Source organism: Nomascus leucogenys, chromosome 14 (genome assembly GCF_006542625.1).
Source record: "Nomascus leucogenys isolate Asia chromosome 14, Asia_NLE_v1, whole genome shotgun sequence".
In the NCBI taxonomy this organism is placed as follows: Eukaryota; Metazoa; Chordata; class Mammalia; order Primates; family Hylobatidae; genus Nomascus; species Nomascus leucogenys.
Genome location: NC_044394.1, coordinates 35221202 through 35365380, shown reverse-complemented (window position 1 = coordinate 35365380; position 144179 = coordinate 35221202). Strand labels below are relative to the sequence as shown.

Sequence of the window (144179 nt, the reverse complement as noted above, 5' to 3'; positions counted from 1 at the left end):
TAGATTGTTTTAAAAAATGAAGCCCTTGATTCTTGCTCACCTCACTGTCATCAGTGATGAGGCGTTGAGAATAATGTCAGCCCCACACTGAATTGCGAGAGGTGCTGGGTGTCTTAGGCAGAAACCTTGCATGCGGCAATTTGGAGGCCAATGAAAGCCTTCCCAAGTCCATGTCCAAGCCGTTTGGGGATGCAGTGGAGGCAGGGAGAATTTGGTAAGGATGTGACAATTTGGGTGGGTCCTGAACCTGAGATGTGTGCCATGGCCAATACTGGCTTTCCCCCACAGACCCTCAGGGTAGGAGGCTTGTATCCTGTTTGCTAAATATGTAAACTAAAGCAAAGAGCCACAGAAGGAATGACTATATCCTGAAGGGTTATATTCACATTAAATCTCTTACCAGGAACAGAAGCCTTAAACTGTGAAAACACAACTGTAGTCTACTACACTGGCCATATGTTTTTAACTAATCCAGCCATCTCCCCCCACCCCTTCGCTTTCATCTTAATGTCATCAAGCTAATCTCTTAATCAGCAACCCACTTTAGCCTACCCCCACGAACATTTTTTGGTTATGTCTTTTAATCTTCATCCCATAAATAAGATTGCAGCCATTATGTCTAACTAAACCAAGATGTTTAAGAGCTCTTATAACCCTATCTTGCTAAAAGATTGTACCAAAAACTACCAGTACCCAAGCTGGTTCTAAGAAAATGCTTCTGCCCCCATAGGTCTGAAATGACTATTTCTGTGGGTGGGATAGGGTGAGTGGTGAGAAAACCCTCTGAATAGTAGAAATAAAGCTCAGGTAAGGGTTTGAGATCCCTGAATTGAAACCCCTCTGGGGTTTACATCTGAACCTGCGGCTTCAGCAGCCTCAAACCCCCTTCCCTGCCCCCATCTCTCTCTTAATCTTGGCTGTTTGATGATATTTTCCAAAAGACTCAAAAATTAAGAAACACTAGCTCTAAAACTCTCAGAAAAATGTGCAACACCAAACCTGAAGCTGATTTCCAAACACAATGTAAGCCTTCACACCCAGCACCCTCGCCACTCCCTGCGCCCATCGCTCCTCACGCACATCCCTCAGACGTTGAAGCTTTTCCAAAACGATGAGAAAACCATGTCACACTCCTAAGTGTGTGTAAACCAAATTGGTTTATACCATCAGAATCTTACTTGAAGGCCTTATCCAGTTGGACCACCCTGGTAGGTGTCCCTAGCACATATACACGCACAGGCATGTACTCAACAGCACCTACTCACAAGTTCCATTCATGTCCACACATTTTTCCTGTTGTAGCTTCTTCATCATGCAGGTTTATAAGAAAGAAGCACAAAAAAGCGTTTGAGGAAGATGAGTAGGTCAGCTGGCAACTATGATCTGCAGAAGACACATTTGAGCGTGGTTCTGTATGCTGCAAGGGTCACCTGATGGGAAACGAATTAGAATTACCTGATGAGCAAAATATTTGGAAAAATGTGACTGGTGAGGAGAAAGGGTGGGGAAAGGAGACAGGAAGAAAGAGAGGAAAAGGGGCCTGTGCTAGATGAAAGCAGGTGGAGAAGCCCCTTCGGCGTCCCCGCAACACCTTATTACAATGCGTAGACTCGTCGCATTTCTACCATCTCTGCGTGACATCCACAGCCCACTTTAAAAAATCAAACTACTATGACACTCCAGGGTTTCCAAGGCATGTCTAAAGATACACATAAAGTTAGGAAGTTTTTAAGAAGGTGCAGCTCTGTTTTCTGATTTAGAGTTTTTAGATTCTCCTCTTCACTCTACATCCTGCAGTGCTGAATCAGCTGTGATCACAGGAAGAGAAAATTATCAGCTTTATGCTTCCTGGTGGACTACTGTGCTTGGGTGATGTTTGGAGCTGGAATTATCTTCAGACTTTAAACATTTGCTTGAAGTTTGGCAGAAAGAAATTTTTTATTGTAAGTTGGTGTGTGTGGGGGTATGTACACACACAAACATACATACATATAAGCACATATACGCTTACAAGTATATATATATATTTCCTTTTGCTGACACAGATACAGAGATAGATGGGGGAGAATAGTTTTCAAGCTGCATATGAGGATAAAGATAAACTTCATGCAGTTAAATGAAGTCGCTTTATTTGAGAAGCCACAGACTGGGAGATATTAGAGATTTCGTCGTGGGACTCACTGGGCTGGGGAGGCTCCCTAGATCCCATTGAAGTTGTATTAGGGCATCTATAAGCATCAGCTCCCAAACTGAAATGTGGTTTCATGAATTTAAAGTGCCATCCACTTTTTTTCTCTCTCCATCTTAGCACCAGGTAGACAACTTGTCGATTTAATGCAGAACTATTCTTAGAGATTCAAATACTCCATGCTTTCTGCTGTGATGATGAAAGGTGGATTTTTTTTGTTGTAGTTCAGTTGTCCTCTTCCATGCTATCAGCAAGCTTTCAACAACATCATAGAGAGCTTATACAAATGCTACATTATCTATTAATGAATTTCTGACGTTACGTAAATTGTGGCGTCAGGGTGCCGTCGGTCGGAATGGTTTTATTTTGACCATCACAAGGGCAACAGTGTCTATAACCCCAGCAAAACCCTAGAGCTGATGTGAAAGAGTACAACAGTATGTGTGCTCTGTGTGATGGGCCCTATTATTTTTACAGCTATCCCAGCTGAACAAAGACAGCTGCAACTCCAGAGGAACTTGTAGGGTTTAACCTAAACTAGAGTGACAGGAATTGGTCTGCTTAAAATAGCTTTTTAATTAAAAATTGTGCATATTTATGGTAGCACCCTAAAGTGCTACCACCAGAAATGAAATAAAATGTTCAAAGATAATATTCAGGATGTATTCAGAGACCATTTAGAAAAGAACGGAAAAAAAATGGAAATTCTTATGGAGTAAACAATTTCAATTCATGCATTACTAAAAATAGAACAAATAGACTACACATAACAAGAATTTTGGTTTAAAATGACAGAATTTAAAGAAGAAAAAAGAACACCCAATGAATATACTGAGAAAATGATCAATTTCACTAGTATACAAAGAAATGCAAATTAAAGTTGGCCACACAGAATGCTGGTAGGAGTGTAAGAAATAGTTACATTTGTAAGTTTCAGGTGGCAGCATGACCTCCATAGCTGCCAAATTGTCCTTTGGTTTGCTCTTAATTGCAAGTTACAGTTGTATCCAGAAAACCCTAGTATTGCCGTTGGTACCCAAACCAGGCTTTACAAGCCAGAGACAGCAAGGCTGAGACTGGGGACCACAGCAGCCATGCCCATTATCACCACCATAGACTGCTGGAGGGCCTGCAACCCTGACCTTGCCCCTCATGGTTTTTTCTTAAAAGGGAAAAATTTTCAGAAAGGCATAGAAACAATTTTAGAATAGGAGAGCAATATTAAAAACTTTTTGTTTCTTGATGAGCCAACGTCCTATAACAAAGGCCTATAGCATCTATGGGGGACCTCCCTGAATCCATTGATATGGCGGAGACTTTCCAGCTTCAGCTGCATCACAAACTCACTGACATCACATTAGTTAAAAACCAAATACTGATGCATTTCTGGATCACATGTCAATGTGCTACAGAGCAGTTCTTGAGGATGTTGAGGTTAACCCAATTGAAGTCCAAAGCATGGGTGGGGACCCCAATAGATGCAATCTGTTCTTTGCAGTTGTGTGATCCAAGCTAAATCATCTAATCCTAAAGATTTTAATTATGAAGTTGGTTATTTGTCCTTTCAGCATGGGTAGGACAAAATCCCAGCTCATGAAACAGACCCTCTTGCTTCATGAGGGTTCAAAATCCATACCTCCAGCCCAGACTGGTATATTCAGCTGCCTATTTGGCAAATTCGCTTAGATATCTACTCTTAAATTTAGCATGTCCAAAACTAACCTCTGCACCCCCCAAAAAGATTGTACCTTTCATTTTCTTCCCCATGGCAGTAAGTGGCATTTCCAACTGCCCAGTTGCTCAGGCCAGAAATCTCTTCCTCTCACACCACCATCAGTCAATCCTGCCATTCCTATCATTGCTATCCACCCAAAATTCTCACCAACTCCACCAGTATCACCCTGGTCCCAGTAACCATCTCCTTCTACCTAGATTATTGCTAGGGGATCCTCCCTGGCTTCCTTGCATCTGTTGTTACAATGATGCTGTCATTAAAATATCTTCACCAAGAAATCCATCATATATTTCTATTACATTTTATAAAAACCTATGAAGTTTTCCTTCTTTTGCAAAAACCATAGAAAATAGGATGATAGCAAACATTGCCATTACTTGATCCATTGCTTGAGAATGAGTTTTCATTCTTGGCCAGGCGCGGCGGCTCACACCTGTTATCCCAGCACTTTGGGAGGCCGAGGTGGGCAGATCACTGAGGTCAGGAGTTCAAGACCAGCCTGGCCAACATGGCGAAACCCCGTCCCTACTAAAAATACAAAAAATTAGCTGGGCATAGTGGTACGTGCTTGTGATCCCAGCTATTCAGGTGACTAAGGCAGAAGAATTGCTCAAATTTGGGAGGCAGAGGTTGCTGTGAGCAAGAATATGTCACTGCACTCCAGCCTGGGTGACAGACCGAGACTCTGTCTCAAAAATAAATAAATAAAATGTTTAAAGGCTACTGTCAGTGCGCTGCCCATGGGATAGTCCTTATCTACAGGGAGCGGTTAAAAAAAAAAAAAAAAGAATGAGTTTCTATTCTTGGTGAAAATGATCAAGACATTCAAACTCTGCCCTTTTGAATTCTTCTGGCAATGGTCACATGACCAAATTGAAGTAACTCCAGTTCTCTTTCTTTACCCTTCCAGTCACTGTGCCTTTATTGTTTATTGCAACTCTCTTTCAGTGTAGGACTGTGTGGTACCACAGAATTGGAGACACAAAGTGCCTCTGAGGCAGGATTAAATGACTCTAAATTGTGATAAACTTACTTTCCAAACAACTCGTGTAACTAAATCCATGTGTATCAGGGGCTGACTGTTTACCTGAGAGGTCTCAATTAATTCCATGTAGGACACAATGTTTATTAATGGATAAGCAATGAAAATCAACTAAGCGGAAACATGCACTATTTAAACTCAACAATAACTGCAACAATTGTATAGAAGTTATTTTTTAGGAGGAAGAATATTTTATTACTGGCCTTATTTAGAACTGTCCCTCTAAAGTGATTATAAAAGCAGGCAGACTTTTAGTCAATTTATCATTGTTTTTAAAATTCTCCACAGGATATACACTCTCTTACTGCCCACACTAACGGAGGACTGCCCCCACCACTCCATCCATCTAACATTTTTCCAGGTAGAAAATTTGATAATATGTTTAAAATGATCATTTTTCTCTGCTTTTCCAACCTGCACTGCTTAATTATTTAAAGATCTAATTGCATTTATTAGCACTTTCAGAAAAGTGATGAGAATGACGATACAATGTTCCTTGTCTTTTTCCTAGTTTGAATGGAATACCTCTAGTGTTTATCATTTAAAATAATATTGGCAGTCGGTTTTATTTAAATATATATTAAGAAAAAACAACCCTTGTTCCCAATTTACTAGAGGATTAATGAAAAGTAAATATTGACTTTTATCAAATTACTTTTGATATCTATTAATACCGTGTTTTTCTCTTTGACCTACAATGCGATAAATTAAGCATTTATGTCCATAATTATACCATTCTTACATTACTTCAACAAGGTCTACTTGGTCATGGAGTATTTCTTTCAAATTTCTGATGATTTCAATTTGCTAGTATTTTCTTTATGATTTTTTTAAAATTTATATTCATAGGTCAGATCAATAATTTAAAGTCATCTCTCTCTTTTCTTCATAGTCATTGTCCAGTTTGGTATCAGGTACCAGCTTTGAGAAACGCATTGAGAAATGTTCTGTCCTTTCTTGTTCTAAGACCATTTAAATAATGTGAATGTTTTCTGAATAGACTTCTCTACAATCTCTGTGAATGCAATAAATGTCATCACATACATTTAAAATAGTTTTTATTTCCTTTCAAGCTGGTGTTTATTACTTTTAGAGCTTTTATTTTTCATTGCTTGATCAACATATTTTTATCTATACAATTTGTTTAGGTATCTTGGGTTGCAATGGAGTATATCATAATGTTTCCAGTTAAAGTTAATGAATGAAAACATCTTTTTATTTAATGGCTTTTTACCTAGCAGCAGGGTTTCCAAGAGTGGATTAAAGTCCTTAAGCAAGTCGTAGGTGTATATTGCTTAGTTTTGCCTGATCTTTGTATTTTATATAAATGGAATCATATTATATATATTCTTATGGAACATGCTTCTTTAACTAAATATTATGTTTTTATATTTATCCATGTTTCTGTATCATCTGTAATTTGTTTTTGCTTATTTTTCTGTGGTTTATTATTGTTATGAATATGTCACAATTCATGTGACCTACTTTTTATTTTATTTTTTGTAGAGACAGAGTCTTGCTATGTTGCCCAGGTGGGTCTTGAACTTCTGGCCTCAAGCCATCCCTCCACCTTGGACTCCCAAAGTGCTGAGATTACAGGCATGAGCCACTGTGCTCAGCCCTCATCTGACATAGTTTTGATGAAAATTTGGGTGGTTTCCTATTGTTCACTACTATAAACCATGCTGCTATAAACATTCATTGCAAATAGGATATATAACTAGAAGTTGAATTCCTGGGTCAAAGAGTATCTACATGTTCAACTTTATTGGGTAATCTGAACAGTTTTCCAATGTATTTGTACCTCTCCAATCAGCCAACTATGAGAGTTCCCACTGCTTTATATTTACTGGAGCAAATAAATCCAAATATTTCAGTAGCTTAACACAATAGAATTGTCTAATGTGTAGTTTCTGGTTTGTAGTGGTGCTTAAGGAGAAGGCTGTGCTCCACACAGTCATTGAGGGACCTTGGCTGATGGAGCACATGGCATATTCAACTAATGCCTTCTAAGGTCACCAGCATCAACAGCTAGCTGGCAGAAAAGGGAGAAGAAGGTATAATGACTTTTTAACTACAGTGGTCTGGAAATAACATGTGTAACATTCATTAATGAGAATTAGTGCATGGCCTGTCCTAGATACAGGAAAAGCTGGGAAATGTAGTTCCTGTCTGGGAAGTTGCCTGCTGACAACTCTGTGCCATGGAAAGGGGAGCATAAGCTATGGTGGTCAGTTAGGCAGTTCTGCCACGGATGGGTTCCTGTTCACAAATTTTGAGTGAGATGCAAGGAATTCTTCTGCTATTACCTAGAGTTCAAATACTTTTCTTCTGCCATATCTTTGATTATTTCTGGTCTGCTTTGTTCTGGTTCTTCTTCAGTGGTGTCAGTTAGCTGAATGTTGGCCGCCAATCTATACCTATTATCTTATCTCTTGTTTTCATGACTTGCCCCTTTCATCTTTATTATGAGGTGTTTTTTCCTGTTTTTTTTCATTCTCATAACTAATTCCGTTTTCTTCAGCACTAATTCTGCTTTTTACTGAACTCAAAGTGGATTTTAATCTATTACATTTTAGTTTCCATTAAAAACTTCCTTATATCATTCTTGTCCCTTTCCCTAAAAAATAGGGTGGTGGTGTATGCCAGTTTTCTCAGGACAGTCTGGTTATACACTTAATATTCTGGCATATTTTTTTCTGTTTTTTCTTTCTACTTTTTAGCAGGGGTATAATATACATTTAGTAAAATATGTGGAATCACTAATCTTAAATGTATAGCTCAATGAATTTTTTCATATGTATTTTCTAGTGTAACTACCATCCAGATCAAGATACAGAATGAATTTTTTCATATTTATTTTCTAGTGTAACTACCATCCAGATCAAGATACAGAATGCTTCTAACATCCCAGAAAGCTCCCTTGTTCCTCCTACCCCTGCAAAGTAACCACTATTCTGACTTCTATTATGTTGATTTTGTCTGCTCTTGAACTTCATATGAGGTAGTCCCTGGATTATCCATGTGGTATATGTTACAAGACCCCTAGTAGATGCCTGAAACTGTAGATAATACCAAACTTCATCTATACTATGTTTTTCTCCCTGTATTTACATACCTATGATAAAGTGTAATTTACAAATTAGGCATAGCAAGAGGTTAACAATAATAGTAAAATAGAACAATAATACACTGCAATAAAAATTATGTAAATATGGTCTCTCTCTCTGTCCCTCTCTACCCCAATCTCTCCCAAAATATCTTATTGTACTCTACTCACCTATTTTTGGACCGAGGTTGACCACTGGCACCTAAACCACAGAAAGCAAAACCACGGATAAGGGGGGACTACTATGAATGGAAACATACAGTATGTATTCTTTCATGCCCGTTTATTTTGCTCAACTTACGGTCTGGGATCTTTATCCATGCTTTTGTGGTATCAGTAGTTTGTTCTTTTTATTGTTGCGTATTCTGTTGTGTAAATATACCATAATTTATTGCCCATTCTTCTGTTTATGAACATTTTCACTGTTTCCAGTTTGGGGATGTTATTAATTAAGGCGCCGTGAACATTGTTGTATATACCTTTTGGTGAACATATGAACTCTTTTCTAGTGGGTGTATACCTAGCAGTGAAATTTCTGGGTCATAAGGTAGAACTATATTTAGCTTTAATGGCTATTGCCAAACAATTTTCCAAATCAGTCACACTGTTTTATACTACCATCCGCAGTATATAAAGGTTCCAATTTCTCCACATCACTGCCAATGCTTACTCTTGTTAGTTTTGATTTTAGCCATTCTGATGAGTGTGTGGTGGTTTCTCATTGTGGTTTCAATTCCTATTTCCTGATGAATAATAATATTGAAAACTTGATGTATGCTTATTAGCTATTTAGACACTCTGTTTTATAAAGTGACTGTTTAAGGGTTTTGTGAACATTTTTATTGGGTTGTTGTCTTTTTCTTCTTACTTTTTGGCATTCTTTTACATACTATATACAAGTCCTTTTGTCAGATATGGTTTATGAAAACTTCTCCCATTTTGTCACTCACCCTCTCACTCTCTTCTGATAAGAAGTATCTTCTGATAAACTGAAGTTCTTAATTTTAATGAAATCCAATATATCATTTTTTTAAAGCTTGTGGTTAGCTCTTTTTGTATCCTGATTAAGAAACTTCTGTGTATTCCAAGGTCCCTGTTCTGGCTTCTCTTGCTACCTAACAACCAATTTCAAAACAGTGATTGAAAACAACAACAGTCATTTATTATCTCTCAGGGTTTCTGTGGGAAGGAATTTGGGAAGGGCTTAGCTCTATGCTTCTGGAGTCCCTCATGCAATTGCAGTTGGATGATGGCTGGAGCTGGAACAGCAAGGAACTAGAGCAGCTAGGGGCTGGCCAGGCATTCATATCATCTTCTTTTTATGTAGTCTTGGGACCTCTCCCTGTGATCCCTCCAGATAAGCTGACTTTGGGCTTCCTCATGTCATGGTGCCTCAGTTCAGCTGGACTGCTTAGGTGACAGTTGAAGTCTAAAACAATGGCTATTCCTGTAATCCAGGTTGAAGCTGAATTGCCATTTAACACCTGCTGAGGAAGCCATGAAGCATATAAACCTATCTAGATTCAAAGAGAGAAAAAGTAAACTTCTATTGATGGGGCAGTGGCAAAGCCATAGTGTAGAAGAATATTTGGGATTTGGATTGGGATTATAATAGAATTTAGTGAGGATTGACGTCTTAACAATACTGTATGCTTTGATCCACAAACATGGTATATTCCTCCATTTATTTTGGTTTTTTAAACATTTTCCCTTCAGTGTTTTATAGTTTTCAATGTAGCGATCTTAAACGTATTCTGTTGTATTTATTCTTTAATATTTGATGATTTTATGTTGTTGTATATAGTATTTTTACTTCATTTAAAATTATTTATTGCTAGTACATAGAAATTAATTGACCTTGTATTCTGCATCCTTGCTCAGGTCACTTATTAGTCCTAATTATTTGTACATTCTGTTGAATTTTATATCCCCTTTTCAGACCTGGAGTACAAGTTGACATGCATGAGTCCAGACCAATTTTCAGTTTCTAGCAGGCATGCACCAAATAACAGTTTCATTTTACTGAGGTAGCACATTCCCCATCTAGTTCTCTATTCTTGTGACCCACAGAGTCACCTGCAAAACTGCAGTTGATAGAGTGTCCTGCTATTAGGAATCTTCCTGTCTCCACCCTTGCCTGTAGTGTTTAGCTTGTAAAGTTAAAGTTACACCTCCCAAGATACAGTACAAATTGCTGGTTCTCCTTCTTCCTACCCCTCCCCCACATATACACACACTTCCTGGCCAGTTATTTCCTGGGAGGTGCTATCTCCAAATAGATGTAGTACTGGCATCCTCAAAAAGCAGCACCTGCATGGCACATGGGTGCCCGCTTAGTGTTCTGGTTGGTACAGACCGTGAATCTCTGTGTCTCTAAGAAAACAGAGGCAGCTGGCTTCCCATTGACTTCTATTACATGACGCATAATTTGGATGGGTTTGTATCAGTCCTGTGTTTCTTGCCTTATAATTAAGAACAATGCTTCCAAGAATCTGGATAAGTCTTTGATTGGGTCAAAGTTTCTGGTGCTTGTTGTTTTGAGTTCTTGTCTTTTTCTTTGTTTTCAAAGATATCATAGGAAAGTTGGGAGAGGCTGCCCGAGACATTTCTAGCCAAATGACATTTAAAGCCAGAAGTTATTTCTTTGTGGCCACCTATTTTTATATATGTGTTTAGATCTGTCATTAGGGGAAGAGGCAAAATGCCAGAAATCTGCCAAATAGTATTGTTTTTGGTTGAGCAGAATGACATAAAGAAATAGAATCCATACACTAGAGAATGCTATTATCTTGTCACTTGTGATGACATATTTATACAAGACCTGTTTTTCTCTATATATCAGATATATCAGACATCATTGCATTGATTTCAGCATGAAGGGATCCTCTTTCCTGCCTCTCCTCCAGTCCCCCTCTTGCCAGGTCATCTTTTCTGACCATAGGACACTGTGCTAGCATCTTCCTCATCAGCTGAGACCTCCTAGAGTGCAGATCTTCTCATAGTATGTTCTTTGCAAAGTGAACACTCCAGTCTCAGCTGCTCATTTCTCAACCTGCTTCCTGAGTTTATTCTTGTAAAACTATTTGATCAGGCAGTTAAATCTGGAAAAACGTAAGAGAAAAGGGTGATCTGGTAGGACCATGAGAGGCGGAAGGTGAGCACTTGATTAAGAAATCTAATCCATAGGGTGTGAGGCCAACTCGTTGTTGTCTTCTTACCTTCTTTTAAAAAAAAAAAAACAACCTGTTTTTCAAAAGTGATGCTGTCATATCCCGAGAGTGATGCTGTATGAAAAAAAAATTTAAAAATAAAAACAAACCTAAGCTTTCAGACTTGCGAGGCTAACATAGACGAGTTCCCAAAGACATGTGGGGTAGTGGTGGTTTTATGATTTTGCTTTGGTCAAAGGTTCCAACAAAAGGGTTTGGGATTATTGGAATATTTAAGGAGTTTCAAGGATTACTCATTCATTAAATGAATATTGATTGAGAATCAAGCACCTTCTAGACTTTGTGCTAGGTATATACACTTCTAACAGAGGAAGGTAGACATGAAAACTAACAATTTTGGAAGTCCTTATGTAATTATAATTGTGCTATGGGCATAATAGTTATAAATTTAGGTGAAAGAAAAGACCTTTTAAATCTGGCTTGAGAAATTAAATCTGGCTTGAGAAGCCCAGGCTGTCGATGTTCAGCCATTGATCCCTGCTATTCCTGGGTGACGTCATCCAGGAAAATGAGGTAGAGCCCTATTCCTCAGACTGGGTGGCTCCGACAGGGGCTGGCCTCTGTGGAGGAACCCCTCCTTCTATGCTTGACTATGGCAAGCCCCCATTGAGGGACCCAAGTTCACAGGCTTAGTGCCTGGACTTCACAGCACCTTAGCAGCTCTCCATCAGAGGCCTTATCACTGCTGGGAAGATGGCACCATGTGGTTGAGCTCATAGAATCAGCGACTTTCTTCTCTAAGCCCAATCCCCATGGTTCCAATGCCCAGCTTCGTTCCCACTTCCACCTAGGAGGCACACAGCCTCCACATCCTTCTGGGGATCCTTCCACTGAGCACCCTAAGATGCTTGCAAGGTCAAGAGAATCCAGTGAGAGGTATATTGGGGTGGAAGGGCATCCATACCTGCATTGTGGGATCAGACAAAACACGCTGAGATGGGGACAAAGGAAGTGCTATGAGTGCCACTGGGAGGTCTATAGGGCAGAATCAGAGTCCATGGGTGCCCTGACCATGTTTGAGGAATCAAGGGGGACCCTGAAAAGGTGAGGTTTTGGCTGAGCCCTTAAAGGCAACTAGGAGTTAACAGGAGTCATTTCAACTTGGAAGCATGGAAGGTTGTTTGTGTGTGTGTGCGCACACTTCTGAGAATATGAGAATGCAGTAAGTGTGGGAATGATTCTAATAGAATTAGAAGGATGGCATTTTGATTGGGAGCATAGCTGGTGAGTAGGGTTGCCTCAACCATGTCTCATGCCTAGATATCCCTTATCTTCCTGGGACTTCCAGAGACATTCCCAAGGGCACAGTACTGGTTCTGACTGCCCAGCTGAATTCTGCAAGAGCAAGGGAACTCAGAGATGTCTCCCAAATTTTACATTGTTTATTATGATCTCCAGGGGTAAATCATTAAACATGTTCCAGGTTCTTCCTTATACTAACTACAAATTCCTTCAAATCATTCACACCACCATGCATGTGAGAACATGTTTGATGTCAAGATTCCCGTACGTGAAAGCGGCGAGGGTAGAGCCCCGCCCACAGGACGCATACTCGGCATTCCTCATTCTCTTAGTCACTAGGTTCTCTACCCAGCTCCTATGTAGCTTCTTTCAGCTGTAATGTTTTCAAGCAGTTTTTAAAAACTTGTCCCTTTCTTCTCCTTTCCCCCAAGTTTTTAAAATAATACATGGGCAAAGCCAGCTTTCTTTTCAGGATCAAAATACAGAACAAATGAAAAAATTTATGGTATTTAACCTTCCCAAGTTTGAGCCTTTGCAAAGAACGTAGCCAAGTTTTATATTTGTAACAGCCCTTCTACGTACACTTTACCTTCTCTAACTTGGTTCCAAGCTTTATCTTCATTCCCAATTATGCCAATTCCATTTTTATTTAAAAAGAAAAAGCCTTCCCAGTTGTTACTAGAAACTACTATTTAGCTTCCCCTCTCTGCTACCTAGCAAACCACAGAGAGGAGTGTCCTAGGAGTAGCCAGTCCTATGTGACTCATTGGGCCACTTAGTCTTTATATGAACCTGGCCGCTAACATGTCTGTTTTATTGTGGTAATGACTCTCAACTGTTATCCTTTGTGAGAAATAGGTGATTCCCTTCTTTTTCATGCAGTGGTACATAAGGTAGCAGTCTCATCAGTTGAGCTGGCAGGGGACATCCAAGAGATCCATGAGAGCGCCGAGATCTGAATAATGAACATCACAACAGAACTGAGTCTTTAATTCCTCTTTGCCAGTGGTCCTGGTGGTGGGGATGTCCTTCCCTGAAGAGCTGGTCCTACAAGACAGAAGTGATGACTTTTCTTTAGCTCATGGCAGGTGTGATGGGAAGAAGAAACGTCTGCTGGGCCCACTCTGTGCCAGGCCCTGGATCTCAAGTTCAGAAGGCCAGGGTTCAAATTCTCACCCTGACGTTTCCTGGCTGTGTGACCCTAGACAAGTCACCTAGTTTCTGTGAGTCTCGGTTTTCACATCTTTAAATTGGGGATAACATTAGTAGCTTCACCTCCCAGGGTTGGTGTAAGGATCAAACAGATAATTATTCAGAAGCTCTTTGCAAGTGGCACCATGAGAAGGAAAATTTGGTCATCTCATTCGGTGTGATCCAACAGTAATATCAGGGGATCTATCTCACCCAGGAGTCTCATCCAGGGGAATCCCAAAGTCCTGCCCAACTGGAGAAGCAGGTTACTCACCTGACTTGTGTCTGGCATCAGGAAGAGACTGATGGCCAGATCTTTAGTGATATCTAAGTCAAGGACCAGGCGGGCACATTTTTCTCAGACCTGAGGTGCAGTTTCAGAGCATAGGTGAAGGCTGTGTCATGGGCAAGAACTGGATTATGCTGAGTTACTTACTACTATATTTGCAAACACACATTTTCAAGTTTATAAAAATGCTTCCAAGAAAACACACACACACACCAGAGGTCCAGTTATCTAACAGTAAGAAATAAAATGGCAGGATAAAACACCTTTCAGATCAGCACAGAAGTCAAAGGATTGTTGTTAATTTAAAAGACATGCACACAGAGTGGGAAAAAATTTTAAGTGAATTACATCTGAATAAGGCCAACTAAATTTAGGTTTTTAATTAAAACAAGAAAAAACGACAACATAAAGATCTCTTAAAATCAATGATGTTAACATTAAATAAAAAATCTTATAGATGCTTACTTTCTCCTATTGCTGGTAAACGGAGAGAGAAAGTGAGAAATAGGAAGAGAGAGAGGACAAGAGGGAAAGGAAAATGTGATAGGAGAGCAAGGCCCAGTGGGGCGGCAAGGAGAGAGACGACACAGCCCAGGGAAAGGAAGCAACAAAAGGTTCTTTTTTTCTTTTCCTTTTCTTTTTTTTTTTTTTTTGAGACGGAGTCTCCCTCTGTCACCAGGCTAGAGTGCAGTGGCGCGATCTCAGCTCACTGCAACCTCTGCCTCCTGGGTTCAAGGGATTCTCCTGCCTCAGCCTCCCGAGTAGCTGGGACTACAGGCGCCCGCCACCACACCCAGCTAATTTTTGTATTTTTAGTAGAGACGGGGTTTCACCATGTTGGCCAGGATGTTCTTGATCTTTCGACCTCATGATCCACCTGCCTTGGCCTCCCAAAGTGCTGGGATTACAGGTGTGAGCCACTGCGCCTGGCCAACAAAAGGTTCTAAAGTGAGCGTGGAGCCCAACAAATGGCTCCTGTCCCCTGAAGCATCAATCGCCAAATAAATTACTGACTTTACTGACTCTTGGTTTTCCGACAGTTTCTCAGAGCAATCACTTCTGCTCTGAACATCACTCATCTACCTGTGGGGGAATAAATGCTTGTTCTCATCGGAATTCAGAAAACATGATGTGTAAAGAAATGATGTATGTTTAGGGGATTTTCTTTGTGTGATCTTGGCTATACCTTAAAATCTGTTGGCTCACAGTGGGTCCTCAAATAATGTTTTGTTCACTGTCGTTTTGTTATAATGTTGATGAGAAAAAAAATCAATTCCTGGCTGGAGCCACTGTCTGAGTGGAGTCTGCATATTCTCCCTGTGTCCATGTAGGCTTTCTCCAGGCTCTCCAGTTCCTTCCCACATCCCAGAGATGTGCATGTCAGGTTCTTTGTTGTGTCTACAGGGACCCAGTGAGTGAGTGCGGGTGTGTGTGTGAGCGCCCTACGGTGGGCTGGTGCCCTGTCCAGGGCTGTTTCCCACCTGGTGCTCTGAGCTGCCAGGGTAGGTTCCAGCCACCCCTTCCCCTGAACTGGAATAAGTGGGTAAATAATAATCTTACTTGTTTTTATTCATCTTTCTTAAATGTAAGTATAGCTCACATTTATTTTGATGTTTAATACTAGAAGTGTTTTAGTCTTTATGCAGAAGTTTGGTGATTTATTTTGTAACCAGAAATATGCCGTAAGAACTTAACTCTTGTTTATGTCAATTAGCCTATGGTAAAACTGGTTTCGTTATATGTTGCAGTTTCCAAGAATCCATCAATGATCTTAAATGAGGGTTTACTACACTTTGTCTTTCTGCATTCCTGCTGGTGGCCAGTAGAAACTCGAGATAAAAAGAAGTGGGAAGGCCCTGCCATGGTGCTTGTGATTCCACTCCTTGTGTCAGACCTTTGGAGATTCAACTCTGCATAGCACCCCCAAAAGGGCTGACTGAGTATATGACTCAAAGTTCTCCAGAGAAACAAGAACAATAGGGGCTATGGAGATACAGAGAAAGAGATTTATTAGGAGGGCTTGGCTCACACCATTACTGAAGCTAAGAAGTCCCAAATCTGCCATCCCAGCTAAGCCAGTGATGTAGTTCCAGTCCAAGCCTTAAGGGCCGAGAACGAGGGGAGCCAAGGTTGTAAGTCCCAGTCTCAGTTCAAAGATTCAAGAAGTGAGGGCCAATGGTGTAAGGCCCCATTCATGTCTGAGGACCCAAGAACCAGGAATGCTAATGTCCAAGACCAGGAGAAGATGGATGTCTCAGCTCAATCAGAAGAAATTTGCCCTTCCTCCACCTTTTAATTCTATTCAGGCCCTGGTTGGGTAGGGTGATACCCACTGTTAATGATGAGGGCAGATTTTTACTCTGTTTACTGATTCAAAGGCTAATCTCTTCCGGAAACAACCTCACAGACACACACAGCTATTTGGGCATCCCTTAGCCCTGTCAAGTTGACATATAAGATTAACTGTCACACTGAGGAACCCTTATGACCTGGGATACAACAAGCAAATGTCACTTCAGATACTTGCTCCTGATGATGTTAGTAATGGTTAGAGTTGACAGGGCAGAAGATGATAAAATGGATCAAAATTAGCAGGCTCCCTTTCCCCTTTCTGTATCATTCATGTGCACATCACATCCCTGTCGGGGCATCTCTCTTCACAGGTGGGCACTCTCACTCTCACAGTACTGGAAGAGCAGGGCAGATATGGAGTACAAAAGCCCTTCCCAAGATTTCTATATCCACTTCCTTTGGTAATTACTGATATTATGGTAGTTACCCAACAACAAGCCAGTATCAGACAGAAAATCACTGTCCTGGTAAACTACTTTTCTAGTCCTATACACACGCCACTTTAGCCCCATCTTCCTGGACTGGGCGAATGCTGTAACCACCTATTCCACGTGAGGTGACAACAGTTGCAAGTCACAGCAGTGATGGCAGCCACAATGCATTGAGTGATTTGCATGTGCCAGGCTCTGACTTACACCCTTTCATACACATCGTCTCATTTGATCTTCATAATGACTTTATATGCTGGGTACTACCATATCCCCCATTTTACAGGTAAGGAAATTGACAATCAGAAACGTTCAGAAAGTTGTCCTTAGCCATTAGTGCTGGAGCTAAGATTTGAACCCAGACATCACAAAAGGCCACACAGTTTCCACCTTACCACCATGGTGTTCAAGGTCTTATTCCCTATAGTGCTAGGCACAGTCTTTCAATGTGGGATCACTTGGACTTTGATGATTTAAAGACTTCTATGTGTGATACAAACTCTATGTCTTAGCAGGTCTAATTGAGGGGGGTTTTGAATGAGCATCTGAAAGGAAAGGAGTATTTCGAAGTGTGTGGGAGGTTGGACAAAAGGAAGGAGTGTTTCCATAATTATGTGAGTACTTCCAGCCTAGAATGAGCTTATTGCCAAAGGTCAAAGGTCACTTGGCCCAACTGACCAAGGAATTGGGAATGCCCATTTCTTGGGAAATGAATGGGCAATTCAGAGGCCTAGTCAGTCACTGCTACTTCTTAAGCCTTAAGTCATAAATCTAAAAAACATAGTAAACAAGGGAAGCTCTTTAAGACTCCTTCAGCAATCTAGTCTGATTGATTTTATTCACGGAAGATGCCAAAAAAATCTCTGACTTAAACTACAATTTGTTTTTTTGTAAGAAACTGAAAAGAGGAAAAACTCAAATGTTGTTGCTGTCCTTCATTTGAACATTTCTAATCCAAAGTAAACAGGGGACCTCTGTCCTTTGTGTTGGACAGTGGAAGACACAGGGCCCTTGTTCCAGGAATGAGCAGTATCGGCCCATCACAGGCCCCGGTTCACACTGAGGTGCCTGTGTCCAGGCAGTGAGATTGGCCCAGACAGCCTCTGATTCCTGCCTGCCCTGGTGCACCAGTGCAAACAGTTGATGTTCAAACTTCACTCTCCACGACCCCCTAATCATCTCTACCCACAAAGGAAGAGAAACTCTCCCACCTCTCACTCCCTGTAGCTCTGTAACCAACCAAACCATTCTCACTGCTTTTCTTTCTGAAAGAAATTAATCTGTTTCTTATTAAAAAAGCGAAATATATTCATTGTGGAAAATTTAAATAAAGAAACAGAGAATAGACAAAGAATCACTCAATTTTACCACCCATAGTATTGAAACATTTTGGTATATCTGCAGCTTTCTGTTTCTTTATGCACGTATATAACATATTTATGGGGAGGGACAAAAATTGGATCATACTGTACATTTTTAGGAATATATTGTAAATAGTCATCAAAATACATTTCCATTGAATTAAAGAGCTAAAAATGTAAAATGTAAATGTGCAAGAATAAGTATAGATGAATATTTACTGCAGATGTTGTTAACCTGGGATCCATCATAAACTCCAGAGAGTCTATAAACACCTATAATAATATGTGCAATTTGGTATATAGAGACATGGATATAAATATAAATATATATGGGAGTAGTAGGCAAAACAGTTCATAGTTTTCACCAGATTCTCCAAGCTGTAGGTGACCCAAAAAATCAATAATTTATATTAACTTGGCTTGGGGAAAAAGGCCCAATGTTGGAAACAGCCTACCACACAGCTGGTAGGAATGTTAATTGGTAAAACTTTTCTGTAGGGAAGTTTCGGGGGGCGGGGGGTGTGTATGTGTGTATGTGTGATTTAAAATAGTCATAAGCACACATTATGAAGTTAAATTAATGCAGAACAGTGTGAAGTTGTGGGGGGGGGACAGAGATAGAGAAATAATTAATACAGAATATAAATCCTGGAGGTGGGGCATGGAACCAAGAATATTAAAGATTTTGCCATATGATAAAAGTATTATTTCAAAAAATACCTTGTTTGAAGTGGGGAAAGAATGGATAAATGTACTCAGTACCAAAAAACCTTAAGATTCTTCACCACAAATCAAACTGTATGGAAAATGTTATATAATTGTGGTTAAATTGGCATCCTTGTTTGGTCCCATTAATAAGAATACTTCAAATGTCTTAATACAAAGGATTTTATCAATGCTGATTTGACAGAGGTATTCTTTACATAAATGAAATACCCTATTTCTAGTTAACAAAGAAATTTTCCAGCCACTGTAGATAATTATAAGTTTTATCTTTGATTTTAAGATGTAATTATTTATATTGATGAAACATTGCCTGAATTACTAGAACAAACTCTACTTGGTCACAGTCTATTATTTTTAATAACATTTTAGTTTTGATTTGCTAGCATTTTATTTACCTTTTTTCATCTATACTCTTAGGTCAGATTGGTCTTTTGTTTTCTTTTTTGCTTTTTGTTTTTGCTAATTTAGTTAGTTTGGGGTATCAGGACTTCTTTAGTTTCAAAAGCTGAATTGGGACCTGTTTCATTCTTTTTTAATGTTCTGGAATATTTTAAACAGCAAGAACATTAAATTTCTGGAATGAAAAGAAATCCAAGGTATAACTCTATGGAACAGGCCTTTTTTATAGAGTAATTATTTAACAACATATCCCTTTCTTCTTTGATTATTAGTCTTTTCAAGTTTTCTAGTTCTTGAGTCAATTTAGCAATTATATTTTCCTGGAAAATTTATTAATTTTAATAAAATTTTAAAATTCATTAACAATTACATATTTTCTTACAATTAAAATACCTTTTCTATGCCACTTCTCATTCCCAACATTGTGCATTTTCGATTTTCTCACTACTGTTCACGATTAGTCTTGTTCATTATTTTCAAAATGCTCTTGCATTTCTTTCCAATCTTTAAATTCATTAAGGTATGCTTTAATTGTAAACCCATATTTTTGCCTTCCTTAGTTTTACTTTATTGCTTTTTCCTTCTCATTTTAGTTAAATTGTTACTTTAGTGAGTTTTGTTTCTTGATAATAAAAGAAAATTTGTGTCTACAAATTTTTCTTTACATATAACTTCAGCTGAATCCCAACTGTTTTGATTTTGCTCTCATAACCATTTTGTAGCATACATTTTCTCTTTGATCCAAGAGTAATACGGATTAAAAAAATTTATTTCCAAGTGATTAGATGTTTAAGTTGTCCTTTGGCCATTAAGTTCTAGTTTAATTGTATTAGAGTCAATGGCTATAACCTAAAAAGTGTTTTTTTTTGTTGTTGTTGTTGTTTTTGAGATGGAGGGTGGAGTGCAGTGGCACAATCCCGGTTTGCTGCAACCTCTGCCTCCTGGGTTCAGGTGATTCTCCTGCCTCAGACTCCCGAGTGGGTGAGATTACAGGCATGTGCCACCCACATCTGGCTAATTTTTGTATTTTTAGTAGAGACGGGGTTTCACTATGTTAGCCAGGCTGGTCTCGAACTCCTGACCTCAAGTGATCTGCCTGCCTCGGCCTCCCAAAATGCTGGGATTACAGACGTGAGCCACCGCGCCTGGCAAAAGTGTTTTCTTAGAATTACTTAAGATTCTGAGGGTTGGCATATGATCATTTCTTTAAAATCTTCTACAGATACTTGAAAGGAATGCATATTTACAGAGTAGAAAATTTTGATTTGTATGTATTAATTATATCAGACAAATTATTCAAATTAATCATAACTGTACTTAATTTCTTTCCTTTTGAGGAGCCACAGACAGAAAGAGATGCTCGGGTTTGACAAAGTGTGGTCATCACTTACTGCTGCATAACAAGCCCCACTAAAATTTAGTGACTTAAAACAATGGCATTTTATTATTTATCACAATTCTATGGGCTGACTGGGTTCACTCTTACAGCCAAATTCAACTGGTAGGTGGGGTGGGGGGCTGGATTCAGTAATGGGGGCTGTGCTCCATGCGGCCCCTCATTAGCCTCTAGTAGCCTAGATTGGCAGCTGTTCCTGACGCAGAAAAATTCCAAGAGCACAAGCCCTAATGCACAGGAGTTTATGAAGTCTCTGCATCATTCTCTTTACTCACATCCCATCAACCAAAGTAAGTCTCATGGCCAAACCCACAGTCCATGTGGGAGGGGACCACACGAGGACAGGGTAATGGGAAGTTTGCTTCATTGGGGGCCATTAAGGTTACAATCTACCAACACAAAGGAATCATAAATTTGTCCTTGTAGTTTTTCTTATATTTCTAACAGTTTTGACTAAAATGATCCTGTGTATATATTAATTTCTTTTTTGTTGTGAATTTTAGTTTTCTCCTCATTGTATCACCTCCCCAGGTTTTGTTTGGTTTGCATTTACTGAGCCATGGTTTTTGCTTAATAGTGATATAAATCACTATTGGGTGTGTTTCTTATAAGCCTCTAGTCAGATTTTGTATTTTAAAGGAGCAGTTAAACCTATTCATGATTTACGAGAACACTGATGTATTTGTGCTTACTTCTACCATCTGATCATATTATATATGCTTCCTGGTTTTTCTATCTTGGGATTTTCCTTGTTCTTTCTTCTTGCTACATTAATGTTACACACAACATCTCTTGCTCACTCGCTTTGTTCTTTTAGAAATTTGGATAAATTCTATTTTTATTCTATTACTAGTTACCTTTAACTTTTTAAATTAATTTTAAATTTCTCTATCAGAGGAAAGATTTCACTGTAGCTATTAATTCTCTCAACAAAAGATGAGCCTGGTACGGTGGCTCACACCTGTAATCCCAGCACTTTGGGAGACCGAGGCAGGCAGATCACCTGTGGTCAGGAGTTTGAGACCAGCCTGGCCAACATAGTGAAACCCCATCTCTACTAAAAATACAAAAATTAGCCAGGTGTGGTGGCACATGCCTGTAATCCCAGCTACTTGGGAGGCTGAGGTGGGAGAATCGCTTGAGTCCAGGAGGTGGAGGTGAACCGAGATCATACCGTTGCACTCCAGCCTGGGTGAGAGGGCGAGACTTGGAAGGAAGGAAGGAAGGAAGGAAGGAAGGAAGGAAGGAAGGGGAAGGGCGGGCACATTTTTACTTTCCCTTCTCCTATGCCACCCCATCCTCCCAGTTTCTAAGACAATAATATGGGCCTTTAGATTTACTTTATTATTATTTAGTCCCAACTCCTAATCCATGTATATTGCTTTAGAACTCTCTTCCATATCTCAGACATTATGAAGATGTAATTATCCCACATAGAAACATGGGTGAAAGAAACAGGTCCAGGGCTGGCTCAGCAGCTAGCTCTTCAATGTCAAGGTGGGCATGTCTCAGATTCTGTTGGCCTCCTCCTCAGAGTCACAAGATGGATGCCACAACTCCAGATATTTCATCTTTTGACAACCAACTTTGAGGCAGGAAGTCAAGCTACCTTGCTGCCTGACTTTATCAAGAAGCAAATTCCTTCCCAGAAAGCCTAACAGGAGACTCCCCCTGACATTTCATTGGCCAGATTTAGTCATGTGCCTGCCCCCAGGCCAATCATTAGCAAAGGCCAAGGGATTGTCTTGTCTCCTCCTGTGGGTGGAGGCAGACCGTCGACCAAACAAAACTGGGATTCTGTTAGCAGGAAGGAAAGTAAAATCTCCATCCTATTGACAACCAACAGTAAGCAGTACAACGTATTAAAAATCAGGAGTTAGGTTCAACATTAAATTTTATTGCTGTCATTCACTGACATTTCTTTTACTTTATTGAGCTTATTTGCTTGGCTGGAATATTTTCTGTGGATTCTTTTGTTTTCATTTGGAGTGGTACATAAATGGTTTACTTTTAAATAGATTATCTGAAAATATGTTGGTAAGAAACAGAATTTTTTGTCACAATCATTTCCCTTCAAAATTCCGTGGGTATTACTTTGTTTACTTTGGCAATTATGTCAAATGTCAATGTCGATTATGATTTTTTTTAACTTTGGAGGTAACCTCATTCTTTTGCCTGAGTAGCTCCACAAAGCAGAAAACACTTCACTTGTCCATTGTTGAATACCTAGTGCCTAACCCAGTGCCTGGAACACAACAGGCTTGCAATGGACACATGTGGAATAAAGAGATGAAAGAAAACTATCAAGAGCCAGTGGTGCTCTGTGGGGGCCCCCAAGAGAGCAGAGTTTCACCTTCATATTGAAGAGTTTCTTTTCCCCGCATGTTGTAAACACATAAAGCCAGCAAGGAGCTTGTGTGGCTGCCTTTGCCACTGCCCCCCAGCAATGTTTTCTCTGTACCAGACACCAAATTAGGATCCCCTCCTACCTGGGCACTTCCTAAATGTTTCAAGAGGATGGAGACTTGCCCCACATGAGTTTTCTGTGGTTTATTTATTTATTTATTTATTTGAGACAGAGTCATGCTCTGCCGCCCAGGCTGGAGTGCAATGGCGCAAGCTCGGCCTACTACAACTTCTGCCTCTCGGGTTCAAGAGATTCTCCTGCCTCAGCCTCCGGAGTAACTGGGATTACAGGTGCCCATCACCGCACCCAGCTGATTTTTTTGTATTTTTAGCAGAGACAGGGTTTCGCCATGTTGACCAGGCTGGTCTCGAACTCTGACCTCAGGTGATCCACGCACCTCGGCCTCCCAAAGTGCTGGGATTACAGGCGTGAGTCACCATGCCCAGCCTCTGTGGTTTATTTTTGCCTGCAGCTCTTGTCATGACCAATTTGGGAGCATTACTGAGTCTGGGGTTGGGGGCGGGGGTCCTTCCCTGGAGAGGCTTTTCTCAGAGGTGAATTGAAGGTTGTCAAATCCTTCTGTCAAACTGGTCTCATCTGCATTAAGTCTTACAGAAATTCCTTAAAACGTCTGGCATGTGGGTGGAATCCTTCTTTCAGTTTTGAACAATGACATAGATTTTCCCCTAACATTATTTTCATTTGGTTCTTCAATGGGAGTTTGGAAGCAGGGGGTGGGGGTGGGATGAGAAGTTCAAGGTGAGGGTTTGGATGTCTGTCACAGAATGTAAGTTTATCCTTGCACCTTTCATAGTCTCTTTAGACAAGATCCTCTCCACATTATAGACCTATGGGATGCATAACACCTTCTTCCCATCACTAGTCCCTCCTGTTGGGGGATATAAGAAGTTTCTCCTCCATCAGCTCTCTGCTTTCTTTCTGAGCGCTCCATTAGTATTTTGGATATTCTGGCTTTGGCTTTGTCTCATACCTTAGCTCTCTCAATTTATTTTCCCTTTTCCTCTGAGCTTGGGGAGAATCTCTTGAGTTTATCAGGCACACTGACCCATCACTGAAAAATAAATTATCAAGCCACCTTTTCAGCTCTCTATAGTTCTTTGATTTCTCCTTCCTTGATTCTTCTTATTTTCTTTTTCCTCTCTCTCTTTTGCTTCTATTAATCATCACTACCCTATTTCCATCAACATCATTAAGTGTACTTGCCTGAGGATTTCCGGGTGCTTGATTTAGGACCTTCCCAGGGGCACTCCTGCTGGGGCAATCTTTCCAGTCTCCGGAAGGGTATGGCTGTGTGGTTGAGACTGCTGAGGACAGTAGCAAAGATAGGAGGACAGAACTGAATGCAGAGTTATCCTGCCTCCAAGCATGCTTAATGGAACGGCTTCACGGTGGCTGTGCTCAATCCTGTGGGTACCGCTACTGCATCCTGTCATCTAGGAAGTTCACAGACTATATAATGTCTTTCACGTGGTAGCCACCTGGCGGCCCTGAGTCCCAGAGACTCTGACCTAGCACCTTGACTGGGACATGGAGCTTCGTGGACCACCAGTGGAACACCAACCTCCACACTTCAATACTGGGCTGTAGAGCCGTTCTGTGAAATCCCCTCTGGAAAGAAAAGATTTGAGCTTCAATTTCAACTTCAATGTGCATTCCAAAGGTAGGCCTGAGAGCTGGGGGATGGAAGATGTTAAGGAGAAGGTCAGACCAGTCTTCGGACAACACTGGCAATGAAAATCACCCAGGTAGCTGAGAACAAAGCAAATGCCTCTTATCTCTTCTTACCTCGCCCATTATGCTGGTGATGAAAACTGTAAAAATGAGCCCAGCATAAGGTTTCCTACTTTTTACTTTGGCAAGAGATAAGGAACACACTAATAGCTAAGGCCCCAGAGGGAGCTGATATTTAGACAATAGATTTCTTTTTCTAAATCCCTTAACACATTAAAATCTCCTCACTCTCCCTAAACACAGTTCTCCAGAGTCCTTAATAAAACTTCCCTCTTTCTCACACACAGATGACATCTCTCCTTTGCCCTCCTACTGCACAAGGTGCCCCATCCTGTTTTCCCTCTGAGCCTGGCTGTCTGCTGCTGTCACCCAGGAAGGTCCTGCAGCCACCTGAAGCCAGCCCAGTCACTGCTCCCTGGGGCTTGACTGTGGGAATTGTAATTCCTTCAATGCTGGGCCCATGGCTGTGCTTCCTCCCAAAGAATGTCTGGGCTATTCACTCCCCAGTATCTTGGGTAACTGCTGATCTAAAACAGAAAGCTCAGCTGGCCTGAATTATTCAGGGAAGGCTCTGGTGCTCATAGCTCCACAATCACTTCCACAAATGAATCAGGAAGGAAGGCGAGGCTGATCACAGTGAAGAAGAGGGCTCTTTAAACACACCCTCTATAATAAGCATGTAGGAGAAAGGAAAGGGAAAACTGACAGGGGGTTTTACTGGCTCTCAGTAGAGCATAACATAGTTCTCTTGTTTGCACAGGGAGGAGAGGCTGTGATTGGCTTCTCACAGAGGAGATTATACTGAGCTCAAGGCCAGCTGCAGCAAGTGTGTGCAAAGGCAGTCCAGGCAGATTCTTAGTGGGAAGGCCACATAATCATCAGGCTCCACATGCAGAGAAACAGGAGCTGCAGTGGCCACGTGAGACAGAGGCAGTGTCTGTAGGTGAAGGTGCATACCTGAGTCTCCGCACAGCTTCAAGGGGCTACAGTTGGAATTTCACTCAGCTCAGAGAGTGAGGTGTTCCAATACAAAATGTCACACCACCCTTTAGGAAAAATGATTGCTTTGCTCTAAATTGCACTCTGTCAATTTTTTTCTAATTTCTTTCACACCACAGCTGAGAAACAACTCCATACCTCCTGATTCACCTATGAAAATATTTCCCATAGGAAGAGGTGTGCACGTGCCATGTACATGCATATGCTCAAGCAAAGGAGCTGATATGAAAATGATAACACAAAGATAGTGGTAAGGAACTAAGAGAAGGGAAAGGTGTGTCCACTGAGGGAGTTTTCTTTTAAATAACAGGTAGCTTTGTTGATGTCAAATATTATGCTAAGTATGCAAATAAATTCTTGCATTTAGTACTCACATCAACCCAATGAGTTAAGCATTATCCTTATTTAAAATGTGGAAACTGAGGCAGTATAGCATAGAAGCCAGCACATGAGCCTTGGAACCAGCTTGTTCTGCTTTCAAAATCAAGCTCTGCCCCTTATTGGCTGTGTAATTCTGGGTAAGTTACTAAATTCACTCAGCCTTGATTGTTCTCTTACAAAAGGGGATGGGGTCTATCTCATAAGATTATTGTGAGGATTAAATGAGATATATAAAATGCAAAAGATACAGCATCAACAATTTAGGATATTAGGTTTCCTCTATGACTAAATGTTTAAAAATCATTTCAATTCAGTTTACCAAAAAAAGATCTTTAAGTTAAAAAAAAAAAAAAAAAAAAAAACACCCAGCCCCTGATGACCTGTTTGACATGAATGAATTGGAGGGTTATAAAACCGCAGATATGGACCAGCTGTTGAAAATCTTGGAGGGAGAATTAATGATTTTCAAGCATTAGAATGTACTTTGATTTGGATACTCTTTAGTTTGTAAGATGGCAAATTATCTTTTTTTTTTTTTTTTTGATACAGAGTCTTGTTCTGTCATCCAGGCTGGAGTGCAGTGGCACAATCTCGGCTCACTGCAACCTCTGCCTCCCAGGTTCAAGTGATTCTTGTGCTTCAGCCTCCCAAGTAACTGGGAATACAGACACACACCACCATGTCTGGCTAATTTTTTGTATTTTTAGTAGAAATGGGGGTTTTACCATGTTGCCCAGCCTGGTCTGGAACTCCTGAGCTCAAGCAATCCACCCACCTCAGCCTCCCAAAGTGGTGGTATTACAGGTGTGAGCCACCGTGCCTGGCCTGCAAGTTACCTCTTGATTTAAAATATTTTCCAATCACGAAGGAAATTGGCTTGATTCTGCTACTTCCCTCCACCTTTGACTTTGGGGTAGGGGACAGATAAGCAGAAACTGCTGAACGTGACTCTCAGCCGGCTGGGCAGCCATCCCTCAGCCACAGTGAGCTTGATTTGCATGTTCCAGGAGGAAGCAAGGAGTCAGGTCCTTCTCCAGTCCTGGGGAACAGAAGAAGGGTGAGGGAACCCCTGATTCCTCCCCTTCTGTAGCCAAAGCAGACTAGTTTAGGGAGGAGACAGGGAAACCACCAGAGCAGGTCAAGATCAACCTGAAGGAAGTGGGAGTCAGGGACAACCTACTAAAGGAAGTGCATGTGTGCCTTGTACACGCATGGGGTGGACCAAGGAAAAGATTTACCCTAAAAGAATAAAGTATGCTCCGACAAATCTATTGAAAGGAATGATTTACACTGGTGCTTCCTGCCCAAATGTTGAGACCAATGGCCTGGTGCTTCCTTCTTGAAATTAGGTTGCTCTGCTTACATGAAACAAACTGGGCAGAAGTCAACCGTGAGAGCCTGAGCCTCTCCAAGTAAACAGCAAAAGATTCCCCAGGCCCAACAGCCCCCATCCCCACCTCCAAGGAAGGCGGATCTACCCGGAGCACGTAGGCCAGAGGAGGCAGGAGAAGAGGGTCAGTCTGTGAGCTCCGGGTACCTGGAGAACATGAATCTCCCGGGTGTACTGTCCCCATGAGGGTCACCGAGGAACCTATGGATCTTCCACTCTTCGCCCAGAATGTCTTCCCTCTATCCCCTCCACCTCCCCAAATTCCAGCACCAGGGGCCACCCCACAGCCACAAATCCTGAAAGGACCACCCAGGTGACTCGGGCCCACACACCCCTCTTTCGGGGTACACTTGGTGGCAGACTAGCAGGCTTTTGGCCTCAGCTGGTGGTGCTATATAACCAGATTCGTCATAGAGACCCATCTTTTATCAGTCCCAGGCCAGAAGTACGAAGACTGATCTTAACGATGTGGCCTGCCTGGGGGGTAAGGCGGCAGGCGTTGCCAGAATTGATGGGAACTGGGGCACAGGTGGGAAACCTGGTTTAACAAATTCTTCATTGATTCAGGGGACCACTTTCCTTGAGCCAAGTCTTGGCAAGCGGCCGGCGAAACTCTCAGGTCCCTTTCCTGGCTGCGTCCCCAGCCTCCAGCCTTCCCCGCCCCAGAGATGCCCCAGAAGCGGCCCCTCGGTGTAGGTAACGGGCGCCCGGGCGGCTCCGCTCCGCCGCCTAGAGCCTGGAAGCCGCCACTGCGGCCCGGGACAATCCGGCTGCGCGGCGGGCGCCGACCCCGCAAGCTGGAGTCCGCTGCTGCACGGCGCTGGTAGTCGGGGGTGGTGTCTGAAGTCAGGCGCTTCCTGCCTTTTCCTCGGCCCGGGTGCCCGACTCGCGCCGCCAGGCTCTGGGATCCCAGGTCGCCCCGCCCAGCAGCCCGCGCCCTGCTCTGTGCGCTCAGCGTCCCCGCCCCTTACCCCAAACCCCCACCCTCTGTGCCCTCAGGGGGGCACCCCCATCGGGGCGGGAGGGGGGGGTCAGCCGTGCCCCGGTCGCCGAGTGGCGAGGAGGTGACGGTAGCCGCCTTCCTATTTCCGCCCGGCGGGCAGCGCTGCGGGGCGAGTGCCAGCAGAGAGGCGCTCGGTCCTCCCTCCGCCCGCCCGCGCCGGGGGCAGGCCCTTCCTCGTCGCCTTTTTCCCCCGCACCGCGGCGCCGCTCCGCCACTCGGGCACCGCAGGTAGGGCAGGAGGCTGGAGCGCCTGCTGCCCGCCCGCCCGTAAAATGGTCCCCTCGGCTGGACAGCTCGCCCTGTTCGCGCTGGGTACGTACGCTGCCTGCGGCGCCCCCTGCGCCCCGCGACACCCTGCTTCCCCCGGTCCCCGCCGAGTTGCCTTTCCGGGGGTTTCTGCGCCCGCCTGGGAGAGTGGAGAGAAGCGAATAGTCTCAATGTGTTGGCGCCTGGGAGGCAAAGGGAGTCATTAAGAATGACAAAGAGGGGACTGTCCGGTCTAGCGCCGAGGCTTCCCCGGGAAAGTGGCTGCCTGGGCCGTGCGCGAGAACGCCTGGGAAGGGGAAGCTGAGTGTGAACCGGCTTGAACTTTAATCCTCCGCGGCTGTGTGGCTGCTCAGACACATGCCTACACCTACCTGCTTACCTGGCCGCCTCCAAGCCCGGCTCAGCCGGCGTCGGTGGCGTGTAGACTGGGCCGCCTCGGAACGGGGGCCGGCGTCTGACCCTCTGGCCGTGTCTTGCCTGCGCCCCTTTGGCACCCCCTGCCCACCCCTAAGCCCCAGCGACGAGCAGAGATGTTCAGGATCGGCAAAGGCGCCTTCAATCGCCTCTCAGAGCTCTTGAGCTTTGGGGGTAGGTTTTGGATTTTTGTGCGGATTAATGGTTCCTTTAATTAACTTCCCTGGGAGAAGTGGTTTCGGTGTCAGCTGAGGGCAGGAGCGAAACCCTAGACCGAGTGTTGCCAGTTTCCTTTGAGTATATCCTTGGAAATGAAGGAGGGATGGGAAAGGTGAGGGGAAGTTAAACCCGTCTCCCAGGTCGGGTCTGCGGAGCGGTGAGGTTTTTGGCGGTGAAGTTCAAGGGTCTATCGGGACGCGGTGAGGGCGCAGCGCCGCGCGCCGCCTGGCCAGCTCTTGCCCCTTGTGCTGGTGGGTCTCTCTGGTGTTGAGATAGCTGATCAACAGCGCAGGTGTCCTGGTTATTGCTAGTCTTCCGTGAAGTGAATTGTTCGTTCGATATGCCCCGAGTTTAACCCTGTATAGCATGCGGCTCGCTACAGGGTGGCTAGAGTCTGTGGAAAGCCATGGAATCCCTCCCCAGAAATGCCCAGAGCCGCAGCCTCACCCAGCTCCGTGTACAACTCCAGGGGGTTCGCGGCCCCGCCTGCAAGCCTGCCCTAGAAACGCTGATTAAAAAACTACAGCAGAAGGGGAGGCATCCTCTAAGAGAAATACAAGGCAGTCTTGGAACCAGATGCTCCCAGCTACACCCTTACCTGAAACTCACCAGCAGGTGACATGGGTATGGGAGGCTTTTCCCCCACATTTTTGAAGAATTACTTTTTTTGTGTGCGTGTATTGACTGTTGCTCTGATTTAAATTTTAGAAAAAGCAATAAAACATTACCAATACAAGGGAAGCTTCCTGGATATAATTATCCCTTGTAATGTTTTTGCAAATAATAGTAGTAAGTAGTAGTAATAATAACAGCTGATGCTATTCGAGCATTTTACTGTATCAGACACAGTTCAAGTGCTTTACATTTATTCATAGTTTTCGCACCAACCTGATAAAGAAGATATTAATATTATTCGCATTATATAGCAGAGGAAAGTAAAGCACACAGGGTCCACAGTAAGTAGCTGGACCAGGATTGTCGAAGAAACGTGGAAGGAACGTGAGTGTGAAAAGTCACCTAACTTTAGTCATTATAGTCCCATCTCTCTTTTGGGACTTTGCCTTAAAGAGAGATTATGTGGAATACCCTGGAACTTGCTGTTAAATTGACTTTCCTATTGAATTCCTGGGATCTCAAGGTGGTTATTCCGTAAAAATTAGAGGCAGGAAATGATGAAGATAAGCACATTTGAGTAAGTGTTTGAAAGTTGTCCCTACACCCCACACTCCCATCCCAGAATACTCGCCCGCGAAGACTGCATTCATTCATCATGTAATTTTTCTCTTTTGCCTGAATGTTCTTTTCAGCTTGATCTTTGTTTCCTTCCTTAAGAAAATGATGTATAAACTTTAAAAGATTGATCAATATGTAAAAGCTGGCTCACACAGTTCCAGAATGTGAGCAGTTGAAAAAAGTGGAGAAAAAAAAAAGGCAGGAGTAATTTACACCAGTGAGGACTCCTTTTTATTTATATGTCTTTAAAAGAAAAATCAGAGCCGTGAGTTCTGTGCATTTACTAGAACTGCTGCCTCCCACATATAGCTTTACTTTGCACGTTTCCTTCAAAGCTGCTTTCCCCTCTGATTTTTCTTAAATAGTTGAAGGCAGTTCCAGGAGAATCAACCAGTGTTCCATCACTACCCAAGATCTAGGAAACCTTCGTGGGGCTAGTCTGAGAAGGAACTGGCTGTTAGGAGTCTCGGTTAATGTTTGATTACTTGGAACCTGAGCATTGATTAATATTTTCAGTAAGAGAATGTGAAGACTGTTGCCCAAATGGCAACACTGGAAACATAACCCAGGTTCCTGTGGTGGCTGCCCTCCCATGTCAGGTTTCCATCACTGGCAGGCAGACCGCACAGGGGCTTGGCATTTCCAGTTACATTTCCTCCTCTGTGTTCACGGAGCAAGATGTGTAATCTTGGGCAAGTTACTTAGCTTTTCTATGCCTTGTTTTTCTCACCTGCAAAATGGGGATATTAATAGTGTTGTTGAATATATTTAATGTATGCAGAAGGGTGCCTGGTATGTAGTAAGAGCTTAATCTTATCATCATCATCATCATCATCATCATCATCATCATCATCATTGTTGTTACTTTGAGCCCCATAGAATTCCAGACATCATTGCAGGTTATGTGAGTTGTATAACTGGGAGAGTTTGTAGGTTTTCATTTATCTCATCTCCATGCTCTTTACCATTCCTTAGAAAAATATCACCCAACCTAAAAACCTACCTAGGTAATTTCTGGTGAATATGATTTGGCCAATGACAAAATTCAAGCAAATCTGGAGGTGTTTTGTTTTGTTTTGTTTTGTTTTGTTTTGTTTTGTTTTTGAGACGGAGTCTCGCTGTGTCTCCCAGGCTGGAGTGCAGTGGCGCGATCTCGGCTCACTGCAAGCTCCGCCTCCCGGGTTCACGCCATTCTCCTGCCTCAGCCTCCTGAGTAGCTGGGACTACAGGCGCCCGCCACCACGCCCGGCTAATTTTTTTTTTTATATTTTTAGTAGAGACAGGGTTTCACCGTGTTAGCCAGGATGGTCTCCATCTCCTGACTTCGTGATCCGCCCACCTCGGCCTCCCAAAGTGCTGGGATTACAGGCGTGAGCCACCGTGCTCAGCCCTGGAGGTTCTTTTAGACATCATGAATTCTTTAATTCTTTTTAATTTTTAATTCTTTTTAATTTTAATTATTTTAATTCTTTATGCAAATTTTTTGTATCTCCTTTAGTATTCAATGATCAGTTGATTATGGAAGTTAACACTAAGTTCCAGTTTTCCCATCTGTAAAGTGGGAATAATAAAACTGTGCCCACCTCACAGGCTGTTGTAAGACTCAAATGAGATGGTAAATATAGAAGCTATTTATAAAAAAAATAAGGACTGCACACGAAATGCAACTGATCTTATGATACAAAAATGGATTTTATAATCCAGAGATAAGCTTTATTATTTTTATGGCAACTCCCATAAGTAAGGACCGAATGTGGACCTAAAGAATGATGTCATAGGAAACGAAGTAGCATTAAGGATGGGCAGAGGCGAAATAGATCACCTTCCCTGTTTAAGTCAGGACTGAGGGACCAGTACGGGAACCGAAAGAAGACGTTTCTTTTCTCTATTGCCTGTACGTGATGTCTTTCAGAGTAGACAGTGGAGGTTTTCCTAGGACACATGTTTTCCGTATTGGGCAGCCGTAATTAGAGAGTGTTCGCTTAGAACATGGGCTGTAAAGGTGTATATGGAAGCCTTAGAGGCTGAGTTTTCCATATTTGCTTTTCCAGATTTTGGATTCCTCAGGATAAAGTGATCTTTCTGTAAATACTCAATGTCCCCTGCAAAGGGGACTTTTCTTATAGGAATAAGTGATGCTTCTTGTTACTGTTACTGTGGCAACATATGAAAAATAGATGACTTTTCCATTAGGCCTATCTAAGGACCTTTTCAAAGTGTGTCTTGAACAAGGTCCTACTCTTTGCACTGCCCTCTAAAAGGGATGGGTAACGGGAAGAGGAGGTTTGGTTAATGGAAATGAAAATGGCTTGTACACACTGAATTAGGCATCTTGTGCTTGGTGTCACACTCAAAACCTCTGTAGTTATCTTCTACAGCAGGCCTTACATTGGAATGATCAGGAGGGCTGGTTAAAATGGATTGCCAGACCCCCTCCACTGCAGTTGTGATTCTGTGGGTGGGAGGTTTGCCTGGCTAACAAGTTCCCAGGTGTGGCTTATGTTGCTGATGGGGAAAGGGCAGAAGGGACCTTTGGAGAACCACTGCTTTTCAGTCAGTTGCTGTTAGGGAAACTTTTGACTTAACCAATCGCATGTTACCTAAAGTACGTTCAGACATTTGTAAATGCCACCATGAATTTACAAGCTATTATTAAAGGCACTTTAAGGCCTGTTGTGCTGACCAGGACAGAGTTAGCCCTCTTGCTGAGATCTCTTCATGTTAAGTGTTCTTGTTCTTTATCCATGGAAAATGTAACGATCCCATGTTATTAAACTTAAGCTTACCAGTGCTAATCATGTCACCTTTTCCTTTGGATTGCCAAAAGCTGACCATTGTTTTGCTGCCGTTTTAAATATTTTTAATCACCTAATTAAAAAATATGAACATAGCTCTCTGCTAAAGGGCTAATATGTTTAAGATTGCACCTAGATAGAGGAAGATTGGGAGACTTTTATGGTGGCTTTTGGTTTTGTTTAGCCTTTTCTTCCCCCTAGGAAATGTCAAGTATAAAAATCTTTCATAGACTCAAGAAAGCCAGAAATCTAGACGACCAAAACCATCTCTTAGGAGCTCTTCAAGTTCAAGGCACATTCCCTTTAGAATAACACTAAAAATCTAGGTAAAAACTGGGTAAAATGGTAAATTCTGTTAAAGATTACACGTTTGTTATACTGAGTATGACTTAAGAAATAAATAGTTGCTACCTGGGCTTAGAAAAAGTTGGAAGTTTATTGAGATGGAATTTAATGTATTTTGCTAGTGCTCTAAGTCAGAGGAAACAAATTGGTTTCACATGGAGCTGCTTCCCTAGTCAAGTGAGTTCTATGCCTAGCACTTTTGGCTTTAATTTTTGTTGTTGTTGTTGTTCCCTTACTGTGAAAGGCTTTCTGTTTTCTTCACCTTCGCTTGTGTACCCTTGAAGTATTTGCTGCTGCTTAGGGTGTCCTCAAGGTGGAACCCCTTTATGTAACAACCAGGCTGGCATTGCTTCACCTGTTTTCATCTTGGAATGTGTTAACGTTTCCAGCTGGGAACCCCGGTAGCGGAGCCCTGGCCCCACTGTGTTCTGGTTTGGATTGATGTTGATTGGTGCTTAACCTCTCTCCTCTATCAGTTTGAGGGCTTCTTCCTCCTCACCTCTGTGTTCGGCACCTCTGAGCACAGGCCGAGCCTCAGCAGGGACCAATAAGTATTTGATGACCTCTTGGGGACTCGGTGCAGGATACTCTGAGGTACTCAGTTGGCAAACTCTTGTTGGTGTTCATGTTAATCCTGAAAAATTCTTTATTATGGCAATCAAGGGTGGTTGCATATAAAGTCTTGCGTCACTAATGCTGGTAGTCTTCAGGATAGTGTTTTATTGTTTTAAAAAATAGATTATAATTTAATGTCTTCACAATTGCAAATCATATTTTTTCTCTGGAACACTTGGAAAATTAAGACAAGTGTAAGAGAGTGTTTTAATGACCTATAATTCCACCACTGAAAGATAACTGATTAACATTTTGTTTTAGAACCTGATGGATCTATTCTTTATAGTATACTATCTATAGTATACTATCTATTATATATATATAGATAGTATATATTGTATAGATAGTATACTATATACATATATAATATAGTATACTATCTGTATATATAATATAGTAGTATAAGTATAGATAATATACTATCTATGCTTATTCTATTCTTATACTATTATATAGATAGTGTATCTATTCTTTAAAAGCATATATGAATTCCAGTGGGTTCACACTGTTTAATATACTTGCTTTTGTAACTTAATCTTTCATAATAGTTTTTTTTGTTTTTTGTGTTTTATTTTTTTTTTCTTGAGATGGAGCCTCGCTCTGTTGCCCGGGCTGGAGTGCAGTGGCATGATCTAGGCTCACTGCAACCTCTGCTTCCCAGGTTTAGGTGATTTCCAGCTAATTTTTGTGTTTTTAGTAGAGACAGGGTTTCTCCATGTTGGCCAGGCTGGTCTTGAACTCCTGACCTCAGGCGATCTACCCGCCTAGGCCTCCCAAAGTGCTGGATTACAGGCGTGAGCCACCATGCCCAGCCAACAAACATTTTTTGAGTCATTAAACATTCATCTATAGCATTTCTAGTGGCTGGGAAATACTCCCTTGACTATATATATATATTATAACGACTTTTGAAGCACTTTGACCATATAGATTTTTCCTATTTGTCATTTTTATGAATAATCCACACATTGTTGTGGGAATATTAACTGATACAACATTTTTTTTTAAAAAGTCAGCATGGCAATAGCTACAAATTTTAAGTGGGCATAACTTCTGAGTCATCAATTTCACTTTTTGATATATCCTACATAAATACATGTTGAAATGTGCGAAGAAAAATGTAGAAGATGGTGACTGTTGAATTGTTTGTAAGAACAAATTGCTAGTACCACACTGCTATAATTATTTAAGATTTCTTAAATCCTTTATTTTTCTATGTCAGTGCAATGATTTACTGCATAGCTATTTAAAAGATTTAGCTATTAAAAGGTTTTCTGGCCAAGCAAGGTGGCTCACACCTGTAATCCCAGTCCTTTGGGAGGTTGAGCAGGCAGATCACTTGAGCCCAGGAGTTCAAGACCAGCCTGGGCAACATAGTGAGACTCCCGCCATGACTGGATCAAAGATGGCCAAATAGGAACAGCTTTGTCTGCAGCTCCCAGCGAGAGAATCCCCCCAATCTCTGCAAAAAAAAAAAAGAAAAAAGAAAAATTAGTGGGGTGTCGTAGTGCATGCCTGTAGTCCCAGCTATTCGGGAGGCTGAGGCTGGTGGATCACTGGAGCCTCAGAAGTCGAAGTTGCCGTGAGTCATGATTGAGCCATTGCACTCCAGCCTGGCCCTGTCTCAAAAAAAAAAAAAAAAAAAAAAAAGGTTTTCATTGGGGTGCAGAGAGGGAGTAAGTTTTGAAAAACTATCTATTGGGCACCATGCTTACTATCTGGGTAACAATGAATTGTACCCCATATCACAGAATTACACAATATACCCATGTAACAAACCTGCACATATGCCCCTGAATCTAAAAATAAAAGCTGACATTAAAAATAAAAAATTAATGAAGCGTTTTCACAATACACTAAATTTAAAAGGGCAGGTTCCAGTACTATATGTATAGTACAGTGTCTTGCTCTGAATTGGTTAGTTTTTTATAAGAAGCATATATTAAATCTATAGTGCCTAAAGTCAAAGAGTATAAGTAATACAACAGACATTCTTGTACAGAAATGTTTGGCACATCTTTTAATATTAGAATAAATTTCTAGAAATTGGCCTTTTCTCTCACTTTCTTTACTCTTCCATAACACTATAAGTTAGATTTAACATTTGCCAAGTTGATTGGAGAAAAACGATCTCAGCCCAGTTTTCATATTTAGTATTTGTTAGGGTCAGTAAATTTGTTGGACATTTGTCATTTTGCTACTTGCATCTTAACCTTTAAAAATTTTTTTCTTATTGATTGATCATCCTTTTCTTGGAGTTTTATAATAACACTTTATATGAAAAGAATAGTAATCCTTTTTCAGTCATATATTGCAAGTATTTTCCCCCATTTATTTTTTATCTTTTACTGTTTTGTTTATGGTATTTTGACATACCTAAGGTTTTTATTTTTATGTAGCAGAAACTATACATCTTTCCCCATTAGCATTCTACCTTTACTTATATATTTAGAAAAACCTTTTCTTATTCCAAGTTACGCCAATATTTTCTTACTTTTTTTCTTGTAATTCTTGAGTGATCTCATATATTATGTTGAAATATTTTAATTTTTCTAGGGTATGTTGTGAGATGTAACTCATTTTCATTTTTTGAAACAGTCAACCAGTTAGTAGTCTAAAATGCTATTTATGGCATAATCTACCCTTCCCCCTGTGGTTTGAAATTCCATTTTCATCATATGACAAATTCTGTTTTTTTTAAACAATTAAAACCGGTTCTTTGTAAAATGATAAGATCTGGGGCACACTGTAGCATAGGAACTAAGCGCACAAGACTTGGACTCTCACAGACTCTGGATTCAAATCTCAGTTCTGCCCTACTAGCAGTTTAAAATGAGACACAATATGCTTTCGTCGTCGTCATCGTCTTCTTCTTCTTCTTCTTCTTCTTCTTCTTCTTCTTCTTCTTCTTCTTTCTTCATCTTCGTCTTCTTTGTCTTCTTTGTCTCCTTGGTCTCCTTCCAACATTTTTACAACTTTTAATTCTTGTGGGCACATAGTAGGTATATATATTTATAGGGTACCTGAGATATTTTGATATATAGGCATGCAATGTGTAATAAACACATCAAGGTAAGTGGAGCATCTACCTCAAGCATTTATCCCTTGTGATACAAACAATCCAATTATACTCTTTTAGCTATTTTAAAATATAAAATTAAATTATTATTGACTATAGTCCTCTGTTCTGCTATCAAATACTAGATCTTATTCTTTCTAACTATTTTTTGTACCCTTTAACCACCTCCACTCCCACACCACTCACTACCCTTTCTAGCCTCTGGTAACCATCATTCTACTCTGTCTCCATGAGTTCAATTGTTTTCATTTTCAGCTGCCATGAATAAGTGAGAATATGTGAAGTTTATCTTTCTGTGCCTGGTTTATTTTCATATGCTAAATTCTTAAGTATTGGAATCTGTTTATGGAATATCAGTTTGGTTCCATTATTTGGTGTTTTTGCCCTTATTGTGAATTTGTTCCCTCGTTTATTCTACAAATAATTACTAAGCACCTGTTCTGTGCTGGGACCACTTCTAGATTCTAGGGATTCAGCCAAGAATGAGGCAGAGTTCCAGTTCTCATGGACCTGTGTCCTAATGTGGGAGACATTTCCCCCTGCTATCTATTCTAATTGGTTATTGCTGGTATATAGAAGCTTTTTTTTCATATTTATATCTTAACAAGTTTTGTTAATTCTAATAGTCCTTCAGTTGATCCTCTTAGGTTTTCTAGGTAGATGATCATTTAAGCTTGAATAATAATAACTTTGCCTCCTTCCTTTTAATATTTTAATCTCTTATTAAATATCTTATTTTAATCTTTTATTAAATTATTAATATTTGAATCTCTTCTTACTTATAGCACAGACCAGGACTTTAAAAGCATGGTTTCTTAAAAGGCAGTAGATATCCTTGTATTTTTCATGGCTTTACGGATAATGTTTGTGCATTTAACAGTTAAGTATGAGACTGACTTTTTGGTTATATATGTTTTATATACACATATATTCTTTATGATGTTAAAATGTTTCTCATCATAATTTACTAAAAGAGGTGGCATTTTTGTTTTGTTAGTTTTTTAAAGCAGGAGGCAATAATGTGTGGGTTTTTTTCCTCAAATGTTTTGAGGACATTGATTGACTCAATTATGTTAAAGCCACCTTTAAATTCTTGAAATAAACTCTTCTTGGCTATGTGGTATTATTCTCTGTATAAACTGCTAGATCTGATCCATTATGAAGTATTTGGGGCTTTGTTTTCTTTTTTAGATTTTGATATTAATATTATGTCAGCTTTATAAAATAAATTTTAAAGCATCTCATCTTTTTTGTGTTCTGCCAGTTGAAGTATCAGTAAAACCAAGTTTTGTGAAGGCTTGAAAGAAATTTCTATGAAGCTTCTGGCCTGGTCCCTTCTTAGTGGTCAGTTCAAATTTTCTACTTTTTGAGTCAGTTTTGGTAATTACGTATTTTCCTCACAATCTATTCAATTCAAATTTCTAAAATTTTAGCATAGATTTATAAATGAACTCCTTTTAATTAAAGAAACATTTTTTGTATCTGTGGCCCCAGTTAATATAACCTTTTTTTTTTCTTTCTTTTTTTTTTGAGACAGAGTCTCACTCTGTCACCCAGGCTAGAGTGAAGTGGCGTGATCTCAGCTCACTGCAACCTCTGCCTCCTGAGTTCAAGCAATTCTTGTGCCTCAGCCTCCCAAGTAGCTGGGATTACAGCTGTGTACCATGCCCAGCTAATTTTTGTATTCTTTAGTAGAGACGGGGTTTTGCCATGTTGGCCAGGCTGGTCTCAAACTCCTGGACTCAAGAGATCCACCTGCCTCAGCCTCCCAAAGTGCTGGGATTACAGGCATGAGCCACCATGCCAGGCCTAGTTAATATAACTTTAACAAATATGAAATAAAGTAAGTATCAAGGCCCCCAAGATAAGACATATTTTAAAGTTTGCTTTTCTTGATGATATTTAGGGGGAAAAAAAACCCCTTCTTTTATTTTTTGTTTTTATTTTTATTTTTTTTTTAGGTGGAGTTTCACTCTTGTTACCCAGGCTGGAGTGCAATGGTGCGATCTTGGCTCACTGCAACCTCCACCTCCCGGGTTCAAGCGATTCTCCTGCTTCAGCCTCCCGAGTACCTGGGAATACAGGCGCCCGCCACTACGCCTGGCTAATTTTTGTATTTTTAATAGAGATAGGGTTTCACCATGTTGGCCAGGCTGGTCTCGAACTCCTGACCTTAAATGATCTGCCCACCTTGGCCTACCAAAGTGCAAATACCCTTGTTTTAAATAATATTGAAGGAAAAGTTTCGTGAGTAACAGTGTTCCCATAAGCCCAGGTAAATAACCTTAGTTTGTTTGCATACGTGCATATACCACAGTTGTTGTACCAATGCCACTTCTGATTTGGAGAGTATATGACATTGTAATTTGTAGCTGAGGCTGCTAAGCAGCATCTTGATGCTTTGCTAAACTTTAAAAAGCTTAAAAACCTCCAAATGCACCTTAAAAACCTCCAGATTTGCCATTGTGTCCGTTAGGTGCACAACCAATGCTTATGTGAGAGAATTTATTATTGGTTGGTTGTTTTTTGTTTATTTTCTGTTGTGTTTTTAAGGTCAGTACATCTAGGTTAGAATATTAGATTCTTACAATGAGACCGTATCTTCAGCTTGCGTTCCTCAGGGGCTTTAGTCTGAGTTTGAATGAGGTCAGTAAACAATTCTCCTGGGCGCTGAGAGGATAGATGTACCTTTACCCGTTTTCATCATCTCTCGCCAGGTCTGAGGCATTCTCTTTGTAATTACTGTACTTCCAAGAGGCGTAGGAGATTAACTGGCTAATAGTTCAGGTAATGTGGTCACACAAAACTGGCTGAAGCTGATAAACAAGGGGTTTGCAATTACACACTTTCCTCCCTTCCCTCTCCCAGTTCTTAGCAACTAACAAGGAATACTCAAATTTATGATATATATATATTTTTTTGATTGACAGAGCTTAAGATCTGTAACTTCCACCATGGCAGCAGGCCTGAGGAATTGCCATATGAATTATGGTGGCCATAATCTCTCCCTCTTATTTGTCACTGAGCGTAGTTGGAAATTTTTGGCGGCAACCCTTCTCACCTCGGGATGATTTCTGGGTTTTAAGTTTTGCAATGGAGGATCGCATCATCAGGCCGGTCTGCATGCTGTACACACTCCCTGACAGCAAATTTCAACAATGACAGATGTTTTTTGCACATAGCAGACCTCAGGTGTTATAATTAGGGTTTCAGGGGATGAATCACAGGTCCCTGAACTGGAATGAAAGCAAGCCTGGGGCCTGAGCAGTTTTTAGGAATGTGAGGTAAACTCATAGATCACACAGATGGAGAATCCTTCTGGATCTGGACTCTCTCTGAATCTCATCAAGCACTCTCCTCCCCCAACAAAGAAAACCCTCAAAACAAGCACACCCCTGTGCTGGCCACAGCGCCAGCCTCTTCTCATTCATAGAACATGTGCATCCTCTGCTGCCATCTCCCTGTGTGAGCTCTTCACGACACACTCGTTTTCCACCAGCCTCAGTTCAATCCTGCACATTGTTTTCCCAAAATGAAGCAGAAATCAGAATCTGCAAACAGGGTGTAAAAACATCCCCAGATTGACTCACCAGAGACATCCTCTTACTAGATTTAACTACCAGGTGTCCTACCAGCCTTCTTTCTGGGCAAGGATACAGATATTTGTATAGTCATTTTTTTCCCTTCACAACATTGCTAGATTCTGTTTTAAAATCTGCTTTTCGCTTACAGTATATGGGGAAAATATTTCTGTGGCAAACAGATAAATACATCTATAAACTATTAATTTTTAATGGCTAGGATATATTCTGTTCACTTATTAATCCATCCCTTATTGATGGAGATATAAATTGCTTTAAACTTATAAATATTCAAGACTGAAATGAAAATTCTTGCCACTGAGTTATTATCAGCATTTTAAAATTATTTTCTATGGATGAATCATCAGAAATTGATCACTAGGTCAAAAGTTTCACACTTTTTTTGTCTCTTAATATATTTTGACAACAGAAAAGCTGTACATGTTTATACTTCTATTGTCTATGTGTGAATGCCTATTTATTGCCAAATTTGCTCATTGTGAATATTTTCATTCTCTAGACTTTGCTAATTCTGTTGGCAAAATGGTATCTCATTATTTTAATTTGTATTTCTTTGGTTTTCAGTAAGATTGAATGCTGCTTCATGGTTGAGTATTTAAATTTATTTTCTTGTGAGTTACCTGTTTGTATCCTTAGGCCATGTTTTGGGTAGGTTAGTGATTTTATTATTGATTTGTAAGCAGTTTTTAAAAATACACACTGAAAATATTTTGTCATCTTGCCTTTTAAATTCATATGAGCTGTATTTAGGTTTACTAAAAGTGTGATTTTTGTTTTCAACCTTTAGGGACTAAAATTCTGTTCATAATCCCTTTATGATTTCTACTTTTGTGTAATACTTGGTCTTGGGGTAGAAAGGATTTTCTGTGACCCTTTGATCTCTGATTTCCCCTCATACCTTTATGTAGTTACCTTCAAATCTAAATTTTAATTCTTTGGGTATGGATTTTGCTGTAAGATGTGGGATAAACATCTAACTTGCCTTTTTGTCAAATAATGATCCAGTTATTCTAACATCATTTATTGAATAGTTTATTCTCCACTCACTGATCTCAAATCTCACTTTGTCACTTGATACATTCTTAGGAGTACTTGGGTTTGTCTGTCGAGTTTCTGTTCTGTTCCATTGATCTAAGGATCATGGCTATAATGAACCACTCTTATGAGTTGGATGTGTTATTGCACTAGAAAATTAAGGCAGAAAATATTTAGAACCAAGAAGATAAAGTGTATTACAGTGGATACCCATCACTTCTAACCCTCATAATGAGACCTTGACTTCCCTCCTACCTAGGTGGTGTTGAAGGGAAGGATTACTTCCACGTTTCTCTCCCTATTCTTTGGCCATTCTCTCACTTGGCCAGAGACTGGTGGGCACTGGATCTTACTGTACTGCAAGGCATGGTGAACCTGCTTATCCTCTCTCCTATTGTTTCTGGAACTTTGTGTTTTATAAGAATCGGGCTGGGTCATGAGGCAGGCCTGCAATCCTCCACATTCTGGTGAACTGAGACTGTCTATTTTTATGTCCCCTTCTCAAATGGGAGTACTAGTATAGAGTATGCCATGGCATATGTGGAACCACAGACCACACCTGGCGTGGGAACAACTAGAGAATGAAAAAGGAACTTAACTGGCAAGTCATAACATTGTTTCCTATATTAAAACAAACTTAGAAATGTTAATGAATAGGATGCAAGATTGAAATATCAAAGTTGTCTGGGTGCGATGTCTCACACCTGTAATCCCAGCACTTTGGGAGGCCGAGGCGGGCAGATCACTTGAGGTCACGAGTTCAAGACCAGCCTGGCCAACATGGTGAAACCCCAACTCTACTAAAAATATAAAAATTAGCTGGGCATAGTGGCAGGTGCCTGTAATCCCAGCTACTCAGGAGGCTGAGACAGGAGAATCACTTGAACCTGGGAGGCGGAGGTTGCAGTGTGCTGAGATTGTGCCACTTCACTCCAGCCTGGGCGACAGAGTGAGACTCCACCTCAAACAAACAAACAAAAATATCAAAGTTAATTTTTAGGATGAAAGATAAGACTTTATGTAAATTGTGATTTTTTTTTCTTCCATTGGATTGCTTCAGGCTGTGTTCCCAGACTAGAGGGATAGGTATGTGTTCCCTCTCTCTGCCATTTTATGGGAGTTTTGATGGAAAAGCTTGAGAAGTATAGGCATACCTCAGAGATATAGCAGGCCCAGTTCCAGGCCACCATAATAAAGCAGATATCACAATAAAGTGAGTCACATGAACTTTTTGGTTTCCCAGTGCATATAAAAGTTATGTTTACACTATACTGTGTTCTATTAAGTGTGCAATAGCATTATGTCTAAACAAATTACATACCTTAATTAAAAATAGTGTATTGTTAAAAATGCTAACAATTATCTAAGCCTTCAGCAAATCATAATCTTTGTTGGTGAAGGATCTCCCCTTGATGTTGTTGGCTGCTGACTGATCAGGGTTGTGGTTGCTGAAGGTTAAGGTAACTGGAGCAATTTCTTAAAATAAGACAACGATGAAATTTGCCATGCTAATTGACTCTTCCTTTCATGAAAGATTTCTCTGTGGCATGTGATTCTGTTTGATAGCATTTTACTCACAGTAGAACTTCTTTCAAACTTGGAGTCAGTCCTCTCAAACCCTACCACTGCCTTACCAACTAAGTTTATGGAATACTCTTAAGTCCTGTGTTGTCATTTCCACAATGTTCACAGCATCTTCACCAGGAGTAGGTTCCATCTCGGGAAACCACCTTCTTTGTTCCTCCAGAAGAAATAACTCTACATCCGTTCAAATTTTACTGCAATTGAAGCAATTCAGTCTCATCTTCGGATTTTACTTCTAATTCCAGTTCTCTTGCTATTCCCACCACATCTGTAGTTGCTTCCTCCACTGAAGTCTCAAACCCCTCAAGGTCAGTCATCAGGGTTGGAATCAACTTCTTCCAAACTCCTATTAATGTTGATATTTTGACCTACTCCCATGAATTACAAATGTTCTTAATGTCATCTAGAATGGTGAATCATTTCCACAAGATTTTTAATTTACTTTACCCAGACCCATCAGTGGAATCACAAATCTGTGGCAGCAATAGCATTATAAAATGTAGGTCTTAAGACTTGAAATTTGAAATTGCTTTTTAATCCATGGGCTGCATAGTGGTTGCTGTGTTAGCAGTCATGGAAACAACTTTAAGCTCCTTGTACAGCTCCATCAAGAGCTCTTGGGTAACCCAGGTGCATTGTCAATGAATAGTAACATTTTGAAAGAAATTTTTTTTTTTTCTGAGCAGTAGATCTCAACAGTGGGCTTAAAATATTCCATAAACCATACTGTAAACAGATATGCTGTAATCAGGCTTTGCTGTTCCATTTGTAGAGGACAGGCAGAGTAGATTTAGCATAACGACTTTGGAATCTTGAATGGTAAATGAACATTGGCTTCAACCTAAAGTCACCAGCTGCATTAGCCCCAAACAAGAGAATCAGCCTGTCTTTTGAAGCTTTTAAGCCAGGCATTGACTTCTCCCTAGCTACAAACGTCCTAGATGGCATCATCTTCTAATTGAAGGCTGTTTCATCTGCACTGAAAATTTATTGTTCAGAGTAGCCACCTTCATCAATGGTCTTAGCTAGATCTTCTGGATAACTTGCTGCAGCTCCTATGTCAGCACTTGCTGCTTCACTGTGCACTGTCATGTTATGGAGAGGGCATCTTTCCTTAAACCTCTTGAACCAACCTCTGCTAGCTTCCAACTTTCTTCTGCAGCTTCTTCACCTCTCTCAGAATCAAAGAACTAGGGGCTTACTCTGGATTAGGCTTTGGTTTAAGGGCAAGTTTTAGCTGGTTTGATCTTCTTTCCAGACCACTAAAACTTTCTCCATATGAACTGTAAGGCTATTTTGCTCTCTTATCGTTTGTGTGTTCACTGGAGTAGCACTTTTAATTTTCCCCAAGAACTTTCCCTTCGCATTCACAACTTAGCTAATTGTTTGGAGCAAGAGGCCTAGCTTTTAGCCTATCTCTGCTTGCAACATGCAGACCTCACTAAGTGCAATCATTTCTAGCTTTTAAAGTGAGAGACATGCCGCTCTTCCTTTCACTTCAAAACTGAGAGGCCATTGTAGGGTTATTGATTGGCCTAGTTTTACTATTATTGTGTCTCAGGGAATAGGGAGGCCTGAGGAGAAGGAGAGAGATGGAGAAATGACTGATAAATGTGTGTTCTGACTGCTCCATTGATCAGCTAAGTTTGCTGTCTTCTATGGGTGTGGTTCATGGCACCCCAAAACAATTACAATAGTAACATCAAAGATCACTGAGCACAGGTCACCATAACAGATATTATAATAATAATGAATTGTGAGAATTACCAAAATGTGACACAGAGACACGAAGTGAGTGCTTGCTGTTGGATAGATGCCACAAACTTTAAATTTGTTAAAAAAAAAAAAAAGAAAAGAAAAGAAAAAGAAAGAAAACAAAAAACCACAGTATCTGTGAGGCACAATAAAGCGAAGTTCTATCAAATGAAATATGCCTATGCTATCCCATGTGGATGACTAATTTTCAGATACTCAGCACAGAGCAAAACAGTAACTAAAATGAATAACTTCATCTTTCTTCTGTTTACTTTGCACTTAATTGGCTCTTCTCTTTCTAGTTTCCTAAAGTGGAAGCTTAGAGTATTGATTTTAGATGTCTCTTCTTTGTAATATATTCAGTAAGTGCTATAAATCTTCCTGTAAGCACTGCTTTTGCTGCCTCCCACACATTTTGAGAAGTTGTGTTTTTATTTTCATTTAGTTCAAAATATTTTTAACTGCTCTTGAGTTTCCTTTTTGACCCACGTGTTGTTTAGAAGTGTGTTGTTTCTTCTCCAGTACTGGGGGATTTTTCAGCTGTCTTTCTGTTATTGATTTCTAGTTTATGTCCATTGTGGTCTGAGAGCATGCATTGTATGATTTCTATTCCTTTAAATATGTTAAGGTATACTTTATGGCCCAGAACATGGTCTCTCTTGGTGAATGTTCCACAGGAGCTTAAGAAGAATGTGTATTCTGCTGTTGCCGGAGCTCAACTATGTCCTTACTGATTTCTGCCTGTCAGATCTAACCACTTCTGCTAGAGGGATATTGAAGTCGCTACCCATAATAGTGGATTCCTCTATTTCTGCTTGCTCTTCTATTAGTTTTTGCCTCATGGATTTTGACACTGTCGTTAGGTGCACATACACGTTAAGGATTGCTTAGTAACTTCATCATTCTTTAATGATTCAGAAGCTATTTCTGCATCTCTCAATAAAGGTCTTCTCTAATAAACTCTATGCTCATGTGGTACCTGCAGTTGACATAGTCTCCCTCAGTACTTGTGAATGAGAAGTTCCAGTGAGTTCAGTTTTCTTCCTGACTTAGTTAAACAGAACTCTGCTCGATTTTAACTTTAATTATGCAGAGAGAAAGAAAAAAAAGCATTACTCCAATTTCCTGGACAACTGTTCTACTAGGGTCAAGATAATGGGGCTTTCTTTTATTGAGGTCATAATTTCAAATAAATTCCTTTTTGAATCTTCTATGGGTTGTAGAAGATTTTGGCTAACAGACTGGTATTGCACCAGTGAACCACTTCAAAGTTAGGGATTTACTCTTAGGAAAAAGACATCAACTCACTATGTAATACAACCTTATTTTCTTGTGAAGTGTCTCTTTCCCATACTGTGCAACAGAGGGAAAAATAAACAAAACAGTCCCTTCAACTAAATTGGTTGTTTTGGATTTCAGATAAAAAGCAGGGCATTTTTCTTTTAATAGTGAGAGCAGAGGCATGTGGAATATCTCTGTTATCATCCCATGTAGGATATATCTAAGTGATCAAACAGTAGTTGTGATTTTTGTGAACTAGGCCTAATGCAACATTTGGTGGTTAATTCACCGGAGGTAGCTACTTTCTTTACTTAATGCTTATAGAGGCAATGGAATGAATAACAAAACTAAGATCAGCACGAAGTGGGAGATGCTATGTATCTACATATTTATTTTGGTGATTTATTTTGTGGATTGTTCACTTTAGTAAACATTTAACTATATATTAGATACTCTGCTGGGTCTGGTGTTATTAATGCAAAGAGAACCATGACCTAGCCCTTGCCCTCAGCTCCTGAAGTTCTTATAGATCGTAGCAGGAGCAGACACACAGTTTTTTACAATATGACATGAGGTACACAGCGGACACCTTGGGCACCTTCTTGGTATGACAGGGCAAGGGTGCTTTCTTCTAAAAGATAACGGCCAACAGTTAGAAGGTTGCCTGGCTCATAGTTCTTCCAGTACCTTACATGTACAAACTCCTTTAACCCACCTAGCAATCTTATGAGATATGGTATCTCCATTTTATAGATTTAAAAAAAACTGAACTGAGGCACAAAATTGTTAGGTGACTTGCCCAAGTTCCCTCTGCCAGCAAGTAGCAGAATGAGGATTTGAGTCCAGGACCCTTGCCTACCATCCTAGCCACCCTGCTTCCATTCTGACTCTCCATATCAGCCATAGAAGGCTGTGGATGCTGAGGTGCTTGGAGTTGTGTGTGAGAGCACCATCGTGTAACAGACTTGGGCTAAATGCAGCCAGACTTTCAGACAGCCACGCTCCAACATATTTACCATGATGAGAGTAATTCCCACTTAGGTGGTTGTCATGCTGATTAAAAAGAAACACTGCCCTTCCCAGTGCTAGGAAATAAAAAAACAAGTATGGTAGAGTGGTTTTTTTCCCTCCTTCAGTCAACAGTTCAGGTGTTCAGATGATCACATGAGGCACGCTATTTGACATATTTTATTATGACCAAGGAACCTCTAATAATAAATTCATCAATGGGGGCTTGTTTGCTTTTCTACCATAAAGTGTTTTAAAAGGTGTTTGATTTGAAGAGTGATCTGTTGATGTAGGCAGTCTGTCCCTCAGTGAGTGACACGCCTGGAAGTCATGGGGCACATGAGCTGCAGCCCCTGGGGCACTGGCTTCACCTCCTCCTCATCCCCCCTCTACACCTCCCCATCAACATTTCCCCCAAACAATGGCAGAAGGCTGCAGAGTCTTTAACACTTTTACTTTAACGCTTTTAGTTCTTCACAGTCCAACTAAAGATAGAACCTGCGAGAGCACAGTTGCTAATAGCTGGCTTACTTTCAGACTTGTCCCCACCAACTTTAGCGATGACATGTACCTACAAAAAGCACAGGCATTTCCACTGACTTGAAGGAACAGCAGATGAGAACAAAAATAGCATTTGCTCTTTTACTTGTGTGTAAGAACTTCATTCAGCTGGCAGCATTTTTGGGTGGTCTTCGTACCTCCGAATAGTGGACACTTCAGTATCTGGTTCGGGTCTGGATCCACAGGTGTTAGAGCAGGGCCGCAGTGTGTGCATTCTACAAATGTTTGTTAAAGGTGTATTTTTTTTTCCTTTAGATAAAGAGAGTTGTGCGCATTAGCAAACAGCGTATTGCTAACACAAAAAACAACCAGTGAGACAGACTTCTTTGCAATGAATGAGCTTCTGGAAAAAAAAAATGTGGATTTTAAACATCTGTCTCTTATTTAAAGGACCTTATGGTCTTCCTTTAGGAGAGTTTCCCCTTAATTTGCTTGTAATTCCTAATCATTCACTTCTCTGAATTACTTGAAGCAGATTACATCTACTGCAGGGCCCACCCCTTCTCCTCGACAAAAGTTGACTGCTTGTTAACTGTGTAAGCCTATGCTGCTGGTCTATGGGGGAGGAAGAGTTGATGTTTTCAGAAGCCAAGAAACTAACCTATCTCCTGAGGTTTAAACACACAGACATCAGCTTCTTTTAAAAATTCTGCTGCTCAGACCAGAGGCCCTGTGGTATTTTCGGCAGTTTTTGTCCACATTGCACTATAGGCTTCCTTGATCTTCATCTGGGTTGGCTAATCTTTGTGACCCACAATCTAAAATTTTTCTTCCTCATCTGATTGATGTGCTTCAGTTGTAACATTCAGCAGGTGTCGGGGGGTGGGGGTAGGGGGAAAAGGTTTAACCTTTTATAACAGAGCAGTCCCTTTGGGTCAAAATTTCTTCATCTTTTCAGCTTGTACCTCAGAACACAAGGAGCCTAAACTGCACAGAGCTGGTGAGTGATAACAAGGAAAAGACGCTGTTTTCCAGCAGTAAAGAAAATAAAACCGCTGGGCGTGGTGGATCACGCCTGTAAACCCAGCACTTTGGGAGGCTGAAATGGGTGGATCACTTGAGACCAGAGTTTGAGACCAGGCAATATGGTGAAACCCTGTCTCTATGAAAAAAAAAAAAATACAAAAATTAGCTGGGCATGGTTGTGTGCATCTGTCACCCCAGCTACTTGGAAGGCTGAGGTGAGAGAGTCACTTGAGCCCAGGGAGGTCGAGGCTGCAGTGAGCAGTGATTGTGCCACTGCACTCCAGCCTGGGCAACAGAGTAAGGCCCTGTTAAAAAAAAAAAAAAAGAAAAAGAATATACATTTGCTTAATTATTCAGAGATGTGCTTCACCTACAATCAGGGAACAGCACTTTCTGGCTGTTTTTGGCTCCTCTGGGGGAGGAACTGCCTAAAGCAGGGAGAGGGTTCTGCTCTAGCGGTGACTGTTCACAGGCCACGGATGGGGATGGGCTAAGAGAGGATGGGCAGTTTATCTGAGTCCCCAGCCTTGAGAAATGAATCACAGGCGTAGGAGGGTAGGGTATGTTTTTTATCCCAGTAAATAAGATATGATATGCATCTTCCCTTGAGTATACTTTAAACAAGGCAGGCACCAGCCGCCCTTGTGAATGAGGAAGAGGATTGTGTTGGAAAGGGAATCTCTATCTTTGTGTGCATGCTCCTCTTCCCTGAGCCAAGGCCCCAGAGGCTGGAGGCACAGCCAAGCGTGCCTGCTCTCTGGGGGCTGTGATGTCATCTGACTCCACTGGGGGCAGAGCAAAAGTAGATGAATGGCCTCCCTGCTTGGCCTTGAAGATAAAGTCATTAACTTTGGGAAAACTCATGTTTAGGTTCCCAATGAGATAATTAGAAAGCAAGAATGAAATATGGATTGTTCTAAACTCCCTAGCTATGTGCTGGTTTGGGTTTTCTCTATTTTAGCTTCTCCCATAAATGGTTCCGTTGCTTTCAACTGGTCTGTTTATCACCTGATGAGCTATTTTCAGAGGCTTCACAGGCAGAAATTTTCTGAAAATCTGGAACTTTGTTTATATAAAAACCATTTGCTTTAAGGAGGTAGATAGATTGGTATGAATAGCTGTTGATATTCTTGTGTAGTGCCTCCCTTATACTGGGGGGGAAAGAATCCACTTTCATTTTGTAGTCAATACCAACGAGTATCTCTGGATGACCTCTTGCTCCGTTGGCAATAATTTTGTGTGAGTATGTGAGAGTGTGGGTGTGTTTCAAGTGGAGGTTTCATTTCCTACTTCATGGACTTTTTATTTCACCTTTCCTCTTGCCCTTGTATTCATTCTCTGCAGTGACATTCAAGAGTTGATCAGTGTTTTCATTGATGACATACTTTACCCTTAAGAGTCTCTCTTGACTTTCCTCTTTTTTTCCTTCCACCCACATCCTTGACATAGCAGCAGATATTGTTTGAAGTAAGTGTGAAATATTCCATCTTCTGTGCCAACTGTGATCATTTGGAAGTGGCTGTTTAGAAGGGCTTGGAAGCTGCATCTGAGTTCAACAGGAAGTAGTGCTGTGATCAATTAGTAATGTCTGCTGTGGGTTCTGTATGGAGGTGGTGATACAAGCGCAGTGTATTTGCATTCTTGCTTGAGATGGTGGACTCTTTTCCTTAAGAATGAGGAAAATATGTGTTTCTAAGAATTAGTTGAAGGTGTCCCCACTTATGTTGCTTATATCTCATGGCTTTTTATTTTTTTAAATGCAGTACTTGAGGCTTTAAAAGGTGTTCCATAAATCTAGTATCATAGCCATGGAGAATCACTACGGAGTCCTGTTAGACAGGATTGGCTTCCCAGCAAGGCAAAGAGCCCATGAGGGTGTGGACTGGTATGGTTGAAATCCTTCAGGACACACTGGGGTATTTGCCTCCCCTCAAAGTAAGAGGCAAAAAAACGCAGCTAATGGGACTGACTCTGTGTGGACGTTCAGGTCTGTCAACCTTGGGCCCTTGTTGAGTTATCACATGAGTGTTCTGTCTGGCTCCTAGTCAGAAGGAACACTGCCTTCTACCTTTTCTTAGAGGGAAGGACTCCTTTCCCTGGAGGATATAGGGCATGTCTCAGTGCTCCTGCCCGAGCAGCCAGCTCAGCATCATCACACCCACTTCATTGGGGGTGGCTATCTCTGTTAAACTCTCTCCCACAGGTGCAGTGTGGAGATATAAAGGAAAGTGGAGACCTGGGGCCTCAGGGAGTGCTGCAGAGGTGGTACATTGAGGGCATGGAAACCTAGAGGAGAGCACAGTCTTGGGCTGGGCATTTGCAGCTTGCACGTGCTCTGGTACCAGGTCAGCACCGAGCCTGTTTGCTTTGCTCTTTGTGGACCCTTCACCTCTGTGCTTGGGTTGCTGTCAGACCTGCCTGCGGGTGGTATTGCTGAGGTCTGTGCTGAGCTGGATGAGACACTGTGTGAGCTTCCAGAAAGCCTTGAGCAGAGCCGTTGTCATCTGGAGGCTAATTTCTCCTGGGTGTTTAATGCATGTCTCATAAGTAAACCTGGGGTTACCTTAGACCAAGTTTGTCCAACCTGTGGCCCAGGAGGGCTTTGAATGTGGCCCAACACAAATTCATAAACTTTCTTAAAACATTACGAGATTTTTTTGTGATTTTATTTTTAGCTTATCAGCTATTGTTAGTGTATTTTATGTGTGTTCTTCTTCTTCCAATGTGGCCCAGGGAAGCCAAAAGATTGGACACCACTGCCTTAGATGGAGATCCCTGGGATCTGCCTGTGAATGACCAAGGACAAAGCCTTCATTCCAGGTGGCAGCATCCTGAAGTATTAATATTTCAGGGATGGTGGGCAGACCCTGGAAGGGAACTTGAAAGTGCTTTAGAGAAGTTTTAAACTATCCAGACCAAGATAAGATTTACTCATGTAGATCTGACTCTCACAGGAGTTGAGCCTGCTAATGGATATCTCTAAGCCTGTGTTCCTACTTCTTCATGTTTGCTTTTTAAATTTTTTTGAGGGAGAAAGAATCTCCCATCTGTGGTGGTCAGGAAAGGTTCTTGCAGACATTGGTACTTGAACTGGCCTTGGAGGTTGAACATGGCCAAGTAGAAGGAGAAGGCAGGGAATAGTATAGATAGAGGCAGAGGGAAGAACGAGGCCAAAGTATACCCCCACATTCAGTCCCTCAGGAAGTTCTGCTGGCTCTGTTTCTGTTATGTTCTATGTCTGACAACTCTCATGTCCCAGTGGCCACCCCACTGTGACCTTTGCCTGAACTTCTGCAGTGATCTCATCCCATTCTTCCAGTTCCCACTTGTGCCTCCTTAAGGCCTCTTCTGTCCCCAGGACCCTGAGTGTCTCTTCTGACACATGCATCAGATGTTATTGCTCCTCTGTTCAAAGTCTTCCAGGGGCTGCCCAGCTTGGAATAAAGTCCAGGCCCCTAGTGCTCCCCACTGGAGGTGTCTGCCCCAGCATCTCTCCAGCCTCATTGCCCAGTGTGCCCTCCCTCAGGCCCAGCAGCCGCCTGCTCTTTTCTGGGACTGGAGGGGTTCACTCCTCAGGACCTTTGCACGTGCTCTTCCTCCAGATATTTCCAGGTCTGGCTCCCTCATTTTATTCAGGGCTGTGTCAGATGTCATCTGTTCAGAAAAGACATCCATGATGACTATTTATCTATTTACATGCATCCGTGATGAAAAATGCTCCAGTGTCTGTGTTATTTGTTGAAGAACTGTCATCACAGAAAGGTTTGAACAGTGTCTCCTTACTCCAGATGGAAATCACCTAGATTCCACAAGGCGCTTATGAAGTGCTGCTGCTCAAATAGGAGAGTCCAAGTGTTGTCTTCTGTAGTTCATGCCCCCTGGATGTCTCTGTGGAACTGCCCGGCAGGTTTGGCTTGAAAAGAAACAATTCATTCAGCAAGTATTTGTTGAGAGCTTGTCTATGTGTCAGGCACTGTTCTGGGCAATGAGAATACGGTGAACCAAAAACACTCCCCTCCACCCCACACACCTGACTTGGTCCCAAGGAGACAGAAAACAAACAGACATACATACCATAAAATGTCAGGTTGTAACAGTGCTGGGAACAGAGATAAAGCCAGGGATGGGACTGAGCTGCTTGCTACACATTTTCACCAGAGGTGGATGCTGGACAATTAAAAGCCCCCCTCATCCCACCCAGTGCTCTCTTGTTCCTTTCTCTCCTGAAGTGTAAGAAGGAACAGGAAGAAGAGGCTGGAAGAGTTCTGTGTAGCTGTAGCTTCATTTTATGGTAAAGGCCGTGTCTGATACCCACTTGGGAGCCCTCTCTTATATAGCTGGAGGGTCAAGAAGTTGAATTAAACCACCCTTGTATTAACTCTTAGGTTCTGCCCTCTTGGTCACAGAGCTCACTGACAATAGATTTTTAAAAATTGTATTGATAACTTATCCCTAGCTGAGAGCCAGAGCACCTAAGATACATCATCTTTTTTGTGGGAAACCACACAAGCAAGGCCACTTGCACTAAAACCAGGATACTGGCTTTTCTTGGTTGTTTCAAAGGCTGCTCAGATGGCTGACTGTGTGCCTGTCAACCTTTCTACTAGAGGACTTCTCTGGAAGACCCCCTCCCACGACGTTCTACCCTTCCCTCCCCACTCCCCCAACCCCTGCCTTTTCCATGCCTCTTTCCACAGGGATCATGGTTTTTCTCGGCCTCCTCTCGTCTGACAAGCTCCCAGTATGAGAGTGAGGCTTGGGGTACAGGGCAGCCCAGCCCGGCGAGAAGAGCTAATGACCGAAGCTGGTCATTGCTTCTCCCTGGGAGCCACTGTGAATACATGCTACTATGACCCTGTTATTAACATGTGATATTGGTGTAGTATGTTTGTTACAATTAATGAGCAATTGTTCAAAATGTATCAAAAATATCGATACATTATTAACTAAAGTTAAGACTAGTTGACTAAAATTAGATGTTACTGAACATAGCCCTTCAACACCTTTCACCATAGGTGAGAAATAAGCGTGCTCCTGCCCTCTCTGTTTTCAGCACGGTAGAATTCATAGTGATGGCAAAGGCTGGAAGTGAGCTTTGTCTGTCTTTGCAATCAGCCAAGCCCACAGGGCAGCAGATGAGGCTGAGAGCCACAGTGCTCCGTAGAAGGCTGCTCGTCCACGACTAAGCAGTGTCTCCTCCGCATTTCCAGAAATGTCTGACTCAAGCTGCCCCTGCCATGGCTTCCTTAGGAGAAGGACATTGTACTTGAACCTAGGGAAACAGTATGACTAGACAATCCAGAGTGCAGAGTAAAGTCATCCAGCCTCACAGTGCTGCAACTGTCATCAGCTGGTAATAGAATACTTTTTTAGAGTAGCTTTAGATTTACAGAAAAATTGAGCAGGAGGCACAGAGAGCTTTACCCCACTGCATAGTTTCGCCTATTATTAACATCCTGCATTGGTGTGATATGTTTGTTACAATTGATGAGTCAATTTTGGCACATTATTAACTAAAGTTAATATTAGTTAACTAAAGTTAGATATAAACTAAAGTCCCTCGTTTACATTAGGGCTCACTCTTGTAGTTGTACATTCTATGTATTTGGACAGATTTATAATGACACATACCCACCATTATAGTATTGTACGGAGTCATTTCACTGACCTAAAAATTGCCTGTGCTACACCTGTTCATCCCTTTCTCCCCCCTCGCAGTCCCCTGGCAACTACTGATCTTTTTACGATCTCTACAGTTTTGCCTTTTTCAGACTGTCATATAGTTAGAATCATACACTATACAGCCTTTTCAGACTGGCATCTTTCACGCAGTAATATGCATTTAAGCTTTCTCCATGTGACTTGATGGCTTATTTATTTTCATTGCTGTAAAATATCCCATTGTATGAATGTACCACAATTTGTTTATCCATTTACCTACTGAAGAACATTTTGGTTGCTTCCAAGTTTTCACAGTTATGATTAAAGCTACTATAAGCCTCTATATGCAGATTTTTCTTTGAAGATAAGTTTTCAACTAATTTGGGTAAATACCAAGGAGCACTATTGCTGGATTGTATAAGGGTATGTTTGATTTTGTAAGAAACTGAAAAACTGTCTTCTAAAGTGTCTGGACCACTTTATCAACTGGTTTTGACCCTGAACCACTTTCATTTAGATGAGTCTAATTTTTCCAGGAAAATACTTCAGAAATACACTAACTGTTAGCAACCTGAAACCCTTTTCTCACTGCACTCTTACATGGGACTTAAACGTGAAATGCCTCCACCTTCATTCTTCTTTCTGTAGTCTTCCTGCTGGTCTCTGTTCTTGCTAGAACTAAACCATCCTAGCAGAAAACTTCCTCTTTTCCCTCTCCCTCCTTTTTGCTTCTCATCACCGCCCTTTCCCCAACAAAAGTTAAAGGGGAAAATGGGCTAGGGCAGGGTTGGCAGGGGAGATCCCACTCCCATTTTCCGTAGAAAAGCTATTGCGTTTTCTCCGGGATTTTTGTTTTCCTTTAAAATGTTTTAAACTGACACTGCTAAAAGATACATGATGCTCTCTGCCCCACAGCTCTGGGGTTGGCATGCTTTGTTCCTTACTGGTTTGTCTCAAATCAGTAAATGGATTCTGCCCATACAACTAAGTGCATTTGGGGCATTAACTGAACAGCTTTGCTACACATGGCTGGTAAGAACATGTATTGACCTGAGGGAGATACATTAGGGGCCCTAAAATCTGGCACTGGACCAAAAGAAAGTCAAATGCATCACCCCCGTGTGTTTCTTCCCTCTTGGGGCTTCCGAGTCTCATTGGAACCCCACGACTATAAAACACCTGGAGTGGGTTTTGTGACTTGTCAGTCTTGTTACTTTGTAAATAGGCTTCATGTTGTGTAACCTGAATGCTTTGGGTTAATACAAAGAGACAGACAAGACAGGCACAGGTTGATGACCTGGAGAATAGAGGGAAGAGCTGACAGGAAAGAGAGCATTCCAGGTAAATGGGAGCAGGTTGGATCACCATGGTCCCTCTGTGACCATTTTCAAGGCTCTAATGAGTGGCCCTGTCTGCTCATGTGACTACCAGCTTGTTCCATTTCCCCTGAGTTTTGGGTACATCTGCCCATATACAGTTGGAAACTAAATGGCCTGCAGTTGAAAGGACTTTCTCTGTTGGGGCCTAGAATTTCTCAACAGAGTGCACTATCAATATCTTAAGCAAGACAAGGTTCTGTGCATTACAGAAATCAGAAACTTAGCATCCCTGGCCCCACCATTAAGTACCAGTAGTGCCCCCTAGTCCTTGTGACAGTCAGAAAGCACCTCCCACCACAGGTTCTCAGATGCTCCCTAAGGGGCATCTGCTACCAGTGGTAAGAACCCCTGGGCTAGCGGGTGGTCTGGTCGAGGTCTCCCAGTGAAAGGGAGTAAATCTGAGTACCACCCCGTCCACTCCTCCTCTTCAGCACCTGGAGCCTGCATTTGTTGCCCAGGCCTTTCTCCCCTACTAGCCTCTTCTCCCTCCTCCTGCCCCTTGCTTCTGGGGCCCAAGGAGGAGAACTTAGAGATTCTGCCAGTTTGCAGTGTGATGTGGGTTGAGAAATGTGGGGCTGCATGAAGTAAGTGTATTTACCCCTTAACTCTTGAAAACCTGTAGTTCTGGGGATTTGTTTCCTTCTTGATTGAACTTGCTTCTTAATCAGCCACCCTTATCAACTCAAGTGAGCACGCCTAAGGGGTATCCTGTGGCCAGCCCCCAAGGTGGACGGTGGGGATTAGCAATGGGACAGCATTGTCCCCTTCCCCCATCCCCTACTTCCAGGCTGATGCTGCATTGATCTGAGATTCTGCCAAGTCACACTGGTATTTGTGTTGGCCCAAACCCAAAGCCTCACAATGCCTTCTGCAGGGTGGTTCCGGGGTGTCCAGGGTGTCGTGCACCAGGGTGCAGGGATGAGTTTGTCATGACCAAGCTATTCACATGGAGGAAATGGGACAGAGTTCAAGGATTGCTTGTTTTTACCTCCTCCCTGCTCATACCCTACTTTCAAGCCACTTGTGTGAATGATGCCCCCACATGGCTTTGACTGAGCTGAGGGGATGGGCTTGGTTTGATTTCAGCCACCGAGAGTCTAACTTTGCTGGCCCAAGGTGCACACCAGCAGAACCACTGCTCACCTGGGCCCAGAGGATGGCAATCCTGAGACATCACAGGCCAGGGAAGTTGAGATGGGGCCAATGGGCCTCCACGGATAGGGAGGGACTTATAACATCCCCATGCATCCTTCCAGAGGTGATGTTTGGTTCCTGTACTTCTTGTCAGCCAGGTGCCCTCTGCTCATCTGGTTCACAATGCAAAGGGCCCGGGGCCCTGTGGATATAGCTATAGCATCTGCCACTTTATCCCCAGCTTTGTCCCTAGCCCACTGCTCCCATCCCCTTCTTCCTCCCTCCTGGACTCTGGGAAAATCAAGTGTCACCCTTTCCAGAGACACCTCGAAGCCTCACGTCACAGTGCCAGTCAGCTGGAACAGGTTTTCAGAGAGCCTCAGCTTGGCACGGCTTCTCTGCAACCTCAGAACTCGGCCCTGGTAGAGCCTGTTGGTGATTCAGCAGCTGGGGAACTCCAGCCAGCCCGAGAGGGCTCGGCGATACTCACCCTGTTGCCTTGCAATTCCAGGAATTTGGATGGGGGCCCTCAGCCAGCCAGTGCGTGAGCAGGCCTGGGGAAGAGGAAGGTTGACTCAGTACCCAGCCCCTGGTCTAAGTCTTTGATAAGGCTTTAACTCTTCAGAAGAGACAATTGCTTCCTCCTGGCACAAAAGGGTGTGGCATAGATCTGCACAGGTGGGAGCAAGCACAGGGCCTTCCTCACCTCTAGCCAGATGCGTGCTGCATCCTGGTTAACATTGGCTAAAGATGTTTTACCTATCTGCTATTTGCTTTGCTTTATGAGAGAGGGTTCTCTCGGACCACCAGATCAGTGGGCAGCCTTATTCTATAAGGCTTTGAAGTGGGTAACATGTTGGGGAGAATACAGGAAGATGTCTGTGTGGCAGTGTGAGTTGTTGCATCACAGTGGCCAGGCCTTAGAAACAAAAGTGTCTCAACAGGAAGCAACTGGCTCCTCCTCCAAGGGTCTCTGTGCCTTTTTTATTTAGTTGTTTATTTTTTGCATGCTTCTCCAGATGTCAGGAAAAGCATTTCACCTCCTTTTGCAGCTATGTTGCTTCTCTGTTAACATAGCTGCAATGGGCTATGTAACAACTATGTTACTTCTGCGGTGTCAGTTCTGGGCACTTGTTAATGGCATTAACTCTAAAGAGTTCAAAGCATTTTGCCAATACTCTCATTTATCTCTTGAAGTAGGCAAAGATAGTAACCAGCTCTCCTAAATCAGTAATGGTGGGAAACGAAGTCTGGGCTGAGAGAAGGAGGGACAGGACGTACTAGTCCATATGAGTGACCTGATCTTACACCCAGCCCAGTGCTGGTGGGTGTTAGGAGGTGCAGGCAGGGAGCTCTGCCTGCCAGAGTGGTCAGGGGGCATCGTGGAGGACTTGGGGATTGAGCTCGACCTGGAAGGCTGGTAGAAATGACGTCAGGCAGTAAGGAGGCTTTTCTAGGCAGAAGAGAAGGAGTTAGTGTTTGCAAGAGACCCGGACTAGGTAGAAACATTTGGGTGGAAGAAAGGGCTGTAATAGGGGGCATCAGAGATACAGGAACACCACTGAGTGTGTTTGCTTCTATCATCTATGGATTGTAAACTCCTTGTGGCAAGTCTTGCCTTTGCTTGAAGAGCCCTGGGATACAACGTTCACAACAAACGTTCACAATGAGCGTTCACTCCTCTGTCTTAGCCTCCTTGGGATATGGTCAGGCCTCTTTGGGGTCACTGGACAGAAGTCTTTGTGTTCTTCTAAAAGTTTCAGGAAAAGCCAACGAAATGAGTTAAGGGTAGGAAAATAAAATATTTCAGGGGTCATCTCATCGGGTGACCAAACAACACAGGATCAACTTGACAGGCCTCTTCAGCAGACTTAACTCCGGGCTTTGGATAAGGATGACAGTTCCTTCATTCCTCATGGATTTTTCAATATTGTGGTGGCACTATTTAATATTATTTAAATAGAAAAACACCGATTTAACTTACCACCCAACTGAACAATGGTTTAGCTATTTATACTGGAGTTCAATGGTTTTTGAGAATTGGAAGGATTCTTTCTCATAGGAAGGGACTTTGCATTCATCGCTCTCTGCCCAGCACCTAGAACAATGTCCGGCTAATGGTGCAGCAGGTGCTTAGTGAGCACTTGTTGAATGAACGAATGTCAGAATTCAAGTGCTCTGTGCGGCAAACCACCATGGCACACGTCTACCTAAGTTAACAAACCTGCACATCCTGCATGTGTACCCCTGAACTTAAAATAAAAGTTGGCTGTAATCCCAGCACTTTGGGAGGTCAAGGCAGGCGGATCACTTAAGGTTGGGAGTTCAAGACCAGCCTGGCCAACATGGTGAAACCTCGTCTCTACCAAAAATATAAAAAATTAGCTGGGTGTGATGGCACACACCTGTATCCCAGCTATTCAGGAGGCTGAGGCAGGAGAATTGCTTGAACCTGGGAGGTGGAGGTTGCAATGAGCTGAGATCATGCCACTGTACTCCAGCCTGGGCAACACAGTAAGACTCCATCACAAAAAAAATAAATAAAAAATAAAAGTTGGAAATAAAAATTCAAGTGCTCCCCAACTCCACTGAAATTAGAGTAAGAACCAAGGCCTAGAGCTGTAGCGGCAGGGATGTAGAATAGAAACAAAGGAATTCCGAGGATCTGCAGGTTTTCCCATTCCCCATCTGTACACCCCCAGTACTCACTACCCAGCATCTAGTCCAAGTCTTTGATAAGACTTTAACTCTGTTTTCAAGCTGGTGACCTCTTAGAGAAATTCAGTTCAACATAAATGTATTAAAATCCTATGTAGGTGCATTAGGCCAGGTGTAAGGATAGAGATGATTTAGCGACAGCTCCTGACCACACTAGAGAGGAGAGACAGGTAAGATGTAAAAACTTCTGAACTGCAAGGCAGAATAAAGTAAGGATTCCTCTGAGGAAGAAATGATTATTTCTGACATTTGAGCAAGGCTTTGAGAGGCCAATTTGATTCCCATGGGTAAAGGACGGGATATGCCGACTTGAGAGATCAGCATGATGTGAATGAAAACTGTCAGTAGGCTGGGTACGGTGGCTCACGCCTGTAGTCCCAGCACTTTGGGAGGCCAAGGCAGGTGAATCATGAGGTCAGGAGTTCAAGACCAGCCTGGCCAATATGGTGAAACCCCGTCTCTACTAAAACTACAAAAATTAGCCAGGCGTGGTGGCACGTGCCTGTAGTCCCAGCTACTCGGGAGGCGGAGGCAGAAGAATCACTTGAACCCGGGAGGCAGAGGTTGCAGTGAGCCAAGATCGTGCCACTGCACTCCAGCCTAGGAGACAGAGTGAGACTCAAAAAAAAAAAAACAAAAACAAAAACTATCAATAGTAGCAGCTACCATTTGTTGCATGTTTATTGTGTGTCACTCAATATACCACATTTTTCTCATGTGTCCCTCATTTAATCTCTAAACAACCCTGTGCAAGAGTTGGATATCTTTATCTGCTTTTACAGTGAAGGAAACTGAGGCTCAGGCAGCTAAACTAAAGTCAGCAGCCATAAGAAGTTGGGTGAGGATCCTAGTAGCATGAACCCAAGGCACCAAGCTGGGAGTGCCAATTTTTGTGCAGGGAAAAGGGGCAGTGCTGGGCAGCTGGGGTCAGAGGACCTGACAGGAGGGAATGGGTGGAGTTTAGGTGGAAACGGGGTCTAGGATCAGGTTATGCATGCTAAATCTCCACTCAGGACTTGGGGCTGGGTTCTGTTTCTGCGCTGGGTTCTGTGAGTGGAGAGCTTAGAGGAAAGGAGTGATTTCATTCATCAAGGTCAGTGGTAGGAGCAAAGATTTTTTTTTTAAGCTGTTGGCAAGAAAACCAGTCTAACAACTATTTTGATAGCACAGGGAGAGATGATAGGGCCTGAATTGGGGCAGTAACAGCAGGGATGCAGGGGGATGGATAGGTTGGACGGTGTGGAAGCTGGGTGTGTAGGAGGGCTGGGTGAAGGAGAGGGAGGGGCTGACAGTGACTGCCTAGTTATCAGTCCCGCCCAGAACCAAGGAAGAGGTGGAAGACATGAGTTTAATTTTGAACACATGATCTGGGGTACAGGCCTTGTGGAGAGTCGTGGAGGTTGGAGATAGTGTTTGGGCATGGAAGCAGGGGAAGCATCTATGGGAATATAGCGTCAGTCCAGTGCCTTGGTGGGCTATAGTGATAACTTCAACAGCCTACACTTGTCTGCCTTTGTTGAAGTATGGAGGATTCCATTTTTCTCGGGTAGTTGCTGTCCCATGTGACTTGAACATTTTAAGGGAAAGTCAAAGGTCTCAGATTTCTCTTTTTTGACTTAATTTGCTCACAGTAGGTAGGTGCTCAATAAATATTTGATTAGTTAACATAAGTAAATAACAATTATTTTTTTTTGGAGTGGGAGTCTCACTCTGTCACCCAGGCTGGAGTGCAGTGGCACAATCTTGGCTTACTGCAACCTCCGCCTCCCAGGTTCAAACAATTCTGCCTCTGCCTCCCAAGTAGCTGGTGTTACAGATGCCCACCACCACACCCGGCTGATTTTTGTATTTTTAGTATTTTAGTATTTTTAGTAGAGTCCAGGTTCCACCATGTTGACTATTTAAACCCTCAAAAGGTGTAAAAGGCATGCTATTTCAAGATCAGTCCATGGAACATCAGTAGCCTGCAGCTGAGCGACCCCGGGGCCTCAAGTAAAACCCTTTGTTGAAGTTCCCTTAGTGACTTCCAAAGGGAGGAGGGTCATGACCACCTCCTCGTCATCCTGAACTTCCTGGAAGTTATGATGAAACAGGATCAACATGAAGCACCATCAAGTGCTGTGTTCAGTGGGTGCTCATGGTGACTTATGGACCTCATGTACTCTATTTCATTTTGTTTCACTTAATCCTTGCAAGTCCCATGAAGAGCTGTTATCCTTGTTTTATGGATGAGCACACCAAGCCTCAGCAAGGGTACATAACAGAGCCAAGGTCTCACAGTGAAGGAGTGGCAGAGCCAGGATTTGCACCCAGGCTCCTTTCTGCTGTGCCGTGACAGGCTAGAAAGTGGTAGGGGGTTGTGGTGCAGGCACCCGTCTGCCCATCTCTCTTGCCTCCCTGATCCTGAAGGTTCATTCTGAATACTTTGTTTTTTGCTATTGTCAGATATGTTTAGATGGATATGGAAAATTCCTATGAGCTTTCAGGTAATGCTGGATCATTTCCTGTGATGTCATAATCATGAAGTATTTCCCGAGATTTATCAAGTTGGAACTTGCTGCTGTTCAATGGAGATGCCACATGGCTGCTTTTGGCCTTAATATCCTAATGAGTTTGTGGATAGTCCATGGTACGCTCATCCTACCAGCCTTGCTTGTAGTCCTTCTCTGCAGGGCCTTCCCTTTTTCCTTCTTAATCAGTTCTTACCCTGAAGCCAGCATCCTCACCTGGCTGTCAACCTCTTAGATTTAAAAATATTGATGAAATCATACAATTTAGTGATTTTTGCTACACAGTTAAAATCCTGCCATGCTTGCAAATAAAATTTAAATGCTGAGATATAATTCATAAGGGAAGATGCCATGAGCCTATACTGACTGGTCCTGGGTTCTCTGTGGCCCATTTCTTTATATATTTGTGCCCACATGGGAGCCTTTGCAGACCTCTCCCTGAGCAGCGGGATTCCCACCGTCTACGTACCACTAACTACTTCCTGTTCCTTAGGACCTGCCAGATCTAAGAACGGTAGGGGACGAAGGGGGAAACCTGCTGCCCTCTGAATACCCACACTCCCTTTTGCCCTGCCCTCTAGCACAATTCCTATCCTCCCACCCTGAGCGTGTTCTTCATCCAAAGGCCTTTCCTCACCACCTCTTCTGAATCCAGAGCATCCTTCATCCAAAAGGACCTGCTGCAGCCTCTTCATCCTCCTGCATCCCCACGAAAACAAAAACTCACCTTTCGCCCCTTCATGCAGGAAGTCTGGCTTAGAGGATCCCAAACAGGTGAAAGGTAGAACTCTTGATATTCTACAGGGAGCAACTGATCCATGCAGTGGAGTACATAGGGGCCTGAAAGCAAACACCAGCCCCAGCAGAGGCCAGAGCAGGACATGGTCCACTCTGCTGAGGTGGTCAGGGGCCAGAGGATGCTCCTCCCAGCTCCAGGCACTATAGCTGAGTGTCCACAGAAGAGGTGGTCTCCAGGTCAATGGGTGGTTGAGGATGAAGGGTGTCCGACGCTGAAGGCACAGCCTGGGTATCTGTGCAGAATTGCTAGTCCCGTGCCTGAGTGAGGGGTTGGAGTGGGGGTGTCCTGCTCTGGGGCCCAGGGAAGAGGGGTGTCCAGCCTCTCTCAAGAGCATTTCCTATTGACACATCAGCACATAGGTTTCGGGATGGCTCCACTTCTGGGGACTCATCAGCTAAATCGGTGAGCCTCCTTTTGACCTTGTTTCTGTTGGGAACATTTACCTGAGTGCCAAACAGCTGAACTATAAGCATGGCAACACTTGTCCTTCCTAACTGCAGACCAGGTTCCCACTCTATTTTGGGGGACACAGAATCAGCCTTTCATAAGGGTTTTCTTCCGTTGCATGTGGTTTTCCCCTTGATACCACCCCCTTCTTTTCTTTTTTCTTTTTGAAGTCCACAGTCTTGGGATTCCCCTCTTTGGAGCTATTTAAACAGAAATAGGATGCCAGCAGGAGTGGCCTAGAAGGGATTCCTAGAAGCCTTCCTGTCCCGAGGGCCTGCGGCAGGCAAGGGCCAGCTTTGAAACTTAGGCAGGAGGAGCCTGTGGCTGTGGGCCACAAGGCCTGTGCACTGCGTGTCTCCCTGAGCCACTGCATGTGGCTGCGGTGCCTGTGGCTGTCCTCTCCCCATCCTTCCTTTGTTTGGAATGACCCTTGGAGCCTGCCAAGGCCACATGTTTCTGGAAGGCCCTCACACAGCCTGGCTTTCTAAGCACAGTCGTGTGGCCAGAGGGCCAGGCAGCTAGTGAGCCTGGGTGCTCATACCTTTGCCCCTCATTAGACCTTGTTCATGGCAGGGATATTGGAGGCAGTGGGAGAATCCCTAAGAGGCAATGCATGGCTCTCAGGGAGAGAGGGATCAAGGCTCAGCCACTGGGCCTACAGAGTCTGTTGTTTGGACTCACTTGGGGTTTGTGACTGCTGAATACATACCTGTGTCACAATTGGCCATGGTCAGAAGGACTGTGGGGTGGTCTGGTAATTAGACACTGTCTTGTGCATGGGAGTTGCAGACACTTGAGTTTGAATGTGGCTGCAGGAGCTTGGGCAAATTTCTTAACCTCTCTAAGCCTCAGTTTCTTCATCTCTATGACTGGGCATTTCTACCGGCTGGACCAGAAGGTTGGGAGGCACCTATGTCATGAGTTGTTATGAGGACTAAGTGAGAGAACACATGCAGAACCTTAGCACTGGGCCTGGGACTAGGTCATGCCCAAAAAGTGGTGCACATCCACCTGCAAAGTGAGAGACCTGAGCCCTGTCCTCCTGCTCCAGGGTCCTCTTAGGCTCACCACGTAATGAAGACAAAGCAGAGGCCTTGCCGCTCATCACAAGGCTTCAGCTGATGCTGGGCATGGATCAAGATTGCAGAGTGAAGCCCAGAGCACCAAGAAGTTGTTTTCCGCAGGAATGTGAGGGTATAGAAAGGACCTATTCTTCTTGTGTTGCTCAAATTATGAGTAAAAAGCCAGTGTCTTTCATCTGTGGAACATCGTGGTTTTGCAAACTTTAATTCATTCCCAAAACACCTGTGTGAGTTTAGCAGCTGCGAGCTCACAGGTGAGGAACAGAAGGTGAAGTAATTTGCCCCAAGGCTGGGGAGCGGGCCCCCATTGCACACCCTCATCTTCCTGGAGCAGTGGTGCTCATCAGTGCCTTGTCCTGGATTCAGCTGTACAGTGTTTGCTTTCTTGTCTGGGTTTTGCTTAAGCCGAGGCCAACACGGAGCCCAGGAACCATGCTGACTGGATTCGCCCTGACCGACAGGATAGGGAGCAGGAACAGGGCATGAAGATAATTCTTTAGTTCAGGGGCAGTTTGTGACAGGCAAGTCATGCTTCCCCTCAGAGTATGCAAAGCATCCCTGGTGTCATCCTTGGACACTATTATGAGCCACTGGCTGACTTTAGCCAAGGGTGGTTTGTGGCAGTGCCAGCGAAGTCAGAACATGACTGTTCCCCAGCTTCAAGTGGGCAACCGCTGACTTTTCCCGGCTTGGATGGGGATGCCTTGTTTTAACACTGGTGTGTGGGTGACAGAGGGGCCCTGGGAGCCGTGCTTCCAAAATTAGCATCAATTGGACAGCAAGAAAGAATTGCACAGAGAAGACATGCATGATTTTACTGATTTTCTCTCCTTGTCCCCCTGCCCTGCCTCCAACTCCAGCCCAAACATCTGGCTTAGGATTCTGCCAAAGTCTTTGGGAGGTCCATGCCAGACCTCCAGTAAAAGCAATCTGAAGTTCTTATGTTTCTCATTTCAGAGGTTGAAAGGAATGTCGGGAGCATGATTGCTTTATCTATTCCAAGTGCGTTTTGTTCTTTGAGAGTCAGGACTTCTGTGTCTACACCCTAAGTGAAAAGGGGCAAGGAACCCTCACAGCCTGCAGAGTAGGGGGCTGCATCGATCCTGTAACAGAACTTTGCTTGTTTCCTGTGCTAACTTGATTCATCTGCCTTCTGGGCTAAACTGTCAGAGGCCCCGCCCCTCGGCACAGCAACTGTGGCATCTTTTTGCATTTCAGTTTTGGGAAGTCATTCTAATGTGGCTCGTGCTGATTGCATAACACAGAAGAGGTTCCTTCTTCATTGGAAGGTTGCTACTGTTTCCAGAAACCTCGAGTACTGTAATCTGAAGGCACATAAATGTCATCTGTTGGCAGGGCTGGCTTTATGAGCATGCGACCTGTATAGGTCACACAGGACCCCATGCTCACAAGGGCCCTGAGCTTGAGGTTTAACACTCTGCAGTTGCAGTCTTAAAAATCTTGTAGTTTTATCTTTAAATTTGTGTCTTGTAGGTGAAGTCCAGTGGGACAATACAGTATGCACTGGGGGCTTAGAGGCTTGGTTCCCATGGTCCTGCTTATTGCTATCTCCCCGCCTCCCCTAGGTTTTCTTGCTCCTGCCATGCTCTATCCTTGGTGGGGCCTGGGGTTAAGTACATGGCATCTCAGGGTATGGCATGGCAGCAGCTGTCCCCATTCTGGACTGGCAGCTCCATGGCATCTTCAGTGGGCAACCAAAGAGGGGTGAGCTGCTTGACTCCCCCTGATCCAGGTACCTAGTACATCCTGGCAGGGAGGAGGCAATATCCTTAAGGGGTCACCTATCCATCTTGGGTTGGGACAGCCAGTTCCTGGGAATAAGAGATACCTGACTAGACCTCTCAACCCCCAGCTGGGTCACAGCACATTGGCCCAGCTGCCAGCTGGAAGGAAACCCCAGAGGCAGTGGGTCCTTTGCTCTCTTACACACTCTGTCCCTGGAGTGCACCTGTGAGAGGCTACACTCAACCTGTGGGTATCCTCATACCCAAAGGACAGCAATGACATAAATAGCAAACAAACATGATGACATGAACAGGGTGAAGGTACTTAATGTCACTGAAATGTACAATTAAAATGGTTGAAATGGTAAATTTTATGTTATGTATATTTTCCCACCGTAAAAAAAATATATATTTATAAGGTGTTAAGAAAAAACAAAAGCCAAAACCACCCTGACAGATGGAGAGAGAGACTGGGAAGAAGCGGAAGGCTCTGGATTTCAGTGCTTTTCATGGGCATTTTCTTCTTACTTTTTCAACAAGGGGTCCCATGTGCTCATTTGCACTGATATCCACAAATTATGTACCCAAGCCTGTCTACCAGCCACTCTGTAAAACTACCGAGCATTTGCCTGTCAAAGGGCCTGCCCTCTAAGCGTCTGAGGACATCATTTGCCAAGCAGACTCTGACCTTTTCCCTCTTCTCCTCCACCCAACAGGTATTGTGTTGGCCGCGTGCCAGGCCTTGGAGAACAGCACGTCCCCGCTGAGCGGTGAGTGCAGCTGCCATGGGTGTGTGGATGGTGTGTGGGAAGGGAGCGGGCCTGCTGCTGTGTGGAACCTCAAGAGCTCCCTCCCTGGCCTCCTGCCCACCGAGCACACGCCTGTCCCGGAGTCCTCTCTGCCCCCTCCTCAGGGGCGAGGTGGCGCTCGCTGGAAGGTCTTAACTGCAAGCCCAAGGGGGGCTGTTCCTGGCCCCCTCAGGGGCCTCCCGTCCGTGTCTCTCTTCAGCTGTTCAGACAATTCCTGTGGGCAAATGTGCCAAAACAGGGCCTGCAGGACCCCAGAGCTTGGGGCCAGCTATGTTTTCCCCACTCTCCCAATAGTACACCTGAAGTAGAACCCAGATTTCTGAACCCCCATTTGTGACCTTTGTTTAGTTATTTTCTGGTTTACGTTTTAATAGTTGTAGTAAAAAAAAAAAATTGGTATTTTTTAAATTATTATTTTAAAGATCCTAAATCAAAATAGTGGAGAGCTTGGGACATGTAGGAGGCAAACCACCGGTGGTCACAGCACTGCAGGGGAGCAACCTTTGTTTGATTTGCATGTTGCTTTTGCCCTTTCTCCATGTGTGTTAATATTTTTATACGATTAGTCCTGGTGAGGAAACAATGTAGATTCCTGCTTTTTAAGCTCAAATGTTGGGGCTGTGCATTGTTCCATGTTGCTGGAAAGTCTTGAAATCTCTTCTCTTAAAATGTCACACTGTCCCATTAAAGTGAACATGTGTGATTTAATGAAACATTTCCCATTGGATATTTACGGTCCCTCTAGTTTCTTAAGTTATGATGCTATCTTTTCATGCCTAGAAGCTTTTTCCTTCTTTTGGATTCTTTCCTCAGAACGTGTCTCCGGAAACAGGAATAAATACAGATTTATGACCCTTGGTACAAACTGCCAGATAGCTTTCCGAGTGAATGGTGCTGATTTTTCTCAGCAGTGTGTTAGTGCACCAGTTCCACAACTCCCTGGTTAGCATAGAGTGTGTTTCAGTAACTTCTGCTCCCATCTGTTACTGCACTAGCCTCCTGCTGTGTCTCCATAGTTATTTCAGAGAGGTTCCGGTTGGGGTGGGGGCGGGTTTCTTACCTATTCATAAATTCTGTAGCCAACCACACTGTGTCCCTGGTACCTTGCTCTTCTCCTCCTTCAGGCCTTTCCCTCCAAACCCACTGGAGGCGACACTGCCAGTCCCACTGGGTACCACTGCTACTGCAGCCCCACCAGCCCCCCTTGCTACTGTTATCCTTGATGCACTTGGACCCTTAAGGTGCCTAAGCCACTTGGTGGTCCATGATGACACAGAAGAAAATGCCTCTCCCACTCTGTGTCGTGCTTTGTTGGGGCTGGAAGTAGAAGGGTGTGAGTGTGTCCACCCCAAAACAGTGCATCTGGAGTCCAGGGTCTACTTGGGTTTCCATAAAGCAGTACTTTCACTTTTTAATTACCTCCCATCCACAGAGGACTCAGATGTGAACATATAGGGAGGAAAAAGAGGATAGCTTAGTAACTCCACCATGCCGTTCTCAGAATTGCCCCAACCCCCTTTCTAGAATGCACTTGCCCCAAGCTTCACCTTCTGCCCCTCCTACAGATAGACCTGTGGTGACCTGCCCAAACACTAGAAAGTACTGATACTCTAGCAACACTTACACACTGGGTATCATTTGAGAGAACCTGGACACTGGGCCAGTTGGGCCAATTGGACACTCATTTTGATACTTATCACTATTATCTCCAGGCATCTCCATGGGCTGAGAAGCCTCCTGTGTTTTCTTCACCCTCCCTGCTCTCTTCTAAGCCAAACTGGGTGGAACTGAGGTATAAAGGCCTTGAGATTAAGCCAGAAGGGGGAGATGGAGTCCTGTGCCCAGGCCTCTATCCCTAGTTTCCCAGCTCTGTGGTGAAGCCTTCCTCCCGATCCTCCTGATTCACACTCTAAAGAAGGTCAAGAGTCATGTTCTCTACTGAGTCAGGTGACAAGTTGCAATGATGGCAAGTGCTGACACTGCCATGCATAGAGAAGGGGGTCCTCTTGGTTATTTGACCCCCTCCTCCAAGTCTCCATCCATTCAGACAGACAAGAAAAGGGATGTCGCCCTTGAGCCTGTTCTCCAGGAGCCTGGCATAACTCCTGCCTAGGCCTTTTGGGGTTCCCCAGGCCCTGCTGAGCAGATGTGGGCAGACCTGATAAATTTTTCCAGAAGGGGACTATTCTTTTTGCAGTCGTGAACAACCTCTGTTCCATCTTTTCTTCCTGAACTTTCTGTGAGAACATCTCTTAGGTTTACTTCCCCTCATTGTGACATGTGATCAGAAAACAGCAGTTGAACCCCTGCTATGTTGCATATTACCCTATTACCAGCTCGGTGCCACTCTGGGGCCTGAGGTGGTCTGTGAGAGCAGAGGCAGTGCCACACCTTCTAAAGTCCAGAGAGCCTCAAGCCCCCCGGGTTGGCTGGCAGTCTGCAGAGGAGGGAGGTGGCTGCCCGTCTGCCCTCTCTGTTGCTCTCTGTTTGATGGGTCACTGAGCTACAAAACTTGCACCCCAGGGCCTTAGAGATTTAATGAAATTACTCTTTCCAGAGTTATTTACTCTTGGCCCTGCCCCATGAGACCCAGACATGAATCCAGAGAGGGCTGGGCCAGGAGAAAAGTCCAAGTGGTGATGACCGTGTTACAGTCACACCTCCAAAGGCTGGGGCTTTATGACTAGATCAGGCTTGTGCTTAACTTTCTTTCCTTTAGGGTGTCCTTCCTGTCCCCTAGAGGACTGCTCAGGCCCTGGTAGGCCTTCCCACCCCATCCCACCCACTCTCTCATCACCGCACAGGGCTGAAATCCTGTGGTGGGCACAGCTCAAACTGGGGACTAACTCCCACCAGCCACACTCACTGCCTGTCATTGTAGCAAGTGTGTGTGTGTGTGTGTGTGTGTGTGTGTGTACTCATGGCTAATAAGTAAAACTCTCTGTTAACATTGTATTAGAGAAATCTTCATCCACAGAAGAAGAAATAGTGAAATCAGTTCCTGTATACACATCACCCAGCTTTGACAATTAGCATCATTCTGTCATTTTTCTTTGATCTATTCTCCTTATCTTTCTAATTTTTCCCTTTGCTGGGGTATTTTAAAGCAAATCCCACTTCACTCATAACACTTCAACACGTATACCTAACAGATAAAGGCTTTTAAAACATCACCGCAATTCCATTACTGCACCAGCAAAGGCAATGATGATTCCTTTTTGTTAGATCTTCAGATATGGAAGGTAGATGATGCTGTATTTAATTTTGTGCTACTTCGTTTTAATTTGTGTTTACTTTCATGTTTTTGTATCTTGAGTTCTACTTATAATTCTTTTCAGGTGAACACTGTTTTCATAAAATGTATTCATGTCTCTGCTGGGTGACTTTCACATCTGAGTGCCCCTAACTCCCAATGTTCTGGATGCTGGTGGGCTCCTTTACTCAATCCCAGAATCAATCCAGAAACAAACCATCCAGAAAAATATAAATGGTGTGAAACCATCCCCACCAGTTAGGTGTGAAAATGGGTAATTTTAGAACAAAAGCTGTAAGGACTTTACCCATGATGTAAATTTGCAGGCCTTCTCACTGTAAGAGTTGATGGGAATGAGAAATAATAATGGATGCAAGATAGGTTTTGATACATTCCTGAGTGACAGCACTAGAGCACAGGGCAACAGGAGTACTCAGGGTGAAGCCGTCACACTTTAATGGAACATTGTGGAGAGAAAATTGCAAACTCCATGTGCTAATCAAAGGTGTCAAATGGGCTCAAAAGAGCATGGGGCTTATCTCATGTGGCCTTCTTGTGCATTTTTTTCTTTTATTTTTAGAAATGAGATCTTGCTACGTTGCCCAGGCTGGTCTCAAATTCCTGGGCTCCAGCAGTCCTCCCACTTTGTCCTCCCAAAGTGCTGGGATTACAAGCATGAGTCACCACGCCTGGCCTTTCTTGTGCATTTTGGGAAAAAAAAAAGTTCCATGTTCTTATTGCTTGACCATTGCTCTTGGCCTTTCTTCTTGACATTTCATTGGTTTCTTCCTGTCTTCCTTTCTCTTAGATACCCAAATATAGAGGGCATCGTAGGAAACTGGCATTGTCATTAGTAAACGCTTCTCAGACAATTTGAGTGGGACAGCAGAGGGATGTGGTGCCTGAGGCTGGAGGTGAGAGATCATGGGTTTTGGGCCATTTGGTCTCAGTTTTTTCTGAGTTTTCTGAGGGTTTTTTTGAGTTTTTTTGTCCAGTCGCTGGGCAAGTTAGTTTTCTGGTTCCTGTTTGGATTCGTTTCCTCATCTATTGCACTTGAATCAGAAGTGGCCTGTGAGATTTTTCACATGACCACACACTGATGGATTGGCAGAGATGCCTTGGAGAGCCAGGGTGGGGAGGGTTATAAGGCTGACTGCAGATTTTTAGGAAGTACTGCACTGATCCATTGGTGATGCCAATTGTCATAGGCCCAAGGTAGGGAAGTGGCAGTGTCACTGACACGTATTTGATTTTCTTGGAAATAGATGCTTTTTTACATTCAGGTTCAAAGATTCTAGTTGCTGGAACTATACAAAGGAGCAGGCTTTCTCTGCCTTGCCCTCAAAGAGCCTCTCATGCAGGTGAGAAAAGACAGCATGGGAACCCGTGGGGGAGTGTGTCACGATGATACGGGCAACCTTGGCTAACTGCTTAATGCATGATTTAGAAAATAGTTGCCATGGGAGTGAAATCAACAGCATGGTTGGGGACAGAGTATTTCTATCAGGTTGGTTGTCAATTTGTAAAGCATGCAGAGAAACATTAGCTGGAGGCAGGACAAGGGTGGCAGCACCTATAGCTTAGAACACCTGTCACACCCTCTCCAGGAAGGAATTATGACCTATCTTCAAAAGACACTTTTAAATGCCCCTTAAGAGGGACAGAATGCACCCTGGTTAAGAAGTCGTTTGGTGGCTACTTGCTTAACCCTGAGAAATGTTGCACAGTTCCCAGGCTGCCCATCTGGTTCTCATATTTTCATGAGACTCACGCTAATGACCAAGGGGGTGTGGTGAGGGCATTACTCAGGCACCCGGGAGCCAGCCTCCAGGCTTCCATCTGCTATCTGCCTTGCATGAGCTGGGTACTCAGGGCGGCACTTTAAACCTCTGAACTTCTGCTCCTTCCTCTGGCCTGTGTCTAGGGACACCCACCTAGAATCAAGGCATGGTTGAAGGCTTGCTTAATTTAGTGTCTGGGAGACTTCTCAGAGGTGAAGATGAAAGAACATGGAAATTTACAGTGCGATTATTCATGGGGAATGTCACCATTGTCAGCTGGCTTAGGGAGATGGTGATCAGATTTCAGCAGTGACCCTGGCCTTAAATATGTTTAGGTGGCAAGTTTGAGCTGGGGGTGCGCAGAGGGAAGGCAGATGAGATTATAGGGAAAAGCCTTTGAAGGCTTTACTTGTTTGGAAAACAGGTAGAACGTGTGTCAGCTAGCAAGCGAGTGATCTGGTTATTGCTCATCTCGCCTAACAAAAGCTTTTCAGAACTGCAAACTGCTTCCCCGTTCCATTGTCTAGAGTTTTCCCACGTGGAGCTGAAGTCCTTCTAAAATTAGAAGGCTCATGTGTTCTACCCAGGTACTACATGGCTCACCTGCTCCAAATATGTATCTATAACACAAGACACTTGGTATGTCTTAGTTTGGGGATAAAACCACATACACCCATTTGTGCTTACTTTAAAGAATGCTTAGAAGAGCATTAGGAGGGAATGAGGGATTCTTCCTTTCCTCTCCAAGATTTATCCTTGTCGTCCACATTCTCATTTCACCTTCTACTTTTTTTGCAAAGGAAATTGTGCTGGGTCAGTGCTTTTTGAGCAAAGGCTGCTCAGGGTAGTAGACAGAACACAGGATATGCAATCCAGAATCGTAATTCTGACTCACTGGCTGCAGCACCTTAACAGAGCTCTTAAATCTTCTTGAACCTCAGTTCTGTCGTCAGTAAAATGAAGGAGTGGAATGAAGTCAATGTCTTTTCAAACTGAGTTGCAGAATCACTTTACGGGTCATAACCAACATTTTTTTCCTCTTTTTTATTTATTTATTTATTTAATTAATTTTTTTATTTTTTTTAATTTTTTTATTATACTTTAAGTTTTAGGGTACATGTGCACAACGTGCAGGTTAGTTACATATGTATACATGTGCCATGTTGGTGTGTTGCACCCATCAACTCATCATTTAACATTAGGTATATCTCCTAATGCTATCCCTCCCCCCTCCCCCCACCCCACAACAGGCCCCAGTGTGTGATGTCAGGAAGGGGAACATAACCAACATTTTTAAAAGTGGAATTGAATAGTTGAGAATAGAGAATTTCAGAGTGCATTACATGGAGGAAGGACAGGTACCGTTTCATGACTCTTGGTTTAGTTATTAATAGATTCATATATTGGCATTCTGCATCACTTTACTTGCATGAATTACACCCATATCACTTCTTCTATAATTTCCAGGTTTGATTTATTCATAAATAAGAGCTTAAGACACTTGCAGAGTAAGTGCCATAAATCTTTCTAGACCTATAACATTCCCCCCTTCACCTCCCTAGTTTTTTGTCTTGAGATGTAGTTTTGCTCTTGTCACCCAGGCTAGCATGCAACGGCGCAATCTTGGCTCACTGCAACCTCCGCTTCCCAGGTTCAAGTGATTCTCCTGCCTCAGCCTCCCCAGTAGCTGGGATTACAGGCACCAGCCACCACGCCCAGCTAATTTTTGTATTTTTAGTGGAGACACGATTTCGCCATGTAGGCCAGGCTGGTCTCGAACTCCTGACCTCAAATGATCCACCCACCTCAGCGTCCCGAAGTGCTGGGTTTACAGGCGTGGGCCTCCATGCCCGGCCCTCCTAGTCTTTTATAGTTGTCTTATCCACCCCTAACTTAACAGCAGTTCATCTTCATTTTTCCAAAACTCTCTACTTACAGAAACAACAGCTCTTTTTTTATGCACAGGTATTTCATTAATTTACATAATATGTAATTAAGTTACATAAGTACAATAATGAGTACAGCTGACATAAACAGGTTTGGCAACAAATGCAAATGGCCTCTTGGTAAATATATAGCCTAACTGTTGAGAACAGAAATAGGTTGATAAACTAGAGTAGCCACCTGAGCTTTTGCATGCTGAGGGCATTTGTCTAGATGCTTTAGCAAAGAAATGGAGAGTATGGGGTTGGGTAAATCAGGGCCCTTGTTTAAGTAGAACTCAGTTAATAGAGCATCTACCATCTTCAAAAGAGGCAAGGCAAATGACAAAACTAATGGATATGAATATGGACATAACCTCCTGAGGAATAGCTTAACATTAATAGCGAACTGAATTCCTTAGTATTAGTAAGTGAAAACTTAAAAATTGTATATGCCCTGTGACCCAACTGTCGTACTTAGGGATCTGTTTTACAGAACAATCAGATGTTAGGTTATTATCCAATAGAGTGAAAAGTAGCCAATGTCAACAAGAGGAAAATAGTTATGGAACAGGTAGACAGATAGGCTATTATATAGCCCTTTAAAATCATGTTGATGAGGAATGTTTAAAGATTGATCTATACATAGAAAAAGTAGTATATAAAATCAGATGATGTAACTCGAACTGATCAACTATACACACAGATGCAAAAATACAGGGCATATAGTGTTCACGTTAATGATCTCTGGTTAATGAGACTATATGTGAATTTCATTTGCATTGTGCTTTCCTGTTTTTCCAGTGTCTAGAAAGAAGAGGCACTGGCCGCCCTGCAGGTCTGTTGGCCAGTGTGCACTGAGTGCAGGCTACCTTGGCCTTGCAGTCCAGTGACTGCAGCTGTCTCCGAGGCTCAGGCAGTATGGCTGTTTCTAGAGCATGGGGAAACAGTGGCGCCTTGCATGAGGGACACCCATTTTTGTAGCTTGGCTCCCAGGCCTCACTCCCCTGCACAGCAGCCCTCACAGGACCTTTGCTGTCTGGATGAGTAGTCCCCAACATTTGCCACTTTGCCTCAGAAATCTGGGAATGTTCATCCAAACTCCTTCAGTGCCCGTGACTCCTAAATATTGACCCACTTTGCAGAAATTTCAAGTACTTAACACTTCTAGGTTTCAACAGAGAGGTTGGACCTTTCTGGGCATTCAGGTCTATGGTCAGTCTCTCAAATGTGAAGACTCTGAAACCAGACAGTCCAAGTTCAAATTCCACCTCTGCCACTTACTAGCTGTGAGACCTTGGGCAAGATACTTAACCTCTCTGTGCCTGGCTTCCTTGCCTGTAGAATGGGGATAATAATAGTACCTATCATAGGGTTGATGTGACAATTAAGAGTTGGCTATAAAGCACTTGCAACTGTTTGTATACACGGCAGCTACTCTAAGTGTCAGCTGCTGCTGCTGCTATTACTGCCCTTACTATCATTGCTGGTGACGCATATAGTGTGAAACAAAGCTGTATCTTTATGGTTACTTTTTGCCATCTGGAGTTAAGTCCTATGGTAGTGGTCTTACATTTCAGTGTGCATAACAGTCATCCTGCTGGCTCTGTTGAAATGCAGATTCCTAGGCCCTTACAGCATGCGATCCAGAAATCTGCATTTTTAGTCATCAACCATATTTTGTTAGAGTTGGATAGGAAGATGAGACTGAATGTACTGTCCTTGTAGGCTGAGATGCTCTCACCAGAAGGTGACAGCACTTCTCCATCCCCCAAGTTCTTGCTTTACCTCAGCCGGACAGTGCTGGTCACTGGGAGTCTGTGAAATGTGTGTGACCCAGGACTGACTTTCTAGTATTCACCCAGGACTTTGGTAAAGAAAAGTCAAAAACCTCAGAACTTGGGCCACCTCAAACCTCAAACGTCTTCTTTCTCATTGGCCTTACTGTGATGAAATGATGAACACAGCGGCTTTCTGGTAAAACATCGGTTCTGTTTTCTGGCTGTGCAAGCCCAAACTCCTGGCTTCTGAGTTCGGAGATTGACCTGGAGCATCTGGTTATTTACTGATGAAGAGACCTGCAGCTATTTTAATCCAGTGAGACTCAGATGTCCCCGTAAGCAGGCTCTCCCACTGTTTGCTTTATGGATTTGTTCAGAATCTCCCTTCCTTGTTTCCTGTCTTGAAAGTTACAGCCCAATTACCTTATCAGAATGTGTAATGGAAAGTGATTTCACACATCTGGCCATTTTATCACCAGGTTGCATTGACTAAAATGTTTCTTAAATACCAAAACAGAGGAGAAAATGGATTAGATGAAGTAGAATGGAGGGCCTCAGTTCTATTCACAGTGTAGCCTGGGACTCAAAAGGAGAAAGTTTTTTTTTTCCTTCCTAGTTGTCACTTAGCAGCTTCAGGAGGAATCCCTCTTTTAGGGTCTTTTTTCATTTTGACTTTTGGGGGCTTGGATTTAATGAACATCTCTCCCTGCCTTGCACAGTAGGTCCAGAAAAGTCTCTTTAAGATCTTGAAAGTGAAACCTGTCGGTATTGCTATGAAATCTGCCACAAATGAATCTTCCTGGTGCTCTTAGATATGAAAAATAGAAATACAATTAATCACCTAACAGTCCACGGGAGCCTTTATGAAACTCAGTTTCTAGCAGGCTTTCTACCTGATATCCTGTTAAATAAACAGCCCAGCACAGTGAAAGGCTCTAGAAACCTAGATGCACACCTGACCAAATGATAACCAGATTGCAGTTGCCATTGTGGGCAATTTCCCAAGGATTCAGCCCTTGATCAGTGCTTCCCAGCTTTTTTCAGAATAAAGATCCATTTTTAACATCAAAACTGTGTGAGACCCCACAGAGAGTAGTTGTGCCTTTACTATTAACCTAAATTATATTAAATGAATTAATAAACATAATGGTCAAAAGCTGCTATGAGAACTCAGTGACACTTTAAAGTGAATTTGTATTTTATCAATCACAATAGAATTTACATAATAATATGAACTAACACTTACAGAGTACTCCCTATATGCTGGGTGCTGCTCCACTTAGCTTTATTTATTTCTACAACTCTAATAAGAAGGTACTACTATTAGCTCCATTTTACAGTTGACAAAATTGAGGCACAGAGAAGTTTAGTAACTTGCCCAAGGTCACCTAGTTAGAAAGTGGCAGAGCTGGGATTTAAACCCAGGTAACTGGATGCAGAATTCTAAGCACTTCACCACTATGCTTCAAAAACATACACGTACACAGATACGCATCCATCTCACTCAGACCACAGATGTTATTTGAGGGGAGATTTACAAACACTTTGCATTAAATAACTGTGTGACTCTCTTTCTTCCCCTTCTCCAAGATAGATTGGAAACCACTTTCTTGGGTTTTTAACCCTTCGTTTCATTAAAATTTAGACATACAGCTTAAAGCCAGGTATGTGTGTGTATAATTATATGTGTGAATGTGCACATGTATACATATATACCAATGCACATGTGAGTATATGCATGTATGTATATATAAGCTTTCATTTTTATCTTATCACAAAACTATGGAATCTTTTCTGTGTGTGTGTGTGTGTATGTGTGTGTGTGTATGTATGTATATATATATTTGTTTTGTTTTGTTTTTGGTTTTGATACAGAGTCTCGCTCTGTTGCCCAGGCTGGAGTGCAGTGACGCTATCTCAGCTCACTGCAACTTCCGCCTCCTGGGCTCAAGTAATCCTCCCAACTCAGCCTCCCAAGTAGCTGGGACTACAGGCACATGCCACCACACAGGATAATTTTTGTGTTTTTTGTAGAGGTGAGTTTTTGCCATGTTGCCCAGGCTCATCTCAAACTCCTGAGCTCAAGTGATCCACCCGCCTCGGCCTCCCAGTGTTGGGATTACAGGCATGAGTCCCCATGCCCAGCCTGTACACATTTTCTTCCACTCAACAAACACTGACTTGTTTCCTGTGATGGACTTTGTTCTGTGGTGTCTAGGTTCTTATTATTGTAAATGTTTTTGCACAAATCTGGTCACAAATAGATGTTTCCTAAAAGAGTCTTTTCGTGAATTGACTGAAGATGACTGTGTCAGTAGGCTTATGAAGCACGGGGGATTGAACCTGTCAGACTCCAAAATCACAAAGTCAGTGGGGATGAAAACGCAGTCTTCCCTCTCCTTAGCTTGATTCTGTGCACAGAGCTCGCGATCTGCTAGCCACCTTGGGTGTACATCCAAGGATGGGGCCTCTAGGTCAGAGAAATACATCTCATTAACATGTGAGGAAATCATGCCTTTTTATTATTTAAATTTGGCTTGATGAAAAGTTGCCTAAAAATAAAAACTGTAAGTATTTGATAGCATAGTGGTTAAAGTCAGGAGCCAGATGACCTAGATTTAAATCTTAACTGTGACCTTAGGCAAGTTTCTTAGCCACTCTGTGCCTCCGTCCCCCATCTGTAACGTGGAGATAACAGCAGAACCTACCCCACAGGGTCTCCATGAGAAAGAAATGAGAGAATATTCGTAAAGCACTTAGAACAGGGCCAGGCTTACATAGGACACAGGTAAGTCCTATGTAAGTATTTGTTATAATTCTTTTCATTTAGATTTACAAAGACAGAAAGCAATAACATTCAAGTAAGAAATGGCATCTGAAATACCAAGATGGCCTGAGCCAGTTGATGGCAGAGACATGATTTGAGCTTAAAGTCATAAGGGCCATGACAGGATCAATCGCATAACTCAACACTAAGGAGTTATTTTCGACACTTAAAGAACAGATCAGCTGGGTGTGGTGGCTCACGCCTGTAATCCCAGCACTTTGGGAGGCCAAGGTGGCAGATCACTTGAGGTCAGGAGTTCAAGACCAGCCTGGCCAACATGGTAAAATCCCATCTTAGCCAGGCATGGTGGCTCGCACCTGTAATCCCAGCTACTCGGGAGGCTGAGGCATGAGAACCACTTGAACCTGGGAAGTGAAGGTTGCAGTGAGCCTAGATCATGCCACTGCACTCCAGCCTGGGCAACCAAGTGAGTCTCCATCTCAAAAACAAAAACAAAAACAAACAAAAACAGATCAAAGGAAGCCACACTTTGGCTGTTGGGAAGTGGGGTCATGGAACCCGCTATTCCTGTAGATGCCAAAACACTGAGCTTTACTTTTAGAATTACGGCACCCAAAGCAGAGAAAACACACCCCCTCGGTGGTTTGCTTTACTTATGGGAGACGTGGAATGCTTTGCACTATATTCCAGCAACAAGATTCAGGAGGAACATCGAGAAATTGGAGGGAACCACCAGGGCTGCTGTGTGGAAAGGCTGAAGGCCAGAGAAGCAGAGGCACAGGAGGGCAGAAGAAGAAGGTGAAGGAAGGTTTCAGCTCCCTGCAAGTGCCCAGCACCTGCTACACAAGCACAGAAGTGAAAACAGCAGGACATTTGCTTGAGGAAGTCGAGTTCTCACTTGCTGGCTCGCTCCACAGAAGCCCTTTTCACACTGTTCTTTAAAATACAAACAGGTTGCTCTCCTTTGGTGTGAAAGGTTCAGGGAGCGCTGATGATCACAGGTGGAGACTACTCATAGCACTTTATGTGGGAAAAGTTAGTGCCTAATTTCCCTTTTGATGTTAATACCGTAAGAATCGAAGTGAGAGTACAAGTTAGAAATGTATAAAGATGGAAAATAATTAGCTCATTAAATGGAGAGTATACCTAATTGGGGAACTAGAGCTATTTGAGATTAAATTCTTTACCATCTGGGGGACAATGTGGAAGAAAATCATACCTGCTCAAAAAAAGAAAAAGAGAGTTCTTCGGTACCCTAGAGAAAGAGGGTATTATTATACTGAAGGGCTCTTTGGCCCAGTTTAAGTTGACTTTCTCTCTTCCTTGTTTAAGCATTTTTGTGAGTGAGCAGGAGGGCTTACTGCAGAGGGCTGTACTGGGCATCAGAGATGAACCAAGGACAGTCATTGCCCCTGGGTTCTTCTCAGTGGTGAAGGTGACAAATAGAACTGCAAACCATTGCCTGAATTAAATGACTGTCTGCCAGACTTATGAACAAAATGGTGTTAGGAAGGATGCAGGCTGTCCTCTCTTGAGGGCACTGAAGAAGTTTCCCTGGAGGAGAAAAAAAAACATTTGCAAGCAAAGAGCACTTTAAAAATTTTTTTCTTTAAAATTTTTTTGACCAAAAAATGTATGTGGTGTGCATGTTCCAATATATGTATACATTAGGGAATAGCTAAATCAAGCTAATTAACATATGCATGAGTTCACGTACTTAAGACCCTCATCGCATAACAAATACAAAAATTGACTCAAAATGGATGAAGATTTAAAAGTAAGATCTGAAACTGTGAAACTACTAGAAGAAAACAGAGACAGAGCTCCATAACATCAGTCTCTGCAATTTTTTTTTTGGAGATGGCCCTAAAAGCACAGGCAACAAAAACAAAATAGAGAAAAGGATTACACCCAATTAAAATGCTTCTGCAAGGCCCGGGCACAGTGGCTCACGCCTGTAATCCCAGCACTTTGGGAGGCCGAGGTGGGCGGATCACCTGAGGTCAGGAGATCGAGACCAGCCTCAACGTGGAGAAACCCCATCTCTACTAAAAATACAAAATTAGCAGGGTGTGGTGGTCCATGCCTGTAATCCCAGCTACTCGGGAGGCTGAGGTAGGAGAATTGCTTGAACCTGGGAGGCGGAGGTTGTGGTGAGCCGAGATCGCACCATTGCACTCCAGCAGCCTGGGCAACAAGAGCGAAACTCCGTCTCCAAAAAAAAAAAAGAAAAAAAAAAGCTTCTGTGCAGCCAAGGAAACAATCAACAGTGTGAAGAGGCAACCTATGGAATGGGAGAAAATATTTGCAAGCCATCCATCTGATAAGGGGGCTTATATGGAAGCCTACACAAGGAGTTCCTATATAAAGAACTCAAATGGCTCAGAGCAAGGGTGCCCAGGACCAGCTCTTCTAGGAGAGAGAGCCCCTTTGATTTAGGATACAGTGGAGGCAGCACCAGACAGTCTGTTTTACTGCACTGGGGGAAGGAGCTGAGTTGAGCAGTTCTTCCTCCCTACTGGTCACGTTTCAAATCAAAATGATCAACCTTGGTAGAGTGTTGGTACTACAGGCCTATTCAAATAGATGCTCTTGGAATAAAATAGTACTGACTTATTTAGCCACAAGAATTCTCCAAAAGTACATTTTGCCATTAAGACTACAAGTTAACTTTTTTTTTTTTTTAAACTCTGCTTAAGTAGTATAACTTTGTGAGTGAATGTAGCCCCTGAACCAGGATATTGTTTGGGGAGAGAGCTTTGATGATACCAATATTTTAAAATATCAGTGTATTTTTATTGGTGTTCAAAGGCTGATACGATTAAAAATCTGGTCCAGAGAGGATTCTTAGTTAATATTTAAGTAAAAGAGTTCCTGATGCCCAGGCCACTTGCATGTGGTACCTCACTGAAGAGGATGTCCTGGGAAGCCTCTGGCAGCTCTGTCTAGAACTACTGCATCGTCCAATATGGCAGCCACATGCAGCTGTGGAGTGCTTGACACATGGCTAGTTCCAATGGAGATGTGTTGAAAATAGATACCATATACCATAGAGTGAAGACTTAGTACATTAAAACTGAATATCTTATCAATAAATGTTTGTATTGCTTGTTTATTGAAGTAACACTATTTTGACCTTATTTGGTTAAATTAAATACATTATTTAAATCAATTTCACCTTTTTATCCTAAAGGTGGCTACTAGAATATATAGAATTACTTATGCGGCTTACATTTATTTCACAGTTTTAGAACCTTGCAACACATTTGTTTTCACTCACATCCTTTCCTTCAATCCTGAGTTTCTCCCTAAACGCCAGCCCCAGGGTCATCTTTCCTCAGTCTCACCCCAATATTGTGCTGCAGCCAGCTGTTGAGTGCTTTCTCATGTTCCTGTACTTGTGAAAATGCTCTGCATATGGATGAACCCCTAGTGCAATGTCTGACACAATAGATACCAAATAAAAGTTGAGTAAATAAATGAATACTAGCTCTCTGTAGCTCACCAATTTCTTTACAAAGAAATGAAGTACAGAAAGTTAATATGGCATTGAGGTTACTTCTAAAAGTGCAGACCATAGGCTGTTGGCATAAGAATCACCCAGAACGCTTATAAAAATTAGGATTTACTCCAGACTAAAAGGTTCAGTAAGGAGATGTTAGGTTATGCTGCAGTGACAAAATTTCACTGGCTTAACAGCAGATTTAACTCTCGGTCACTCTGTGTCCACTGTGGGCCCTGGGACACTCCCCAGGAAAACTGATAGTTCAGGTTAAACCTCCATATCAGCAAGTGGGATCCATCGGCAAGCTGGGTGCTCCCACGTAGTTATGCATTACTTGTCAGTGCTCACATTTCATTCTCTGAAACAACTCATATGGCCATACCTAGCTCCAAGGAGACGGGGAAGGCCTCTGCATACCTAGAAGTAGAGGTGATTGTACACTGGTAAGCAGTGGGAATGTCTGCTTCACAGACCAAATGCAAATCGCAGAGGTAGGGCCTAGGGATCTGCATTTTTAACTCCCCTCATGATTCATATTCACTGTAAGTTTGAGGACCATTGAGTAGAACTAGAGTTCTCAACTATGGCTGCACGTTAGAATTACCCGGGGAGTTTTAAAAACATTAGTGTCCTGGCCCCACCTCAGAGAATCTAATTTACAGGGCCTGGGGATGGCATGCAGGCATCAGTAATTTTTAAAACCTCCCCCAGAGATTCTAGTATGCAGCCAGGGTTGAAAACCACAAGTGTAGGGGAAAAAGAGGGAAGGACTCTTGAATCCTGATTCTAACACAGACCGAATCTGGTTTTGCATGTCTATTGAAGGCAATAAAGATCAAACGAATGTGAAAGCATTTGTCAACTATAATATAGAACAAATACTGGCCATTATACACTGGCAGGTGTGGACTTTTATGCAAACTAGATGTGTGCAAGCTGTCATATATGTATGACATGATCTCACTGCCACACACAAAACCAGGAGAGGAGGGGCAGCATCCACCACACCTTTGCACCTGCCATCTTTTATAGTCAGTAAATGGGTGGTCCCTTCTACCTCCCCTCCCCTCCACTTATCTTGATGATAAAGGGGATAAAGAGAAGAAAAAACTCATTCCTTGTCTTGATTTTTTTTCTCTCCAGCCTATTCCAAAACCCTTAGCCCAAGCCCTGTTCCCCTTACTCTCTGTTAACCTGAAACTGGTGCCTCAAACCTCTGGTCCTCTGCAACCTCATCTCCTCCTCTTCCTGCAGCCTATTTCCCACCTGCCACCCTAGTCCCATGCCAGGAAAGGCAGGGCCCTGGGGGAGGCCCAAGCCTGCTGGCTGATGGTTTGAACAGCATAAGGAATCCATATTCTCAGAAAATTTGTGCCCAACATTGTCCCTGGTGGTATTGTTAAGAATGGCAGATTCAGCAGCACTCTGTTTGAGAGGTGAGGTATGCAATAGGTAAGACCAGCTTTTATGAGCTGCTCCAGCTCTTTCACCCACTTTTTGTAATATTCTGTTTCCTGTGGATTCTGAGATCTCACCAAATGATTTGCAAACAAGCTCTTGGAATGCTACTGTTATGTAAACTGGAAATTGTACCACCAGTCAGTTTTTCTTTGGTTATAAAAATACCACATTGGCTTTCTTCCATTGGCAGAGCTAAGAGTTAATGCTGGAATAAGCTGTTTTTAGTTAGTTTTCCTCTTGTGTCTAACAATTTTCAAGGCAGAACAATGCAAGAGTACCTCAAGTAAATAACTGTAACACCTTTTGTGAAAATACAGATTTGTGCATTTGATATGAATTAGCTTTAAAAAATGATGGAAAGAATTGCACAGCCTGGATAGCTGTGATATAGTTTCTGTAAAATGATTCTTACTGGTCAGGCTGACATGGCCAAGGTTCTTGGCAGTGGAAGTTTTATGTCAAGCAGCAGATCACAGGCCACCATTGTCTTTTCAAAACCTGGAGGCCACTTTCTCTTGTCCTACCCACCAGCCTGACCCTCCTTTCTACAGGTGGTTCTTAATCAGAAGTTAGCAGGGCTGGGATGCAATGTGCCCAAAGGAGATGATGCTCAAGGACCTCAGCTCCTTGTGAGCAGTGACCACTGGTGCAGGCTTTTCTTATTTCAGCGCCTCCCATATAGTAGGTGAAGAAAGTGCTTTTCATTATTTTGTGCATGGTGTTAGGTCTGGTTGTGGACCTTGGAGATTCGCTGAATTAAACAGAAATGCTTAGCAATCTTAAAATGAGCCTCCTAAGTTAAGATCTATGTCATATACTTTGTTGCAAAGAAAATAGTTAAAAATGTGTGTAAGCTTCTGGTTTAAATGGCAAACCCAATACTTCATCCCTCATATCAACAGCTACAAGAACATACATAGTAACATACTCTCAGAGTAAAGTCCAAGCTCTCCCTTGCCCTGCAGGGCTCTGACGGGTGCAACACCCATTCCCACTCCATCTGTAGCTCATACCTCTTTCCTCCTTACTTTCTGTGCTCCAGTTCCCTGGTCTCCTTTCTTTTTCCCAGATGTATCAGGTCCTTCTCTAACTTCTAGGCTTTGCGCTTGCTCCTCCTTCTGCCTGGAATGCTCTTTCCCCAGTTTTTCCAGTGGCTGACTCATTCATGTCCTTTGGGTCTCAGATGTGCTTCACCATTTCAGAGAAGTTTTCCCTGCATGGTGATTCTGGCAGTAGCTCTTCATCACATTTCTGTGCATTTCCTTAGTAGCACCCAGTGCTGTCTATAATGAGTTCGTTTGTTTATTTACTTATTTGCCTGCCTCCCCCATTAGACTTAAGTTCCTTGAGGGCAGGGACCTTGTCTGTCTAGTTAATTAATGGATTCCCCAGTGCCCAGCACAGTGCATGACACATACAAGACACTTGATATTTTGTGGAGTGAGTAAATGAATGAAGGAGGTAAAGAAGGAAGGAACACTATGCACCATACCAAGTGCTTTATATCACCCATTTCGCCTTTATAACATTCCCTATTGATTCATGGGGAAACTGATCCCCAGAGAGTTTCAGTGACTTGCCCAGGGTCCGAATTAGTAAGTCACAAAGAGCCAATATTTGATCTCAGGTTTGTCTGCCTATAAAGGTTTGTGCCAGAGTCAGGTCTGAGGTTATGGTTCAATATTAAGTTTTTGCCTCTTTCTGTATCTTCATAGCTATAATAGCATGAAGTATTCTGGTTTTTTTTTCCTGTGGCTCAAAATGTTTGTCCATGGCCTTTCAAATAGGTCCTTTCCTGCTATTTTCTGCAAAAGAACTTGGTGGTAACGAGAAAGGGTTCTGGTAGAAGCATATTTTGGAGGGAGCTGTGGAGATCTGCTTGAGCATGAAGATTACGAATGACTCTTATTTGAGAAGCAATATGTGTCTTAAAGTCTCATTTTTAGAAAACAATAAAAATAATTTATGGCAGCAACTGGAAAGCAGTGTCCAAGCTTCAGATAACAGTGATAATGCTCTGGTAACACCACCTCCTTCCCCCAGTCTCGGGGCCTTCAGGTTCACACATGTGGGTACGGCAGCAGCTTTGCAGTGTTCAGCTCAGATCTCCACGGCAGCCAGGCTTCTCAGTGCTCAGGAGCCTCTGGTTGGAAAAGAGATCGATCACTATTTCTACAAATTATGTGAGTATATATCAAGGAAGCACACACAAACCGCCACAAATGCCTATTAGAAATCTTAAAAGTAGCCAGTAGGGTGCAAGTAAGAAAACAGTCAGTAGTTTTCCTATAAACCATCAATAACCAATTAAAAATATACTGAGCAGGAGGCAAAAATGGGGAATTATTATACTATTCAAAGGGTAGAACGTTCCAGTTATGCAAGATGAAAATGCTTATCGATCTGCTGTACAATATTGTGCTTATAGTTAATGATATTATACACTTAAAAGAATCTCCCTCAAATAACAATAATCATAGTAACAGTAAAAAATATACTGGAGAGAATCACCTTCAAAATAGTTGTAAAATATAGACTATAGACCAAGTAGAAATAATCTTTAAAAGATGTGTCAGAATCTATTTGAAGAATACCTTAAAATTTCCTTTTAAGGTAACTTATTTGACTAATAGAGAGACCTGTGCCCCTGGGAAAGTAAAAGGTTATAGAACTGTTCTTCCCATTATTACTTTAGAAACCCAAGGCAGCTCTAGTTACTCTTTCCACAAGATTAGGACGAATAAGGGGGAACTTAACTAAATGATTCTAAATTTCACCTTTAAGGCACAAGAAAATGCCGATGTAAAATGTGGAGGGATTTGTACCTTCAAATATTAATAAACATTAAAACACTGAAATAATTAAAACATTGCAACACTGGGACAAGAATAGACATATTCATGAGCCAGCATGGCAAGCTCCAAAAGAAACCCAGTTATGCATAAGTTGACATGTGATAGTAGTGGCATTTCACATCCATAGGGAAGGAGCGGACCATGTCACAAATGATTCTGAGATGGTAGGTTAAACATTTAAAAAGAATCTAGATCTAAAAACGTAATGACATTCTAAAATAAGTTCTAGATGATTGAAATACTTTTTAAATGGAAGCATAAAATTTCTCCAAAGAAATAAGTGGATATATAGCTTACACAAAGGGAGGACTAATCAGAGCATTGAAAACAGAAACCATAAAGGAAAATAGAGACATAAAAATTATAATTTCCTGAACATCTCCTGAAAACCACTATAAATAAAATCCATATTTGCTAGTGTTTGAATCCTAAAGAGGATTTATGTCCTTAATATGTAAAATACACTCGCACACCAATAACAAAAATTTTAACACATCAATAAGAGAATAAGCAAATTATTGGAATAGGCAAGTCACAAAAGAAAAACTACATACGGCCAATAAACATAGAAAAGATGTCCAGCCTTACTAGTCATCAAAGCGATGCAAATTAAGGAGATATCATTTTCATTGATCAAATTAGTGAAGATAAAAATAAGAGCTGGCATACAAAGCAGATAAGGTTAGAGACTTATTGGGTGTATAAATTGTACAACATTTATGAGAGCCATTTGGTAATACTTATCATAAGGCTGAAAAATAAGCCCTGCTTATCTGTTGGCCCAGAAATAACACTTCTAAAAATTTATCCTAGGGAAATAAGCATGGGTGGATTTGTGCCAAAACTTAGCTTAGTGTTCATTGCAGCCAGATACTTATCAGGAAAACTCCAAGCACCAAGATGGTAAGAGATGCTGGGGAAGGGTTAGCATTGCTTTGGAATGGATGAGCATGGCCTATGTCGATGTTATTGGGCCACAGAGAACATCTTGTACTCAAGTCATCTGCAGGAAGTTAAATGAGGCATGCATGTAATTGGCCATGATGCATTTGGTGGTCTATTGTTTGGGGTGTTTTTTTCTCCCCATTTTGATGGAAGCTTTTCAAGTTTGTATCTTTCAAGTTACTTTGGATTCGGGGCCAAATTTCTCATTGACAGTTTTGCCATTGCACACCTACTTAAGTTTGTGTGGATATAGACATTTGCTTGAATTTCTGACTTGTGTTGGCCCTTGGCTTATAATCGTATGAACAAAAAGTACAGATTTCCTCTTCCTACAGCTCTAACTTGTTTTGCATTTTAGAAGGGACATCAAACTGGAAAAATATTTTTTCCACAGACAACAAACAGATGATTGAACAAACAGAAGGAAATTATTTTCATTTGGTGCAGAAGGCTGAATTGTGGTCCCCCAAAGATGTCCAACTCATATTCTCCAGAAACTCTGACTATGTTACCTTACATGGCAAAAGGGACTTTGCAGGTGGGGTTAAGGACCTTGAAATGGGAAAAGTATCTTGGACTATCTGGGTGGACCCAGTATAACCACAGGACCTTTATAAGAGGATGGGAAGAGGGTCACAAACAGAAGAGAAGATGTGATGAGGGAAGCAGAGATTGGAGTGACGCAGCCTCAAGCCAGAGGATTCAAGCAGATTCTAGAAAGTGGAAAAGATGAAACAGATTCTCCCCTGCAATCTCCAGAGGGAACCAGCCCTCCTGGTGATGACACCTTGAGTTTATCCCCATAAGACTCATTTCAGACTTCTGACATCCAGAAATGTGAGATAATGTGGGTGATTTTAAGCCACTAAATTTGTGGTAATCTGTTATAGCAGCAATGGGAAACTAATGCATTTGGAAAAGGAGGAAAAATCAAATTTGTACTAATGTAGAGCGTATACACGAGTTGGTCCTGAGTGGGAAATTCAGAGGCCTAGATTCTAGTCCCAACCTTAGGAAGTCACCTCTTTAGAGCTCCTTTTCTTTATCACTAAGGTTCCCTTCTTGCTCTAAAGTTCTGTTCCTCCTTAAGCATTTGTTTACCATCATTAGGTATGTCATTGTTATGGTACTGTTAAGTATGGGTGAGGCTGCTGAGTAGATTTTAGTTTATTTGTTTTGAAAGCTGGCTACACTGTTGTTAGCATTTTGCTTTTTTGGGATGGGTGCTTGGGTGAATAGTGTATTCTCATATGGGGGATTCTGGAACATTTCAGAGGGTACTGTGGAGGCAAACACAGAGGTTAGAAGCCATCAGAACCAAAATAAATTGGGGGTGGAGGCCTCACACAGTCTCCCATAGTGGTCCTAGGTCTTTCTGCAAAGATGTCCCAAAAGATCCCTCCTACCCAGACTCCTATGCTAAAATCACTGCAAAATTTTGCACATACAGAATGAGAAGTTTGAAGCTATAGTGTCACGTCAAGGCCATGCAGTGGAACAGCCCAGGTTCCCCCGGTCACTTGTCCAGAAGGGAAGGTGGGCCTCCTGAGTCTCCTCACATGCTCTCTGGCCCATAGAAAGCCACAGTCAGTGCTGCTGAAGGAAACTGAAACATGAATGGTGAGAGTTACTGCTTGATACTACAGGGTATATGGCATGTTTAATAACTTGGTACGTGGAGCATTTGGGTTTTATCATGTACATTCTTTCATCTATATGTAAGCACAGGAACCATAATCAATATTCATTACCATTTGAGATTGAATATATGAAAGACAAATATATACATGTAGTTTTCATATTTGTATATGAGCCTATAGGGAATGAGGGCTACATTTTAAAATTTTTAAGTGAGAATGAGTTTTAAAATCAGAATGAATTAATCTTATAACCATTGGACACAAATTGCTATAGAATGTAGCATTCTAACTAAATGTAAAGTTTTTTTTAATCAGAGAATAACATGAAAGGCACCTTTGTTTTTCAGAGCACATTGGAAGCACAATTGGTGATTAAGAAACATGTAAAAGGGTCGTAGTTATGACTTGTTAACCCAACATTTGGAAAGGTTGTGAAATGGAACCTGGGTTTTGAAGTTAAAGATGAGAATATGGAAAATCCCTACTTTACACAAATTCAGTTCAATAATTAAAAGGGATGTCCAGAAACATGAAGGTGAACAAAGCCTCATACAGTGAGAGAAGAAAACAGAAGCCTGGGCTTGAATCACCAGACAGTCGTGGCACTCTGGAATGGCCCTGGTGCCAACCAGCAGAGCATCCTTAGACAAGTCACTTAACCTCTTGCTTCTGTTTCCTTGTCTATGAAATGAGAAAATAATGCTTGTTTACCTGGCAATGGTAAGAAATGGGGCATGCAGCCACTCATCTTGTCCACGCTGGACCTCAAGGGACCACAGTCTAGCTGAGAAGATGCCAGGGCCATGCTCGATTGACCATGATCCAAGCCAGAGCCCATTAATTCCTGCTCTAGAGTCCTCTCCTCTGGGCTCCACCTTCACCAGGTGTGGAGAAGGAAATGGCGCATTCAAGTATCTGTTAAGGTGCAATTATAGGCTATGGGGTAGCTTGCATCAATATAGGACAAGCTTGCTCTCTCTTCTTCCTTTCCCAACCCCTGGCTGTGTCAGGTCCCAAAGTTTTGTCTATATTCTTGTCTTCCCCCATTTCTTCCCTTCTTGATACTTTTTCCTCTCCCTGTATCACCATAAATCTTAGACCTCATGAAGGTCTAAGATCCTGTGAATATAAGGCATGACTTGCTCATGGTTTTTCTTTTCTGCAGCATCTAGCCAAGTATTCCTGCACAAGGAAAGAGCTAAGTTAATATTTGGTAAGAAATAAAAAAAATGTAGAATTGAAGTTCTCACCTACAAGAAGCTGGAGATGTGCCATTGTGCAGCTCATTTACTGGGTTTTATGCACTCTTACTCTGTGATGTGTGGAGTGCTGCCCTGGGACTTCCCAAGGGATGAGGGTAGGAAACTGACAGAGCCATGGAATCTTGCACAGGACAGGGAAGCCATATGTGAGTCTTTCCTTAGGGGGCCGGAGGACAGCAAAAAGTGTCTTTCGCTCATAAAGAAGAGTCCTTCCAAGAGTAAAGGCAGTGCCAACAGTCATGTGCATGGGACCCTGTTATGCCACTGTCTCCGGGGAAGGGGCATGGCTGGCTGGGGACAGGGTAAGAGGGAGACTTGACATTGTACACTTTTGTCCTTTTTGAATTTTCAAGAAGATAAAGGGAATGAACATTTTTAAAAACCAAGTTTCATATAGGCCAGTTCACAATCCAGAGACTCATGGAAGCACAGGTGGGCTTTGGTGGAGCCATCTTGAGTGGAGTGGGCTTTCCTTGCCTGGTGTAGTATGGATGACTTCTGAATCATACCAAGCTAAAAACTTTGGCTTGGGTTGGGAGGATTTTGGGTCCCCCACACTTTACTGAACTGAAAGCCACTGGTCCTGGCCAACCTCCCACACCTTATTGTTGCCATGCCTCAACATGGGTTTGTCCTGGGAGACCCCATTCCAACCCCATCCCTGTCACTACATACCTGGCTGCTGAATAGCCTGAAGGAAGCACCATCCCGAACCTCCACTCATTGTCCTCAGACCCAATCTCAGCAAACTTGCTGGGTTTCTGGTGGGGCCATAGGAGCTGACAGTGCCTTCTTAATAGGAGTTCAATTAAAAGTAGATGGGTAGGTGGGTGGGTGAACACTGTGCTGCCTCTGGGCTTGGACAACAGAATGCTGTCAGTTTTTCTGTGATCAATTCCCCACCGAATATGGTCATATCCTATATAAAACCTGATCTGATTGGGGAAACCTGAACGAAGAGCCACTTTCTATTTTTCTGAGTCAATTTTATGAATGGCTTGAATTGAATGGAAAGGCACTAATTGGTCCACAGACATATCTACCCTTTATGTTTTGTAAGAGGACTCCAGGACCAGATAAACAAAAAAGCATGGGAAGCACCATAAGCTGAGATTTGTCTTTGGAGCTGACATCCTGCCTATGTGGCTGGAACGTTAGGGCAGATGTCTTTTCATAATTCACCTACAAGTTGAAAGCAAACTAAGGCAGGAAGTTAGAGAGAGACCAATTCATACCCCCTTGATTATTTACTCAACATGATGCTGAAAGACATTTGTGTTTTTTGGAAGTTCTATCCCCTGGCAGTGAAACAAAACCTCCTTTCTAAGCGGGAAAGATTGATGTCCAACTGCATTAAAGGAGTGTGTGAGTAAAAGGAAACTCTGTATTCTACAAGTGAACACAAGAACTTCCACTGTACTTATGTAACTGTAGTGCAAAGCGCATTATCAGACTGAAATTTCCAGTGCTAAAGGAAAATTGTGCTAAGGCTGAAGCACAAAAATGTTCCCATTTGCCATCATTTGAAAATTACTATATGAGGAAGTTTTGTTTTAATTAGTCACAAGGTGGAAAGAAGATGGGAGAGAGAATATGTTATCTTTTACCTTCTCTGAATAGTGCAATTCGTTATTTTCTCAAGTACATCATTTATTGACACTATATGGTAAAGACATCAGATTGGTGGTTATATGTTCAATTTATTTTCAACAAATTTTGCTACAGTTGTTTATAAACTTTCTATGATTCTATTTATAGTCCAGGAAGGGATTTCTCATTTTTTCTTGTAATCTATTTGTATGTATACTAGACCAGTGGTTCTCAAACTTTGCTATATGTTAGAATCACCTGAAGAGTTTTTAGAACTCCCATTGTCCTGGCTGCACCCCATAACAATTAAATCATTATCTCTGGGTGTGGGGGTGGGCCGTGGCATGGGTACTTTTCCAAGGTGATTGCAATGCACGTGGAAGATTGAGAGGCAGTAAACCAGAGCCACATAGCTCAGCCTACAATGTGTGGGGGACTCTCCTGGGGGCCTGGTTAAAATGCAGATTCGGATTCATCGGCTCAGGGGTGAGGCCTGACACTGCATTTCTAACAAGCCTCCCAGGTAGCACGAGTGCCACTCATCTGTGAACCACACTTCGAGCAACAAGATCCTAGACTGTAAAAGAGAACCTATAGCTAGACCCTAGATTATAGACACAGTGAATATAAAATGCCACACAGGTTCTCACTTGTCCCTTGACTGCTTTGTAAACAAACAGCAAAGCCACCACAGCCTTTATCCTCCTTTTCCTGTGAGGATTTTTGTTTTTTATTTGTAAGCACCAAAGGAAAAGCCCCTCTCTCAGACATTGTCTGATGGTTTTCTTGTCCCTGAGCACATCAGTGACCCCTGAGCTGGAGACTGGGGTGCCCCCGCCTTGAATGGGTGGTGACCGTGTGATTCTCTGCCCAGCGGCTCACCGTTGTGGGAACATTCCCCAGACAGCCCAGAACATCCTGGTCTCGTGCTTCATCTGGTGTTGAGGAGAGATTTTAGTAAACACTGCGTGGGAAGAGGAACGAAATAGGGAGAGAATGAGGTTAAGGAATGGGTGTGTGAAACGCCAGGTTGAGCGAAGCCAGGGTGCCTCTGAGCAGCGTTCCAACGCCCACCTTTTTCTAACAGCTGGTGGGAGAAGGCGCTCACCTGCCCAGGGAGCCTCTGCCTATGGCACAGAGCCAGGCACCCTCTCCCCAGGAGCAGACAGGCAGCACAGGGTACCAGGATGCATGTGCCCACAAGTGCTTACAGAGGCCCTGCCTCCCTGGTGTGGCTCTGGGTACATGGTCTGTCTGAGCCTCACCCTGGGGCCTGGAACAAGGGGGCAGCTCCTGCCCATGCCTCTCACACCCAACCCTTCACAAAAAGTCTCCTTCCAGGTACCAGGAAAGATTATCTTACTCTGTACCTCCCATGCCTTCTCAGCTCCTGGGAGGGTCTAAGACAAGGCCAAGACCCCTGAGTCAATTTAACTGGAGACTTTGATCATCCTTTGAACCAATAAAATCTTAAGACTAGGCCCTCTGTGTTTCGAGTGGATGGACTCTGTAGAACTGCCACCCCAGATGGAGCTCAAAAAAACATAAAAACTTGCTCAAGCTCCATTTTCCTGCATCGCTACTCTAGTCAAGAGTCTAACTTGGCCGGGCGCGGTGGCTCGCGCCTGTAATCCCAGCACTTTGGGAGGCCGAGGCAGGCGGATCACTAGGTCAGGAGTTCGAGACTAGCCTGACCAACATGGTAAACCCCATCTCCATGAAAAGTACAAAAAATCCCAGCTACTCAGGTGGCTGAGGCAGCAGAATCGCTTGAACCCGGGAGGCGGAGGTTACAGTGAGCCGAGATCGCGCCACTGCACTCCAGCCTGGGTGACAGAGCGAGACTCCGTCTCAAAGAAAAAACCACCAGAGTCTATCTCGATTCCTACTTTCCAGTCACATCGGATCTCATCTACCACCCCCATGCCCCCACCACCCTGCCTCTGCACCTCTGCGCACACGTTCTACATTGGGAGACTGACTCCACATATTTGCTGTGCCTTTCCAGATCCCACGTTCAAACTCACTGTCTCCAAGTTTTCTCACATTAAACTGGCTGCATTTCAACAATCACCCCTTTATTCCTTCAGCACCTAATCATTCCATTAATAATGGACATAACATTTGAATTCCCATAGGGCTCCTCAAAGGACTCTCCCATCCTCTGTCTCTTTTTTGATAGAATCAGAATTTTAATCTAAAAGGAATCTTGGCTGTGTAGACCAAATCCTTTGTTTTACAGAGGAGTAAACTGAGACCCAGGGATGGGAAGGACTTGGCCAAAATCACCTAGAGTGAGTGTGACAGAGCTGCTACTGGGGCCCGTGCTGCTGACTCGGAATCTTTTGTGCCGTCTTTCCAGCCCTGGAACACCCTTCCAGCCTCCAATGTATGGTATTATAGCAGGGCTTAGTGGCTGGAGGCCTTTCCTTTTTCTGTCAGGGATGGTTAAAAGTAAGCTGAGGGTGTTACAGAGAAATAATAAATCCAGCAGTGGTGGTTGTATATGCAGGACTTCCATGGAACTTTACTGCAGGGTGCACCACAGAAATGCGAATAAATGGAGAAGCATAGCACATTTGTGACTAGGCAAACTCCTTGTTGTAAATGGGCCAGTTATCTCTAACTTGATGTATAATTATAATGTCAGTCCCCTAAAGGTTTGGATATGGGGAAGAGAACTTATAAATGATTCTAACGGTCATCTGGAAAAACAAACGGGGGAGAATATTCAAAGTGTTTTCAAAAAAATGAGGGGTAGGGGTAAGGGAAGATGACAAATTTGTACTGCCAGATATTAAACATATTACAAAGTTACACAAATGCTTTGGTGCTGGTACAGAAATGGAATCTCAGTGGAACTAAGTAGAAAGACTGAAAGTGAGTTAACATTTCAAAGGTAACGTTTCAAATCAATAAGGAGATGATAAACTGTTCCACAAATGGAGTTAGGATAATTGGTTGGCTGTTTAGAAAATAATGAAATACATCTTATGCACTAAAATATAGATGGTTTAGAATTAAATATAAACAATAAAATAATGGAAGGAAGCATAGGTAAATATTTATATAATCTTAAGAAAGAGAAGGTCTCTAATAATGTCAGGGTGACTTCTGCATAAGCAAAAGGAAGACACAAACCACAAATTATTTGTAACATATATAACAGGATACAGAGTTATTAGTATTTTAAAGAGCACTTTCAAATAGACAAGAAAGAATGTATCACTAGAAAAGTAGGCAAAAGATATAAACAGCTAATTAACCAAAGCTGAAATACAAATGTTAATAATCATGTGAAAAAAATCTACATCAAGAAATTAAGAAAATGCAGTTAACATAAGAGATTCTTATACATTGCCACGAAATTGACAAGAAAGGAAATGAAAAATATCTAGTATTGGAACGGTTATGAAGAAACACTCATCTCCTCCTCAGGGGAGTGTAAATTGTTACAAATTTCCTGGAATGCAGCTTGACAATGTGTCTCAGAAAAATGAGCTTTCCTTTGCCACACTAATTCTACTCTCAGAAAAATAATCATAAATGTGCATGAACAAAGATCTATGTAGAAGGATATTCGGTTTCATATAATGTTTCATAATAGTGAGATATTGGGAAGCTATCACAATGCCCAATAAGAGGAGACTGGTTAAATAGTATATATTAGATGAAAACTTCAGCCATCAAAGATTACCATGTCCAGATTGAGCATCCCTAATTCCAAAACCTGAAATCTAAAATGCTCCACAATCTGAACCTCTTTGAGCACCAACATGACACCACAAATGGAAAATTCTACACCTGACCTCATGTGATCGCAGAATGCACAAAATTATCTACAATATTGTATACAATTACCTTCAAGATATGTGTATAAGGTATACGTGAAACAAATGAATTTTATGTTTAGAGTTGGGTCCCATCCCCAAGATATCTCATATCTCATATACGTATATGCAAATATTCAAAATTTGAAAAAATCCAAAATCCAAAACACTTCCAATCCCAGGCACTTTGGATAAAGAATACTCAACCTATAGCATAATACTTAATTGAGTTGGGGAAATGTTCATGAGTAGTATCATTTTATTCCCTGTTGGGCACAGAGAACACAAAATAAAGACAATATTTATATTCCAAAGTTTTAATAGTGGTTATCTGTGAATGGCTTTTGCATACTTTGAGTTTATTCTTTCTTTGTACTCTTCTGTTCTCTCAAGTTTTCTCTCTTAAACATGTATTGCTTTTGCAATTTCAAAAGTGATTAAAAACAAGAAATAGGGCTGGGCGCGGTGGCTCACACCTGTAATCACAGCACTTTGGGAGGCCGAAGCGGGCAGATCACAAGGTCAGGAGATCGAGACCATCCTGGCTAACACAGTGAAACCCCGTCTCTACTAAAAATACAAAAATTAGCCGGGCGTGGTGGCGGGCTTCTGTAGTCCCAGCTACTCGGGAGGCTGAGACAGGAGATGAGTGTGAACCCGGGAGGCAGAGCTTGCAGTGAGCCGAGATCGTGCCACTGCACTCCAGCCTGGGTAACAGAACAAGACTCTGTCTAAAAAAAAAAAACACCAAGAAATAGACAGGCATGGTAGCTCACGCCTATAATTCCAGCATTTTAGGGGGCCATGGCAGGCAGATAGCTTGAGCTCAAGAGTTTGATACTAGTCTGGGCAACATGCCAAACCTCATCTCTACAAAAAAGCACAAAAATTAGCCTGGCGTGGTAGCACGCACCTGTAGTTCCAGCTACTTAGGAGGCAGAGGCAGGAGGATGACTTGAGCCCAGGAGGCTGTGTTTGCACTCCAGCCTGAGCAACAAAGTGAGACCCTGTCTCAAAAAAAAAGAAAACAACAACAACAAACAAACAAAAAACACAAGAAATGAATAAAAGCAGGGGGTGCAATTATAAGGATCTTGTTGGAATTTGCTTAGATGTTTTTGAGAGACAGCTTAGGTGTTTGTGGTTGGGGTCTCATACAACCAAGAGGAGTTTATACCTTAGAGGTACTCAGACACGGATGGAAGGAGGCAAAATATCCTGCCTTTGTTCCCTGTACCCTTCGTCCCTTAAGGGCTACTGTGGAATAGGTCAGAATATTCATTGTTTCACCATCTAAGTCTACAGAGGTCATTTTTGCCATATTGGCTGGAGGCAAAATATAGACCTCCATCTGCAAGAAGAGTGTCACAAGTGGGTAGGTGTGGGAAAAGTCCACTCCGGTGGGCAGTAGAAAGCAATGACTTCCTGATGTAGCAGGCTAGGGAAAATATGTTCAGGGCACTGTAATTAAGATACATACTTTGTGAGCTTTTGCCTTTCAAATACCATCAGCTTGGCACTTGGGAGTGTAGAAGAGTCCTCAGTTCCAGGAGGAGGAAATATGATTGTGAATTGTGACTTCCTGCTGAAGGATACAGTGTTGCTCCTGATGCAGCCAATTAGTAAGTATCTGGTCTTTCTTGACTGTTCATCTGAGACTTGATGGAAAAGGGCCAACACAGCCAGCCACCAGAGTGGGGTGGTTGCCTGCATAAATGCAATATATGAATATAATTTCACCTATAATGTCTTTGTAGCATACAAAGACAGGGAAGTAAGTAAGTACATGTTTGGCAAAAGAGCCACTGAGCTGGTCAGTATGTCCCTAAGCTGAAATTGCAGGGAGAGAAAAAAGACTCAAAATGGTCAAGCCAGATGCTATGGGAAGGGTAGCAGGGGTGGTTTGAAAACTAAGCAGTGCTCAGTTCCTTTGGATTGATTCTCAGTCTTCAGAGGTGATACTGGATTTATTTTCTAATTTCATAAAACATTAAAAGGGACTGTGCCAGCACTTTGGGAGGCCGAGGCAGGTGGATCATGAGGTCAAGAGTTCGAGACCAGCCTGGCCAAGATGGTGAAACCCCATCTCTACTAAAAATACAAAAATTAGCCAGGCATGGCGGCAGGCACCTGTAATCCCAGCTACTCAGGAGGCTGAGGCAGAAGAATCACTTGAACCCAGGAGGCGGAGGTTGCAGTGAGCCAGATCGTGCCACTGCACTCTAGCCTGAGTAACAGAGCAAGAGTCTGTCTCAAAAAGAAAGGGAGGGGAGACTGTGAAGGTAGGTGTATCGATTTAGGAAGAGTGAGCTTGAGTGAAGAAAGAAGAGCGGTAAGGCTACAGAACACAATATTGCTATAAACAAGATTTACCACCTTGGGTAACTACAGACTTACAGCTCACTTTGGGGGCAGTGAATAGATGAAACTTGGCATTTTAATTCAGTTTCTGCCTGTGGGCTTGTTGAGGAAATGTTTTTGGAAAACTGAAGTAAATCAATGGTTGCAGTGAGTTGAATGGGTGATTCCATGATCCTGTGGGTACTGGAGAGTTGGTGACAAGGAATAGCATTATAAGAAGTCAGTTGAAGAACAGATCTTGTTCTGAATTCATCAACTAGGGTTCTTTGGTTGCAGCAATCAATTCCAACTAAATTGAACAAAAGCAACTTTTTTGGAAAGCTGTTGGGAGCACACAGAATCTGTGGGAAAGCTGGAGAATCACCCTTAGAGCAGAACAGTAACCCAGATGACTCCAGGAAGCCAGGAATCAGGAATGGCAGATTCTATCTCAGAACAGAAACTGTGCTTAACATGCCACAGTTGTAATGCATGAATTCCATCAGCATTATCTTTTTGTCTTTCTTATCAAGATTCATATTTTAGGTAGAGAGGATAGAAGGGTGGATAGCACATCTGATCATGGTGATAAGCCAATGTAAACATGTAGGGGAAGAGGTAATTCTCTAAAAGAAAACCTGAGTGCTGTTAGGAAGTAAAGAAATGTTTGCCAGGCAGCCCCAAATAAACAAATGGGCTCAATAATGACATGGACAGTTGCTTCAAGAAAAAATAATGGGGATATCAAAAGTTAAATCATCATAGATCAATTCTGTAGATAGATGGTTGATCTAAGAAATTAATATTGTCTGGATCTTGATGACAAAGTAGTCATAAGGATAGGATGTGGTTTGACAGCAAACTTCAGATGGGTACATTTTCTGGAAATCTTAGCATGCCACAAATTGAACACCTGAAGAATTATTTACATACCTGTTGGTTATGTACTACTCAGAAGACAAGACAACAGGGACACCTGCTTCTGTGAATGCAGTCTTGATCAGAAAGGATAACAGATTGGTATCTACATGTGCTATAGAAGTGAGAGAAGGAAACACTAGGTAGAGTTCAATTTCAGGCAATCAGAGTGTCCAAAAATTCAGGGTAAAACCAGATGTGATCCCACAGCATGATTCTAAAAGGGAATATGGCCAGGCCAGTTGAGAGGCTCATAGAGTTCTGAGTTTGTAGTCAGAGGGTGCATGAGAAAGTAAAGGGGAGAGAGACTGTAAGGAACCCAATGTGGCTGCAGAAGGAATTCTCTGATACATCATCTAATAAGTTATGCAAGAACATCAAAAGAAGGACGTGTCCCAAGAGGTGACAAAGAATAGAATGGAAGAGCACTTTGTTGAGTGAACAAGCATGTTGGTGCCTCCCAGGTGTTTATGAGAATGTCAGGAAAACTGAAGGACAGAAAGAACTAGAGTTGTGGCTATTGGCCCCAAACCAATGGTTTTCTGAGGCTATCTTTGGGAGCAGACATGTAAAAAAAGGAAGGAATAAGTCCATCTCTTGTGGCAGGTAGAAAAGTTTAGTGCAGGACCAGGAAAAGACTATTATTGACATAATTTTGCTTTTATATTTTCTGTCAAAAAGAATAAAACAAACATAGTAAATATGAAATAAAAGGTTGAGTGAGTATCCTAGTAAAAGACCCCTAATACTACAGATGAATTTACTCGTCAAGGGTACAGATGAATTTTACCTCAATGTACTGAGAAACCTGTAGCAGAAATCACCCATCCCTGTTGGTGATTTTTAAGAAATAGCAGCAAATGTAAAAATTGCTCAGAGAATGGAAAAAGACAAATACATTTCTGACTTTAAAGATGTAAAATGCCTGAAGATTGTTTAGAATGTAGATGATAAAACTTGACACTCCCAGGAAAACATGAGGCCAATTTATTACAGCAAATAAAGAATGAAAACCTAAGCCCTTGAGTAAATCTATCAAAATGAGTCACAGCAGATTAACTTTACTTCTTTTTTAGTGTTGTAAGACTGAGGAGGGAAATGCCACCAGCATAAGGCTGTGTAAGAGAATACAAGTTGAGTTCAACAAGGCACATGACAAAATCAAAGTATTCAGTTGGACAAAATGGAGAAATATTAGTTACAAGAGTTCACAGTTGGCTAGTTAGTGAGAAGGAACAATGCCAGTGACCTCTTTAAATGAAGAGATCCCCAAACATACCCGACGTGGGTTCACCTAGAAGCTTTTGGGAAGGACAGGATGTTTTTAACTAGGTCATCTTCAGAAAACATTTGTTGATGTATCCATATTGACCTAGAAGGGGGACTCCTGGGTGTGCCAGCAGGCTTTATCCTTCTTTCCTGTTGAGAATTTTATAAGCAAATCAAAGGAAGACGTGTAAGGCAAAGTTTATCAGATTTAGAGACAACACAGTGCCCAGAATGATAGCTGAAGTATTGGATGATAGAATAAAGACTCAAGAGAAAAAAAAAGTTTTGAGCCAGAACAATGGATCACAGCCAACCAACCAAGTTAAATTGAACAGTGACACATTCATAATAACAGTTAGTATTTAGGTTAAGAGTAATGATTTAATTAGGAAGATATGAGGCCAAATTTGACAGTAGTTTAAGTGGAGAAACAGCCGGAGGCCTTAGGTGACCACAAGCTTATATAATCCAACAGCATTCCAGGACTGCTGGCAAAATTGATGGAGAATTAAGTTCTATCAATGTAGAAATCAGGTCATGGGAGGTGGTTTTCCTACTGTACTCTGTTCCTGTAACCCAGAGCTTTAGAGCTAGGACCCTGAGGTCACACTGCCTGTTTTTGGATTTCCCTTCTGCCTCTTCCTAGCCCTACATCTTTAGGCAAGGCTTTTAACCTCTCTAAACCTGTATTCCTCATCTGTAAAATGGATAGAATAATAGAATCTATACCACAGGGCTTTCATAAGAATTAGGTAGTAGGTATAAAACTCTTAACACAAAGGCCAACATCCAGCGTATTTGGTAAATGTGTTTTGTTGTTGTTGTTGTCACCATTACTCTATAGTAGACTATTTTAAGAAAGACACTAAAAAAAAAAAAATCAGAATTTTCCCTGAGGTAAGAGGTTTGCAGACTTTCTTGCTTAAAGAATACTTACAGAAACTCGAAGTGTATGTTATTTATTGCTATATGACAAACTAAAATTTAGTAGCTTAAAGCAATAAACATTTATTTTCCCACACAGGGTCTGAGAGGAATTCAGAAGTGGTTTTCCTGGGTCAGGGTCTGGGTCAGGGTCTCTCATTGCAGTTGCTGTCAAGATGGCAACTGGGGCTGCACTGTCATCTGAAGGCTTGAGTGGGGCTGAAGAATGGCTCACTTACAAGCTATTGGTGGGAGGCCTCAGTCTTTCCACATGGACCTCTCCATTGTGTGTCCCAATGACTTAGCAACTAGCTTACTCCAGAGTGACCAATCCAAGAGAGAGAGACAAAGAGAACAAGGCAGAAATTACAGTGCCTTTTATGACCTAGTCTCTGAAGTCACATCCCATTCATATTCTGTTGGTCACACAGACCAACCCTGAGACAGTATGGGAGGGGACTTCACAAGGCTGTGGATACCAGGAGGTAGGGATCATTGAGAGCTATATTGGAGGCTGGATGTCAAGGGGAGTTTAGGACCACAAAGACCCAGAAGTTTGGTGGCCGACTATAGAAATGGGAAAGGACTGCTGTATAGAAGAGGGAGACTTATTCTGTGTGGCTTCCAAGGATGGAATTCAAAACAATACACAGAGGTTTCTGGGAGGCAGATGTTAATATGTTTAAGGAAGAACCTCCTGGCAATAATCTGCCCAAATAGAATGCCAGTACTAAGGCAGCTCATTCTATTTGGGGCAGTAGTACTTAGTACTACCTTAGAGACTGAGCCCCTGAGTACTGGAAGAGTAGAGCACGGGCTGGGTGTCCTCTCCCAGGGACATGATATGCAGAACCCTGACTGGCTAGAAAGTTAGCTGTGAGTACCTCCAACTCTGATATTTCACTTCTGGATTAGGGGAGGATTTTGTGAAATGAGACCCTTAGGGCTTCATTTCTTTTAGTTTTGAGGAAAAACAAATTTTTCATGGAACTATGAGGTTTTGCTTCTGAATCAGTATGGCTTGGAGAAACTATTAAGAGGTAAAATGACCCTGGTGTTTCTGGAATCCCCCAACATTTCTCCTTTTAAGAGCAGAGCTCCAAGTTGCTTGATTTACACTTAGCCCAGGGGATTTAAACCACGAATTCCCAACTTTTTTATGAGGCAGAGCCTTTAGATCATGGAAGAAGCAGGAATGTTGGCATTGAGTTTTCCTCACGGGGAATCCTGGCAGACCTTGGAGAGAGGGAGGGGGGTTGCAGCTCTGGGGGATATTGTCCGGGGAAGGCTCAGATATCCACCAACGGAAATCAGTCCACTCTTTGAGTATGCAAAAATACTAGCTGATGCTTTGCTGGGGATTCCCATAGAGAGAACTGAGAATGCACTCATTTTTAAAATAGCCTCCTGGAGAAACTTTTTAAGTGGTTGGTAGGGGTGGCGAGGCACTGTTATATTGGTCACCATGTAGGCATATAATGTAGAAAACGTCCATAAGCAAAGGGTTTCCAGGGAAATTAACACTACAGCATACCACGTTTACTCCTCCCTTAGCCCAATCTACCCTTGGACACTCACTGAAATGATCAGTGAAATATGAAACCATTTCTAAATGTATATCAGTACTAGAAGCTCTGAAGAATTTCTGCCAGTGAGCGTGCAGGTGGCAGCCCTCCTACCCTAGTCCAACAATCACTCCTCTGGAAGACAGGATTGTCAGGGGCAGAATCACCCAAATAGCCCAACCTTGGAAGGCCAAGGTATGAGGGTGAGGGCAGGCCATCTGGATCCTGCCAATGCCTCAAGAAAGGACACAGTCAAGGCCACAATAAGTGACAAACTCAGTCACCTCTCACTACTAGCACGGCATGAATGTCTGGAAAACACAGGGGAAAAGAGAAAACTCTTTGGTGTGTACCTGTTGTCTCCTGCTTCTACCAAATAGATTTCTTAGATATTTGAAGGCACTACAGTTAAACTTCCCCTTTTCTGTCTTTATCTGGCCCCAAAATATTGAAGAGGGCCATTGTCTCTGATGGAGCCCAACTTAACTCCCCATCATGCTACACGAAAGCAGATCTTTCTCTGTAAAGATGACAATGCAAGAAATCACTGGCCACAAGAAAGGATTTCATCATATGCGAAGATTTTTTGAGGAATTTCAACTAATGCCTCTATTCCTAAGAAATGGGTAAAGATATTGAATAATCTAATTTATGTCTTCAAGACTGAAGCTGACATTGCATCTATGAAACAAGTAAGAAACAGCTACAAAGAGATGACGGAATATGGTGACCAATTTTAAATCCATAATACACTAATGAGCAGAAGATTAGATATCACAGTAAAGTCAGTAATTTTTTTTTAATGGGCTGGGAAATTTCTCCCAGAACTCAGGACTGAAAAACAAAAATAATGAGAAAAAAAGGAAAAAAGGACCGGGTGATCCAATATACAGATAATTCCAAAAGGAAAAAAGAAAACTAAGGCGGACACAATCATCAAAGATCATTGAAGAGAACTTTCTTAAGCTGAAAAAGACTTGTCCTTAAGATTGAAAGCATTAACTTCAGGGTAATTTAACCAGTTCTCATTGCAAAGAAAAGGTCTTAAAAGCACTGAAGTGAAAATAAAAACAGGTTACAAAGGAATATAGTAAATCTAGCTTCAGTTTTTTCATCAGCTACAAGCCAGAAGTCAGTGGTGGGAGGCCTATGGGGTCCAAAGCTCATGACCCAAGTTGTCATTCATATGCAAAGCCATGTACATGAATGAAACACAGATGTTCTCAGACATATAATATTTCGTTATGTTGATATACCTTTCAATGCCCTTCCTGGAAAAAATGTCCAAAGAGCCTCTTCAACTAGATAACAGCTGTATCAAGATAAAAACCCAAAAATGGGGAGGATATAATTTTTTCAAAACCAGTGATAATGTGTCCAAGCAACTGTTGTCAGTTTAGTTATACTAGTACAGATGTCAAAATTAATTATTGAAATGTAAGTTTTATATATAAAATAATGAGGATATGAAATCAGATGACAGAAATAAAAACTGGTAACTGGGAAGAAAAAGAAGGAGGAAGTAAGTATGCTAATTTTTTATCAAATGACACATCAAATTTCATTTTTAACATTGATAATTGAGAAAATAAACTAAATTTTTTAAAAATTTAAACGATACATTATAAAGAGTATTTATATTCTAAATCACCACAAAAGAGGAAAGAAGTCAAAGAAACATGATCTTTTATACAAAAGACAAAAAAGGCAACCTACTAAAAATAATAAGCATTTGTAAAATGTTTTCTAAACACAAGTTATTTCTTCTCAGTGATAAGATGGCAAGTGGTTTGCTTAGGATATTTGTATTTCCAAAAATTATACAATGAAGATGCATAACTTTTTAAATGACAAATTATAAAATCCCTTGTGGGGGCTGTTATAAAAAGTTATTTGATGTGTAACACATTACCAGTAAAACTAAAGAATGGATGGATGAGAAGTTCCCAGTTATAATAAGATATGATCAATATATTCTGGGCCAGGATGGTGATGCTTTTTTTTTTTCCAGTGGTATCGATTTAAGATTTTGCAGCTGGTGAGATACATGATCATGGCCATCTGGAGAACTGTAGGGCACCCATCTTCTATGTCGAGAAGATTGATGTTATAGTAGTTACCATGCTGTCCTGCCTTGGCGATTTCTGCCCGAGGGTTTTGAGAATGCAGTAAATTTGCATCAGCTGTATAGCATTTCCATCAAAACAGTTGTGCCCTGCCTGCTGTCAATTGTGGCGGCACCACTTTGTATTTTGTTTTATAGAGTTGCAGAAGCAGCATTTGCCCCATCCACACTTTGTTCAAATTACAAAGCTGATCTCACTCTTCACCCCAAAAGACTGTTACTACTCCTGGAGAGGTTTGTGAAGGTCGACCTGATCCCTTCAGGATGGAGAACGGACAGAACAGACCTTAAGCTGGGGACCAGGGTTTCAAAGTGGAGTCTCCCAATCAGGGCCAGATTGACTTCAGATTGTAAGCACAGGGCATGTTGGTGTTTGGGCGAGGCTCCCAGAAGAGATAGAGAAAGACAGAAAAGGATATGATTTATTGTGAGGATTCATCCCACATCAGAAATTCTGTAACCAACCCCTAAACACTGTTCAGACTTCAGGCTTGGCATTAGAGTAACACTCCCTGCTGTAACAGATAAACCCTAAATGTTGTTTATTTCCTGCTCATGTCAAAGGCTCTGCAGGTTTTCCTGGCCCTACAGACTTCTTTCCATGTGCTTATTCAAGGACCCAGGCTTCTTCCATCCTGTGGCTCCTCCCTCCTCCATGTCCTGCGGGAGCCTCTCTAATCAGACAGCAGCTGGGAAAAGACAAAGGGAGGTCATACAGGGAGGTTCTTATAGACCAAGCCTGAAAGTGGAGCATGTTATCTCTGCTCAGATCCATTGGCCATATCCTGGTCACACGGGCACACCTAAGTGCAAGGGAGGCTGGGAAATGTAGTCTCTCTTCTCAGGAGAAAAATACTCTGGATTTAGGGGAACTTCTGGGAGTCTCTGGCCCACACTTTATCTTTTGCATATTCCCTGCCTCCTTCAGAGAGCAGTTTCCCAGCTGAACTCTTTCAATTAAAAGAAAAAAAAGTGATGTAAGTATAGTGGTTGGAAATGGAATGGATCAAATAGGCCGTACTCTTTTGGGATTTTGTTGTTTATGGTGGGAGTGTGTGAGGTTTCTGTCCATAGAGACCAAGCCTGAGGTCATCTCTTACCAAACATCTTTCTTCTGAGCATCTTCTGTCTTCTCTAAATGATTATTTTGTCTCCTTCCTCTTTCTTCCTTTTTATTGATAAAACATGAGACAGTAACATGATTTTTCTTGTGCAGATTAAATCTAGATTCCTCAAGGCCAGTCTTCTATAACACTACAATTCTGTCTGTGAATAAAACATTAACAATAAAAATTGGTTAAGCTTTAACTGTGTTTATAATGTTACGGGGTTTTAATTTTAAATGGTTGCGTTCAAACTCTAAAATGCTCACTTCATGAAATTTGAAAATGTATAAAAGAAAATAATTGCATATAATTCAACCACTCTCTTACATCTCAGCTTCTTTCCCCTCGAATATAATCTTGATTGAAAGGCTTTTATCTAACGACAACCAAAATCATCTGTACAAAACTCAGAGGGAATAGGAAAGAGAGTCACATTTTTGTCATGGGGCATAGTCCCAACTACAAATTCACTTCTATGTTTTTAAGACTGTTGAGCTTTGCCTTAAATTTACCTCTGTATTCTTCAGTTTCCTCACTTAAAATGAGGAGTATCCTTCTTCCACCCACACTGCATCTGCAAACTGCAGATGAAAAAGGCACTGGTCAAAAGTTCTGAGGACATAAAATGTTCTAGAAAAACAATCATCCCAATAATGCTTATATGTGCTCAGTGTAGAGGGTTTAAATGGATTATGGTTCAAAGACTCAACAAGAGGAAGCATTTTTTCCTAAGGGTGGATTGAGAGTTTCCTGCCAACCACTTTACCTAACAATTTTGATATTTATAAGGAGAATAGAGGCACACAGACTGCAAAGGCAGGTAGCCCTGGGCTCTAACGGGGCTGTTCCTTCAACAAAGCCAGAACAGAATTCCCCATCCAGCAGGACTGGGCTCCAGTTCCCAGAGCCATTCACATTCTCATTCAAAGCCAGCTGATGAGAGCCAAACATAGACCTCCTTGTTTACCTTGTGAATGGAACTTGGAAGTAAAGTATTTTCCAAATGCTGGTTGACACCAACAGAATGTAATTACAATAAGGGGCTTTCTGGTTTGAAGATATGAAAGAAGGAAATGATTTGTCTCTTTGAAATCAAATTATCACATATTAAAAGAAAAGGGGGAGGCTTAGCTTCCAGCCCTCAAAGCAAAATCATGACCTGTAATTTTCTTAATTTCTTTTTTTTTGCTTAAAATTACTAAGACCAAGGTAGTAGGGATAGAAGAAGCAACCTGGGAGCTGGAGAATGGGGTCATGAGGAAGAAGAGGAGCTTAGTGGCAGACAGTGTGATCTTCGTCCAGTATGTTTCCTGTCTATTTCCATTGCATTTTAATCCATAATGAATATAGAATGGTGATTGGCAGGCTGCTTGTGGAGTCTCATACCTGCCTCTCTCCTCCTTGTGCGTTTTCGGGGAGGCAGTGGTGTTCCCAGGGGGAATCAGGGTACAGGTAACAGGCCAAGTTGAAGTATGTATGTTGTGCATCTTTAGATGGACACAGTCTCTGGTTTTAGCCTGCACTTAACATGATTCCACTGAGGTTTTATTTTAATTTTCCAAAGCCTCTTTGCTAATTAAAGCCATTTGCCTTGGGACTCTTAGCCCTTTTAATTCTAAAATGCCCCTAAATTTTCCTGGTAATTCCTGATTTGTTTATTTTCCAAATGAGAGTCATCTTGAGTGTGTGGAAGATGCCCATAAGGACTTCTTAACTCTCAGCTCTCTCTCACACACATCCACACACACACACACACATGCCCTCTGAAGTGACAGTGTGCTGTATTAGAAACGGCGAGAGCTTTAGAGGAAACCAACCATGAGTTCTGGTTTCCGCTCTGCCATTTGCTGACTTCGCAGCACTGAACAACTTTAACCCCCCTCAGCTCCACTTTCCTCATCTGTAAGTTGAAATAGTAAGGATTCCCTTGCAAGATTTTTGTGGGGATTAAATAGAATTCTCTCTATAAAATGCTGGGCATAGCACTTACAGTGGGTGGACAATCCAATAGTAGCTGCTCCTAATAATAATAATATCATCATCATAGTCCAACCTCAGAAAATTCTACATTGGGTTAAAAACTCTAAGACCAGGTACTTTAGATAAAATTGAAAGCTAGCAAAATACTTCTGTGTTCATGTTATCTGATTTTCTTCTCCCTGTTGGAAAAGAAAAAGGTACCAAAATGATGCAAACTCCGCTTTTGCCTTCAAAGTAAGCATGGTGAACCCCACTGGGGCTTTTCTGACTGTATCTTTTTTCCCAGTACACACACACACACACACGGCTGCTGTGTTATCAATAACCAGTATCTTTGTAGGAAAGTAGAAACTAAATTGTCTGCTTCTTTACCAATATCTTTGTTTGAATTTGGTTCCATCACATCTGATGCCCCTTGGGTTTTTCCCAAAGGGAGAAATGGTCAGAGGCAATTAAAATGGCTCAGATGTTCCCTTAGGTTTCCCCTACAGCATCTTGTTTGAAGCTGCAAAAGCAATTCAGAAGTCCATCTTAGGCCTGCCCTGAGCTGCTAGACAAGAGCACTCTGTAGCCCAGAGGTTCCTGCCCTTAGTGGAAGGCCTGATAGCATCTCATGTTCCAGCCACCACCCTACTTCCAGCAGCTCCTCAATTAACCATCATCCCTGGACATGGAGAAATCTCTTTTGCATCTGTATTTTCAACCACTGCTCCCTTGTGAGAATAATAATTTCCATATGTATAATTCCCCACTCCTCCCCCAAATAAAGTAATACTTCCTCTTGTTTCTCCTGAAAGTGCCCCTGATTACTAGAAGATGTTCACTAGTTAAGTGTTCCCCCTTCCTCACTGCCAGTGTGATTTGTGGGTTGGGATCATGTGCCTTCTCAGCATTTGTCTTTCTGGACTTGAGTAGCATCCTAATTTTCTATAGCTCTTCAGTATCTCAATATCAGAGAAAACAGATCAAATTTCAGTTCTACTACATTCCAGCTACATGTCCATTGACAAGGTTATCTAAACTTCAGTTTTGTTTTCTTACCTTAAAAATAGAGACTAATAATGCTAACCCCACAGGGTGCTTTTGATGTTTAGTGAGATAATATGGAGTCCCTGCCCTTCAGTGGGGATGGAGGGGTGGGTAGGATCTAAAGTCAGTGTATGATCAGGGAAAGTTAAAAAGCAAATAGGGTCAGATTTGGTCAATATTGGAAAAGATCACTGAAGAATTAGGAGATTTTTTCAGGGATTATGTTATAGGAAAAATATTGTTCTCTTTTAAGCATAGGAGTTCTCTCAGTAAATTGAGAATCTGGGGTTGGGGGATGGTAGAGACAAAAATGGCCCTGCCCCACCCCACCCAGCTGAACAAGTGGAACAGCAAGAGAACTGTAGCACTATAGTTACCTTTCTCTCTTTCACTGCTTAACTACGTAACGAAGGCCCCTTCTCTCTTAAATGATGGTACTGCAGAGCTAAACTCTGTTTTCAAATGGTTTTATATCCATCATTTAAAAGAATTTCAGTGATCTTAGGTTTAATAATGAATGAGTTGCATAATTATATTTATCTCATCTCCACTATCCCACACTCCCCCCTCTAAGACAGCAAAATTGAATTCCCCTCATTAGTTGGTAACACTTGAGATCAATTTCCTACTGTAAATGTGACAGTAAAAAAAAAGGGATTCCTTTTCCGTAACTCTGCTGACATCAGCCGCTCATTTGAAAACTCTCTTGTTCTTCTGCCTGCACACACAGCCCCAGGAAATGCCCCTGTCGATCAGTTTCCTTGATGGGGCATTGCTCTCTCTGCAAAGGTCAGTAGTATTGCCACACTAGATGCTGACAGTGCCCTTCTTCTTCGGGATCATTCACAAAATGTAAGAATTATCCTCACCTCCCCCCATATGCCCAGGGGAGCAGGACCCCTGCTCACCAAGTCTTTCTGGACAGCCACTGGGTTCTAGACCATTTACTTCTCTAAGCTCTGGCTTAGCAGTCCTGCCACCCGAGTGTAAGCCTCTGCACCAGCCTCTCCTTCACTCCATAGCTGCCTTTGCAAGTTCACGCATCGCCTCCCAAGCTTGGAGTTCCACCCTTGTAAACTGGGCCTGCTGCTGCCCTGAAGCCAGCCTCCCATCCCAGAGCTGAGTCCAGAGCTTTGGGTGACTCCAGCCTGGCCTCGGGGTGGAATGGAGGCCTTGATACCTGGGAGTATCAGATTTACACCCCCTCAGCTTCCCCAGTAGCTACTGCTGACTCCCATCTTTACTAAATTAATCTACTGCCTTTTCTCCTAGACATCCAGAAAGTATTAGTTGGCTTTGCCATTGTAGTATCTGAAGACAAAATATTTAGTCCCAGGTCAGAAACTTTGGCTGAAAGTTCCTACTAAAAAGCCAGATGTCATGATTAAATTGTTAGAAAGTTAGCCATGATATCTGAGGAAGTTATGAAGTGGCTATAAATGATGTAAGCTCTGCAATGGGCAAACGTGTTCGCAACTTTTGACATCTGGGGAAGAGAGTTAAGAGCCACGGGCTCAGCCGGCTCCCACTGACCAGCACAGCATGAAGTCCAATTAGGGCTGCTTTTAAAGGGGGTGATTGTGCTCAGTGGTGTGGACGCTGCCCCCAGGGGAGCAGGGCTGTTGGAAGGAGCTGTCCAGATGGCTGTCTCCCTGGCTCCCCTGAACTGCGGAGACCCCTCCTGTGAATTGGATGGGGGATTTCCCTGCCCCTCAATTGCTATTCCAGACCCTCTTCCTGTAAGTGGGGTTGGGCTCCAGGCCCTATTAGTGGGTCTGTGGTCTCTGGGCAAAGCTTTCACAGCTTCCCCAGAGAGCAGTGGTGTCTGCAAGATGTGCGTTTGGTTAACATGCTGGAGGGGCCTCTCATAAATTTCATGGCAACAGGAACTGAGTGGCTTTGAAACTCCAGCTGCTGGTGGGCTCGATATGAGGTCTGTTCCAAAACCTGGAACGTTTGCTTTTCCTATCATCAGCCCCAAGTGCTACTCAGACTTGGTGTCTGGAGGAGATGGGCCAGAGTCCTGGGGGCCAGCGCCAGTCCTTCTCTGCCCTCAGCTGGTACATCTTGGGGAGACTCTCTTTGGATATTCCCTGCTGGCCTTTGCCACCTTCCTTTTCTAAATGATTCTTTTTTTTTACTTTTAAGTCTCTAGGACTTTCCTTCCCTCACTTGCTATTGTCTTGAATTTTCAGAAAAAAACAATAGAGTGGGAAAGGGAGAGTGAAGGGAGGTAGAGAAAAAAATAGGGAGAGAGAGAAAAGCAGGAAGAAAAGACAGAGGCAGACTCTGAGAGAGAGGCTGAGAGAATCATTCTTAGGAAAGATACCAGGAATTTGGGGGTTGCCTTGTAATGCTCATCTTTATAAAATAACTAGAGGCAGTTTTGCCCCCCAAGGAGGAGGTGGTACTCTAAGTTACTGAGCAAACCCTTGCCCATTGACAAGGTTGTCCAAGCTTCAGTTTAGTTTTCTTATCTAAAAAATGGAGACTATTTAGGTTAAAGCAGGCCGCCTACCCTGCCTCGACTTGGGGGATGATGTAAGGAAAGCCCCCAGCACTTAGCAAGCACTCAGTAAGTGACATCCCTGTCCCTGCCCTCCCCTACCTTCACCAAAGTGCCTTTCATAGGAATAGCCTTGTCTGCCTGGGCTGACCCTGCTGTGGTATTGGGGGTGTTCTTTGCTGAGTCTGGGGGGATCTAAGACAAACACCTTTAAAGGCCCTCAAATGAGAACAGTTACTCCCCCCTCACTTGTTGGAGATGGCTTTAGTAAAGCACATCAGCTCACAAGGCTTGCACAGCACCCTAGGGACGCACAAGCCCCCATGCTGCCCCTCCTGGAGCTGGCTCACCCTAAAGGTGCACAGGAAGAGCAGAGTGGCCACAGTGTGGCTCGCCCTTGGCACTGCGGTTTGGCCCACTCCTCCCTGTCTACTTAGGTCTCAAGTTTGAATCACATCCCCTATTAGAAAACCTGTGGCAAGCTCCAAAGCTGCCAAATATGCCAGTGGAAGCGGAACCCGTTCTGCACATGGTGCACATTGAACTTCCTGGGTGGTGGGGGCAGGACAGCACCCTGCGCAAAGAACCTCGAACTTGAATTAAATGCTTGTTTTTAAGAAGTTTGGTTATGTGGGGGGGGCGGGGGGAGAATGCACATAACAGAATAGAAAGAGTAAGCTTAGGTGCATGTTCGCATGCAGTGTGTACTTACATGGTTCTCTCTACATAGTGGATTATAGATGGGTTTTATTCTCTAATATGGTATTTATTATATATTGATTTATTTTAATTTCCTAAAATATATCACTTTTGTAATGAGAAAATGTCTTAAAACTTTTTCAAAAGTTTTAAGAGTGAATGTATCACGGTTGTAGTCAGGAAAAGGGTTTTTTTAAATAAACAACCTTTTAATGATAATCCACTAGCGTCAAGCTCCCTTCATCCTCTCTGCCCTTTGGGCTGAGGCAGACAGGTGGAATTACGGAGGACCAGGAACTTGCACTCTAAGCCTCAGGCTTGTTTCCACTCTGGTCTCTGAATACACAGAGGGAGATCACCATGTGTCATCTGCCATCACTGTTACTGTTGCATGGAGCTTCTTCACAGCTTGGACTCTTCTGGCTTCTTAGTGAGCTGTGTGAAGTGAGGGAACTGATGGTTTACACAGGCAGATGCTTCTTTGGGAAATTGTTCAGGATGTCATTCACTATAGCACATGAAGTCCCCTTCAAAAACCCCCGCAGAAGAAGAGAAGTTGCTCTCTGACCATTGCTCTCCAACCACAGACTTGGGGAAAGCTGAGCCTGTCCAGCTTGTGCAGAACAGGTATATATATTCCTATCTAATGAACCTTATACATCCTTGCTAAGACTGCCAGGAGGCATAGAGTTAGATTTGTCGCTCAGTTTTGGCATGTGCGTGTGATTTTCTGATATCTGTCTTTGTGTATTAACCTGGTGCCTGTTTTGCTCATTGCTGCTCCTTACCCTTACTTTCCTTTGGCCCAGTCTCTCCTTCCTTCTCTCACTGCCTGCCTGTCTGTTTCTTCCTGTTTCCCTCCCTCCCCTCTTCTTCTCTTCCTTCTCTTTCTTATCGCTCTCATAACCCCACCCCATCTCTGTCTACTCTCTGTCTCCCTTCCTGTCTCCTTCCCTCCTTCTTCCCTTTTATGTCCCTCTCTCCCATCTCTCTCCTTCTCTCTCTTTCTCCCACACACACTTGTTTCTCGTTTGCATTGCCTTTTTATGATACCTATTTTTATAACACCACCTCATGTCATTTATAAAAAGAGGCAAAGGTATCCATCAATAGGGGTTAAATGAGACCATAGCAGAGTCCACCCTTCACCAGTTTTGGAGAAGTGTTCTAAAACAGATTCCAAGTTTTCTCTTTCTTTGAGTGTATTTCTACTGACTAATACTTTACCACGAAGAACCTCAGCAGAATTCAGGCTTTAGAATCACACAGGAGTTTGAAGAGCTGGAAGGTAATCAACTCGAAAAAGGACCCTGGCCTTTCCACTTTTGCAAGAGCCCATCTATCCTTTGCTTCTGTGTAACACAAGCCTGCATCTCAAACATTAGTGTGCATCAGAATCACCTGCAGGGGGCCAGACGTGGCGGCTCGCACCTATAATCTCAGCACTTTGGGAGGCCGAGGTAGGCGGATCACTTGAGCCCAGGAGTTCGAGGCCAGCCTGGGCAATGTGGTGACACTCTGTCTCTCTACTAAGATACAAAAATTAGCTGGGTGCAGTGGCATGTACCTGTTAATCCCAGCTACTCTGGAGGCTGAGTGGGAGGATTGCTTGAGCCTAGGAGGTCAAGGCTGCCCTAAGCCATGAACGTGCCACTGCACTCCAGCCTGGATGACAAAGTGAGACCCTGTCTCAAAATAAAAATATAAATAATAAATAAATAAGTAAATTATCTGCAAGGCAAACATTACAGTATAGCAATTCTATTTCAATAGGCCTGACTTTAAAAAATCACCCAGCAAGTTTGTCCCACAGATTTCTGGGCCTCACCCCAGAGATCCTGATTCAGTAGGTCTAGGCTGGGTAGGGGTGGCAGGCAAACTCAGGGGAATGTGAAGCTGTCTGTCTGCAGATCACACTTGGAGGAACTCAGCCCAAAGCCCTGACAAAGGGACTTCCTCTAGCCACTTGGAGGTGGTGGTTTAAACGGCCTTTTGTGGAGCCTGTCAAAAGCCTTTTTGAACATGTACATCAAATGAGATCCACTAGCCCAGCAGTCCCCAACCTTTTTGGCAACAGGGACCAGTTGCATGGAACACAATTTTTCCACGGACTTGGGAGGGGTGCTGGTTTCAGGATGATTCCAGCTTGTTACATTTATTGTGCACTTTATTTCTATTACTATTACATTGTAATATGTCATGAAATAATTATACAACTCACCATAATGTAGAATCGGGAGGATCCCTGGGCTTGTTTCTCTGCAACTAGACAGTACAATTTGGGGGTGATGGGAGACAGTGACAGATCATCAGGTATTAGATTCTCATAAGAAGCACACAGCCTAGATCCCTCACATGCACAGTTCGCAATAGGTTTCCCGCTCCTGTGAGAATCTGATGCCACTGCTAAACTGACAGGAGGCGGAGCTCAGGTGCTAATGTGAGCAATGGGAAGTGGCTGTAAGTACAGATGAAGCTTTGCTGCCTTGCCGGCCTGCACTGGCCTCTAGAGTCTGGCCCCTTCATCTCTCTGTGTTTGCTCCTTGACAAGTTCAGTGAGCACAGAGAAGCCAGTTATGCAAAACTACAGCAGACCCTTCCTGTCTCAATTCAGCATCCAGCGTCTACTGTTAGCCAGTGACTGGTCCTGTTCTTCAACCACTCAAGCCAAGCACATGCAGGTGACTGTAACCAGCCCAGGCAACTGGACCCAGCAGTCCTGCAGACTCCTGCTCAGAGGAGGATCCAGCAGCCTCAGGTCGACATCTCTACCTGGCTTTGGGCTTCTCTGCTTGTCCTCATGTGTGAAAGACAGTAACTGTCATTAAGGGCTAAAGGGGACACTTGGACTTTTAGTTACACCTCACTGAATGTATGGGGGGATTACATACTGTAGTGGTTTTATCACATGTGGATATTCATTCATATCTTGGGATTGTCAGTGGTGACAACAGGAGAGCTAACAGCGAGTGTCATACCACACAATCTCTTGAGTACAGAACTTAACAAGCATTACCTCATTCAACCGCAGAGGCACCAAGGAGGCAGGGGGACCCGCTGTCTTGTAGCTGCAGAGGCAGGCTAGGAGAGGCCAGCTGCTTCAGGTGGCAGAGGCAGGATTCAAACCTGTGTCTCTGACTCCAAAGCCCATGCTTTTAACCACTACGCAATGTGTCTCCTTCAATGTCAAGGATTCTGTTGTATTTTTAGCCTCTGCTTTTCCCCCCTGGAATTATGGGATTTCTAAAATGATGACGCTTCTAGAAGCAGCTCATGAATAGAAAGATAGTAACAGGAGTTTAATATTTAGTGATGGTCTAAAATCTCCCAAGATGTGAAATGTTCTGTCCTTTCTCAGAGAGCAAGAGCTCTAGGAACATGTTTTTTTTCCCCAAAAAAAAAAACTAACTGGGAAAGACCCACTCCTGAAATACCCAAAACAGAAGCATACAAGGACCTGTTGAAAGAAGCAATGGAGACTATATCGATGGAGCTATCTTGAAATAGCTACATACCATGCCTCAAATTTACTTTGGACAAAATGGGAGTGGAATAAAATAAGCCCAAAGTACTGCCTGGTCAGCAGGTCTGTTGTGCATGATGGTGCTCCGAATTGGCTGGCTATTTTTATTCCTGTCTGAAAGCCAGGGATGGAAAACGCTGAGAGGTTTTGTGACCACCCCAAGCTCGTGAGAGTCATGGTACTAGGGCTCTGAGTAGGACCCGTCTCAGCCCCTACTCGGCTCTTTTTTCTCTCTCCTCGTTATGGGAAAGAGAAAAGAATTTCCCAACACTGACTGTGCTGCTCTCATATGGGTTTCTTGCTTTAAGTAATCTTTTTTTTTTAATTATTTAATTTTTTTAAGTTCCAGGGTACATGTGCAGGATGTGCAGGTTCGTTACATAGGTAAACGTGTGCCATGGTGGTTTGCTGCACATAACAACCCATCACCTAGGTATTAAGCCCAGCATCCACTAGTTCTTTTGCCTAATGTTATCCCCCCACACCCTCCCACAAAAGGCCCCAGTGAGTGTTCTCCCCCCACACCCTCCTTGTGTCCACGTGTTCTCTTTTTTCAGCTCCCACTTATAAGTGAGAACATGCAGTGTTTGGTTTTCTCTTCCTGCGTTAGTTTGCTGAGGATAATGGCTTCCAGCTTCATCCATGTCCCTGCAGAGGACATGATCTCATTCCTTTTTATGGCTGCATAGTATTCCATGGTGTATATGTATCACATTTTGTCTAGTCTGTCATTGATGGGCATTTGGGTTGGTTCCATGTCTTTACTATTGTGAATAGGCCTGCCACAAATGTACGCATGCGTGTATCTTTATAATAGAATGATTTATATTCCTTTGGGTATATACCCAGTAATGGGACTTTAAGTAATCTTTATAGCCTTATCACTCCTAATCCTACCAAGAGAAGCCCTGCTACCATCTTAGTGTATATCCTTCCCAGACTCCTTCATGTCTAATTTCTATTTGTGTTGTTTTTTTTTTTTTTTTAAGGAGGATCATACTATATAGACAATACTGGAAACCCATTTACTTAACTTACTATATATCATAAGCACCTTTTTGCATCATTAACTCTTCTGCTTCTGCATCAATTTAATGGTTACAAAATATTCTTTTGTACCTTTCTGTTCTCTTGCTTTCAAAACAGATTCTTATGAAAGCTATCTAAAAAAAAATCACTGTCACTTTGCAAAAGTGAAATTAGGTAGCTCTTGTGTTGAAATAGTAAAATTGCTCTGTTATCTTTGAATTACGTCAGTTTGGGGGGAAATTTGTTTTGCTGTTTACAAAAACAAAAAGCTGGAAAGCATGCTATACAGGAGCTCTAGGCCTGTCTTAGGCTTTAGAAAGTGAGAGCTGAGGAGGGTGTGCCCCAGGTGAGAACCCAAAGTCCCAGCCATCAGGGGCTCCACCTTCTTGACTGGTAGGGTGGGAGGTGTGGGGTATGCACGTCAGCTGTTCCTGGATCTGAGCCCGCATCTTTCCTCTCCCCCAGCAGACCCGCCCGTGGCCGCAGCAGTGGTGTCCCATTTTAATGACTGCCCAGATTCCCACACTCAGTTCTGCTTCCATGGAACCTGCAGGTTTTTGGTGCAGGAGGACAAGCCAGCATGTGTGTAAGTATCCCCTGTTCTCCTGGAGATCTGGGGCTGGGGTCAGTCCAGCATCCAATTAGAAGAGCATTTACCTTCACAAGACTTGCCAGAGGCCCCAAGACCCTTGGAGCCAGATGTGTCAGAGGATTGGAACAGTGGGCTGAGGGACACCTTTTTCAAAACCAGATGGCTAAAAATCCAGGTTCCAGGGCTCCCAGCCCACAGCCACTGAGGCAGAACCCCAGGAAGTTCAAGCCTGGGGCTCTGCATTTTTAACAAGCATCTCAGGTCATTCATGGGTTTAGCAAAGTCTGAAAATTCTTGGATTCATATTTAATTCATAACTTAGAATTTCTGGAGCACAAGGCACTGGGATGGATACCTTTGAGTGGCCAAAGTCTCTAAGATGTGGTCTCTGCCCTCCAGCATCTTCACAATCCAGCTCATAAAACAAGCCAGAAGCGTAGGCAAAGGGCTAGTGTACATAAATGGTAACAGAACGAGGAGCAACTTAGAAATAAAGATGCAAGACATGCATGGCGGTCTCCACACCTGGCTGAGCATCATCCTCCTTGAGGGGCTTCTTGAAGTATTACTGAACCCTGCTCTGACCTACAGAATCAGAATCTCCAGGAGTGGGACCTGGGAATCATGTTAGTTCAGAGGCACGGTGATTGCCACAGTCAGCCAGGTTGGGGAAGAAAGTCACTCAAAGAAAGCTTCCCAGAGCAGGTGTTAGGGTTAGACCAGTTGGGGGGAGTAGAGAGGTTGTTCCAGGCCTCACGTGCTCAGGGGACCTGCTAATGCAGATCAGTGTGGCTACACCAGGGAGACAGAGAGGAGACAAGCTTAGAGATAAATTGGAGGCCAGAGCCTGTTGAAAGCTGTCTTTATTCTTTAGGCAATGGAAGCCATGTGGGTTTCAGAAAGACATAGTCAAAGACAATCAGTCTGTCTATAATAGAATACTACTAGGGGGACCTATATTGAACCTTGGCACTATTACATTTGGAGCTGGGTCATTCTGTTGTGGAAACTGACCTGTATACTGAAGGATGTCAGCGGTATCCCTGGCCTCTATCTACTAGATGCCAATAGCACTACTAGCCCTGGCCATGCCAATCAAAAATATCTCCAGACATTGTCAAATGTCCTCTGCAGGGCAAAATTGCCCCCAAGTTAAGAGTCATGGATCCATATGAAATTGCCATTTTTGTAGGTCAAACATGGTTGAGGATTGGCAGTTTCATACTAATCGTTAATAAAAACTGGCACCTATTAAAGTTTTGGCTTCATGTCAAGTACTGTTTGAAGTACAATCCATGTGCTAACTCATTTAATCATACTGACCCCATGAAGAAGAAAGAGAGGCTATACCCAGCCCGCATGGCAGGGCCTGGACTTGAACCAGCCTCGTTGGCTCCTGAAGCTGAGTTCTTAGCCATGATACTTAAGGCCATCAGATGCATCAGCCCAGGAGCCTGGGGACCAGGAGAGCCTGCTGCAGTAGGCGGTGTGGGCAGGGCTTTCCTCTGTCTGAGGTGCAGCTGTATGAGCCTGGGCAGGCCCCTCAGGGTGCCTCTGAGCCTCACCTGGAGAGGAAGAAGGAGAGGCACACTGGCCACCCTCCTCCTCGGAACACCGCAGGGCTAAGAAACTCCTCCAGATGGCAGGCCTCCGCACCCTGTTAATACAAAGCACGATGATGATGATAGACACTGTCATTATTCATGATTATCATTCTTATTAATAATTAACATACTAGGGGCCCCTGGGGGACTGATGGGGTTGTTTTCATGAGTGCCCTTGTCATTGTGGAAAAACACTGGCCCTGAAGGAAGTTTGCCCTCTTGACCCAGATATCAGAAAGCTTCCCTGTACAACAGGCAGAAGGTACTCTCCCACCAGCCACGTCCAGGGGTCGGCCCAGAATCAAGCATACAGGGCCTCTTGTGTACTGGGCTATGAGTTGAGAGAATCCTCTTTGGAGAAAAAGGGCAGGTCTTTACCAAGTTCTGACCCAAAGTGAGTCAGAAGCTCAGTTTTTCTTCCTCAGGTGCCCTCCCCACCAGATCAGGGCTGGTGTAAATTTTCCAAGAGCTGGCAGCCAGGCAAGCCAAGCCACAGCCACCTGTGTGGTAGAGGAGCCCCCTCTTCAGCTGTTGGAAGCCTTCTGAATGCTAGGGTGGGTGACTGCTCTCCCATTCCCCTTAGTCCCAAGCCCTGCTCTTGGCCAAAGGGAATATAACTGTCCATCACATTCACACACCCTTACACTTTGCTAATCAGGGTGATTGGCCATCTCTCCACATTCACATCATACACATTACTATTAATAATAATAGTAAGTGCTCAATAAAAGCTTAGTTCATGGCAGGCATGGTACCCAGCACTCTGCATACCATAACCATGGATCCCTCACAACTCCCCTCTCAAGTAGGGATTATTACCCTTGTTGTGTAAGTGAGAAAGCCGGGGTTCAGAGAAGTTGAGAAACTTGCCCAGAGTCCCAGAGCTAGTAACTGGCAGAGGTGGGGTTCAGTCCCATCATTCCAGCGCCAGAACCCATGCTCCCAGCTGCTGCCCAGAGGCTGCTGTGCCTCTGCTTGGCAAAATTCACCTCAAACCACTCAGCTCTTTTGTTTCCAGGCATTTTCCCCTGCAAATTAACCCTTCCCCTGAGAAAGGTCAGGGTCATCCCCAAGCTCAGTCCCCTGACCACAAACTCATAACAAGTTTTTCCTATGGGCCAAGTGCGGGGCTACAGAGACAGCTGAGACATACTCACATTTGGAAAAGCTGACCATCTTGGGGGAGGCATGGCCATGCAAACAATTACACCTCTTTACCTCAGCTTCCCCCCTGGATCTTGATGGCCCAGGGACACTATTCAGTCTACAGAAATGCTTTACATGGCAACAGATAGTGAGCCACACTGTTCTTAGATGGCTTTAATCAGTTGTCAGCATTTTAGAAGGCAGATTTCACATTTCCATGCAGACGTCCAGCTCCTCTTGAATAAGCAGAATGGCAACACCGGGCCTGAACTTCCAAACGCAGCCCCTCAGCTGGGACTCACTCAGGTGTGCCGCCCCTGATAGGGCTCGCGCTCTCCAGCCCTTCATTCTCCACCTCTCCCCAAAATTCCCGACAGCAACGTGGAACACTGGTCCCTGGTCACCTGTTGCCCTGCTGCTCTGCTTACACCAGGCCACTTGGCTCACTTTGCCCTCCCTGGGACCCCTTGGGGCTTGCATGTGTTCAGCCCTGGGACAGGGTCCTCTGCAGGCCCCTCTGACGGCACTCCTTACCCCCCTGATGGCTTGTGAGCTCTGGGAAGACAGAACCACACCTTATCCCTTTTTGTATTTACAGTACCCAAAAGAATGTTCTAATTAATGAATTCCCACTAGACCAGAAACTCTTGAGTGCATGCAGAGAAAGCAGAACATTCTGTCCCTGCTCCTGTGACTCGCCCAGCCCTGGGAAGCTGACACACACATCCTGGTCAATAAATCTGACATACCCTGAGGTCAGGCCCCATCTGTCATGGCCTCATCAAGCAAACCCACAGGGAGCCAGGATTCTAGTCTCGAGAGAGGGAGCACTTTCTAAAATATCATAAGTCTTAAACTCCGTCCTCCATAAGAACAACAGTCTTTAGGTTTCCAGAGAACCTAAAATGACATCTCACGCTATAAAATGAGGGAAAGAAAAAAAAGTTTAAACAAATAACTAGTCACAGACTGCCAAAGGTGGTGAAAACTAGCCTTAGATATTTATGCTTCAGGTGAAGCCTAGATGGTATTTTACAGCTCCCTTTAATAAATCCCCTAGTCCCAACCACATCAGAAAACTAATGGGAGGAGAATTTGCAAAGACAGTAAAGCTATAGAAATGCAGGGTTAGGACTCTCATCACTTTTTCCCTGAGGCGGATTCCTCACACCATTGGTCTGCTGCCTGCAGCAGCCTTCAAACAAAGGAAAACCGTTGAAGGAAGCCACCCAGGTGACAAGTTTACCCCTGGCAACCAGTTTGAAGTTTCTTACCTGTCCCAAATGCTCCTTGGTGACCCAACTCCCTGACAACTTTCCCACAGCAAAGTATGAAAGCAAATTCCTGTCAGCCAAGGGAAACATTCCACCTGGCCCTGGCCACAGAACCTTCCAGTGGAATCTAAACAGAGTTAAACACCTGAAGAGACCTGACCGCCATCAGTTCATAACTGGCTGCCTGTGTGACCAAGGTGGCGCCTCCCCAGAGATTAGGATTGGGGACAGTTTTCTTGTTGGTACTCGAGCCCCCTTACATAGATCTATCAGCAGGTGGTGGGGGTAGGGTTAAGAAGGATGACATCACTCCCATCCACAGGTCTGGAGAAAGTGCAGGTCCTCCCAGAGTGGGGGTCACACACCAGGCAGGAGGACACCACAGTTAAAGGCATGGATGGGAGGTCAGGAAGACCAACATAAAGTCCAGCTGAGTCTCCCATGCAAGTGACTTGACCCCTTTAAGCCTCTGTTTCTTTGTGCACAAAATGAGGATACTAATACTTCATAGGATTGTAATGGGGACCCAGTGATGATAATATATAGAGAGCAATTGCTGCCTATGACAAGAGCTACTGGACTCTTAAGTAGTGGGAGGGACTACTTAAATTAATTGATTAAAATTTAGTTTCTCAGTCTCACTAGCCACATTTTAAGGATGTAATACCTCAGGGTAGCTAGTGGCTGCTGTATTCATCTGCCCAGATATAGACTGTCATGATCACGGAAAGTTCTATTAGGCAGCACTGGAGAACATTCAAGCCCAGTTCCCAGCACAGCATATGAGCTCAAGTGTTTGCTATTGTGGCCGCTGTTGGCACCATCACCGCAGCCAAGGGATGTTGTGAGGTCCTGCCGGAAGGAGTATGTAAGTAGGGCTGACCATACTCCAGCCCTCTCCTCCCCAGCCCCCAGAGCATAGAGGTTATAGGACTTGGTGAATCTGGTTCTTGAAAGGCTGAGAATGCGTGAGCCCAATACACGTGCCCTTGGTCCTCGTGCACCCACTGCCTCATAGCCCTGTGGAATGTGCAGCCAGTTGAGAACCAGCGCCTACCTGAGGCAAAGGAGAGAACAGCAGCTGGATCGAGTGTGATTCATTTGCAGCCAGGTGAGGTGACTCTTCCCACTCCTTCTGTGACTTGTGCCTAAAATAATGAGCATAATTAAGTCTAATATTAGTAGAAGCTTGGGAAGTTTTTTTTTTTTAAGTATGTCACCAAACCTTTTTCTTTTTCCATCATAAAGAGCAGCCGAGAAGCATTTCTGTTATTACAATTAGGAAGAGAAAGGATTGCCCTCCCCTGCCCACTGGAATCAGCTGGGAGCTTTAAAAATCTTGATGCCCAGGACTGACTCCCAGAGATTCTGATTTAATTGATCTAAAGGTGTGGCCTGGACATCAGGATTTTTGAAAGCTCTACATGCAATTTCAATGGGCAGCCAAGGTTGAGAAACGTTGGTTTCACTGTTAAAAACTTCATGGTGGCTCTCAACTCTGGCCGTGTCAGAATTACCTTTTGGCCCTTTCTTTAAAATGTCCAGGCCCCATTTGCAGAGAGATTTTGATCGAGGAGGTCCCAGCTGTAGATGAGACCCACTGGGCTGCTTGGGGCTAAGACGCACTGTTCTTGGAGCTCTTCTAGGTCATGACCTGGAGTCCCAACGATGAGGCAGTTACCTAGGTGCCTCCTGTGCCTCCCACCTTGGGGAAGTGTTCGCTCAGAAGCATGTTGGGCTCCCTCACTCTGTGGGACTGGGAGTTGAGCATTTGCAGCTATTACACTAGACTGATAGGCATTCTTGTTGGCATGAAGACTTTCCTAAGGGGCTGGGGCTCCTGCTGGGGCGGTTTTAAAGCAGAGCTGATTTGCAGGGGCCAGCATGCATGAATGGCAAATGTTCCTCTGGTAGAAAAAGCGTGGAAAGTCAGCAAGGTGTGTCCCAGCCCAGGGGGTTATCTCCCTCGGTGCGTTAAGACTGTCTGGGGGCACCTTTGCACGTTGCCGCACTGACAGCAAGGAGACCTCGCTCCAGGACAATCAGTAGCCCATCTCTTGTGCCTGATCAGAATTGTGTTTGTCACTAAATCACTAGCCCAGGGTATCTTCCAAACCAACTTGCATTAACCCAGAAAGGTAGCCTTACTGGGTGAGACTGTTAGTCCCCAAACCTCTAGAAGCTTTTGTTTCTTCATCTGTCAAACAAGGTAAGTAATAGCCTTATAGCCGCAACCTCACAGGTCAGTTGTGATTGCTGGGATTAAAAGAGATGATTCATGTAGGAGTTCAGCCTAATGCTTGCAGTAAATGTTATGTGTTGTAATTAGCACTTGGCTGCCACTATTTTATTTAAATGAAATGTATTGGGGTCTCCAGTATTGATGTGTTAAATCGTAGTGTTTTTAGAGCCAAATAATAGGCGAGGTGCTAGAATCCCTCTTTCCCAGAGCCTGCTGGTTAAAGTAGAAACGTTTCAAGCTGTGTGAAATTGTCACGGATTGCTCACCTTCCTGTATGCTGAGCCTTTCACAAAAGACTCTGCATTGGCTTGTCTACAACTCCTGGTTACAGATCTGATAATCCACTCCAAAGCCCAGGCTCCTCGGCCCCATTCTGTTCAGTGGTTCACCAGAGGTTTCTGTAGAGCTAAGCCCTGCCCTGCAAGAGCAAGAAGCCTGGGACCAGAAGTGAAGCTGGTCAGAGAAGAGCAGTCAGAAAGGTGGGCATAGTCCTGGGGGGGTTCATGGAGGAGAGGTTAGGGAGATCCAAGTGAGCTGTGGAAGAATGGATGGATGGATGGATGACAAAAATGAATGTGAACAAGTCTGTAAATTACATCCTTCTGGAGAATGTGGTCCTTGGGATGGAGCCTGAGGAGGAGAGTGAGGAATGATATTCCAGGTGGAAAAGGTAGCCAGAGTTGAGATGCACAATGGAGGGTAGTTGTTCATTCATTCTGCAGGTGTGTCCTGAGTCCCCACATGCTGGGAACTGTGCTAGGTGCAGCGTGTGGATTTAACGCTGGGCTGGGGGTGGGGAGTGGCAACAACTTGGATTGGCTGGAACCTAGGTGGGTGGGAGATAAAGTACAGGGGTGGATTAGGGCCCCTGCAGGAGAGAGGGCTAGATATCACAGAGGAAGTGCACGACTCAGGGACCCCATCTGGAAGGTTGGACAGCCATCTGGGTGCAGGGTGAAAACTTGAGGAGGAGCTAGAGGGAGGGACCCTTTGCAGGATTTTCTTGAGATATGGATGGCTTAGATTTATGCACTGCCTAAGCCTGTTGCTTATCACCTCTCAGCCTGGAGTCTGGTCCACTCTTCGCCTCCGCCTCATAGGAAAGGGCCAGTGCCTGCAGGGAGAGCTGTTTCTTGACCTTTGCCTTTATGTAATTTTGTTATTAAAATCAAAGCCAGCAAACAAACAAACAAAATCCTGCCCCTGTCCCATAGCCCCTGAGCCGTTGAAAGTCAGTGCTCTTATTCAGAGTTCTGTGATCCTCTCTCAGTGTGCCTGGTCTTCAAAGGCCTTTTAATCTAAAAGTGAAGGTTAGAGGCTAGCTAATTAATCAAAAGATAAACTCTTTAGAAAAGTTTAGCTATCACTGCCATGGCTGGGGGAAAACAAAACTAAACAAAACTTTAAATCTAGCATATGATATGGGGCTGCTCTGCTAAGAAGTCCCCACCAGCAGGCCGGGCGCTGTGATTCACGCCTATAATCCCAGCACTTTGGGAGGCCGAGGTGGGTGGATCAACTGAGGTCAAGAGCTCGAGACCAGCCTGGCCAACATGGTGAAACCCCGTCTCTCCTAAAAATACAAAAATTAGCTGGGCGTGGTGGCATCTGCCTGTAATCCCAGCTACTCGGGAGGCTGAGGCAGGAGAACCACTTGAACAAGCATTGGCTTGTCTACAACTCCTGGTTACAGATCTGATAATCCACTCCAAAGCCCAGGCTTCCCGGCCCCATTCTGTTCAGTGGTTCACCAGAGGTTTCTGTAGAGCTAAGCCCTGCCCTGCAAGAGCAAGAAGGCTGGGACCAGAAGTGAAGCTGGTCAGAGAAGAGCAGTCAGAAAGGTGGGCATAGTCCTGGGGGGGTTCATGGAGGAGAGGTTAGGGAGATCCAAGTGAGCTGTGGAAGAATGGATGGATGGATGACAAAAATGAATGTGAACAAGTCTGTAAATTACATCCTTCTGGAGAATGTGGTCTTTGGGATGGAGCCTGAGGAGGAGAGTGAGGAATGATATTCCAGGTGGAAAAGGTAGCCAGAATTGAGATGCACAATGGAGACAGAGGTTGCAGTGAGCCGAGATCCCGCCACTGCACTCCAGGCTGGGCACAAGAGCGAGACTCCATCTCAAAAAAAAAAAAAAAAAAAAAAGTCCCGCCTGGCAAAGGAGGTGGCGATCTTAGATTTCTATTGACGATAAGAACATTACTCTATTCAAAGGGAAAAACAAAGTAACAAAGGGACCAGTGTCTAAGCTAAGTATCTTTTATTAAGAAGAATCACATGCTTGGGGGATTAGTGGCTCAGGGTGAGGGGATGCCTGTAAAAGAAAATGACCATCCCATCCTTATGGCCAGGGCACATCCTGAAGCACCTTTGAGACCAACTCGTGCATAGCAGGGGGCTGTGATTGAAAGATTAATACCAAAGAACCTCTGAATGAATCGCCCTCCTCTGCCCACTGGAATCAGCGGGGAGCTTTAAAAATCTTGATGTCCAGGACTGATTCTGAATGGTAACAATACCAGGAATTACATCACCTGGTATTAGCACCACACTGTACAGGCTACACGCACATTCAAACATGAACTTGCTTGTGCCTTTACTAAGCCTGGGTGGAGGTAGGCCAGGTATTGATGGACAAGAGAACACCAGGGTTCACAGGAGAGTAGTGACTTCTCCAGTCCTACAATGACCAGGTAGTGGTGCTGAGTAACCTGGTAAATACTTGAAGAACTAATTAAACTTGAAGAAGATAAAAAGGCAAACCACAAGCCTATGTCTTCACTGGTTTCAGGTGTTTTCTTTCTCATCACCGGAAATTCTGAAAATACACATTTGGTTTAAAACTAACCTGGATTTTTTATGAACTGCCAAAATGAAGCTTGTGTCATGAACGCATTTGCTGCCTTTATTCCTCCAGGATTTGGCACAGTCACAATAGTCACGGATTGCTTCAGCCACAGCTTGCATCCGCAGATGATCAGGATTAGATTTCCCCTCCTTCTCCACATAAGCAGTGGTGCCTGCAGCAGGGAAATAGGCATTTTGCTGACACCTTTCCCTCCAATTGCAAAAGCTGACAGAGCCCCTTTGGGCTTTACCTGCAGGCTCTGGGTCCCTCCAGGAAAGCCCTCCCTGGAGAGCTAGGATAACAAGACCTTTTGTCAGGAGAGTGCACTGACGTTCCTTTCTTCCCCAGCTGCCATTCTGGGTACGTTGGTGCACGCTGTGAGCATGCAGACCTCCTGGCCGTGGTGGCCGCCAGCCAGAAGAAGCAGGCCATCACCGCCTTGGTGGTGGTCTCCATCGTGGCCCTGGCTGTCCTTATCATCACATGTGTGCTGATACAGTGAGTACTTGCTGCCCCTAAGGCCAGGTCCCCTGCCCGCCTCCCCTACAAGGGACATCCGCAGTATATCCAGATAACAGGGCCACCTCAGCACAGCTTATTTCTGCGATGTCTGAGTGCTGTCAGGAAAGCTAAATGCTACTTTGATGACTGTTGGCATGGCGTGGCAGCCAAGCTGCATGAAGGCCTCGTGCATCCTGGGTGGATCCCCAGCTGGGGGGTTCGTGCACTGTGGAGGCCAGTGCAGAACCAAAGGCATGCTCATTCTTTCCACGGTTGTGTTGGAGTCTTCAGAATAGTGATGAAGTGGGCAGGTGCTCCAGAGAGGACTAGAGACAGCTCCTAGCCTCCTTCCATCCGCAGCAGAAGTACTTCCTCTCTGCAGAAGTCACTTTGCAAATACTAAACCATGTCGAGGGCCATTGTTGCTGTTACAGGCTGATGACCATCACTCTGCACAGCCCTTCCTCTTTGTCCACTTCTCTGCCCCTCCTCATCTTCCAAAACTCAGTTGCTGTGTTGTATCTTCCAGGAAGCCTCCCTGGGGCCTAGACCAGGGGAGACCTTTTCAGGTGTGTCCTGGCCCCATTTGCTTGCCCATATCTCTTGACTGGACTGCTGTGCAGGGTCAGAGACCCTGGGAATACAGTGCAATAATCCTAGCATTTGGAACTATGCCAGATTTATTCCCTGGAAATATCTAAAGTCTGAGTCTTAGGGGATTTATTAAGTTGGTGCAAAAGTAATTGCAGTTTTCACCATTACTTTTTAAGGCCAAAACCACAATTACTTTTGCACCAACCTAATATACCTAATTGGATATGCACAAGGAAGTCACAGAACAGTTAAAGGCTGCCATTCAATTCAGTGTAGGTTAACTCATGGTGGAGATGGTCAGTGGATGGGCCCCTCTGGCAAGGTTGTGGTCAGTAGCTACGTGTCGATGCAGGAAGCCAGACTTACACCCTCCAAGGTTGCCTAAGATTTGGGCAGATAAACAAACTGTCCCTTTGGTTTGTGGCTATTGAGACATCTGAAACACATGGCCCTGGTTCTGGTAACAACGAGGCACCCGTTAGAGCCCCAGCTCGTTGACAGTAGCCACAACCTGCTCACATCCTTCTCCTGGACCAAGGCAGCACTGAGTGGTGAGGTTTGAGGTCTGAGCTGGGCTGGCCTTTCCCTCCCCACCAAGCAGTATCCATTCTGCTTCCAGGGGCGCTGGAAAAAACATGTTTGCTGGGAGAAGACAAGTAGCTCTGGTTCAGACTGGGCCACAGCCCAGGCTCTGCCACTCGGAAGGACCCTCCTTGAGGAGCAGGAGCAAGCTAGTGAGCTGCCAGCCTTGCTTCTCATGGCCAGTAGCTGTGTGTGCCGCCCCATCCTTCCATTGTCCTGTTTCTATGGCCAGGAGGGTCACAGGGACTTAGGAACGAGACTGGGGGTCCACGTGGGCCTCCCCAGGGGACCTAAGAGCTAATTGTGGCAGATTGTCTGGAAACAGGAATGATCTAGATGCCTAGACAGCATCTCTCATTTCCAGGGCGGCGGCCAGTCCCAACTCCTGTGTCCCTTCCCAGCCTTGGTCTCCCTGCCAGAGACCAAGTTCAGAATCCATGAGCCAGAGACTAAGCTCTCACTCCTGCCAGGCTATTGGCTTCCTGCGCTTAGGGCCCTCCTGAGTTGCGGGGTCCAAGTTGGGACCAGCTTGTCCCACGCCGGAGGAATCTAGAGGCCTTGATCCTATTGCCCTGGGATGCTCCTGTCTGAGAAGTGACAAGGACAAGCCCACCTGGCTGGCTGACTGTGAGAAAGTAGTCATTGATGGCTCTGGAACCAAGGCCTTTAGAGCCCCCTGGCATGGGATGTGCTGTTTCCAGCCCAGACTCCGCAACTCAGGAGGGCCTCATGCCCAGGCACACTGCTCTGGGCTCCCGGTTTTCACCTGTGACATAAGCAGGTTGGGCAGGAAGGTCTCAGAACCTCCTCCTTAGCCCTGCTGTCCAAAGATTCAGGGGCTCCAGTAACCTTTCCAGCTTCTCACTGCGGGACAGTGCCAAGACAGGGGCTGGGATGGGAATCATGAAATGCCCACCAGATACCAAGAGAAGCCCAGCAACGGCTTATTTCTTCATCTCTGCCACCTGGCTTACCTTAGGAAATTTCTCCTAACTCCAGCCCTAGCCCAGGGATACATAAATTATATATGCATTAAGGTTAGAATGAGTGGAAACAAAGTTCTCCACGATAGCCCAAGGGAAATGGCTGGCAGCGTCTGTGGGTAACTCATCTCTCATTCAGTGCTTTCTTTTCTGTTCTTTGGGGGCTTTTTTTTTTTTTTCATGCAAAGTCTGAAAACCCTCCATTCCTGCCCACAGAGGGAGGCAGGAGCCTTTATAACCCTGATGCCTCAGGACTCCGGGTCACACAGGTTTACAGAGAGGGTAAATGTTCCAAAACCAGAGAATTTTAGTCCTGAAAGCAGGATTCAAAGCCATTGAGATCCATAACTCATTCTTCCATTTTTTTCCATGGTCAATTCAGTCATCCAAGTTACGTGTTCTGCTACAGGCAATACCAGATGAATAACCTCTTCCTAAACCCTCACAGCCCTGCCAGCTAGAGGTGGCCACTTTATCCCAGTCCTTTGTCCCAATTCTGAGGCCATTAACACTTGTGGAGTTACCCACCTGGTTCTTTATCAAGAAAGCCGGGTGGAGGACCAGTTCTCTCTGACAGCTGGGGAAGCTGGAGCCAGGTCAGCTTGCAGAAACGGAGCAAATGCTTTAGGGCAGCCAACAGATGCTTTTGTTGTTGGCCAGCATCTGCCCCAAAAAACCACTGCCCTACAATGCCCTCAGCCCCCTATGGTGCCTGTCCCTCTAGAAGCCCCCATGGGGAGCTGGTTTGGAGCTGGTTTAGAGCTGGAGCTGCCCAGCAGGCCCCTAGGGCAGATGCTGTGCCACCCTGGCCCTTGTGCCAGGCTCCTGCCCAGACTGGGTCCTCTGTGTCTTTGCAGCTGCTGCCAGGTCCGAAAACACTGTGAGTGGTGCCGGGCCCTCATCTGCCGGCACGAGAAGCCCAGCGCCCTCCTGAAGGGAAGAACCGCTTGCTGCCACTCAGAAACAGGTAAGGAGCCTCTTCGGTGGTGGGAGACACTATTGGGTGGAGAAAACGACCACCTTCTCCAAGTCAGGGCAGAAGTTCCTGGAGAACGAAGCAGGAAGAGGGGAGAAAAGGAAGAGACTGTTTCATTCTACCAAGTCAGGTTTAGTTTATTCATAGGTGCCTTTTACTTAGTAGGGATCCCTTATATCCTGGCTGGTGGCTGTGGGACCTTTGACAAGTTACTCAACCTCTCAGAGCCTCAGAGTGTTTTTGTTTTGTTTTTTGGTTTTTTGAGACGGAGTCTTACTCTGTCACCCAGGCTGGAGTGCAATGGCACGATCTCGGCTCACTGCAACCACCACCTCCTGGTTTCAAGCGATTCTTCTGCCTCAGCCTCTCGAGTAGCTGGGATTACAGGCTGCCCACCACCATGCCCAGATAATTTTTGTATTTTTAGTAGAGACAGGGTTTCGCAGTATTGGCCAGGCTGGTCTCGAACTCCTGACCTCGGGTGATCTGCCCGCCTCGGCCTCCCAAAGGGCTGGGATTATAGGCGTGAGCCACTGTGCCTGGCTTAGCCTGTTTTCTTATTCTTAGAAAGATGTTGTGCAAATTGGAAGAGTACTGATATAAAATACCTAGTATAGTGTATCACCCAAATTGTAGGCACTCAAGAGATGTTCATTCTCTTTCCCTTGAGAAAGTCACTTCCCCTTTTTCATCTGTAAAAGGAGGAATTTGGCCTACGGAAGGTCTCTAAGGACCTTAAAACCCTTAGATCCTATGATCTTCATTAAGTTTACCTTGTTTCCTGGATATTTTCGCCAACATCCATGAAGAAGATTGGACATCAGGATGTGGGGCCCAGCTCACACCTCAGGAGCCTCCTTGGAGCATCAGTGGCTCTGGGCTCATGGAGGTGAAGAGTCCTTCATCCAAACGGCTGGAAAAGTCTCACACCAGCCAGCTTTTCGGGGATGCGATTTTGACCAAGAGAGCCCATCGTAAAGTTCTTCTTGAGGACGCAGTGGGTCAGGAGACAGTCATTAAAGGGAATCCACCCAGAGATGTCCTTCCCTAGTAAACAGCTGGTGTTCAGAAGTTCCAGGGTCCATGGAGAGGGTAGGGAGGAAGGCTGCTGGGAGGCTGGACACATGTGTTCATTAGAGCTCATGGTCATCTGGAGGGAGCTGAAGGCCCAAGAACACATGTGTTTGTTATTTCAATAACCATAGTCATTGTACACAGTAAGCGAGCACACAGAGACTGTGCGGGAGCAGCACGTAAGATTTAGGAGCCACAGTTCTTGAGGATGCAAATCCATTCAGCCTTACAGTGGTCTTAGGAAGAGGATGGTTCATGAGTGATGTGGGTAAACTGAGCCTGCTGACAGCCTGCTTGGGTCCCACTGGGAATCAGTGGGGGAGTGAGGATGAGAACCAGGGCCTCTAAAGCCCCCTCTCAACATCTCCTTTCAACTACCTTGGGCTAATCTATTGAGCTAATGAAGGTCAATATTTTTATTTTTTCTTTCAGCACCAATAGAAAAATGTTTTTAATCTTTTAAGAAAATGTGTAACAGATTCTGTAGCATTTGTCTGAACCTAACAGTCATTTGGGGGTGGAGTGAGTTTCTTGTTAATGTCACTTCTTCTCTACCCACATTTAAGAAGTTAGCTCTAAGCCTGGGGATGGGTCTGGCCTTTAGAGATGGCCACCTGGACTGAAGTCCCTCTCCCTCAGATGGTGCAAATCACAACCTCATATAGCACCTGCCAGGCCTGCTGGGCCTAAAGGATGGGTGAACCAGGGGTACTCACCTGTGAGCACCTCCAGAGGAACCATGGCAAGGACCTAGAAAGATGTCCAGGCTAAGCTGAACTCAGGAACTGAGGACGGTCCATGCTGCCTCACCACGACAGACACAGAGGACACCCTCAGGGCCCAGCTGTTGAAAAATAAGTGGGTCCATTATTGTATGGCGTCAGGGGAAGCCTTTCTGCCACCAGAGCCCTGGACCAGGGCTGCCCACCAAGCCACCCCTTACGGGAGCTGACTGCAGGTCAGATTAAAATGAGACCCTCACAACAGGGGGCATCCCCCTGCTCCCCGCCATCTGCCTTCCTTCTGCTATCACTCACTCACTCACTTTCAATCAGTCTCTCTAGCTTCCTTTGGCACTGAAAGCACAATGTCAGAGGTTGCGGTCCCCAAGACTGAACCAGCAGAATATGGACTTGGGCCTAACTGCCCGAGAGAACTTGGTGACATTGGCTCTGCCATCTCCAAGTCTCTTTCCTAAGCTTATTTTCCCAGCGTGGCCAGGGTGTGGCCCTCAGTGCTTAACCTGTTTTTCCTTCCTGCCAGTGGTCTGAAGAGCCCAGAGGAGGAGTTTGGCCAGGTGGACTGTGGCAGATCAATAAAGAAAGGCTTCTTCAGGGCAGCACTGCCAGAGACGCCTGGACGTGCTGCAGACCTTCCTACTTGGCCTGTAATCACCTGTGCGGCCTTTTGTGGGCCTTCAAAACTCTGTCAAGAACTCTGTCTGCTTGGGGATATTCAGTGTGACCTAGAGAAGAAATTGGTGGACCACAAAAAGAACTGCAAAGAGATGGACTCCTGTTCACCTAGGTGAGGTGTGTGCATCAGTTGGTGTCTGAGTCCAGATGTGTGCAGTTTTCTTCTGCCAGCCATGGATTCCGGGCTATATATTTCCTTTTAATGGGCCACCTCCCCACAACAGAATTTTGCCCAACACAGGAGATTTCTATAGTTATTGTTTTCTGTCATTCACCTACTGGGGAAGAAAGTGAAAAAGGGGAAACTGTTTAATGTCACATGAAGACCCCAGCTTTAAGAGAAGCTGTATCCTCTAACCACGAGACCCTCAACCAGCCCAACATCTTCCATGGACACATGACATTGAAGACTGTCCCAAGCTATCACCACCCTTGGAGATAACGTCTTATTTATTAGATGGGTAATGGTTTTATTTTTAACCTCTTAAGTCAATGTAAAAAGTATAAAACCCCTTCAGACTTCTACATTAATGATGTATGTGTTGCTGACTGAAAAGCTATACTGATTAGAAATGTCTGGCCTCTTCAAGACAGCTAAGGCTTGGGAAAAGTCTTCCGGGGTGCGGAGTTGGAACCAGAGGCTGGGTTACTGGTAGGAAAAAAGGTAGGGGTTCAGAAGTGGTGCCATTGAAGCCACAAAGCCGGTAAATGCCTCAATACCTTCTGGGAGAAAACTTAGCAAATCTATCAGCCAGGGATCTGTCCCCTCTGTTGGGGGGAGAGGAAGAGTGTGTGTGTCTACACAGGATAAACCCAATACATACTGTACTGCTCAGTGATTAAATGGGTTCACTTCCTCGTGAGCCCTCCGTATGTTTAGAAATAGAACATTAGCCACGAGCCATAGGCATTTCAGGCTAAATCCATGAAAGGGGGACCAGTCGTTTATTTTCCATTTTGTTGCTTGGTTGGTTTGTTGCTTTATTTTTAAAAGGAGAAGTTTAACTTCGCTATTTATTTTCGAGCACTAGAAAAACTATTCCAGTAATTTTTTTTTCTTCATTTCCATTCAGGATGCCAGTTTTATTAACAAAAACTCTAACAAGTCACTTCCACTATGTGGGTCTTCCTTTCCCCTCAAGGAGCAATTGTTCCCCTGAGCATCTGGGTCCATCTGACCCATCGGGCCTGCCTGTGAGAAGCAGTGGGTCCCTTCAAATACATAGTGGATAGCTCGTCCCTAGGAATTTTCATTACAATTTGGAAACAGAGTAACGAAGAAATGATATATAAACTCTTTATGTGAGGAAACGCTACTAATATTTGAAAAGTGAAAGATTTCTATGTATTAACTCTTAAGTGCACCTAGCTTATTACATCATGAAAGGTACATTTAAAATATGTTAAATTGGCTTGAAATTTTCAGAGAATTTTGTCTTCCCCTAATTCTTCTTCCTTGGTCTAGAAGAACGATTTCTATGAATTTTCTCTTTATTTTTTTTTTATAATTCAGACAATTCTATGACCCTTGTCTTCACTTTTGGCACTCTTATTTAACAATGCCACACCTGAAGCACTTGGATCTGTTCAGAGCTGACCCCCTAGCAACGTAGTTGACACAGCTCCAGGTTTTTAAATTACTAAAATAAGTTCAAGTTTACATCCCTTGGGCCAGATATGTGGGTTGAGGCTTGACTGTAGCATCCTGCTTAAGAGACCAGTCAATGGACACTGGTTTTTAGACCTCTATCAATCAGTAGTCAGCATCCAAGAGACTTTGCAGAGGCGTGGGAATGAGGTTGGACAGATGGCAGAAGCAGAGGTTCCCTGTGAAGACTTGAGATTTAGTGTCTGTGAATGCTGTGGTCCCTAGGTCCAGCAAGTCACACCTGCCAGTGCCCTCAACCTCATGCCTGTAACACACACACAGTGAGAGGCCTCAAATATACGCCTCCCTAGAAGTACCTTCCAAGTCAGTCCTTTGGAAACCAGCAGGTCTGAAAAAGAGGCTGCATCAATGCAAGCCTGGCTGGACCATTGTCCATGCCTCAGGATAGGACAGCCTGGCTTATTTGGGGTCTTTTCTTAGAAATCAAATGACCAATAAGCATTGGATGCCTCTGCCATTTAATGGCAATGGTAGTCTTTGGTTAGCTGTAAAAATACTCCATTTCAGGTTAAAAACGTATCTTCTAATCCATCTCTGCAAGCTCCCTGTGTTTCCTTGCCCTTTAGAAAATGAATTGTTCACTACAATTAGAGAATCATTTAACATCCTGACCTGGTAAGCTGCCACACACCTGGCAGTGGGGAGCATCGCTGTTTCCAATGGCTCAGGAGACAATGAAAAGCCCCCATTTAAAAAAATAACAAACATTTTTTTAAAAGGCCTCCAGTACTCTTATGAAGCCTGGATTTTCCCACTGCTCTACAGGCTGTGGCTTTTTTTAAGCATCCTGGCAGGAAATGTTTTCTTCTACATGGAAAGACAGACAGCAGCCAACCCTGATCTGGAAGACAGGGCCCCAGCTGGACACACGTGGAACCAAGCCAGGGATGCACTGGCCATTGTGTCCCCGCAGGAGAGATGGGCAGAATGGCCCTAGAGTTCTTTTTCCTGAGAAAGGTGAAAAAGATGGGATTGCCACTCACCCACCCACACTGGTAAGGGAGGAGAATTTGTGCTTCTGGAGCTTCTCAAGGGATTGTGTTTTGCAGGTACAGAAAACTGCCTGTTATCTTCAAGCCAGGTTTTCGAGGGCACATGGGTCACCAGTTGCTTTTTCAGTCAATTTGGCCGGGATGGACTAATGAGGCTCTAACACTGCTCAGGAGACCCCTGCCCTCTAGTTGGTTCTGGGCTTTAATCTCTTTCAACCTGCCAGTCACAGAGGGAGGAATGACTCAAATGCCCAAAACCAAGAGCACATTGCAGAAGTAAGACAAACGTGTATTTTTAAATGTTCTAACATAAGACCTGTTCTCTCTAGCCATTGATTTACCAGACTTTCTGAAAGATCTACTGGTTCACACACAGAGAGAGAGAGTACTGAAAAAGCAACTTCTCTTCTTAGTCTTCATAATTTACTAAAATGGTCAGCTTTTCATTATCTTTATTATAATAAACCTGATGCTTTTTTAAGAACTCCTTACTCTGACGTCTGTATATGTTGCACTGAAAAGGTTAATATTTAATGTTTTAATTTATTTTGTGTGATAAGTTAATTTTGATTTCTGTAATGTGTTAATGTGATTAGCAGTTCTTTTCCTTGATATCTGAATTATACTTAAAGAGTAGTGAGCAATATAAGACGCAATTGTGTTTTTCAGCAATGTGCATTGTTATTGAGTTGTACTGTACCTTATTTGGAAGGATGAAGGAATGAATCTTTTTTTCCTAAATCAAGACTGGAGTGTTTCTTTAATGAGATGAGGATATTGCTCAAGGAAATGAAGACTTTTCTCTGCAAATATGAATGATGAGGAAAAATTAGATGATCTTTTGCAAAATGTGGAAATCCTATAATTAACCATAGTTGATCCCTGTCTCCTTGAAGACTTCAAGTTCTCTGAAGCTCTTCCCAGTACATAAGTACTTAGTAGACTATGTGTCCAATAATGCCAATTGATGTGGTGGAAAATATATACAATCTCTGCCACTGCAGGAATTGAAATCTGGTCGAGAAGACAGACTGATATGCTGAGAATAATTCAGGACTATTTCTAGACAATAAAAATAAGTGATGAAATTATAAGGTAGAGCGTATATGTTAACAGCTGTCGTTCTTAAAGCATGGTTCCAGACCTGCAGCATTGGTATAACCTGTGAACTTGTTAGGAATGCAAATCTTTGGGCTCCAGCCCAGACCTACTATACTGTGGGGGTGCTCCATACTCTCTCTGCCCTCTGGGTGATTCTAATACATGCTCAAAATTTGTATATATTTTTTAATTTTGTAGAGAGGCAGGGTCTCCCTGTGTTTTCCAGGCTGGTTTCAAACTTCTGGGCTCAAGCAATCTTCCGCCTTGGCCTCAGAGTTCTGGGATTATAGGCGTGGGCCACTGCGCTTGGCTGATGCTCAAATTTAAGAACTACTGTGCTGTAGGATTCAGTGAAGGGACAACTTAGTGTTGAGCTACAGTTTTATGGAAAAGCTTTGAAAAGGCTTTGCAGAAGAAGTGAAACAGAGTTTACCTCTTGGAGTTCAAACGTAATAGCCATCAGAAAGTGTAGCCTTGAATGAAGGGCTGTATTTATCTGGATCTTCTCTGCTCAGCCTAGTTGAAGGAAAAAACATAGATCTGTCCATCTCCCACCATACCCCTCACCCCCTCCTACCCCTCTAATAAAATCAAACGTCACCATTACAGCCCATAGTAAGGCCTCTGCACTTTTTTTTTTTTTTTTTTTTTTTTTTGAGATGGCGTCTCACTCTGTCACCCAGGCTGGAGTGCAGTGGTGTGATCTCGGCTCACTGCAACCTCTGCCTCCCGGGTTCAAGCAATTCTCCTGCCTCAGCCTCCAGAGTAGCTGGGATTACAGGTGCAAGCCACCACGCCCAGCTAATTTTTGTATTTTTAGTAGAGACTGGATTTCACCATGTTGCCCAGGATGGTCTCAATCTCTTGACCTTGTGGTCCACCCGCCTCGGCCTCCCAAAGTGCTAGGATTACAGGCATGAGCCACCGCGCCCAGCCAGGCCTCTGCACTTCTAACCCATGGGTGGGATTCACATATGCAACATAGGAAGCACTCACGGAGAAGTGGAGGGTGAAATCGTTGCTGCACAGTATTAAATCCCTGGGCCCCAAAGAAGGTTCTACTCTTTGTAGGGAGGGACGAGCATGTGGAGCTTGCTGTCCAGACCCCAGAGGGCTTAGGATCAGCCAAACTTGCAGAAAGACGGAAACTCAAGGAATTCTTCATCCCAAGCTCCCTGGCCTGGCATCTGGCCCTCAATAAAGTCTTCCCCTACCTCTTAAGAGAGAGTGGGGAGACTTGCTACCCAAACCTGGTCTTCCTCCTCATGACCCTATTCAGTCTTTAGAGACATCTCCAGACCTTCTTCCTCACCAGTGGGATTTTTCACTAGTCCCCATTTTTTCTCCTCCTTCCCAATTTCTAAGCCATCGACCTGCCAAGGCTGCCTCCCTGCCAGAACCAAGGTCCAGTGATTGCCCCTTGTCCTGGTCAGGCGCAGTGAACTGTCTGAGGTGGGGAGGACCCATCCCAGGAAAAAGCACCAATCAACTTTGAATCAAGCCAGACCTTTCCTCATCCAGGTGACTTGCAGTTGACAACTTGAAAGCCATATTCTGGATGCTTTGGGTCTAGCCTTTTTGGATCCTGATGGCCCAACCTTCAGACCCCTATCTTTCCTGGTTGCCCTGACTTATGCCTGGCTCTGTTTGGGGACATTTGAGTATAACCCTTGCCTTGCTTCCTCTCCAGCTCAGAGCTTCACTACCAGCACTTTTTTCCCCCTGACTCCTGAAACCTGTCTTCCACAACTGCTTTCTGCAGGATTTCCTTCTTCCAGCAGGCTCTGAGGTTTCCACCACAGCCTTTCACCTCCAGAAGTCAGGAGTGAATTGCTTGCAGTCACAGAAGCTGTGTCTAGCAATGCCTGTTTCATAGCATGGTGTCTGTCACCCAAGATCAATAAGGAATTTGAATATATGGGGATGGACCTTAGGCATCACTTTAAAAATCTCTCCAGGTGATTCTAATCCATACCCTATTCCCCTCTTGAATACACCAGGCCCCAGGGAGCAGGTGGCATGGAAGAAGTGTGGTACCTGGTGCTCACCCAGCGCACCCCACCCTGGCCCATCCTCAAGGAGATTCCTTAATATCCAGCAGATGTTCACCTCTGGGGAGACAGAAGCTTGGGCCTCCTCTCAAGTGGGATCGCCTAAGGCAGAGAAGTGAGAAATCTCCTGTGGGTACTCCTGTAAGGATTGCCTTGTGGCTGGTGCTTGAGGTCATAGATCATGCACAAGTGGGCAGTGGCTTTTTTTTTTTTTTTTTTTTTTTTGAGTCAGGGTCTCACTCTGTCACCCAGGCTGGAGCACAGTAGCATGATCTCAGCTCATTGCAACCTCTGCCTCCTGGGTTCAAGCAAATCTCCTGCCTCAGCCTCCCAGGTAGCTGGGACTACGGGCACCAGCCACCACGCCTGGCTAACTTTTGTATTTTCAGTAGAGACAGGGTTTCATCATGTTGGCCAGGCTGGTCTCTAACTCCTGACCTCAAGTGATCCACTCACCTTGGCCTCCCAAGGCAGTGGCTTTTTAGGAGCCAAATTTTACACTTGGGAATAAAAGAAAGTTGGGCATTTATGCTGAAAGGGAAAGAGAGAAAGTGGGAAGGGGAGACCACTTTCCAGGACCATTTGCTCCAATGGAAGCCTCAGGCTTGTGCATCTGCACAGGTGCCTGGGACCCAGAGTCCTTAAGGACCTCCATCCCAAGACCTGCAGGGGAAACCCTGCAGGAAGAAGGTGAAGTTGAGAGCTGGGCAAGAGGACATCTCCACTAACCTGGGGCTGGGGCTTCAGCTGTTGGTCCTGCGCATTGCAGGAAGGGATTCTGGACGTGTGACATCCCAGGAGAAATGGGCTGTGAGGAGCCAGCATCACTTAAACCATGTCCTACCAGATCAGAGCAAACAGCCAGGCCCCTCCACTGCAGCAAAACTCTCCCAGCAGCCCTTGTGAAAGGAGCCCCCTAACCAGAGTGCAGAAGTCCAGAGCCCCTGTGGTGGGAGGAGGCTTGGAGGCAAAGGCCCAGGGTTTCACTACAGCCTGCTTCTTGCTGGCTGTGTCACCCTGGGATGTTACTGTTTCCTTCTGAGCCTCCTGTGCCTGTCTGTTTAATTCCCACTGATTTAGCCCAGGGTGGTGAGCTGAATCTCATAAGCACAGCCTGATTCTTGGAATAAAAAAATCTGATGTGATCCTAAATGCTATCAATATATTGTCCAGCTCGAGGGAGGCCCCCCTCGCCATGTCCCCCACTGACCTTCAAGGTAAAAGAAGCCGGGAGGTGGGAGGCGCTCATGAGAAATATTTTCATAGAGCCAGTAGCAAATGGTACCAAACCCAGGGGGTGATGATCTCAGGACATCACCTTTCCAAGTGGTTAATGACCCAGAGTAGTGAGGACAACTGTCTTCAGACATAAGGAGGTTTGGTCTGACCTCAAGGGGCAAGGCCAGGAGACAGGTTAGTTTTGTTTCAGTAGAAGCTTCTGTTTCATTGTCAGAGCTGCCTACTGGCTCCGGCTGTCCTCCAGGCAAGTGTGCCTCCTAACTCCAAAGTGATCACACAGAGGTGGGTACCAACCAGGGCCCAGAGGGTCTCCTGGTGAACTAGAGCATGAGCCAGAAGACCTGGGTCATCTGACCACCGTCTCCTACCTATGAGTCCATGGGTTACCCCTATTTAGCTCCAAGCCTCCACCTCCTACTGCACCCTTCTGGAATAATCTTTGCGAGCTCAGATTTGAGCCTCTGTCCTCCCAGGGCTTCCCAGTGATGGAGGGGGATCTCAGGCCCTGCTCAATCCCCTTACCTCCCATCGCTAACATCAGAGCCATCCTAAGGATGGCCCCCACACAGGGACCACATCCCCAGCGACTCTCATCAGGAGAGGGCTCTCTCTGGTGCTTTCCACTCCTTAGGTGCCTATTTGTGCCAGTCATTTGCCACTGCCAGATCCATTCTCCCCATGTCTGCCCTGTGCCCAGAAGCTGACCCCTGTGGGCCACCTCCTTAGGGCTCTCTTGTCCTCTGGCTTCCAGTTCAGCCAGTGGGAGGCACTGGCAGGAGATCGGAGTAGGTATAGGAGGAGAGACATGGGGGTTTGTCATCCTCGCTCCTTCCCTGCTCCAATGCTGCATATCTGGCAGCAAGTGTGTCCCCAAGGCTAGGTTCCCTGGGCCCCTACTCCCCAGCCCCGCTCCCACCGGGCTTCAGGACACCACATCCTCCACTTGCCCCTTCAGTACTGGGGTGGTAATGCCTTCCCACAGTTGCCAGTTGAACTCTGCCAATCTTACGCTTCCTCTCTCTTTAGTATCCAATGATGCTTACCCAGAGGCTGAAAAGTCAAACACCTCCTGGAGTGAAGTGGGTCATCTGAATTAGTGCAGCTGCTTGATGAAAGCATGAATGACGACGAGTGAGTCTCAATCCAGAGTTGCGGTGGACATAGTGATGTACTGACAGACACTGACCGCTGCTGAAGGGGGAGTTCACTTCTCAGTCCCAGTCTAAAGTGGATCTCCATCAGGGAGGTCAGTTTTGCTATTTTTTTTTTTTAAGAGACACAGAAAATCTGGCCCTTTTCATAAAATATCTCCATTCCTAAGTGTAGTTCCAGGTTAGAAACCACCCTGGGGCCCCAGCACAATCTGTCAGCAGGCCACCATTCATTAGCAGCCGCCACTCTGAAGCTGTCTGCTTGTCTCTGGCTCTGCCAGGCCCCTCACGCCTCTCTACCTTCGTAGTTCCCTTTGCTGGGAAAGACTTTTTCTACATCTTTGCCTGAGCAAACTTCTGTTCCTTCAAGAACAGGCTCACACACACCTCACTTTCCTCTGAAGCCTTCCTGGAGCATGAAAAGATAACGCCCCCACCCCAAGGCCCCTTGCATACTTGCGTTTGAATACTCATCTCACGGTGCTGGACTTTTCGTTCCTCCTCCATGAGCTGTCTTGTGCCTCTGGCCATTCTGTGCCCCAGGTCTTGAACTCTTCAAGGTAAGGAACCTCTGTGCATCTTTGTAGCCCGGGCATTTAGCACAATGCCTGAGGCATGGTAGGTAACACGGTAACATTCTGTGGAAAAAAAAATCGTCAGAGATATGAGGCTTTGGGTGGACCACCGTATGTCTCTGGAGGTAAGAGAACAATGTCATATGGGATCCCTGGGTCTTGTGGGGCTGCATTATCTGTATGTTGTTTTGGCTGCTATAATCAGACCCCTTGAAGGTCAAATAGGTCTTTGCAACCCTCCCTGGTTCCCTATCTACCATGAGGAGCTTTGCTTCTAGGCAAAAATACATTGTATGTTCTGACCCATGACTTACCAAGAATTCTGTCACAGCCTAGGTGGAATTTGACAAAAATTTTTAATCACATCCATTCTACCCTCTGTGTTAGCCTCACACAGAAGAGTTAACTCTTTGGAGAATGGTCACGATTTCATAGCTCTTTTTATTTGCTGACTGACAGTCTACACCCCAGCAACCTTCCAACAGGAAGCAGCCTGGCCTGAGCCCTGAGCTCAGACTAGAGAGGAGGAAGTTGCACGTGAAGACAAAGGAGAGGAGAAAGATGGGAGGAGGTTTCTCAGAAAGCTTTCCTCTACGAGATTTCCTTCTTGTGGTTGGTTTCTTTGAAGTCTAATCTGCTCCCTTGAGAGGCCTCTGATCCAAATAGGCAATGATGTGAATATAATCTCTATCAGCCAAAACAGAACAACTATTTAGTGTTAGGAATAGGCAGAACAATGAGTCTAAGAGCGACCCAGCAACTGAGTTTGCTACAAAATTCTGTCCCTCCTCTACAATACAAAATTTTTAAATCTGGGTTCCCCCAAAGGCAGGGCCTCAGATAATAATTTGGGGCAGATCTTTTATTTTAGAGGCAATCTCAGGACACAGGAGTGAGAGACTAAGAAGAGTGAGACAGAATGAGGAAAAGCCAGCAAAAGGAAATTAGCAGTGAGCTGACTACCAATATGTAAAATTGGGGCTCAATCCTACTGGACACCTACTGAGGAAATATGTAGAATGCCACCTCTGAACTGAGCCCCTGAAGATGAGAAGGCATTAACTATTGACTTCCATCACCCAATGGTGAGAGTTGCCATAGGGTCATTAATCCACCCCCACCACACACACACACACACACACACACACAGCACAGATCTTAGGGGCCTGATATGTGACACTGATACTGAGCACAGGAAGCTTTTCCAAAGCTGCAACTGAAATTAGGTGGTCTGAGGGCGTATGATGTGGCGAAAATCGCATCTGCTACAATTATTAATTTTTAACAATAAAATTGTAATTAGCTTTTTTCATGAAATTCAGATTCTTTTCTCATAACCAAAAGTTCTTTTGAAAATGCAGATATTCTGATTTCGTAGAACACTGATTCAAGCAATGGCCACCGGGCATTCTGCCAAATGTGGATTCTGTGTGCCTCTAACACCTTCCAAGATGTCGGCCAGAGACCCTCCCTTCTTCCCAGATACCCTGTCTCTTTGTTCTAGACCCAGTTACCGGACTGTGGCAGCCCCTGCGGACCCTGAGGAGTCAACGCATTGGTCATACAAGTCATAGGTCTCTGGTTAGTCCATGAATTTCTTTGAAGAAGAAAGTCTGTGACAGAAAAAATGGGGCTGAGGGAATGGGGCCATCGATGGTGGGCCATGAGCAAGCGGGTGGCTAAGCTGAGGAAGCCATTTTGCAAAAGGAAACAATGAGGCAGATTCACAGAGAAAAAGGAAGAGCACGTCTAATAAGAAGAAAGTCACACCCATTCTCAAGCACTTTTTCATTCTTGTTCTTGTGGTACCTGGTTCACAGCCACCTCTGCTCTGTTGAGCCCTGAGCCTTTACAAGAATCCTCTTTTCAGCCCAGCACAGTGGCTCACGCCTGTAATTCCAGCACTTTGGGAGGTCAAAGTAGGCAGATCACTTGAGGTCAGGAGGTCAAGACCAGCCTGGCCAATGTAGCAAAACCCCATCTCTACTAAAAATATAAAAATTAGCCGGGTGTGGGGGCACATACCTGTAATCCAGGATACTCAGGAGGCTGAGGTACGAGAATTGCCTGAACCCAGGAGGTGGAGGTTGCAATGAGCCGAGACCATGCCACTGCATTCCAGCCTGGGTGACAGAGCAAGACTCCGTCTCAAAAAGACAAACAAACAAACAAAAAAATCCTCTTTTCACCTGAGCCAGCTTGAATGCATTTTTATTTCCTAAAACCAAAAGAGCCTGGACTAGAACAAATGCCTCTTTGGTATCTCTTAAGGTAATCA

At 43.7% G+C, this 144179-nt stretch overlaps 1 protein-coding gene and 1 long non-coding RNA gene across 4 annotated transcripts; both read left to right on the top strand.

Annotated features, from left to right (window-relative positions):
* The first annotated feature begins 28839 nt into the window (after positions 1-28839).
* TGFA (transforming growth factor alpha) lies at positions 28840-136529 on the top strand. Of its 3 annotated transcripts, none has more exons than XM_003262520.4 (6): positions 28840-28932; positions 67571-67624; positions 117755-117875; positions 127347-127496; positions 130516-130625; positions 132972-136529. In XM_003262520.4, the coding sequence occupies exons 1-6, from the start codon at positions 28893-28895 to the stop codon at positions 132977-132979; spliced, it is 483 nt and encodes a 160-aa protein (XP_003262568.1). In that variant the 5' UTR covers positions 28840-28892; the 3' UTR covers positions 132980-136529. The 3 variants fall into 3 exon arrangements, with proteins under 3 accessions (XP_003262568.1, XP_012356571.1, XP_012356572.1); XM_012501117.2 differs by lacking the exon at positions 28840-28932 and adding an exon at positions 29021-29475; XM_012501118.2 differs by lacking the exon at positions 28840-28932 and adding an exon at positions 29169-29475 and having other exon boundaries at positions 117758-117875.
* Positions 102157-116408, top strand: LOC105738562. The gene is made up of 3 exons (XR_001114385.2): positions 102157-102212; positions 115294-115418; positions 116096-116408. It is a non-coding gene; the product is annotated as an uncharacterized LOC105738562 (long non-coding RNA).
* Positions 136530-144179: the final 7650 nt, after the last annotated feature.

Excerpts from the sequence above, each read along its gene's own strand:
- TGFA (XM_012501117.2), top strand. The coding sequence starts at position 29,418 with ATGTTCAGGATCGGCAAAGGCGCCTTCAATCGCCTCTCAGAGCTCTTG. Across the intron at positions 117,876-127,346 it reads GAGGACAAGCCAGCATGTGT|CTGCCATTCTGGGTACGTTG; the intron begins GTAAGTATCCCC and ends TTTCTTCCCCAG. Across the intron at positions 127,497-130,515 it reads ATCACATGTGTGCTGATACA|CTGCTGCCAGGTCCGAAAAC; the intron begins GTGAGTACTTGC and ends GTGTCTTTGCAG.